Source organism: Pecten maximus, chromosome 2, assembly GCF_902652985.1.
Source record: "Pecten maximus chromosome 2, xPecMax1.1, whole genome shotgun sequence".
NCBI classification, from domain to species: domain Eukaryota; kingdom Metazoa; phylum Mollusca; class Bivalvia; order Pectinida; family Pectinidae; genus Pecten; species Pecten maximus.
The window spans coordinates 12,936,112-13,080,290 of NC_047016.1; the positions used below are offsets into that span (position 1 = coordinate 12,936,112).

Sequence of the window (144,179 nt, forward strand, 5' to 3'; positions counted from 1 at the left end):
TGGACCTATCTTGTCACTCCTTGTGGTGGACCTATCTTGTCACTCCCTTGTGGTGGACCTATCTTGTCACTCCTTGTGGTGGACATATCTTGTCACTCCCTTGTGGTGGATCTGTCTTGTCACTCCCTTGTGGTGGACCTATCTTGTCACTTCCTTGTGGTGGACATATCTTGTCACTCCTTGTGGTGGACCTATCTTGTCACTCCCTTGTGGTGGACCTATCTTGTCACTCCTTGTGGTGGACATATCTTGTCACTCCTTGTGGTGGACCTATCTTGTCACTTCCTTGTGGGGGACCTATCTTGTCACTCCTTTGTTGGGGACCTATCTTGTCACTCACTTGTGGTGGACCTATCTTGTCACTCCCTTGTGGTGGACCTATCTTGTCACTCCTTTGTTGGGGACCTATCTTGTCACTCACTTGTGGTTGACACATCTTGTCACTCCCTTGTGGCGAACCTATCTTGTCACTCCCTTGTGGTGGACCTATCTTGTCACTCCCTTGTGACTGACCTATCTTGTCACTCACTTGTGGAGGACCTATCTTGTCACTCCTTGTGGTGGACCTATCTTGTCACTTCCTTGTGGTGGACCTATCTTGTCACTCCTTGTGGTGGACCTACCTTGTCACTCCCTTGTAGTGGACCTATCTTGTCACTCCTTGTGGTGGACCTATCTTGTCACTCCTTGTCGTCGACCTATCTTGTCACTCCTTGTGGTGGACCTATCTTGTCACTTCCTTGTGGTGGACCTATCTTGTCACTCCTTGTGGTGGACCTATCTTGTCACTTCCTTGTGGTGGACCTATCTTGTCACTCCTTGTGGTGGACCTATCTTGTCACTCCCTGTGGTGGACCTATCTTGTCACTCCTTGTGGTGGACCTATCTTGTCACTCCCTTGTGGGGGACCTATCTTGTCACTCCCTTGTGACTGACCTATCTTGTCACTCCCTTGTGGTGGACCTATCTTGTCACTCCTTGTGGTGGACATATCTTGTCACTCCTTGTGGTGGACCTATCTTGTCACTTCCTTGTGGGGGACCTATCTTGTCACTCCTTGTGGTGGACATATCTTGTCACTCCTTGTGGTGGACCTATCTTGTCACTTCCTTGTGGGGGACCTATCTTGTCACTCACTTGTGGTGGACCTATCTTGTCACTCCCTTGTGGTGGACCTATCTTGTCACTCCCTTGTGACTGACCTATCTTGTCACTCACTTGTGGTGGACCTCTCTTGTCACTCCCTTGTGGTGGACCTATCTTGTCACTTCCTTGTGGGGGACCTATCTTGTCACTCCCTTGTGACTGACCTATCTTGTCACTCACTTGTGGTGGACCTATCTTGTCAGTCCTTGTGGTGCACCTGTCTTGTCACTCCCTTGTGGTGGACCTATCTTGTCACTTCCTTGTGGGGGACCTATCTTGTCACTCCCTTGTGGTGGACCTATCTTGTCACTTCCTTGTGGTGGACCTATCTTGTCACTCCCTTGTGGTGGACATATCTTGTCACTCACTTGTGGTGGACCTATCTTGTCACTCCCTTGTGGTGGACCTATCTTGTCACTCCTTGTGGTGGACATATCTTGTCACTCCTTGTGGTGGACCTATCTTGTCACTTCCTTGTGGGGGACCTATCTTGTCACTCCTTTGTTGGGGACCTATCTTGTCACTCACTTGTGGTGGACCTATCTTGTCACTCCCTTGTGGAGGACCTATCTTGTCACTAATTTGTGGTGGACCTATCTTGTCACTCACTTGTGACTGACCTATCTTGTCACTCACTTGTGGAGGACCTATCTTGTCACTTCCTTGTGGGGGACCTATCTTGTCACTCACTTGTGGTGGACCTATCTTGTCACTTCCTTGTGGTGGACCTATCTTGTCACTCCCTTGTGGTGGACATATCTTGTCACTCCTTGTGGTGGACCTATCTTGTCACTTCCTTGTGGGGGACCTATCTTGTCACTCCTTGTGGTGGACCTATCTTGTCACTTCCTTGTGGGGGATATATCTTGTCACTCCTTGTGGTGGACCTATCTTGTCACTTCCTTGTGGTGGACATATCTTGTCACTCCTTGTGGGGGACCTATCTTGTCACTCCCTTGTGGGGGACCTATCTTGTCACTCCCTTGTGGTGGATCTAACTTGTCACTTCCTTGTGGTGGACATATCTTGTCACTCCTTGTGGTGCACCTGTCTTGTCACTTCCTTGTGGTGGACATATCTTGTCACTCCTTGTGGGGGACCTATCTTGTCACTCCCTTGTGGGGGACCTATCTTGTCACTCCCTTGTGGGGGACCTATCTTGTCACTCACTTGTGGTGGACCTATCTTGTCACTTCCTTGTGGTGGATCTATCTTGTCACTTTCTTGTGGTGAACATATCTTGTCACTCCTTGTGGTGCACCTATCTTGTCACTTCCTTGTGGTGGACCTATCTTGTCACTCCCTTGTGGTGGACGTATCTTGTCACCCCTTGTGGTGGACATATCTTGTCAATCCTTGTGGTGGACCTATCTCGTCACTCCCTTGTGGGGGACCCTATCTTGTCACCCCCTTGCGGTGGACATATCTTGTCAATCCTTGTGGTAGACCTATCTTGTCACTTCCTTGTGGTGGACCTATCTTGTCACTCCTTGTGGTGGACCTATCTTGTCCCCCCCTGTGGTGGACCTATCTTGTCACTCCCTTGTGGTGGACCTATCTTGTCCTCCCCTGTGGTGGACCTATCTTGTCACTCACTTGTGGTGGACATATCTTGTCACTCCCTTGTGGTGGACCTATCTTGTCACTCCTTGTGGTGGACATATCTTGTCACTCCTTGTGGTGGACTTATCTTGTCACTTCCTTGTGGGGGACCTATCTTGTCACTCCTTTGTTGGGGACATATCTTGTCACTCACTTGTGGTGGACCTATCTTGTCACTCCCTTGTGGTGGATCTATCTTGTCACTCTCTTGTGGTGGATCTATCTTGTCACTCCCTTGTGGAGGACCTATCTTGTCACTAATTTGTGGTGGACCTATCTTGTCACTCACTTGTGACTGACCTATCTTGTCACTCACTTGTGGAGGACCTATCTTGTCACTTCCTTGTGGGGGACCTATCTTGTCACTCACTTGTGGTGGACCTATCTTGTCACGTCCTTGTGGTGGACCTATCTTGTCACTCACTTGTGGTGGACCTATCTTGTCACTCCCTTGTGGTGGACCTATCTTGTCACTTCCTTGTGGTGGACCTATCTTGTCACTCCCTTGTGGTGGACCTATCTTGTCACTCTCTTGTGGTGGACATATCTTGTCACTCCCTTGTGGTGGACGTATCTTGTCACTCCCTTGTGGGGGACCTATCTTGTCACTCCCTTGTGGTGGACCTATCTTGTCACTCCTTGTGGTGGACCTATCTTGTCACTTCCTTGTGGGGGACTTATCTTGTCACTCCCTTGTGTTGGACATATCTTGTCACTCCTTGTGGTGGACCTATCTTGTCACTCCCTTGTCGTCGACCTATCTTGTCACTCCCTTGCCGTCGACCTATCTTGTCAATCCCTTGTGGTGGACTATCTTGTCACTCCCTTGTGGTGGACTATCTTGTCACTCCCTTGTGGTGGACTATCTTGTCACTCCCTTGTGGTGGACTATCTTGTCACTCCCTTGTGGTGGACCTCACTGACAGAGATAATCAGTCAGGAAAAAGTTACTTAGTAACAGTGTACGGAAGGTGAAGTTTATCTATGTCTATGTGTAATTATGAATATGTATCCCAGAGAAATAAATAGTTCTAACTAACTTGCATTCCATTTGCTAGACTATTCTCCACAAAAGGAAATTACAGTAATCATTACATGAATAATGTAAAAAAAAAAAAAGGAATAATGAACATTCATCAGGAATACTAAAGAAATCACAAATCATCAGAGAACTGCTGAACTCAATAAAAAAAGGTAGGTATAGACTATCATGTGTAAAGCTGTCAGTCAGACTGTAATGGAGCTATAAATGACGGGACATTTACAGCAAATTTATGGACATCAACTGTCCACCCTCTGTACTGTACTAGTATATTATAGGACGAGTAGTGTTGTACTAGTATAGTATAGGACGAGTAGTGTTGTACTAGTATATATAGGACGAGAAGTACTGTACTAGTATATTATAGGACGAGTAGTGTTGTACTAGTATATTATAGGACGAGTAAGTACTGAACTAGTATATTATAGGACGAGTAGTACTGTACTAGTATACTATAGGACGAGTAGTACTGTACTAGTATATTATAGGACGAGTAGTGTTGTACTAGTATATATAGGACGAGAAGTACTGTACTAGTATATTATAGGACGAGAAGTGTTGTACTAGTGTATTATAGGACGAGTAGTACTGTACTAGTATACTATAGGACGAGTAGTTTTGTACTAGTATGGTATAGGACGAGTAGTGTTGTACTAGTATATATAGGACGAGTAGTGTTGTACTAGTATATTATAGGACGAGTAGTGTTGTACTAGTGTATTATAGGACGAAAAGTGTTGTACTAGTGTATTATAGGACGAGTAGTGTTGTACTAGTGTATTATAGGACGAGTAGTGTTGTACTAGTGTATTATAGGACGAGTAGTGTTGTACTAGTGTATTTTAGGACGAGTAGTGTTGTACTAGTGTATTATAGGACGAGTAGTGTTGTACTAGTATATATAGGACGAGAAGAACTGTACTAGTATATTATAGGACGAGTAGTGTTGTACTAGTATATATAGGACGAGAAGTACTGTACTAGTATATTATAGGACGAGTAGTGTTGTACTAGTATATTATAGGACGAGTAGTGTTGTACTAGTGTATTATAGGACGAGTAGTGTTGTACTAGTGTATTATAGGACAAGTAGTACTGTACTAGTATATATAGGACGAGTAGTGTTGTACTAGTATATTATAGGATGAGTAGTACTGTACTAGTATACTATAGGACGAGTAGTTTTGTACTAGTATGGTATAGGACGAGTAGTGATGTACTAGTATATTACAGGACAAGTAGTGATGTACTAGTATATTATAGGACGAGTAGTGTTGTACTAGTATATTATAGGATGAGTAGTACTGTACTAGTATATTATAGGACGAGTAGTGTTGTACTAGTATACTATAGGACGAGTAGTACTGTACTAGTATATTATAGGACAAGTAGTGTTGTACTAGTGTATTATAGGACGAGTAGTGATGTACTAGTATATATAGGACGAGTAGTGTTGTACTAGTATATTATAGGACGAGTAGTGTTGTACTAGTATAGTATAGGATGAGTAGTACCGTACTAGTATAGTATAGGACGAGTAAGTACTGTACTAGTATATTACAGGACAAGTAGTGTTGTACTAGTATATTATAGGACGAGTAGTGTTGTACTAGTATATTATAGGACGAGTAGTGTTGTACTAGCATATTATAGGACGAGTAGTGTTGTACTAGTATATTATAGGACGAGTAGTGTTGTACTAGTATATTATAGGACGAGTAGTGTTGTACTAGTATATATAGGACGAGTAGTGTTGTACTAGTATATTATAGGATGAGTAGTGTTGTACTAGTATAGTATAGGACGAGTAGTACCGTACTAGTATAGTATAGGACGAGTAAGTACTGTACTAGTATATTACAGGACAAGTAGTGTTGTACTAGTATATTATAGGACGAGTAGTGTTGTACTAGTATATTATAGGATGAGTAGTACTGTACTAGTATATATAGGATGAGTAGTGTTGTACTAGTATATTATAGGACGAGTAGTGTTGTACTAGTATATTATAGGACGAGTAGTGTTGTACTAGTATATTATAGGACGAGTAGTGTTGTACTAGTATATTATAGGACGAGTAGTACTGTACTAGTATATTATAGGACGAGTAGTGTTGTACTAGTATAGTATAGGACGAGTAGTACCGTACTAGTATAGTATAGGACGAGTAAGTACTGTACTAGTATATTATAGGACGAGTAGTGTTGTACTAGTATACTATAGGACGAGTAGTACTGTACTAGTATACTATAGGACGAGTAGTACTGTACTAGTATATTATAGGACGAGTAGTGTTGTACTAGTATATTATAGGACGAGTAGTGTTGTACTAGTATATTATAGGACGAGTAGTACTGTATTAGTATATTATAGAACGAGTAGTACTGTACTAGTATATTATAGGACGAATAGTGTTGTACTAGTATATTATAGGACGAGTAGTACTGTACTAGTATATTATAGGACGAGTAGTGTTGTACTAGTATATTATAGGACGAGTAGTGTTGTACTAGTATATTATAGGACGAGTAGTACTGTACTAGTATATTATAGGACGAGTAGTGTTGTACTAGTATATTATAGGTCGAGTATAGTGTTGTACTAGTGTATTATAGGACGAGTAGTGTTGTACTAGTATATTATAGGACGAGTAGTACTGTACTAGTATATTATAGGACGAGTAGTACTGTACTAGTATACTATAGGACGAGTAGTACTGTACTAGTATATTATAGGACGAGTAGTGTTGTACTAGTGTATTATAGGACGAGTAGTGTTGTACTTGTATATTATAGGACGAGTAGTGTTGTACTTGTATATTATAGGACGAGTAGTACTGTACTAGTATATTATAGGACGAGTAGTACTGTACTAGTATATTATAGGACAAGTAGTACTGTACTAGTATATTATAGGACGAGTAATGTTGTACTAGTATATTATAGGACGAGTAGTGTTGTACCAGTATATATAGGACGAGAAGTACTGTACTAGTATATTATAGGACGAGTAGTGCTGTACTAGTATATTATAGGACGAGTAGTACTGTACTAGTATACTGTAGGACGAGTAGTACTGCACTAGTATATTATAGGACGAGTAGTACTGTACTAGTATATTATAGGACGAGTAGTACTGTACTAGTATACTATAGGACGAGTAGTACTGTACTAGTATATTATAGGACAAGTAGTGTTGTACTAGTATATTATAGGACGAGTAGTGTTGTACTAGTATATTATAGGATGAGTAGTGTTGTACTAGTATATTATAGGACGAGTAGTGTTGTACTAGTATATTATAGGACGAGTAGTGTTGTACTAGTATATTATAGGACGAGTAGTACTGTACTAGTATATTATAGGACGAGTAGTAATGTACTAGTGTATTATAGGACGAGTAGTGTTGTACTAGTATATTATAGGACAAGTAGTACTGTACTAGTATATTATAGGACAAGTAGTGTTGTACTAGTGTATTATAGGACAAGTAGTGTTGTACTAGTATATTATAGGACGAGTAGTACTGTACTAGTATATTATAGGACGAGTAGTAATGTACTAGTATATTATAGGACGAGTAGTGTTGTACTAGTATATTATAGGACGAGTAGTGTTGTACTAGTATATTATAGGACGAGTAGTACTGTACTAGTATATTATAGGATGAGTAGTGTTGTACTAGTATATTATAGGAAGAGTAGTGTTGTACTAGTGTATTATAGGACGAGTAGTGTTGTACTAGTGTATTATAGGACGAGTAGTGTTGTACTAGTATATTATAGGACGAGTAGTACTGTACTAGTATATTACAGGACAAGTAGTGTTGTACTAGTATGTTATAGGACGAGTAGTGTTGTACTAGTATATTATAGGATGAGTAGTACTGTACTAGTATATTATAGGACGAGTAGTACTGTACTAGTATATATAGGACGAGTAGTGTTGTACTAGTATATATAGGACGAGTAGTGTTGTACTAGTATATTATAGGACGAGTAGTGTTGTACTAGTGTATTATAGGACGAGTAGTGTTGTACTAGTATATATAGGACGAGTAGTACTGTACTAGTATATTATAGGACGAGTAGTGTTGTACTAGTATAGTATAGGACGAGTAGTGTTGTACTAGTATATATAGGACGAGTAGTACTGTACTAGTATATTATAGGACGAGTAATGTTGTACTAGTATAGTATAGGACGAGTAGTGTTGTACTAGTATATATAGGACGAGTAGTACTGTACTAGTATATTATAGGACGAGTAGTGTTGTACTAGTATATATAGGACGAGTAGTACTGTACTAGTATATTATAGGACGAGTAGTGTTGTACTAGTATATATAGGACGAGTAGTACTGTACTAGTATATATAGGACGAGTAGTGTTGTACTAGTATATTATAGGACGAGTAGTACTGTACTAGTATATATAGGACGAGTAGTACTGTACTAGTATATTATAGGACGAGTGGTGTTGTACTAGTGTATTATAGGACGAGTAGTACTGTATTAGTATATTATAGGACGAGTAGTACTGTACTAGTATATTATAGGACGAGAAGTGTTGTACTAGTGTATTATAGGACGAGAAGTACTGTACAAGTATATTATAGGACGAGTATAGTGTTGTACTAGTATATTATACAAACAGTTACTTGATGGACAAGGTCAGACCATACTGAGTTATAGACAGTTTGATGGACAAGGTCAGACCATACTGAGTTATACAGACAGTTTGATGGACAAGGTCATACCATGGACAAGGTCATACCATACTGAGCTATACAGACAGTTTGATGGACAAGGTCAGACCATACTGAGTTATACAGACAGTGTGATGGACAAGGTCAGACCATACCGAGTTATACAGACAGTTTGATGGACAAGGTCAGACCATACTGAGTTATACAGACAGTTTGATGGACAAGGTCAGACCATACTGAGTTATACAGACAGTTTCATGGACAAGGTCAGACCATACTGAGTTATACAGACAGTTTGATGGACAAGGTCATACCATGGACAAGGTCATACCGTACTGAGTTATACAAACAGTTACTTGATGGACAAGGTCATACCATACTGAGTTATACAGACAGTTTGATGGACAAGGTCAGACCATACCAAGTTATATGGACAGTTTGATGGACAAGGTCATACTGAGTTATACAAACAGTTACTTGATGGACAAGGTCATAACATACTGAGTTATACAGACAGTTTGATGGACAAGGTCAGACCATACCAAGTTATATGGACAGTTTGATGGACAAGGTCATACTGAGTTATACAAACAGTTACTTGATGGACAAGGTCATAACATACTGAGTTATACAGACAGTTTGATGGACAAGGTCAGACCATACCAAGTTATATGGACAGTTTGATGGACAAGGTCACACCAAGGTTATACGCAGCAATATAGCCAAGTTATACAGACAGACAACATAATACCACACATAAAAGATACACTTATACATCTCTGGTAATAATAAATTGATTCTGTTTTGGTTTTTATTTTTTTATTGTATTTTCACAGAGAGAATTATCAGAATGTTGTCCTGATAACATATTAACAATGTGACAATGTATTCAATAAACAATATAAACATCAACAGTGGGTAACCTCAATGTTCACCTCAGTGGTGTGGCCAGTCGTACAATATATCACTTCTCCATTCACTACATAAAACATTTTAATTCTTATGTTCATGCCATCGTTCAAGTGGATTAGTATGATCATCACCAATGTTAACTTATGCTATAATATTGTAAGGTTCCCTGATAAAAATCACTGCAATCCACAAACAGGTGATAGCATCAGTAGGTGAGGTCACCATCCAATAATATAAAAATATAGATATATTTTACAGTGTACAATTTTTGACGAAGACTGTGCAAACATTAAAGATATGTATTTCCTGGATTGGCAATCAACATTTAGGGGACATGTTTCTCCAGATTTCAAGCTATGATGTAAAAGCAATTATACAAAACTAGGAATAAGAAATAAGATTTTGTATTGATGATTTCCCAGTAAAACTAGTGAATTATAACCACTGTAAACTTTGTAATTTATATAATAGATAAGATAAACAGCAATATTTATATATTGTTTCAATAAAATAAATCATTGCAAATATTTTTTGACAAAAACACCTATTATAGAAGATGTATGATGAGATGGAGAGAGGATACACATTGACACTCAAACATTTCATGAATGTTTAGATGGATGAGTGAACCGTGAAGAAGGATGATATACTGGTATGTTATGTGAAAATTTACATTTTTTTGAGATTTTTGGCAGCAAAGTAGACGAGTATTTGGAAACTGACAAATGAACATACCAGGTATATCATATATTTAGAATTTCATATGTAGTAATGTATACACACACATATATTTATACAAAAACTAACCAATAAATGTAAAATTGCTTCCATTTTGACATTTGTACAGATATAATACTTTATACAATTTATCTGAAAATCTATTAAAACCAGTAATGACACCAATTTTGTCACAGCTTAATGAGATTTACGTAAAAATATGATATTACCCTCCACATAACATCTCCTGTATCTAATGCTGTAAGCTGTTCAACAGACTCAGGCTTCTCTGTCTTTGTAAGCTGTTCTTATTATCTGACGTTCCTAGTAAGAATGTGTGAACATTTCTTAACGCAATTTTTTAAATGAAAAAAGTTTTTGTGGTAAGTACAATTACAACAGATGATATTTTCAAATTCATTATGCTAGAAATATCATCCTGTAAAATAAGTTGTTAACAGTCCTTTGCTGATTTCAGTATCTGATTTCTGATCAAAGATCTGCATTTTTCAACCGCATATTACCGCTTACAATTAGTCTCAGTTAGAGATCTTTGTACACAAACTCGGGTATGATTAGTATGGATAAAAAGTAGTAATGCAACATTTGTGAAGCCCAAAACTTATTTCTGACATTGGTCTGTCTTGAAATGTGGAACAGATTGAACTTACAAAATACTTTGGCTGCAACCTTTGACCTTTATTGGCTAACATGACTGTTGACCTTGACCTAACAATTTGCACCAATCACTAATCAGCAGCATTGGCAAGCCCTATGCCCATAGAGAACTGCTTCCAGTTTGTGCTGCTCCTCTTCTTTTCCCCAGATCCAGGACTCTTTATGAGACGTTCCTTCCGCAGTCCTCCATAGCGAGGCTTGGCCATAGGGGGCGGGAGAGGTTGGACTCTTGGGCCTTCATACTTCAGTGATTTCCTCTCACGCAATGATGATTTTATATCCATGTGCACCTGTTAGCATGAAGTAATGATATCATTGGTCAATGAAATGCCATACAGGTACTGAGGCATTAGTACTGTTACATAGGAATCACTGAACCATGTCATGTCTGGCTCAGTAACTATTAATACTGTCAGCACAGGAATCACTGAACCATGTTATGTCTGGCTCAGTAACTAATACTGTTAACATAGGAATCACTGAACCATGTCATGTCTGGCTCAGTAACTAATAGTGTTAACACAGGAATCACTGAACCATGTCATGTCTGGCTCAGTAACTAATAATGTTAACATAGGAATCGCCGAACCATGTTATGTCTGGCTCAGTAACTAATACTATTAATAAAGGAATCACTGAACCATGACATGATGTGCTCAGTAACTAATTATGTTAACATAGGAATCACTGAACCATGTCATGTCTGGCTTAGTAACTAACACTAGTAACACCGGAATCACTGAACCATGTCATGTCTGGCTCAGTAACTAATATAATTAACAGAGGAATCACTGAACCATGCTATGATGCGCTCAATACTGTCGTGGTTGGGAAATCCCTGATTTGTGTCATATCAGGCACATACTAACTAAAATTTTGAACAGGAAGATACCAGAACTAAGTTTATCTATGAATTACCTGTTTCTTTCCCTCCATAAGAACCAAAGCAAAGTCTTGTTCGGTCATGCATGTCTTGAGCCTGTGTAAGACTGGTGGACCAGAGCTATCTTTTTGTGACACATCTGATTCTGCCTGACTCCACTCTGTCTTCACTGCTGATGGCTTCCTTTCACTGAGAAAAATGCCATTAGGAATTAATATAATTAAGTGTAATTAATAGTTTATTAAGGCTGCATATGTAATTTTCTAACATCAGAGGTCAAGTCAGACTGGTTTTGTTTGATCTGACCTATTATACTACCAGGAAGATAAGTCCTGTGGTACCGTAATTTGTCATCAATTTTCTGTCATCGACATTGAAAGACTGTATAACACTAGAGTAGATTTTCACAAATCTTCCAATATCATTAAGTTTCTAAAAATCAACTCCAATAAGTAAGTGTTTTGTATAAAGATCAATTCAGATAGTCATGGAAAAGAGACTGCATTTATATGTACAATTGTATAAAATGCATGGTGCTTGTGGGATACCAATCAAAATATACAGATTTTACTGAATGTACGTTATATTTTACTAAATCCAACAACATGGAATGTAAATCAGCATCACACCATCATGGCCTCTGAAATAACAATACAGATACATATATATTGTTCAATAATTGATAACAAGAACTAGGCAATATCAGTTTTATGTAACATTAACATGATACTGACCCTTCATCAAAGGTCACCTCCATGGCTGCCCCTGACTTTGACTCCAATGACCTTGTTCGAGGTGGGAACAGCACAGCTTTAAGGGCAAGTTTGGCCGTGTCAGCAGCACGACTATTGATCACCTCCGCCACTGATTTACCAGGGAAGAGGCGGGATAGGATTGATATTACATCCTCATTGGTCGGATCCAACAGCAGCCCCATCAGTAAGTCCTGTCTGGCTCCAACCATACTCTACAAACCACCGATTTACTGTCAATACTTAGATACAATGTTAACATATATAACTATCAAAAGTTCACAACAAAGAATACTGACATACAAACCAAACCATAACTCAAACACAAAATCCATTAAACGAGGGCAAACTATAAACAAAGATATAGATTTGTATGGAGACAAAAAGTACAAGGAGAATAAGACCAGGTGTTCCAGTAGAGAAAGCATCTTCTGTTTTACCCACGCCACCCACCGTACAAATCTAGGTCAAATTATGTAGATTCACAATCTCAAGTGAGAGTGGTGACATGAAACCACTAGGTATATCAATAAACATCAAACACGTCTGACTTCATATCACATAAGGAAACAGTCTACATCTTTATATAGACACAATATGTATATCATTGTTGAAGTATGTAGATATGGATACAAGTTTACGGTGTTGCTCACCTCTAACATGTAGCGAGCCCTGGCCCTGGAGATGTAGTACTGGCCTACTTTAGGATTGTGTTTCAGAGCTTCTGTAAACTTGGAATCTGCCTCCTAGTGGAAACAACACAATAACAACATTTTAAAGACTATGTAGCATGAATTGAAAACATTAAAATAACGAAACCATTTGAGAAATTCCTGTCATGGATCAACAGGGTTAATTATAAACACTACAGTGTACTAGGTATGTAGTGGACATACCGGGTAGTTCTTGTCCTGGTAAGCTGTCACACCGTACTCGTTATAGATGACCGATATCCTTGCCTGGATGGCAGCATCATTAGGGTCAATCTCTAATGCCTGGTTGTAATCTTGTAACGCAAAATTGAGGTCATTCTGTCGGAAAAAACAATCTGAAAAAAAAGAGATGTTATATTTTGGAACGCTTAATATCAATACATACATATATAGAATATTTGGACTGTATAATTATTTATTTAGGAATGAGCAAGAGCACCAAAAATGGACGATAGTTAAAAAGTGGTACATATACATATGTATATGATATTCCTCTATACTCCCAGAGTGTGGAGTTGGTGGGGAAAGTAAGTAAACAATATAAAATATGTCCAGATACATTATTAGGTAGGGCACTGACAAAGAAGATATTGAGTATTAAGGAGGCAGGGTACTGACACAGAAGATATTGAGTATTAAGGAGGCAGGGTACTGACACAGAAGGTACTGAGTATTAAGGAGGCAGTGTACTGACACAGAAGATATTGAGTATTACGGAGGCAGGGTACTGACACAGAAGATATTGAGTATTGAGGAGGCAGGGTACTGACACAGAAGATATTGAGTATTAAGGAGGCAGGACACTGACACAGAATATATTGAATATTAAGGAGACAGGGCACTGACACAGAAGATAATGAGTATTGAGGAGGCAGGGTACTGACACAGAAGATATTGAGTATTGAGGAGGCAGGGTACTGACACAGAAGATATTGAGTATTGAGGAGGCAGGGTACTGACACAGAAGATATCGAGTATTAAGGAGGCAGGGTACTGACACAGAAGATATTGAGTATTAAGGAGGCAGGACACTGACACAGAATATATTGAGTATTAAGGAGACAGGGCACTGACACAGAAGATAATGAGTATTGAGGAGGCAGGGTACTGACACAGAAGATATTGAGTATTAAGGAGGCAGGGTACTGACACAGAAGATATTGAGTATTGAGGAGGCAGGGTACTGACACAGAAGATATTGAGTATTAAGGAGGCAGGGTACTGACACAGAAGATATTGAGTATTGAGGAGGCAGGGTACTGACACAGAAGATAATGAGTATTGAGGAGGCAGGGTACTGACACAGAAGATATCGAGTATTAAGGAGGCAGGGTACTGACACAGAAGATATTGAGTATTGAGGAGGCAGGGTACTGACACAGAAGATATTGAGTATTAAGGAGGCAGGGTACTGACACAGAAGATATTGAGTATTGAGGAGGCAGGGTACTGACACAGAAGATATCGAGTATTAAGGAGGCAGGGTACTGACACAGAAGATATTGAGTATTAAGGAGGCAGGACACTGACACAGAATATATTGAGTATTAAGGAGACAGGGCACTGACACAGAAGATAATGAGTATTGAGGAGGCAGGGTACTGACACAGAAGATATTGAGTATTGAGGAGGCAGGACACTGACACAGAAGATATTGAGTATTGAGGAGGCAGGGCACTGACACAGAAGATATTGAGTATTGAGGAGGCAGGGTACTGACACAGAAGATATTGAGTATTGAGGAGGCAGGGTACTGACACAGAAGATAATGAGTATTGAGGAGGCAGGGTACTGACACAGAAGATATTGAGTATTAAGGAGGCAGGGTACTGACACAGAAGATATTGAGTATAGAGGAGGCAGGGTACTGACACAGAAGATATTGAGTATTAAGGAGGCAGGGTACTGACACAGAAGATATTGAGTATAGAGGAGGCAGGGTACTGACACAGAAGATATTGAGTATTAAGGAGGCAGGGTACTGACACAGAAGATATTGAGTATTAAGGAGGCAGGGTACTGACACAGAAGATATTGATTATTAAGGAGGCAGGGTACTGACACAGAAGATATTGAGTATTAAGGAGGCAGGGTACTGACACAGAAGATATTGAGTATTGAGGAGGCAGGGTACTGACACAGAAGATATTGAGTATTACGGAGGCAGGGTACTGACACAGAAGATATTGAGTATTAGGAGGCAGGGTACTGACACAGAAGATATTGAGTATTGAGGAGGCAGGGTACTGACACAGAAGATATTGAGTATTAAGGAGGCAGGGTACTGACACAGAAGATATTGAGTATTGAGGAGGCAGGGTACTGACACAGAAGATATTGAGTATTGAGGAATGTTCATATTACCTCCTCTGTTGATGTAGAGACCTTTTTCTCGCTTCTCTCCCTTGATAGCCTTATTTAGAAGAATAATCGATTCCTCGTAGAATCCTTTTGTGAAGCACTCGACAGCGAAGTCATTGTAAGTAAGAAGGAGTTGGCGCTGAGAGTCAAGGTACACCTGACTCTCCTCGTTATGGTCACATTTGTCCAAGGCCAGCAAAAAGTCATCAATAGCTGCATTAAAATCGCCCAGTTTTCTATGGAGGGTACCTCTGGAGAGCAAGGCAAACATTTCTTATACAATCTATAACATCCAGATATACACACTGACGACTTGATATTGTTACTTTCAGTATACCCCTCCCCAAACTTAGTTCTGGATATATAAAATTGATAATGATCTTATTTTCCTTTTTTTACATGATAACTTTGGCTCTATTTCATATTAGAAAAAATATATGATAAATTCGGTTATTACAAAATTTTATAAAGAATCAAAGTAAACAAGAAACATAGAGTACTCTGTTCAATGTACAGGTAACAGAGCACCTGTTCTTATTAATGAACCCAACCTTTTTTCCTGAGAAAAAGGATTGGTGCACTTAATTAAGATCCATACAAAGGTTGCCTACTTCAATGACCAATACATGCAGTCAAGCAACACTTTACAAAATAATGGTCTAGAGATGTGATATAGACAATCTGTTTGAAAATAACAAGTGGTTTTTTGGGGGATTTTTTAACGTTTACAGTGTATTTACCAGTAAGCTAGTGCACCCTTAAGTGTTTTTGCATTGTGCACTTATTAGACAAAACAGTGTATGCAATTTCAACACTCTTTTATTCACCTGAGGACGTGAAAGTCTGCCATATTAGGGTTGGTTTCTATGGCAATAGAGATTTTCTGAAGCGCCTCCCTGTGTTTACCAGCCAAGTTAAGCTGTACTGCCTGAGCTTTGTTCTCCTGGGCACGACGTTCAAGGTGGGCCATCATCTTCTTAGCTTCAACATGGCCCTCATCCAGGGATAGGGCGTCCTTTATGTCATAGTAACACAGTGTTGTCTGGAACAGAGAGTAAGGTACTATCAATGGTGATTATAATCATATTGACAGGAAGTATGGAATATATATACGAGTTATCCTGTTTATGGACAGAAAGGAAACTCTATCGGATATATTTTATTGACAGAAAGGAGAGACCATGTGAAAGACACTTTTTATTGACAGTATGATCTATCAAGTATACTCACGTTTCTGAACATCTCGTGTAGGCGGGCCCTCATTATGTAGAGGTCAGGGTTATTCACTTCAGTTTCCAGTCGTTTGTTCACCAGGGCTAGACATTCACCATGTCTCTGTAGGGCAGCTAGGCAGGTGATGCTTTAATACAAACAATACAGTGTCATACTCAGACACCAACATTCCACCAGCATCTATGTTCCATTCCCAAGCACCATCAACCATTTACTTTGTGGATGTTATAAGACAAGTATGTTTATTTGCTGAATATTGTAAAAAAAAAACAAAAAAAATAATAACAATGTGTGCTTATAATAGACTAGTGTCTGTGACCCAATGACTAATCACCTAGAGCAACCAGAGAGTTGGAGCACTGGGGACATAACAAAACCTGATAAAATTTCCTTGAAATATTTTGTAAAACATTTGTGCTGGTTATAACACCTTATATGTCACATAATAACATCACTTTCTTACCTTCTTATATGGTATCCTACATTATCAGGGTTCATTTCAGCAGCACTAGAAAAACACTCTAAGGCCTCTGGATAAAGTCTCTGATCAAACAATGTCTGTCCTTGGAAGTAATAAAGAAAAGACAACCGTGAATAATATCCTTCATTATTAGCTTCAAGAAGACAAGCCTTTTTGTAGTTCAAAATGGCTGACTTAAAATCACACAATTGAATGTAGGCCTCAGCCCGTTCCACGTAGTACTTGGGTACATCAGGTGCCAGTCCCATCGCTTTATTTACAGCATTTATACATCCTTGTTGGTCACCACTGGCCTTCAACAACATCGCTCTCGTAAAACTGAAAAGCAAGGCATACATTTTGCATAATCATGTTAATGTAACCAGATTTCTGCCATCTTATAAATGTAGTAAATGAACATTCATGAAACTGGAATCATGAAAAAGTATTTAATATCTCACAATGCTTCAAAGTAGGAATACAAATTGATCTTTAATGGATTAACCGTTAATTTGGTGTAAATTTTTTTTTTTTTTTTGCATTTCAAACTGCATTTTCAATTTACGAATGGTATTAACACTTTATAGTGTGGAAAACACTGAATTGTACAGTGTGGAATACACTGTATTGTACAGTGTAGAATACACTATATTGTACAGTGTGGAATTCACTGTATTGTACAGTATGGAATACACTGTATTGTACAGTGCGGAATACACTGTATTGTACAGTGCAGAATACACTGTATTGTATGAATACACTGTATTGTACGAATACACTGTATTGTACAGTATGGAATACACTGTATTGTACAGTATGGAATACACTGTATTGTACAGTAAGGAATACACTGTATTGCACAGTGTAGAATACACTGTATTGTCTTCACAAACTTTATTTCAAATTTTATGCTTAAAACTTATAAATGTCCTGGCCATCCTGTAACTGTACATTATATATAAAGTGGTCTTACTGCTCAGCAGCCCTCTTCTCTAGGATGTCCTGCATGCCAGCTGAGTATTTCTGGACTGGTCCCCAGTCCTCTGTTTGGAATATACTGTTCCGGGTCCATCGTCGAGCCCGAGCCTTGTTTAGAGTTTCTTCACTGACTGTTGTACTAAACACACTGGCAGGCTATAAATAAAAATAATGCATGTCCTATCATTTAACACCTCAGTTCAAATCATTGGTCACATCTATTTTTACTTGCTAAGATATACAATGTATCATCATTTTCAGGTATATTGTTTCTGTACAGATCTATCTTAACATGGAAGATGTGGCAATATTCCTGCTTCATGCGATTGCTTAGTTAACAGAAAAATAGTAAATAGAATAATTTTTTATATAATTAAACAAATATCTTTTATGTAGCAAATATTTTCTTTATATTCATAACTATCATTGACATAATCTCCAACACTTCACAAATACAAATCATGCATGCGCAATGTTGCAATTGTAAACTAGGTGACATGCACAGACTCTGGGATGTGTGGGTAAACAGACAACACACATAGACACTGGGATGTGTGGTAAACAGACAACACACATAGACCCTGGGATGTGTGGTAAATAGACAACAAACATAGACCCTGGGATGTGTGGTAAACAGACAACACACATAGACCCTGGGATGTGTGGTAAAGGACAACAAGCAAAGACCCTGGGATGTGTGGTAAACAGACAACAAGAAAAGACCCTGGGATGTGTGGTAAACAGACAACATGCAAAGACCCTGGGATGTGTGGTAAACAGACAACATGCAAAGACCCTGGGATGTGTGGTGAACAGACAACATGCATTGACCCTGGGATGTGTGGTTGACAGGAGACCAATGCAGATTTTGGCAGTGATGTGGGACAAAAGCAGAACATTACAATAGGAGTGTAAAAATAAAAACAGAAGTGAGGACATTCTCAGGTCAACTGATTGGCAAATTAATTAGGGTTTCATTTTTTTTCTTTTAACATAAATTATATTGGTAAAGACATATAAGCTTCAAACTTTTTGTACAAAATACATCAATACATATTACAATTTCAATTTTTCCATGCTAGAATAAGACTCAACTTAAGATCCTTATGTACATGTACTGAAAAGAGCTGAGGCTGTGGAGAAGCTGGAGAGGGTGGACGGAGTGGAGGAGCTGGAGAGGGTGGACAAGGTGGAGGAGCTGGTGAGGGTGGACAGGGTGGAGGAGCTGGAGAGGGTGGATGGGGTGGAGGAGCTGGAGAGGGTAGACAGGATGGAGGAGCTGGAGAGGGTGGATGGGGTGGAGGAGCTGGAAAGGATAAAAGAGCTTGAGAGGGTGTGGGGGCTGGAGAAATGAATGGGCTGGAGAGAGGAGGGGCTGGAGAAGGTGGAGGGGCTGGAGAAGGTGGAGGGGCTGGAGAAGGTGGAGGGACTGGAGAAGGTGGAGGGGCTGGAGAAGGTGGAGGGGCTGGAGAAGGTGGAGGGACTGGAGAAGGTGGAGGGGCTGGAGAAGGTGGAGGGGCTGGAGAAGGTGGAGGGACTGGAGAAAGTGGAGGGACTGGAGAGAGGAGGGGCTGGAGAAGGTGGAGGGACTGGAGAAGGTGGAGGGACTGGAGAAGGTGGAGGGGCTGGAGAAGGTGGATGGACTGGAGAAGGTGGAGGGACTGGAGAAGGTGGAGGGGCTGGAGAAGATGGAGGGACTGGAGAAGGTGGAGGGGCTGGAGAAGGTGGATGGGCTGGAGAAGGTGGAGGGGCTTGAGAAGGTGGAGGGACTGGAGAAGGTGGAGGGACTGGAGAAAGTGGAGGGACTGGAGAGAGGAGGGGCTGGAGAATGTGGATGGGCTGGAGAAGGTGGAGGGGCTTAAGAAGGTGGAGGGACTGGAGAAGATGGAGGGACTGGAGAAATTGAATGTGGATGGGGCTTGAGAAGGTGGAGGGGCTGGAGAAGGTGGAGGGACTGGAGAAGGTGGAGGGACTGGAGAAGGTGGAGGGCTGGAGAAGGTGGAAGGGCTGGAGAAGGTGGAGGGACTGGAGAAGGTGGAGGGCTGGAGAAAGTGGATGGGCTGGAGAAGGTGGAGGGACTGGAGAAGGTTGAGGGGCTTGAGAAGGTGGAGGGACTGGAGAAGGTGGAGGGCTGGAGAAGGTGGAGGGGCTGGAGAAGGTGGAGGGGCTGGAGAGTGAGTAAAAGGTGATGACATTAGCCAAGTAGAATTCAGGCAACGGTATCACAGCTTATTTATCTTATTTGTTTGATGATATTTATAAATCAAACTGTGAAACTAAAACTTTTGATTTCAGAATAACTTGAAAGCTATTAAAATATGTTTTTTCTATGTACTATAACATTGTACAGTCTCTCATTCCCTAATAATATGTGTCCTCAGAGCAAGTCTTACCCCATAAAACATTGTAGACTGATACGGCTGAAAATTACAATTGTGAAAATAAAGTAAAATGTTCTGAGAAGAAAATACAATATTTTCCAGCAATTAAAATACACTGTCAAAAGGATATTCATTAGTATGACATGCTTATGAATTACAACTCAACATCAAATGTAAATAAAAAACAACAAATATCATAAAAATTGAAAGCAAAGAAAATGAAGAGAAATGAGAATAACTTCATGTAGCAAAATCTGTTAAAACTAATGTCAGTTTTAAAGGTTATCTAACCACTTTAGGAAGAATGTGAACACACTTCGTAAAGTCTTTCTAAACCAACAGTTGATGTGTTGTTTAATGTTTTGCTTGGTGTGACCAAATCAGGCAAATTGATCAATTAATGATTGTCAGTATCTGCAACATATCTAGACCAATCCAACACAGACATATTCGTAGTTTCTGCTGCTCCATGCTGTGTAGGCAACTTAAAAGAGTTGAGTTAAAAAAAGATACCAGAATTACAATTCTAAAGATTTTTCAGTTGGAAGAATAACAATTTGATGATTACCTTTTTATCTGCAGCAGAATTGTTATCATCCTCTTTAGTCACAGTATCACCACTAGCACCATCAGTGGCATCTGTGACATCAGTTTTCGACACCAAGGGATCACTTATGTCTGTTGTGGAATCTGTTGGAAGCTGCACAAGAGAAGTGTCCTCCAACTGTAACAGCTGTGATGCACTACTGAAGTCTTTCTCAGAATTTGTAAATGTGGATTCATCAACAATTTCTTTCATTGCTTCTTCTGTTCGCTTGTCTTGCTCCTCAGCAAATCTTGTAGAGGACTTTGTAAAAGTGTGTTCTAGTTGAGGATAAAACTGGTGAATGTTAACCATTTTCTTTTTACCAACAGTTGAATCTGAAAGTTCAGAGAGCTCCATTTCCACAGGGCTTACTCTAGGTTCCGAGTAGTAATCCTCTCGCGCCACTTCTGGCTCAGCTTCCTCCACAATACTCGTCATACTGGGGTTTGTTACGTCTGTATCTTGCCTTACCTCCATGGTGTCTGAGGGTTGATAATTATCTTAACTTCTTTCACATTTTTTTCTGCACACTTCCGTTTGTTTAAACCATTAATCTGCAATGTAAAAACAAACATAATTTTCATTAGTATTTCAACATGCTTAAATAAAAGCTATCATACATGTAATAATATACACATCCCTGCCTATTCCATCTATATACTGTAGTGTAGTAAAAATGTAAAAGAACAAGTCAGTGGGGCTTGTACACAGCTGTCACTCAGCTGATGGAGCATGCTTCTTTAGCTCAGGGGGTAGATACATGGATTATCACACCGGAGACCCAGGTTCAATACTGTCGTGGCCCACAGCAGGAATGGGGTTTTACTTGTTCTTTCACAAAAATACTAACCTATTCCCTTGTCCTGCACTATGGCTACCCCACCTTGAGTCAAAGTTTCTGATCTGTGCTGGCCTTAAGTTAAGTCTCATTCCAGGATAGATATGAAAGGTCATACCAACTTAGATAAGGACTAGAACACTTCTTCTGTGTGGAGGATCATTACAGCCAACAGTACATACCATTAAGATAATCCTGGAGAGGTCGGTCCTGCCACATATCAAAAACAGAAGTGGAAATCACAAGAACAAATGGTATGGCTGCAACTGAGATGAGTCGGGAAAATGACAGTGACATTTTAAAGGGTAATCAATAGGCTGACAACACTCTGATAAAAGTTCAACATAATAAACAAGAGTACCTGATGTTGATAGTGCAAATTAAAACCGCTTGTCTGAAAATCGAGCAAAAGCAAGGGTGCCCACCACAGAGGGTGGGTGCGTGGTTGGTTGGCACTTGCCTTTCCCCTATGTATGGGCAGAGTTTGCTCCCCGAACCAACATGAAAAGGTGGGTTTCTTTAGGTACTCTGGTTTCCTCCCATAGTAAGACCCATTGGACACTTTCATCCAACGAAAGTGATTAATGTAAGTTGATATCACTTATTTCACAGTTGTTTAAAAATAGATAAAGTTTAATTTTTTACATCAAGTAAGGATATTACCACCAGTTAAGATTCATATCAACATATTTGTTAAATAGTTTGTGAGCAAATAAACTTATCTTTTTCAGTTTGTGAAATAAGATATGTTTATTTCTGTTATAGGACTTTTGTACAGTACTCTACCCAGGCTCCAAACAAATATAAAATCACAATAATCAGTGTTTTTCGTTAGTATTTTGGGAAAATCCAATTGACCAAATAGGGATAATTTTACATCAAAATTTACATGATACTTATTGTTTCATGACAGTCAGTATCATGCTTTCCAGTTTTACAATGCAATGACAATTCTAGCTTTAAATGAACCTCGACATTTGCCATTGTATTTTTTACTGATTTTAGGAAGTCTTAATCTATGGACAAAATATTGGGAATGTTAAATGTGTGACCCAGTTATATATAGGCTGGGGAAAACACCGATAATACATATCAAAAATGATACTTGTCTATATACTTTTCAAACATCTTTTTATCTTTTGATTAACTGTTTTAAAATATTAAAGGTTCTTGGGTTTTTTAACAAAATATCGATTTGGGGCTAACCAAGTTTAGACTCTATACTAGATTTCTACTTGTTATTCACAGTACCGTATGGGTTTGAATCATACCGATGTGAATGCATATTTAAAAACGTTCAGATTTGGAGCCACTTTATGTATTTCATATGTATAGCTGCCGTATAAGAAGAATACCTTATTGTTTTTCGCAGTTTTCCTATGGGTTTCACGGTTTGCGACCGAGAGCCGCCATATTGTTGACAAAATTGCTAAGGGGCTTTTGCGCATGCACTATTCATTAAAGTTGATAAAGAAAACTATTTTTCATTGGCTATCTTTAGGAGACTTTCAAAATTCTAACCAATGAGCATTTTCGTTACAAAAACACGTTGGTTTCACATGTAAACTATCATGGCGGCGTTTGAGTTATGTTGAGTGTGAAGTGAATAATTTTAAAATGGAGTTGAACAACTCCTTCTTCAGTGACGATGAAATAGACCAGTGTGAAAAAGTCGGGCAAGCAAACGCCTCTAAGGTAAATCCTACATCTTTTCATCCCACAATCCTATTAGGCCAGCTTGACATACATGTACGTACCGTACTGGTACAGTACTCGGCATGTGAAAAATCCTAGATTTATGTATTTTATGTTAAAAACCAATTATATGTAGGTTCCTATATTAAATGTCGGCTTCTGACTACACTGAAGACCCATGGTACATGCAATGGGCATATTTCGCCCTATTATCTTATCAGCTACTGCATGCTGTACATCATCACTGGTCCTTCGGTCAAGTTTGAGTTCAAATTAAGTACTTGCCCAAAGATGAAACATAGTGGTCTGATTAAACTAAATTAGTAGTATCTTAACTTACTCTTAGGAAAATGGAAAGATTACGAGAAATTTTGTACTTGCCTATCGCGTAAGGATATATGTAGTCACAAAAACTGAAGGCCCTTGCCACCGTTGATTGGACCTGGGTTTTTTCTTGTCCTGCATTTGATACTTTTTGTCAAAAGTGTCAAATGTTACAATAATGGCTATATATTTAGATCCTCTGGTCCTATCCATCCAGTACGTCGACAGTAGGGCCCGGACAGCTCCTTGGGACTGGACAGGCATGGGAATGATGTGGAGTGGTCCTTAATTCTTAGACCATCATTATATAAATCAAAGATATGAATATGTTGTGAAATCATGTAGGCAGTGTCAGAAATATACACTACAATATTTTTTTTCAATCCCATTTTCTTTATATTTCAATATTATTAAAGATATGATCTCATTAATCATTTTATAGCAATAAATCAATTAATGTAAATAAATGATAGCTAAAATAACAAACAAACAAAATCAAATGAATTACGCAATTCAGGCAATTTGATTAAAATCAGATGTTACATGGCTACATGTACTATGCAGATTGGCAATTCAGAGGAGATACTAATGCTTTTGGTAATATTATATTGAAGTGTCTCGCTTATGGTTTGGTTTTGGTTTTAGTATTGTTTAATGTCCTATCAACAGTTAAGATCATTAAGAATGGCCTCCCCTGTGTGTGAGATGCATGTGTGAGGTGTCTGCATGTGTAATTTGTGAGGCTGTGGTATGTTTGTATCCTTTTGATAGCACATATCTGATGCCGACTTCATAGATTAGTGGTACCTCACCGTAGCATGCTGTCAAAAACATCCAGCAGGACACCTCACATGGTCACATTATATTGACAACTTGTAAACCAGTCATCCCACACCCAAAATGCTAAATGCAAAGGGGACAGAACCCAAAGCCTTCTTCACAGGGGTTACCGGTAAACGCTCAACAAAAGGCCAAAATTGAGGATTGTTAGCTTCAAGGGAAACATCAGGAAGGAAAAGGATGTTAAGAAAGAAGAGAAAAGATAAGATCCTAAATGTAATTGCCTCTTATAATCATGCAATGTGGGCTGCAGGTACAATTCTAACTTCATTATTGTACAGAATTAGGTATGACATGTTTTAAATGTCTACATTGTGACATGGTCACCTTCTAGCTTCACCCAAAAGTGAATTTCTCTCTATTTGATATTCCAAAAGCAAGCTTTACCATAGGAGATTGTTGGAGTTAGTACAGGGTTGATGGGTGTTCGAGAGTATACACTTGTGAACAGGAGTGGGGTAGTCTGGCAGGTTTTTATTGTATATATTATAGTGTACATGTACATACGTTAGTGATCGGATCACCTTCTAGCCTTGTGCAAAGGTTAATATCTCTTTAGCTCCATTAGTAGAACAACAGACTAGCAAGCCAAGGATTATAGGTTCAATCTCCAGTTCAATCAACTAACATAAATATAATTATAAGGTGACCCCAAAATGTCATCAGGCAAGATTTCAGTGCTAACACCAGTGATCAACCCATGCCTACTGCTGAGAAAATACAAACAGACATGAGAGCAACTTTACTTTAATCCCACAGACAGTAAAGTTCAGGTTACATTTTTACATGTGGAAAGTTTTAGTTTGTCACTGTTGTAACAGTTAATGAGCAGCTGACAGGATTTCAGTGGCATAAAACGAGCCAGAATTTACTGACCCTCAGTGACTTAGGAGAGGTAACAGGTACATACATGGGCACATATAGCAAGGGAAGTAACTCTTATTTCATACTTCAAAGTTTTAGTTCTTTACTAATTTCAAGATATTGACTGACATTAAATCTGATGTAATGTGACAGTGACTGTAGGACTTCCTTAAAACTGTGATTGTGGTGACATGTAATGGCATATTACCATTTCTGACTCTATAAATACTGTGTTTATATCGTTTGTTTGCTGGGTTTATCTTCCTAGTGTGAACAGCCATGGTCACTGTGTCTGTCTGTCCTTTTCATATTAAAGGTATTTTGACATATAGTGTTGACAGTTACTTAGATGATTGTTTGTGTTTTGATATGTTTGTTGTTTAGATGTTTGAATTCCTTTTTAATTTATTTGTTTATTATTTTGTCATTTTATGTCATTGGCAGAAATGGCTGAGCTCTACATTTGCATCATTAGCCCAGCTGGAGCAGATCAAACCAAACGTGTACAATGTAGGTTTGGTTGATCCCAGAGAGCTCAAGGGAAGTAACCTCACCAGTACCAATAAACGGAGTCAGAGTGTCACCGACCTAACCAGTAATCCTCCTCTGTCAACGTTGTCTAACCAGAAAACTGCCTGGTAGGTCGGTTTGTGAATTAGAACTTAGTTTTTTTACCCCTTTTACCACTTGGTAATGATAAGTAAACTTTGGATTGAAGCTAAATCACAGTGTGTATGTTGTATAAACTGGTTACTTCTGATCAATGTATCATCAATCACCACATAAGTAAACTAAAATACATAACTTGTTCATGGCCATATAATGATTTTTTTTTTTCCAACTTTCAGAAACCAAGATTATCCATAATTAAATATTGACCGATGTGGCTTTCTGAAAGAATTTTAGATATTTTGGATGTTTTGTCTGACAGACATTGAAATGTTTAAACACATTTTGAATACGATACAATGACTACAGTTGCTGTGACTATTGATCCGATATTTTGAAGTTGATTTTTTTCACTCAAGACTACATTTATATTGTAGATTTGTACAAAATCAGAAACGTATCTTTAATTACCACCTACAATTACTACCTACTACAATTCATACCTTTGTATCTTGTCTCAGGGCCTTGGTAATGCATAAAGACATGTTTCTTTCAACTTTCTGAAACCATGATTATTCAGAGTGAAATATTGATTTTTTTATGAGATGTTTTGAAGACAGTTTAGTTAATGAGTTCGTTCATGAATAATCTATATGTTATTGTTACACAAAGGTGACGGCATCAGAGAAGTTCTTTGATTTAATATCTATGTGTCAGTGTTTCTCAACAAAAATGATAAATGTTCATAAAACAGCCAATGATATCTACAGGAAAGTGATGCTGATCTTCCTTAGGTAGCATGGCTACACCGTCATAACGATGCATCATGCAATACATTGATTTGAACAATAGCTTTATTGACAATGTTGGATGAGTAAGCTAATGGAGCGAATTGTACACAACTTTTCATTTTACACAGTGATTCAGTTTGTGAAAGGAAGATTATGGATTATAATCAAATAAGGTAAGAACTGAAAAGACACAAAAAATTCTGCAGACTAATAAATTAGAGACTGAAGCATTTATTTTCTTTTACAGGGGAAGTAATGGATCAATTCCTGACCTTGTTAAACAGGCCAGTCAGATTGATGGACGTCCACATCGGCCGGAGAGTGCCAAGACATCCTCTAGGAGATACCGTCCACCCAGTGGGAAAAAGCCACGTCCAGAGAGTGCCAAAGAGGGATCCCTCCCTCCTCGACCTCCGAAAATATCTGGTTGGTAGTATAACACATCAACTTTGTATTAGAAAAGTTACTTTATTTCTTCCGCTCCATGACCCTGCATGCTCGTTTTGTAGATCCTAACATTTATCATATACCTACCTCATGATATATTGATAATTTCTGAAATATGCCTTTAATTGTTCAAAACTTAACTTATACCCCAGGGTAGCTATACTTGGCACCAGGAGGTAAGTTAATCAGTCATGATTTATAGTAAAATGATATACATTGTACAGTATATCTTGACATGACACACAATGTATTAAGACTGATATTTCCCTGTCTAGTGAAGGGAGCCAAGGTGGACACTGTGGGTCGCCCAGCTAAACAGACCCCTTACCAGTCAGTAACCACAGGCTGGGCTGGCCCTCCAGCAGGGATGAAGTACCCAAACCCAGAACAAGGCTAGTACAATGTATACAGATTTTCGGGATCATCTCCATAGATTTATGATGAAATCTGGTTCATTGAGGCATTAGTGATCTATATTTAAAAAATCAATTATTTTTATCAGAATTCTGACTGAAAAAAGGAAAGTGAAAAGATTAAAACCTAATCATTTATTCAAACATTATCTTTCTTGTGTATAATCATTTCAGTGATGTTTTGTTGTAGGCCTGGGCCATGTCCCACATTCAGTACCCTGTACTCCCCCTCCTCCACCCCAGGGGACCCCTGTTCCTCGTCTTGATATTGATGTTGAAATACCAAACCAAAATGATGAGGACAGGTAAGTGTATGTTCCTTAAAGTGATCTATGTTTTGTGTAAACAGGAGGTATACAAACAACCATTTTAGAATGAAAAACTGATCGTTTTAGATTTCAGTTAATGAATTAAGGTATTGAAATATTGAATAATACCTTATCTGTTTTGTGTAGCATACTTATTTATATACACCGTATTGATAAATCATTTAATATGTTGTGAAACGATTGAAATTAAAACCTTCCTTCAGCATTTCAGTAGTGTTATTAATCACAATGTTGATACTTGTTGTCCAGTGATGAAGATGATATGGTGAAGCTGAAATACACGAAGACAAAAACTGAGGCCCCACATCCAGTTCAGCTTCTACGACGTCCCACCTCCGAGTCTCTCCACCTCAATCTGGACATACCCACCATGGATGAGGAGGAGGAGGAAGATGAAGACAGTGACCTTGACACTGAGAGGTTTGTAGGTTAAGTTCATACTTACATACAGGGTCACCTGTATTTATTTGATGCCTTAAATGTCACTTGTATAATTATAATAAGGTTAGGTCAATTGTATTTTTGGGAGATGAAGATCATATTGGTGGGTGAAGTTCATGTAATATGTAGCTCCTGAGTTATTCATGGTCACATTAGATTAAAAAAAAAACCAATAAGTGGTCACATGTACATAAATATATTTGTTGTGTTATGTTTGTAAGTCACGTTAAAGTATTTGTGGGGTGAAGGTCATATGTGTGTATTGGGCAGGTGTGGACTTTAAGGAAATTTCTTTGGAATCAAGTTTATATCCAAAAATTAGCAATATAGTCTTGGTTCTTTCTGTTGAACAAGGAAACAACAGACCAATGGCTGTTGTAACTTGTTATGATATACTCAAATCCTATAAAATGATTTTGTTCTTATTTTTTTGTAATAGATTATTGGCAAAGGCAGAGAAGTATTCTACAAATAAACAGCCAGACGATGATGAGTTTATCCATCAAGTTACAGAAGCCAATGAATCAGGCAACTTTGAAGAAAACCATGATCGAATTGGTGACCCATCCATGCTAGAGGAAGATGAGGACTCCTTTTCATTCCACAGTAGAATAGAGTCCTCTTCAGACAGTGATGGGGCGTGGACTGATGAGGAAGTTCCAGTTAAACCAGTGGAAAAGTTGGCTGTCAAATTCAGTGAGGAGAGAAATGTGACCATAGATATCACACCCAGAAATACTGGACATAAAGTAGGAAGCTTGTCTCCCAGAGGTCACCGTAAACAGGAACGTCAGAGGTCTGGGGGTAAAGGTGTAGTGAGTGAGGATGACGAACAAAAACTTAAAGCTGCATTGTCAGTGAAAAGTGCTGGAAATCAACCTGTCATAGAATTGGACCATTATTCTGAAGGAAATGCACAAAATTATGTGCCTCATGTTACAGTGGTTAAGAAAAATCAAAGGCCGTCATCAGCAGTGATCAAAAATACAGAACAAGACCAACCAAAGATGAGACAGCGTCCCAGCTCAGCTACAGTGAGACCAAGTAGTAAACCTGTTGGGAGGTCACTCCAGAAACCAATCACACAAATTATTGTCGATTATGGAGAAGAGGAAAGGAAAAGGAAAAGGCTAAGGAAAAAGCTACAAGAAAAAGATGTTGTCACTATGGTTGAACAGGTTTCAGTGTCAGAAGATGATAGCAGTGAAGAATCTGATGAGGATGTTGAAATTACTCCAGAGTTACTCCGTCCAGGGTCTCCAACAAAATGTACTTCAGAGCCAACCAAAAACTATTACGAAATATCCAGACAGTCAGCCCTTGGTCGATCAAGTGTAGTTGACAAAATGTTTGAAAAGTTGAAAGAAAGTGCCTCTGGACTGTCTACAACAATGGTGGCCGATTCAGGAGAAAATGACTCTATGGAAAGTGCTGCTGTGAAAAGTGTGTTAGATTCCCAGCTCCTACGTATTAATGAGAAACAGATGGTGGCTCATCAGGTAGATACTAACAGGGAGAAGGCCAAGGCCATCCGGCCTCCTAGTGCTAAGGTAAGCTCCTTGTTGTTTGGCTGTTATGGCCAAGAGGACAAAGTTTTTTTTATTTATTGCTCAAAAATAACTTAAATATCTTGTAGGGCACAAGTTCAACTTTTGGCTTTTTAACCTTGATCACTAATGTCCAAAGTTAGATTCAATGAGGTGTGGAAATTGATGTTATCATATTACTTATTGTCATGTGTAACAGGTGCAGCATAAACCTCCTGTTGCCAGGACAACACAGTCAGATGACCATGAACGACCAGGGTCAAGGCTAGGATTTGTAGCCATGGCACCAGACAAGGATTCAGATCCAACTAGTACCAGGAAGGTAATGACTTAGACTTGTATATGTCCTAAATCAAGTACTCCAGGTATAGGTATGGCTAGTGTTTCACACATACATGTATATATGTACCTTATTATTTTTCATATAACGTACATGTATGTATACATACGAGTGGTATACTCCATACATATACATATATATATGTCATAATGATGGCCTTGTGAGATATTTACAGAGAAGGAGTTGAATTGTTTTTGGAGAAGTATTCAGTAGTATTCTATGGCTGTATACAATGTGTATTGATAATGTTCCATTCCGATACCTCCTGATAATGATAGATGTGTCGATAGTAGTCGAAGACTAACAAATGACGTCAATAATGGTGAGTCTGTCCTGTAGGTATAATTGTATGACTTTCTCATAGGAACCAGATATGTTACCATGACACTTTCAGACCATAAAACATAGACATAATTATTCTTGATACAAACTGTGATGTTGTACTTCAGGTTACCAGACGACCCCTCTCGGCACAATCTAACACTCCATCTGGCGGTGAGAAGAAGGATAATGGTGATCCTATAGGGGATACAGTAACTATGGCAGCATTTCAGCAGGAGAATACATCAAGCGTGGAGGTCCCAGGCCTCACTGACAGACAGTTAGAAATACAAAGACTTATGAACAAACATTTAACTCGACCTTTATCTTCCATCTCTAATAATCTGCCTTCACCAAAGTCTCCCAAATCACCTAAATGTAAAATCCCTAAGTCTCCCAGTGTCATGTCATCAGCTAGAGCAGATTCAAAGATGTCATCAGCAAGGTCAGAGACAAAGGTTGGCTCACCGAGGTCACAGAAGGAGAGGGCGATTGACGACATGATAGAGAAGCATCTGAAGCGCCCTGCATCTGTGTTCACACCTGATGTTATGACTGAATCAATGGGGGATTCTTCACCCTCTCCACCCTCGTCTCCAGTACCTGTAATCCTGGAGACAGATTCCACTCCATGTCCTTCCACAGTAAGTGTGTTGGCAGTCCTTCTTAGTACTCTCTGATACAAAGGTGAAATCTCAAGGTCAGGGAATTTGAAAGTCAAAACATAGGATTGGCTAGTCACAATTTTTAATGGAGAATGGAGGTTTTTTTGGTTTCAGTTAATATTTTGACATTAAAGACATGTGTTGTAGTTTGTTGATATTAAGACATAAGAAATGTGCTGTATTTGATATAAAGACATGTAAGACAGCTGGGTTTTGTAGTGTGTTGATAATAAGACACATGCGAAATGTGTTGTATTTGATATTAAGACATGTAAGACAGTTATTGTAGTGTGTTGATAATAAGACACATGAAAAAATATGTTGTATTTGATATGAAGACATGTAAGACAGTTGTTGTAGTGTGTTGATAAGAAGACACATGAGAAATTTGTTGTATTTGATATTAAGACATGTAAGATGAGTGTTATAATGTGTTGATATTATGATTGTTAGACAGATGTTGTAGTGTGTTGATAAGAAGACACATGAGAAATTTGTTGTATTTGATATTAAGACATGTAAGATGAGTGTTATAATGTGTTGATATTATGATTGTAAGACAGGTGTTGTAGTGTGTTGATATTAAGACACATATGTGTTGTGTTGGGTTACCATTATGCTAAAGTTCATGTTTTTCAACAGAAGTCCAGCAAGAGTCGAATCCACAAAGCTACTTCACTCCCAAGTCCAAAGTCCACTCTAGTCTCTGAGCTGGTTTCTGCTGAAAGGTACTTACTAAGCATTTACATGATTATTTTAAGATTGAATTATAATACATTTCTTATGTTATTGACCTATGTACTCTAAATCAACAGACTATACAGTATAACTATCTATGGTATCACTGACCATTGTACCGTTAGGTAATATGATGTTCTATGTCTGTGGTATCATTGACCGTTGTACCGTTAGGTAATATGATGTTCTGTCTGTGGTATCATTGACCGTTGTACCGTTAGGTAATATGATGTTCTGTCTGTGGTATCATTGACCGTTGTACCGTTAGGTAATATGATGTTCTATGTCTGTGGTATCATTGACCGTTGTACCATTAAGTAATATGATGTTCTGTCTGTGGTATCATTGACCATTGTACCATTAGGTAATATGATGTTAACATGTTTGATTTATACAAATATCCTTTTGTGAGTCCATCCAAACAAACGTTAAAGGTCACATCTATCATTTTGTCCTACTGTCTATCAGTCTGTTAGTTGTTCTGGTTTCTTGACATGAAATCGAGACACTTGAAAGAAACTTAATAGTATTTATACAAAATGAACGTCATACAAATACTTCCCTGTTACTATGTTACCAGATCTGGAGCAGGAGTTAGCTGTAACCATGGGTGTGCCCATGGACATGGCCATACAGGAACACCAGAACTTACAGCTAAAACTAACGGTAACATTGATATACAGTTCTGTGTTTTAAACACCTTGATGTCTTATGTAAGGCTACATACAGTATCAAGAGACATGTAGGACTTATGTATAATACATATTTCCTTTAAACCTTTTAGATTAATACTGTTTTACCATCAAAAGAAAATGAACCCAACTCAGTTATAGAACAAATACAAGCATTCCATATATTACATGACATTGTATATGTTTTATATTACAGCAAAGTCTTCATTCTACACAAGGGCCAAGTCAGCTCCAGTCAAAAGGAGAACTCCCAACAAGGAACCCAAGATACGCTACACAAAACCTGTCTACCTTAAACACTGTCAACCATAGTGATGTATGTAATAAAATTGATCTTTATGAATAAGGATGGCAATAAAAATTTAAATACCTTGTCTAATCCAATGAAATGGTCAGGGGAGGAGTGCACTGTAGCTTAATATTAAGACATCTTATTTCCAGACCATATAAGTATATACTATTTAATATATAGAGGCTATGATTCAAATGAGGAGGCATCTTGGAGATGCAATTACATATGTTGTTGACCTACTTTTATGTATCCTTCTCTGCTCCATTATGCTGCTTCTGTGCCTGTTTCCCAGTCATAACTCCATTCTTTTGTGCAGGATTTTCAGTATTTTGTGTTTGCATTCCGATAGCGGGTCATTGTGACCTATATTTTTAATTATAACCTATCTAAAACAAAAACGGTTATCATGATATGTGCTCCACTAATTTCACACAGGATCGTAAAAAAAGTTGTTAGTGGTAAATCTTTAAAGGGATTCTTATTTCCAGGTACATGTATGTTGTATACCTTTTAGGGAGATTATATATATCGGAGCAAGGATGGTAATTACAACAACCAAATGTAGGCATACATTACCTACTTGGCTACACTTTATTACCTACTGAGTCCTATATCCAGTAACCGTGTAGAATAATATCCTAAGTTCTATATCCAGTAACCGTGTAGAATAATATCCTGAGTTCTATATCCAGTATGTATACACACTGAGTCTGACCACTTATATACAGGTATAAACATGTGTGACTGTCCTTTCAGTACCCTGAGACAGAGAGTCTGACCACTTATATACAGGTATAAACATGTGTGACTGTCCTTTCAGTACCCTGAGACAGAGAGTCTGACCACATATATACAGGTATAAACATGTGTGACTGTCCTTTCAGTACCCTGAGACAGAGAGTCTGACCACTTATATACAGGTATAAACATGTGTGACTGTCCTTTCAGTACCCTGAGACAGAGAGTCTGACCACATATATACAGGTATAAACATGTGTGACTGTCCTTTCAGTACCCTGAGACAAAGAGTCTGACCACTTATATACAGGTATAAACATGTGTGACTGTCCTTTCAGTACCCTGAGACAGAGAGTCTGACCACTTATATACAGGTATAAACATGTGTGACTGTCCTTTCAGTACCCTGAGACAGAGGAAGCTGAGGAATGTACAGTGATGCAGGCAAAACTGGCAGCTAAAGGAGTCAACGTCAGTGCGAAAACACTGGAGAGGTAAGATCTAAGGAACATACAACGTGTATACACATTCAAAATGACTTCACAGTGCTTCAAACATTATTTTCTGCTGTAGAACAATATGACAGTGATTATCTTCTATCAGATCTCGGAGGAGTGATTCCTCACTCGTGTAACTTCAGCTGTAGCCTTACCAGAATTTATAATCCAACCTTTACATTCCAGAGCCCTTTACCCACCATCAGGACAGACTACTTACTATGAAATTAAGGCCACCCTGCCTAAGTCACAGTCCCTAGGGTAAGTTTGGCCTGATGCATCTTCCTACCAATATTTATTTTATCAAGGCCATTCTTCAATTTTCTGTCCTGAATAATTGTACTAAACATTGTGTACTTTTAATAGAACTTATCCCCTCAATACTCTTTGTGATATTGATATGAACGAATTGTGGGTGCATAATTTTGGTCATAAACATGAAGCTGAGCATACAGTAATTAAGATAATGTATTATTACATGTATGGTACATGTATTTACTAGTTAAGGTGAATCCATGTACTTTATACAACAAACATCTCAAACAGGTATCCATGTTGTCAATATAAGACAATTATTTCCTCAAGAAATCCTCATTTATAAGTTTAACTGATCCATGATGTTGATTCTGACTCAGGTTACTGAGTCATCCTAAGGTATGGCTTCCAGAGGAATACAGGCAGCTCAAGTCAGCAGAGAAAGCTCTAGGTATGATGTGTGGCTCTCATTCTGGTCAGGGAGTGTAGGACAAAAGCCCCCCCGGACATTAGCCCCCCCGGACATTAGACCCTAGGACAAAAGCCCCCCCGGACATTAGCCCCCCCGGACATTAGACCCTAGGACAAAAGCCCCCCCGGACATTAGCCCCCCCGGAAATTAGACCCTAGGACAAAAGCCCCCCCCGGACATTAGCCCCCCCCCCCCGGACATTAGACCCTAGGACAAAAGCCCCCCCGGACATTAGACCCTAGGACAAAAGCCCCTCCGGACGAAAGCCCCCCCGGACATTAGCCCCCCCGGACAGAAGCCCCTTCTTTAGAAATTTAGCTGGTATACTTTATATAAATCTGTACTTTTGAAAAACAGAAATTATATATATACATATATATATATTGTTGTTTTTATCTCTGAAATTTGGAGAATAATTGTGTGGAGAATGAAGGTCCTTGGTTCAATGTCAGTGTAGCATTATATGTCTGTGGTTAAACATCATAATTTATTTTTTCAAACTTTGTATTATTAAGTAAGCTAAAAATTTCAGGAAACTCTCCATGATGAACATATTGTTACTGATTACACATAATTTTTGACTTCCTAATTAATATACTGCAAATATTGATAATCAAAGAAACAATGAAGCCATTAATGATATATTTCTTTCCAGGAGAACACAACATCAATAAAAAACTACCAAACAACTGTGTAACAGCTTAATATTTATGTAACAGTTCAAGTAGTTGTTGTTGGAACCGGTTGTTTACATTGCCGAAGCCACTGATGACATATGTTATGTATATGTAGCAATTAAAAATCATAAAAAAATAAATATCATTTTTTTTATGAAGGGGCTTTTGCCGAAGCCACTGATGACATATGCATATGTAGCAATTAAAAATCATTAAAAAAATAAATATCATTTTTTTATGAAGGGGCTTTTGTCCACTTTTTGATTAGTGTGAAGGGGCTTTTGTCCGGAGGGGCTTTTGTCCTAGGGGCTAATGTCCGGGGGGGCTTTTGTCCGTACCTCCTGGTCAGGTCTGCTAGGTTACAGGTGCAGTTACCATTCAAATGAAATCAGTATATTTTTGTGACAATGATTTTTGTCTGTTTTCAATGATCACAGGAATGCTTCCATTCACAGTTTGGTAAATGTCTTGGGCATTTATTTTCGTATATTGAATATCACTTGCAACATTTTGTTTTAATATCCAGTCTACAAACTGAGACATATGATACCAATGAATTTTAATTGATCTACAAATCACATGGAATGAAGAATTAACAATTGGGTTTTGTGTAGAATAATATACATTTATTATGTAATTGTTCTCCCCCGGATTCTCCAATGTTTCTCAACTTAAAGAAATTCTTACCATTACAGAATCTAAGGAAAAAAATCTTATTGAACCATCCTAAAATTCTGCTATGCTTTCCTATGGAAAATTTTAATTGAAAGACATTGATAAAACTTGTTTCTGATAAGTTATTTTCATTTCTACAGCTAAAGTGAACGAAATCATGTACATGCAGAAGAAGGCAGAAGAGCGGAAAGCAAAAATAGCTGATGGAACTGCAGTTAAGAAAAAGAAAAAGAAAGGAAAGAAAAGACCGACTTCATCACTGAAAAGGAGCAAAAGTTTCAGTTAGATTTACAGATAGTCTGATGTTAACATAGATCTATGTATGTTGTGTAGTTTTACAATGTTCACAACTGCTTCAAACTTAAATACCAATTACAACAATTTAATGATTCCAGTCCCTACAAGCTATTCCCTTCTAAAAGAAATATTCTTGTCAGATTTTTCATGACAAGTTTGCCCAAGGAAATTTTTGGGAATATGGCAATTCTGGTATATTTCAAATAGTTGTAGAAAGAATGTTGCAAATGCATATAAATCTATACCAAGATTTTTTTTTTCATTACAAGCAGTGAAAATTCATTTGGATATTTTTCTTCAAACTGATCTCCAGGAAACTAATTTACCAGTATATCATTAAGCGGAGAAAGTAGAGAAAAACTACAGCACATTTTAGTATTAAAGGGATATTCCGCACAAGGATCTAATTGGCTGGGATATTCCCAAGTATTTCCCTTGTCCAAACTGACTGCAGTAAACATATTTTGATGCTGACAGTTCTAAAGGTTATTATAGAAAGAGTTATTTAACGGTACAGATCAGCCAGAAATTTGGTAGGGAATATCCCTTTAAAATATCAAATATTTATATTACAATAAAAATGTACCAAGCAACATGACTTTACTGACCACTGACTTTAACAACATCCTGTAATGTCTGGCCATATCCACCAGAACAGCAACATACCCCACTGTCATTGCCGATACTGTCTTGATTGACATAATGTCATATCGGACACATTGACTCAGCCCTTACAGTGTCGGTAAAGTCAAGTTTCACTGTACATGTACATTTGTATTATATATGTAGAAATTTCAGTGAAAAACAAAAAGAATCGAATCTTAAGACCCAAGGCATATGAATGTTTTCTATTTATGCCGTAAATAAAATGATAAAACATTCCTGGCTTAAAGTCACTTTACTTGACATGTCTGATTTTGAGGCTGTCTTAGTTATAGTAATGGAAGTAGAGTTCAAAGTTCAAATCATTCAGGGTTGTTTTTACAGTAATATGTAAATATTTCATCTTATTTGGAAAAAATATCCATGTTTCTATAATATAATATAGCCAAAACAAATGTTTTACAGTAGCGATAATGTCAGTAACAAAAATGTGTCTTAGTTTAAATTGCGTACCTTATTGAGGGTATGGATTACATGTGTGTAAATTACCTTATTGGGGATATGGATGATTTGAATGACCTTATTGAGGGCATGGATTACATGTATTTAAATAACCTTATTGAGGGCATGGATTACATGTATTTAAATAACCTTATTGAGGGCATGGATTACATGTGTTTAAATAACCTTATTGAGGGCATGGATTACATGTGTTTAAATTACCTTATTGAGGATTTGGATTAATTTATTGAGGGTATGGATGAATTGAATTGAAAATTGAAACCTCTGCTGAAAAGTGATAAGAAGGTTGGTAAATGTTGTTTTCATTAAAAAAAAAGAAAATAAATATGAATCTTTATATATTTTTTATAAAATAAAAACATATATAGGTGTAAGATTAACTGAATCAATATATTACTTAAATTAATGTTAAGGGCTTGATACCTTTAAAATTTACAATATATTTTATCATTTGAAAAAAAAAATGGTGAAGTATATCTATTTTTCACACACTGTGTGTAGAAAACAACTACCCGATATATGGTTTATGATTTTGTCATGGAAGTGAAGATTACTACCAGACAGAAGCTGCAATGCTGTAAAACAAGCTTTAAATATATTATAAAACACAAATCATTCCTCCACCCATTATCAAATATGTCTGTCCCTATTCTTAATACTGCTGAGTGCTGATTTAATACCAGTAAACTTGTGATTTATTGATAAACTGTTTTTAGATAATCTGTGATTTACTCTCCTATAGTCTGTGATATTTATGGACGCTAAAACCATTTTATTTTTATTTTATATACATACTGTAAGTTAGAAACTGCCGTCCCAAGATGTGTGTGATTTTTGTGTAAATGTGATGTAATAATTATGACAATATGTTAAGACATTGGACTGATAACAATGGACTGTCTAGCTAATGTAAATAAACGCTATGGTAGTGCTTTCATTTAGATGTGTTCCATTGCGTGCCCAGTATTAGACGTCTGTACTGACGTAGATTTAGTGAGAGTCAAGTGTGCTGATGAAGAAACTGTCACAGAACAATGACATGTATTAGTTGTTATGCTATATGTAGCAGTTGTTGACTGGATTGTCAGATACAGTTATGCTATATGTAGCAGTTGTTGACTGGATTGTCAGATACAGTTATGCTATATTTAGCAGTTGTTGACTGGATTGTCAGATACAGGCCTGTCCACACAGGTACTAGGGAGGAATACACTGGGTACTAACTGGTATATTATTGTCTCTTGTCAGTCTAGGGTTTGGTGCTTCCTTTGTATTGTTTGTAGTTTTCTTTGTCAATGGTATGTTTTATATAATCAGGGAGAAGTTTGTACTTATTTTGTCATAGATTATATGTTTACATAGTATTTCATATTATATTGTGTATGTGGTTTCCATTTGTTATAGCATTTTAAAGGGGGAGTAGTTAAGGGGGAAAAGGGGAAAATCCTTAATCTACGTAAATCATGTCCGCTGTGAATGAGATTTGTTTGTAGAGATATAGGGTAGAGTAATGCAGATGTTTGTGATTTGTTATAAAAAGTCTCGTCTCATAATTGAAAGCTGTCTGGACCATAAGACAAATCAATGGAAGTGTGTTTAGCCAGGTATCAGTTATTACTGCCACTAAGACACAGAGTCATTTTGAGGTGTTATTGGGGTTAACATAAATTACATGTACTTGAAAAATAAAATAGGTTTGTAAATTAACTACATACCGGATACCAATTTCTTGGAATTTCTATGGGGATATTGTGAATGAACATTTATAGACCTCTTCTTTACAAATTGATCATTAAACTTTCATTCAGACAAATTGGGTGTTTAAAATCACGAACAATAGAAATGCTTTACTAGTAATTCATTTTTAAAGAGAGGGTTCTAGTTCCTCTCTAAAATAGGAAGGAATTGGTGTGTAACTAATGATTATTTTAAAGAATATGAGTTTTATTAAGTATCTTGAACATTACAGCAATTGACAATAAGGTTATTAAACATGTCAGTGATGTGATAATTGTGTTTCATATTTAATTAAATGATTTTATTTTGTAAAACAGTACCTGAGAAGGTGTTGTGTGCTGAGTTTGATCATTTGATTTGTGTTACAGTATCTCTTCCAGAGATTTGTCAGTATATATCAGTGAATATTGAATGATATGTGATGTCAGTGATAATCGTTTATAGATCTGATCAGCAATTTTTATCTGTGGTCTAGCTGCTGCTTAGCATTTTAATGAATCAATTTTTTTAATTAAGAATAAAAGTGACATAAAGCCTCTGATATATAGTTGTTTTGTTTTTGGTATATGTTGATAAACTGTAAACTAAACAGAAGTGTGACCGAACAAATTCATGTATATAGTGTAACTCACCTGATTGATGAATGGAATTCAAGCATCAAGATGTATTGACCATTTTTCCTACACTCCTCAGCATATTTTAGAAAATGATACTCAAGGTTACTCTGAAAGAGCTGAGTGTCCAATGCACTGGTCTCTGTCACCTCTCCATTGGTTCCTGCAGAACAACCAATCAAAAGTTCCTTCTTCATGCACTTTCCTGGAAACACGACAAACGGAGGAATCTGTGTCCCTTTAGCATTCCCACAGCTGATTAAGGTAACAGTTGAGGATGAGAGGTCTATAGGGGCTGCCAACCCTTTAGCACTGTTAGACAACTTAAACTCCTTCCAAACGTCTTAGTGAAAAGCAGTTTTACTTTACACAGATTTCATTTTAACAAAATGTCCCTGCATTGCATCATCAATGCATAACCTTGGCCTCTTGCAGGAATATAAAGTTTGCAGAAAATGTCTTCAAAAATGTGTAAGTTACAGATTAGACTCTGGTCTATGGTTATATCTGCAAATGCCACAGATTGAGCGTCCTACATCATACAGAATAACAACGAAAGAACTACAACAGTTTGTAAAAACATAAACAGTGTCAGAAGGTCACAGAAGACAGATAAAAAATAAAGTGTAGGGTCTAAGCTAAATATGAAGCTTCTTCATTAATAAACTTCTTAAATATACGATATGTTCAAGAAACTTTTATACCGCAACTAGGTACATTATTGTTTGATTATGCATTGTTTAACATCATATCAACAACTGTGGTCATTTACTAAAAAGATGCATGCCTTTGGTGAATGTGTGTTTTGGGAGGCCGGGTATGTTTCTGTTGATCTTCTTGTGATAGCGCGAAGCTGTTGTCGACTTTATAGTGCTACCTCACTGAACAATACTTTCAAATACATACAGACATTAGGAAGAAGAAAGTTGTTTAGAAAGAGTATTTTATCCCAAATTTGGTCGCCTCTAACGATCCATATGCCCTATCTGTTATCAGATATTGTGCTAGTATTTCCATTCAAAATTTTGGAGCATAACATAATTAAGGTACTTGTTGATCGAGTGTACTAATGTTGATTGAGTGTACTAATGTTGTCTCGCTCAGTAAATTAACTCATAGACATATATAACCGGAGCTTGTACTCAAGAATGACTGCGAACTGTTTTCATATCAATGATGAATAATCTTTGTAACTCACGTGCCTTTTATAAATGAAATATCTGGTTTGTGAATGTTGCTTTTGTTGGATTAACAGTGAATATTGATAAGATGCTGATAATAAAAAACATAGATTTAAACTAATTTCTATTGCAAGCAACAAATGTTACCAACTTATTAAAAGTCCTTTTCGACTATAACCATAGAATTACAATACATAACACGCAAAGTTAGAGCTACTGAAATCATCATCCGGCAAGAAAGAATTGAAATTACAAAGGGGTGGAGATTTATCGCAAAATATATTGGACACGGCTAACATTTTATTGTATATACCATAATTTGCTTTCATCTAGAATGTGAGTTCATTAACAAATCACTACCCACATACGAGGGATGATTGATATGTTGTGAGCCTCGTATTGAAGCTACTCAAGGATGCTCTTTTCAAGTCCTACTATTCTCTGACTCCATAGGGCCGTATACCCAAGGACTGGTTTCATTTGGTTAGTTTATATCGACGAGGTAGCACTCTAAAGTAAACAAGTCAAGCGGCTTTTGCAATTGTCCAAGGTGGGTGGCGAATTTAAGCGCGGCCGGCAATTGTCCAAGGTGGTTGGCGAATTTAAGCGCGGCCGAAAGAGCCTTGAGGATGACCCCCGTCCTCGAAGGCCCGTCAATGTTGCAACCCCAGAAATGGTCAATAAAGTTTATGATATGGTTATGACTGACAGGCGAGTCAATAAAAGATATATAGGCAGTAGAGTTGGCATTTCACAGGAAAGAGTATATTCCATTCTGACCGAAGATCTTGCAATGAGAAAGCTTTCGGCCCGACGTGTACCAAGGCCTCTGACAGTTGATCAGAAGCACACGAGACTCACATTATCGCGTGCTAATCTTAACCCTTTTCAGGAAGATCCTGCCAACTTTCTTCAGAGATTGGTCACTATGGATGAAACATGTGTTCATCATTTTACCCCAGATGCCAAACAACAATCGAAACAATGGAATCATCCTGGCTCTCCCTCGCCAAAGAAGGCAAAGACTGTTCTATTAGCTGGGGAGGTTATGACCTCGGTTTTCTGGGATGCAGAAGGTATTCTGCTGATAGATCATCTCCAAAAGGGACAAACAATCAATGGCACATACTATGCTTCACATCTGAGGCAGTTAAACTTAAGCGACGCGGAAAGCTCACTTAGTTTAAACATATTTATTGCAAAAAGTTTATAAACGGTTGGGTACAAGTTATTACAACTTATGTGATCGCCCTTTCCTTAATAATGTACAAAATAAAGAAGAATATGCAATTGTTATATTATACATAAATTTACATTATTAAAGCATTTTTTATGAAGGAGAAAAAGAGAAAATGGGAGAGATAGGGTTGGAGAGGGAGCTGAGAAAGGGATGAGGAGAAACGGAAGGGTGAGGAGAAACGGAAGAAAAGAAGGGAAGAGAATAAATCAGTCTTTTTATTATTTGAATCTATTGCTAGTTTTGATGAAACTAAAGGTGTGTTATTCCATCAGAACAATGCTCCTGTTCACAATGCAAGTCTGTCATTGTCATGGCTGCCATTCACGATCCAGTCTTCCACTTTCAGTCCGAAGATGACGTCATACATGCAGTGGATGACTTTCTGAACAGCACAGAAAAGGAGTTCTAAAAAGTGGCAGTGAGCCTACCCTTAAACAGCGCTGGCAAAAGTATTCAAATACACTTGCACACCACATCACAATATTACATCTTATTACATCTATCAGTAGGATGTGAAAACAAGATAAATGCTTCATTAGATCAGTTTCAGGTTTTCTCAGTCAACATGACATTTTTGAAATGATATCAATCTCTATGTGACAGCATTTTACACAATGACTTTTACAACGTTACCTCATCGCAGACAATTAAAAAGAAAATCTTCTATTATCTCATTATTGATCGACATTCAGAGAAGTGATAGAATTCTCACATTGGTAGCCGCGATTTTTGCATGATAGAGATCGTATTTGAGAACTGCATTCGTTAATAAAGAATGTATACGTCATGTTAGGGACAGTTTATATATAATAAATTGATTGAAATGTCTAAGTATGAATAGGCCTAACTGTGTGATGTTTTTTTGTTTTTGTTTATATATATATTTTTTTATTTCTGTCTGTTAGAATTTGACCACTTTAACATGCTTTAAAGCATGTTTAAGTGGTCAAATTCTAACAGACAGAAATCTAGTTTACTAATATAATTTAGACAATTGTAGCGGTAGTTTGTGTTTTTATTGCTTTTAAATAATTTTAAGGTCGTACATATGGGGCGCCGTTTTACTATTTATTCCCATTTGGTGATATCACCTATTCGTTTCATTAAGTGATATCACCTATTCGAAGTGGTGATATCACCTATTCGTTTCATTAAGTGATATCACCTATTCGAATAAGTGATATCACCTATTCGTTTCATTAAGTGATATCACCCATTCGAATAGGTGATATCACTCATTCGAATAGGTGATATCGCTAAATGAAACGAATAGGTGATATAACCAATTCGAATAGGTGATACCATATGGGGCGCCGTTTTACTATTTATTCCCATTTGGTGATATCACCTATTCGAATAGGTGATATCACCAATTCGAATAGGTGATATCACCCATTCGAATAGGTGATATCACTTAATGAAACGAATAGGTGATATCACCAATTCGAATAGGTGATATCACCTATTCGAATAGGTGATATCACTCATTCGAATAGGTGATATCACTCATTCGAATAGGTGATATCACCTATTCGAATTGGTGATATCACCTATTCGTTTCATTAAGTGATATCACCTATTCGAATGGGTGATATCACCTATTCGAATTGGTGATATCACCTATTCGAATAGGTGATATCACGTATTTGAAAAATGAATTGGTGATATCACCTAATCGAATAGGTGATACTCATTCGAATAGGTGATATCACCTATTCGAATTGGTGATATCACCTATTCGTTTCATTAAGTGATATCACCTATTCGAATGAGTGATATCACCTATTCGAATAGGTGATATCACCTATTCGTTTCATTAAGTGATATCACCTATTCGAATGAGTGATATCACCTATTCGAATGAGTGATATCACCTATTCGTTTCATTAAGTGATATCACCTATTCGAATAGGTGATATCACGTATTTGAAAAATGAATTGGTGATATCACCTAATCGAATAGGTGATACTCATTCGAATAGGTGATATCACCTATTCGAATTGGTGATATCACCTATTCGTTTCATTAAGTGATATCACCTATTCGAATGAGTGATATCACCTATTCGAATAGGTGATATCACCTATTCGTTTCATTAAGTGATATCACCTATTCGAATGAGTGATATCACCTATTCGAATGAGTGATATCACCTATTCGTTTCATTAAGTGATATCACCTATTCGAATGGGTGATATCACTTATGAAACGAATAGGTGATATCACTCATTCGAATAGGTGATATCACTCATTCGAATAGGTGATATCACTTAATGAAACGAATAGGTGATATCACCTATTCGAATAGGTGATATCACTCATTCGAATAGGTGATATCACTTAATGAAACGAATAGGTGATATCACCAATTCGAATAGGTGATATCACCTATTCGAATGAGTATCACCTATTCGATTAGGTGATATCACCAATTCATTTTTCAAATACGTGATATCACCTATTCGAATAGGTGATATCACCAATTCGAATAGGTGATATCACCCATTCGAATAGGTGATATCACTTAATGAAACGAATAGGTGATATCACCAATTCGAATAGGTGATATCACCTATTCGAATGAGTGATATCACCTATTCGAATGAGTGATATCACCTATTCGAATTGGTGATATCACCTATTCGAATTGGTGATATCACCTATTCGTTTCATTAAGTGATATCACCTATTCGAATGGGTGATATCACCTATTCGAATTGGTGATATCACCTATTCGAATAGGTGATATCACCAAATGGGAATAAATAGTAAAACGGCGCCCCATATGGTATCACCTATTCGAATTGGTTATATCACCTATTCGTTTCATTTAGCGATATCACCTATTCGAATGAGTGATATCACCTATTCGAATGGGTGATATCACTTAATGAAACGAATAGGTGATATCACTTATTCGAATAGGTGATATCACTTAATGAAACGAATAGGTGATATCGCTCATTTGAATAGGTGATATCACTTAATGAAACGAATAGGTGATATCACCAAATGGGAATAAATAGTAAAACGGCGCCCCATATGTACGACCTTAAAATTATTTAAAAGCAATAAAAACACAAACTACCGCTACAATTGTCTAAATTATATTAGTAAACTAGATTTCTGTCTGTTAGAATTTGACCACTTAAACATGCTTTAAAGCATGTTAAAGTGGTCAAATTCTAACAGACAGAAATAAAAAAAATATATATATAAACAAAAACAAAAAAACATCACACAGTTAGGCCTATTCATACTTAGACATTTCAATCAATTTATTATATATAAACTGTCCCTAACATGACGTATACATTCTTTATAAACGAATGCAGTTCTCAAATACGATCTCTATCATGCAAAAATCGCGGCTACCAATGTGAGAATTCTATCACTTCTCTGAATGTCGATCAATAATGAGATAATAGAAGATTTTCTTTTTAATTGTCTGCGATGAGGTAACGTTGTAAAAGTCATTGTGTAAAATGCTGTCACATAGAGATTGATATCATTTCAAAAATGTCATGTTGACTGAGAAAACCTGAAACTGATCTAATGAAGCATTTATCTTGTTTTCACATCCTACTGATAGATGTAATAAGATGTAATATTGTGATGTGGTGTGCAAGTGTATTTGAATACTTTTGCCAGCGCTGTTTAAGGGTAGGCTCACTGCCACTTTTTAGAACTCCTTTTCTGTGCTGTTCAGAAAGTCATCCACTGCATGTATGACGTCATCTTCGGACTGAAAGTGGAAGACTGGATCGTGAATGGCAGCCATGACAATGACAGACTTGCATTGTGAACAGGAGCATTGTTCTGATGGAATAACACACCTTTAGTTTCATCAAAACTAGCAATAGATTCAAATAATTAAAAGACTGATTTATTCTCTTCCCTCTTTTCTTCCGTTTCTCCTCACCCTTCCGTTTCTCCTCATCCCTTTCTCAGCTCCCTCTCCAACCCTATCTCTCCCATTTTCTCTTTTTCTCCTTCATAAAAAATGCTTTAATAATGTAAATTTATGTATAATATAACAATTGCATATTCTTCTTTATTTTGTACATTATTAAGGAAAGGGCGATCACATAAGTTGTAATAACTTGTACCCAACCGTTTATAAACTTTTTGCAATAAATATGTTTAAACTAAGTGAGCTTTCCGCGTCGCTTAAGTTTAACTGCCTCAGATGTGAAGCATAGTATGTGCCATTGATTGTTTGTCCCTTTTGGAGATGATCCACAATGGAGTCAGAGAATAGTAGGACTTGAAAAGAGCATCCTTGAGTACCTTCAGTACGAGGCTCACAACATACCAATCATCCCTCGTATGTGGGTAGTGATTGGTTAATGAACTCACATTCTAGATGAAAGCAAATTATGGTATATACAACAAGGATGGATAGTATTGCAGCAGCAATACAAAGTCCCCTGCCTTATCCAGGAGTGCAACTATTTATTTCCCATTTTTTAAACTACGTGTTATACTGATCACGTATACCAAGTTTCGTTAAAATCAGAGTAGTACTTTAGGATTGTCCGGACACGCCTCAACCAATGAGAAGCCGGCGGCCATTTTGAAAAATGTTTTATTTCGAAAAGAAAAATTGGGATGCAAACTACATGTGATACTGATCATGTATACCAAGTTTCGTTAAAATCGGAGTAGTACTTTAGGAGGAGTTGTCCGGACAAGCCTCAACCAATGAGAAGCTGGCAGCCATTTTGAAAAATGAATTTAAAAAAAAAAAAATGTGGGATGCACAACTACATGTTATACTGATCATGTATACCAAGCTTCATTAAAATCGGAGTAGTACTTTAGGAGGAGTTGTCCAGACAAGCCTCAACCAATGAAAAGCCGGCAGCCATTTTGAAAAATGAATTTTTAAAGAAAAAAAATATAGGATGCACAACTACATGTTATACTGATCATGTATATCATGTTTCATTAAAATCGGAGTAGTACTTAAGGAGGAGTTGTCCGGACAAGCCTCAACCAATGAGAAGCCGGCAGCCATTTTGAAAAATGAATTTTTGAAAAAAAAATGTGGGATGCACAACTACATGTTATACTGATCATGTATACCAAGTATCTTTAAAAGCGGAGTAGTACTTTAGGAGGAGTTGTCCGGACAAGTCTCAACCAATGAGAAGTCGGCAGCCATTTTGAAAATTGGTTTTTGGAAAAAAAAAAATGTGGGATGCACAACTACATGTTATACTGCTCATGTATACCAAGTTTCATTAAAATCGGAGTAGTACTTTAGGAGGAGTTGTCCGGACAACTATTGCGTGACAGACAGACAGACGGACGGACGGACGGACGGACGGAGGGTAAACCTATAGTCCCCCCGTTTTTCAAACGGCAGGGGACTAATAAAATGTTAGCCGTGTCCAATATATTTTGCGATAAATCTCCACCCCTTTGTAATTCAATTCTTTCTTGCCGGATGATGATTTCAGTAGCTCTAACATTGCGTGTTATGTATTGTAATCCTATGGTTATAGTCGAAAAGGACTTTTAATAAGTTGGTAACATTTGTTGCTTGCAATAGAAATTAGTTTAAATCTATGTTTTTTATTATCAGCATCTTATCAATATTCACTGTTAATCCAACAAAAGCAACATTCACAAACCAGATATTTCATTTATAAAAGGCACGTGAGTTACAAAGATTATTCATCATTGATATGAAAACAGTTCGCAGTCATTCTTGAGTACAAGCTCCGGTTATATATGTCTATGAGTTAATTTACTGAGCGAGACAACATTAGTACACTCGATCAACATTAGTACACTCGGTCAACATTAGTACACTCGATCAACATTAGTACACTCGATCAACATTAGTACACTCGATCAACATTAGTACACTCCATCAACATTAGTACACTCCATCAACATTAGTACACTCCATCAACATTAGTACACTCCATCAACATTAGTACACTCCATCAACATTAGTACACTAAACAACTTTCTTCTTCCTAATGTCTGTATGTAATTGAAAGTATGGTTCAGTGAGGTAGCACTATAAAGTCGACAACAGCTTCGCGCTATCACAAGAAGATCAACAGAAACATACCCAGTCTCCCAAAACACACATTCACCAAAGGCATGCATCTTTTTAGTAAATGACCACAGTTGTTGATATGATGTTAAACAATGCATAATCGAACAATAATATACCTAGTTGCGATATAAAAGTTTCTTGAACATATCGTATATTTAAGAAGTTTATTAATGAAGAAGCTTCATATTTAGCTTAGACCCTACACTTTATTTTTTATCTGTCTTCTGTGACCTTCTGACACTGTTTATGTTTTTACAAACTGTTGTAGTTCTTTCGTTGTTATTCTGTATGATGTAGGACGCTCAATCTGTGGCATTTGCAGATATAACCATAGACCAGAGTCTAATCTGTAACTTACACATTTTTGAAGACATTTTCTGCAAACTTTATATTCCTGCAAGAGGCCAAGGTTATGCATTGATGATGCAATGCAGGGACATTTTGTTAAAATGAAATCTGTGTAAAGTAAAACTGCTTTTCACTAAGATGTTTGGAAGGAGTTTAAGTTGTCTAACAGTGCTAAAAGGTTGGCAGCCCCTATAGACCTCTCATCCTCAACTGTTACCTTAATCAGCTGTGGGAATGCTAAAGGAACACAGATTCCTCCGTTTGTCGTGTTTCCAGGAAAGCGCATGAAGAAGGAACTTTTGATTGGTTGTTCTGCAGGAACCAATGGAGAGGTGACAGAGACCGGTGCATTGGACACGCAGCTCTTTCAACGATAACTTGAGTATCATTTCCTAAAATATGCTGAGGAGTGTAGGAAAAATGGTCAGTACATCTTGATGCTTGAATTCCATTCATCAATCAGGTGAGTTACACTATATACATGAATTTGTTCAGTCACACGTCTGTTTAGTTTACAGTTTATCAACATATACCAAAAACAAAACAACTATATATCAGAGGCTTTATGTCACTTTTATTCTTAATTAAAAAAATTGATTCATTAAAATGCTAAGCAGCAGCTAGACCACAGATAAAAATTGCTGATCAGATCTATAAACGATTATCACTGACATCACATATCATTCAATATTCACTGATATATACTGACAAATCTCTGGAAGAGATACTGTAACACAAATCAAATGATGAAACTCAGCACACAACACCTTCTCAGGTACTGTTATACAAAATAAAATTATTTAATTAAATATGAAACACAATTATCACATCACTGACGTGTTTAATAACCTTATTGTCAATTGCTGTAATGTTCAAGATACTTAATAAAACTCATACTCTTTAAAATAATCACTAGTTACACACCAATTCCTTCCTATTTTGGAGAGGAACTAGAACCCTATCTTTAAAAATGTATTACTAGTAAAGCATTTCTATTGTTCATGATTTTAAACACCCAATTTGTCTGAATGAAAGTTTAATGATCAATTTGTAAATAAGAGGTCTATAAATGTTCATTCGAATAGGTGATATCACTTAATGAAACGAATAGGTGATATCACCAATTCGAATAGGTGATATCACCAATTCGAATAGGTGATATCACTCATTCGAATAGGTGATATCACTCATTCGAATAGGTGATATCACCTATTCGAATTGGTGATATCACCTATTCGTTTCATTAAGTGATATCACCTATTCGAATGGGTGATATCACCTATTCGAATTGGTGATATCACCAATTCGAATAGGTGATATCACGTATTTGAAAAATGAATTGGTGATATCACCTAATCGAATAGGTGATACTCATTCGAATAGGTGATATCACCTATTCGAATTGGTGATATCACCTATTCGTTTCATTAAGTGATATCACCTATTCGAATGAGTGATATCACCTATTCGAATAGGTGATATCACCTATTCGTTTCATTAAGTGATATCACCTATTCGAATGAGTGATATCACCTATTCGAATGAGTGATATCACCTATTCGTTTCATTAAGTGATATCACCTATTCGAATGGGTGATATCACTTATGAAACGAATAGGTGATATCACTTATCCGAATAGGTGATATCACTCATTCGAATAGGTGATATCACCTATTCGAATAGGTGATATCACTTTAAAAAGTTCTTAAGTGATATCACCTATTCGAATAGGTGATATCACCAAATGGGAATAAATAGTAAAACGGCGCCCCATATGTACAGGTCCGTGGATAAAAATCATACCAAATAGCAATGAAAAAGCGCAAAGAGAGGCGGCTCGAGTTATAACTGGACTACTTTTGTATGCAAGTAATATGATTAATTATATTTTGAAATGGGATTAGAAACTCTATCAGAAAGAAGAAAAAGGCGAAAATTGAGTGTAAAATAAAAAATAAAATGAAAATAATTCAACCCCCAGCTATTTATCGGCCCTTTTGTCAAACTCTGTGGGTGTCAACAATCGGTACAACTTACGAAATCAACATAATTATAATATTCCTTCTTTCAGGCTTTCGTTGAGTAATTCATCTTTTCTGCCATCGAGTTTACGTCTTTGGAATTCATTGGATAATGCGATAAACACACTACCTTCTTTAAGTACTTTCAAATCTGCTATATCCGACGGAGCAAATTCGCCTCCACCGCCATATTTTAACTTTGGCGACAGAAATTTAAATAGTTTACATACAAGACTCGGGCATCAGTCTAGCTCCTTGAAATATGATTTGTTCCGTGTTAAGATCATGTTGACAGACCTTCATGTAACTGTGGACATTCCCGTGAGGACGTTACTCATTTTTTCTTAGAATTTGAACTTTATAATGCAGCACGAATCACACTATTTCAAAACAGGTCGTTGAATATATATCCAGTTAATTTAGACTTGTTTTTATTTGGAGATGAAAATCTGTCCGTAGACATAAATAAAGAAGTTTTCAGACACGTGCATATTTTCATCAAATCCAGCAACAGGTTTTAAGTAAAAGGTATTGCTTGTGTATTATGATTTGTATGCCTTGTTAAATGTCATCATGTAAATATCAATATATGAACTGTATTAGAGGAAAAGGCGTTGATAAGTTGGAAAAAACTTGTGCCTAATCCTCTGCTCAATTTTGGGACAATAATTTTATACCAGTTATTCCCCTTAGAACACTCGACACACTCGTTCTATTTCCCGCGAGAATAAAGTGATCTGAATCGTTTGACTGTTTGATCCTAATATTGCTGCAAGGCGCATTCGTCACCAAGCATCTGCCCCATCCCTATATGTTTGCAACACGGACGAAATACTTTCTATTCTGGTGTGGTGCGACAGTTTTGGTTATTGTGGTAAATATATTTATGCATTTCAAATAATTTCGTTGTTGCAATATTGATAATAGTTTTATTTACCGCGGTACCGTTTTTGTTACCATAATGCCCTGTTTTGACGGCATCTCCGGTTTTGACGAAAGCGACTTCCCGTGGATTCTGCGCACCAACCAAATGTTTATGAACCCGTTGAAGAATCTTGTATGTCGTCCGAATACCTATAGAATGCGACAGAAACAGGTGAATATTTAGAATCTGTTGTTTCATTTCCAACTATAGACCACACACTGCTCGGTTCCCGTAAAGTCCCAATCAAGCCTAGCTCTGTACCAGCTTTACTGTATGCCAGTGGTCAATCAGGAATCGAGTGTAGATCCGCACAGTTTATTATAATATATATATATATATATGCAGATATATATCGATCTTCAAAACAGTTAAACCACAGATTAATTATCACACTAGTACTTTACATGTCGTCTAGTCTACCTGAGTAAGAATACTTAATTATTTATAAGCTATGGAATAATATTTGCGAAACTGACACGCCAGTAAACCAGAGACTTATATACCAAATATATAGTTAATTAGTATATAGATCTCTGAGTAAACCATGTGTAGAATTAACACATCACCATTCTATAACTTTAAATGAATACAACAAAAATATTAACAGTTTCTGATGTCAAAATTTTCTAAATATTACTGAATTTATTTTCCCAACAGAAGCCCCAACGTGTACGCGCTGAAAAGACCAAGTACCGCCAGTACTCACCAGAAGCTCTTTCCAATGCCTACAAGTCTGTTAAAAATGGCGAAAACAATATTAACCAAGCATCTATCAAATATAAAGTACCAGAGGCCACACTACGACATCGACTAAGTGGTGCCGTAATTAACCCAGAATGCACTGGCTCTGGACCCCCTCCTTTGATGTCCGAGATGGAAGAAAAAATATTTGCAGATCATGTTTTTATGATGTCCAAAGTCGGGTTTGAATACATCCGAGCCGAAATAGTCCGGATTGCTTCACAGTATGCAGTGCATCTGGGAGTGAGGGACGAAGAGAAACCTCTGTCAATGAAGTGGTTTTATAAACTCAAATCGCGCTGGCCAAACTTGCCTACTTTGGGAAAAGTTAGAACTCTACCCATTCTACATGCTAAAGCTGCAAGTTCAGATACTGTTTCTTCCTATCACTCATTGCTGGAAGGCATTATGAAGGAGTATAAGTTGTCCAACAAACCACAGTTTATTTATAATATTAACGAAATGTCTCTGATTAATGATAATAGTTCGCTACATTCTTACAGTGCTAAAGGGTTGGCAGCCCCTATAGACCTCTCATCCTCAACTGTTACCTTAATCAGCTGTGGGAATGCTAAAGGAACACAGATTCCTCCGTTTGTCGTGTTTCCAGGAAAGCGCATGAAGAAGGAACTTTTGATTGGTTGTTCTGCAGGAACCAATGGAGAGGTGACAGAGACCGGTGCATTGGACACTCAGCTCTTTCAGAGTTACATTGAGAATCATTTCCTAAAATATGCTGAGGAGTGTAGGAAAAGTGGTCAATACATCTTGATGCTGTATGATGGGTTCAGGTCACATATTTCTCTCTCCGTCATTGAGTGGGCCAAGGCTCACAACATCATTCTTTTTGTTCTACCATTACACATGTCGCATGTATTACAACCTGAAAATGATTCCTGCTTTGGACCATTGCTGGAAATGTATGAATCAGAATGTCAAAAACATGTGGAGACGTGTGAAGGTGAAAGTTTGATCACATGTAACAGTATAGGGGAAATAGCTTGTAGAGCTTATACTAACGCACTGTCTCCAGCAAACTTAAAATCAGGATTTAAACAGGCTGGAATATATCCTCTTAGTCAGAAAACACTGCAGGAGGGGGCAAAACGATATTCATCAGGAAAAGGAAAAGCAAAGAGAAAAGCAAAGAGGAAAACAGACGATGAGGGAAATGGAAAAAAAACTCCTGCAAAGAAAATTAAAATTAGTTTAGTCCTAGAAATGGAAGAGGCTGACATTTCAGATCAGGAATCCGAGATTGGGATGTTATCTGAAGAGGAATTATTGTTATCCTCCGAAGACGATGATGTTGATAACAAAAACACTGAAAACACTGATGTGAATATACAACAACTAACTGAGGAGACAGGGCAATGTATTGTACCACCACAGGATGTACGTGATCAAACTGGGGCAGGCTAGCTAATACTGAATATTAAATTAATTTGTACATCATCATAATTACTGATATAATGTGGAAAACTTGTTACAGGATACCAGATCTTCAAGGCAGTTTATTTATAGTTTACAATGGCAGTTTTGCTTACAATTCTTTAATTTCTGCTTGTTAATATAATTCCAAAGTTTCAAAGATTCCGTTTAAACTCTATATGGCGCCAGGTATAATTTGTTAATGGATTGTGGGTAGCTGCCAATTAAGTCAATTTGTTATAGCTGATGCAGTCATTAGAATGTTAATAGCTATAATTATTTCCCCCTGTCAGAAAGGACATCAGTATTACAAGACTAGCTATGGGGAGACTGCAAGTTTCCTCCATTTGTTAATTTTCCTAGACTTATATTACTATCTAGTTTACTGTCATTGTCAACTTAACTCAAACATATAATTAAAGTCGTCGTCGTCTTTCATTATTCATCTTGAATTGCATCACTGTGCAGGAGATCCATCATCAACAATAACTACATGTTGTGTACAAACCTGTTGAGATAGAGAAGGAAAATAGTATTTTAATGAACTATTAGTCTAACGACCCTTTTTTGATAAAAAGATATATCCAAAAAGGAGCTAGGTTGTAATACTATGGACTAACTATTGCTACAATTCTTTACCTCATTTTACTAAAATTAAATATATTAATCTTAACTACTCTTAATGTTTTGTAACAGAGAAAAAAAGATCAAATCAGAATATTTTTATACTGAAGAAAGTCTTCTAAATACTGTTCTTTAATAAAAATGATTATTTGTCTGAAATTTAGAAGCTCCAATCTGGTATCAACTCCAAAAGCCAAAAGGTCGTGTCATTCAACCTATAATTATATCTTATAAAGGAGCTGTTGAAAACATTTGAGTTTCAAATGCAGAAATCACATATATAAGAGGTTTTCTAATTATTGATTTTGTATAAACGTAGTCAGTATTACTTTTAAAAATGCATTATTTGGTAATACCGGAATGTGTCTGTGATGTGGGCCCTAATCATTCTGAAAGTCTGTGATGTAGGCCCCGACCCTCATCATTCTGAATGTCACTGTGATGTGGGCCCCGACCCTCATCATTCTGAATGTCTCTGTGATGTAGGCCCCGACCCTCATCATTCTGAATGTCTCTGTGATGTGGGCCCCGGCCCAGGCCTGAAAACAAAAAGAAAACAAAAAGGAAACTGTATGAAATAAAATGATGTATTTTGTTGTGTTTCAGGTGGCACTTGACCTGTTGTCGCCCCATCTGTTAGGAGCCTGTGAGACGGTAATCAGTACGATGAGTGAACAGCCACCTGTAACTACTAGTGAGGAGTATGTCCCAGGTACTCATTCCATGGCCTTTGTTACTGTACCCAGCATGGACGTGGCCAGAAAACTCTCACAGTAAGTTTTACTGGTTATCAGATATTATCTTAATTACCGGTGATAAAATATTGTGTATTTAAGAGTTCCTTATAACTTATTTTAGTTCTGGTAAAGGTTATAAATAACAACAGTATCAGGGTAGGTTTCCTCGATCAATTAGGTGTTCATTGGTTTCGCCCTTAAGTGAGCTTCTTTAGGAATTATTATAGTGGAAAAAATTAGAGAGAGAAATATGATTTATGGAATGATTTTCTTTCTTTTCATTGTTTGCTCTTTTGGGAAGATACAACTCATAATATTCATAATAGACATGAATGGGCCATGGGGTAGGAATCTGTACCACCATAATAGACATAAATGGGCCATGGGGTAGGAATCTGTACCACCATAATAGACATAAATGGGCCATGGGGTAGGAATCTGTGCCACCGTAATAGACATAAATGGGCCATGGGGTAGGAATCTGTACCACCATAATAGACATAAATGGGCCATGGGGTAGGAATCTGTACCACCATAATAGACATAAATGGGCCATGGGGTAGGAATCTGTGCCACCATAATAGACATAAATGGGCCATGGGGTAGGAATCTGTACCACCATAATAGACATAAATGGGCCATGGGGTAGGAATCTGTACCAAGTCTTATATATATATATTAATTAATGCCCTGTAAAGCAGCATATCAGTATATCTGATGTGAGAATACTATATATGCACTCATTGAAGTATTTGAAATGTTTTGACAGCCAAATGTATCAATATGTATGTTATGATAGTGAAACTTCACATTTCAGTGGACTGGTGCAAGAGAAATTGGCAGCTTGTGTAAATATCATCCCACAGGTGACCTCAGTGTAAGTATGTGATGGTGAACCTGTCTTCATTAACACCTGATGATGACATTCCAAATCATCTGTTGTTACTACAGGTTATCAGTACTGGGAATCAGTTGAATTATACATACATGTAATTATGCTTCACATGACTGTCATGTTCTTGTCATATATAATAAAACACACTATTATGACCTCATAAAAAATTGTCCATGACATCAAGAGTTTTTTTTCCTCATGAATTTAAGTTATGTGATAAAATCCACACATACGGTATATCAACGCACTTGTAAGATCCTCTGTGTAATGTCATTGACAACAAACAACATTTCTTCAATAAATTTTCAAATTGTTTGTTTGAATTCATGCTTACTGGTACCTACAGATGCAGAATGATAATCAATATAATAAGATTAATTAAAACCAGCACCGTGTATAATTTCTTGATTTGTATTCTCGTTCATGATAGGTATACTTGAAAGTTGATTTGTATTCTCGTTCATGATAGGTATACTTGAAAGTTGATTAATACATTGTATATGACTAATGTGATCTTGATTTATTTACAGATATGAATGGGAAGGCAAAGTCAATGAGGATTCTGAACTACTCATGGTAACTACATCTCTAAACGTCGTAATTGGTTGTTAATTTTTGTTCTTTATTTGAAAAGAAAACCATTAATATCTAGATCTTTTTAGTACATATTTTTTATGTGTAGTACTTGGTTCTACTTCCATACATTTGAATCATCGCTGTATGTATGAATGTAGTACACATTTTATAAACATAGGTAAATCTATTTTGGTGAAATTACTTTAAAATAATACAGGTTAGTTTGAGATAAAGCTTTCACTGTCTTGTAATCATTTTTGTAAATTGAATATGTTGGATAAAAAAGAAACTGAAATATCAATTTTTTGGTGACTATATCAGGGTAGTAAACATACAGCTTTTATACATCGATATGAAAGTAAAAATTATATTAAACATTATTATTGGAAGTTTCCTATATCTTTATTGTAGTGTCCAAACACATAGAGAGTCTGGGGCTGTACATGTTTTACCACTAAATAATGCAAACCAAAGATTTTAACACTGGACACAATTGTAACACCATATATTTCAAGTCAATAAGATGAACAAGTGAAACGTAGATTATTGATAGTGATCATGTGTAATAATGACCCAGTAGATCCAATATTTGTAGATATGGACATTGTTCATTCTACCCGAAAACTTATTCATTATGAATCTGGAATTTTCAGATGGTAAAAACACTTACAGCGAAGGTTGATGATCTCAGCAAGTATATTAGGTTAGTACTGAGTGAAGTGTAACTTATAATCTTATGGAAATTGATTTACAACTAAAAATACATTTTTGTGTCGGTAAATTAGTCTCTATTTCATTTAATATTGACAACATGGTGCTCTAATATCGTCGAAATAGAGTAAAGATTAAATCTAAAACAATGCTAGGTAATATTTAAAAATAATAGTGGTTTTTTTTGTAAATTATTTCAAATGTTTTAAATAACTATTTTCTCTGCAGCAGTGAGATTTCATTATCATGTTTAATATTCTACATTTAGTTAAATATTTCAATAAGGGATATCAGTTGTTTCTCCTCACAATGGAGTTTGAGGAGGACATAGTGTGGGTACATGGACTCGCATATGTGGTAAGGTGATACATGGACTCTTTACATATGTGGTCAGGTGATACACAGACTCTTTACATATGTGGTCAGGTGATACACAGACTCTTTACTTGTGTGGTCAGGTGATACACAGACTCTTTACATATGTGGTCAGGTGATACACAGACTCTTTACATATGTGGTCAGGTGATACACAGACTCTTTACATATGTGGTCAGGTGATACACAGACTCTTTACATATGTGGTCAGGTGATACACAGACTCTTTACATATGTGGTCAGGTGATACATGGACACTTTACATGTGTGGTCAGGTGATACACAGACTCTTTACATGTGTGGTCAGGTGATACACAGACTCTTTACATATGTGGTCAGGTGATACACGGACTCTTTACATGTGTGGTCAGGTGATACACAGACTCTTTACATATGTGGTCAGGTGATACACAGACTCTTTACATGTGTGGTCAGGTGATTCACAGACTCTTTATATATGTGGTCAGGTGATACATGGACTCTTTACATGTGTGGTCAGGTGATACACAGTCTTTACATGTGTGGTCAGGTGATACACAGACTCTTTACATATGTGGTCAGGTGATACATGGACTCTTTACATATGTGGTCAGGTGATACATGGACTCTTTACATGTGTGGTCAGGTGATACACAGACAGTTTACATATGTGGTCAGGTGATACACAGACTCTTTACATATGTGGTCAGGTGATACACAGACTCTTTACATGTGTGGTCAGGTGATACACAGACTCTTTACATGTGTGGTCAGGTGATACACAGACTCTTTACATATGTGGTCAGGTGATACATGGAATCTACATATGTGGTCAGGTGATACATGGAATCTACATATGTGGTCAGGTGATACACAGACTCTTTACATATGTGGTCAGGTGATACACAGACTCTTTACATGTGTGGTCAGGTGATACATGGGCTCTTTATATATGTGGTCAGGTGATACATGGACTCTTTACATATGTGGTCAGGTGATACATGGAATCTACATATGTGGTCAGGTGATACACAGACTCTTTACATATGTGGTCAGGTGATACACAGACAGTTTACATATGTGGTCAGGTGATACACAGACTCTTTACATCTGTGGTCAGGTGATACATGGACTCTTTACATATGTGGTCAGGTGATACATGGACTCTTTACATGTGTGGTCAGGTGATACACAGACTCTTTACATATGTGGTCAGGTGATACATGGACTCTTTACATATGTGGTCAGGTGATACATGGACTCTTTACATGTGTGGTCAGGTGATACACAGACAGTTTACATATGTGGTCAGGTGATACACAGGCTCTTTACATATGTGGTCAGGTGATACATGGACACTTTACATGTGTGGTCAGGTGATACACATACTCTTTACATATGTGGTCAGGTGATACACAGACTCTTTACATATGTGGTCAGGTGATACACAGACTCTTTACATATGTGGTCAGGTGATACATGGACACTTTACATGTGTGGTCAGGTGATACACAGACTCTTTACATGTGTGGTCAGGTGATACACAGACTCTTTACATGTGTGGTCAGGTGATACACAGACTCTTTACATGTATGTGTGGTCAGGTGATACACAGACTCTTTACATGTGTGGTCAGGTGATACACGGACTCTTTACATATGTGGTCAGGTGATACACAGACTCTTTACATATGTGGTCAGGTGATACACAGACTCTTTACATATGTGGTCAGGTGATACACAGACTCTTTACATATGTGGTCAGGTGATACACATACTCTTTACATATGTGGTCAGGTGATACACAGACTCTTTACATGTGTGGTCAGGTGATACACAGACTCTTTACATGTGTGGTCAGGTGATACACAGACTCTTTACATATGTGGTCAGGTGATACATGGACTCTTTACATATGTGGTCAGGTGATACACGGACTCTTTACATATGTGGTCAGGTGATACATGGACACTTTACATGTGTGGTCAGGTGATACATGGACTCTTTACATGTGTGGTCAGGTGATACACAGACTCTTTACATGTGTGGTCAGGTGATACACACACTCTTTACATATGTGGTCAGGTGATACACAGACTCTTTACATCTGTGGTCAGGTGATACACAGACTCTTTACATATGTGGTCAGGTGATACACATACTCTTTACATATGTGGTCAGGTGTTACATGGACTCTTTACATATGTGGTCAGGTGATACACAGACTCTTTACATATGTGGTCAGGTGTTACATGGACTCTTTACATATGTGGTCAGGTGATACATGGACTCTTTACATATGTGGTCAGGTGATACACAGACTCTTTACATATGTGGTCAGGTGATACATGGACTCTTTACATATGTGGTCAGGTGATACATGGACTCTTTACATATGTGGTCAGGTGATACATGGACTCTTTACATATGTGATCAGGTGATACATGGACTCTTTACATGTGTGGTCAGGTGATACACAGAATCTTTACATATGTGGTCAGGTGATACACAGACTCTTTACATGTGTGGTCAGGTGATACACAGACTCTTTACATGTGTGGTCAGGTGATACATGGACTCTTTACATCTGTGGTCAGGTGATACACAGACTCTTTACATATGTGGTCAGGTGATACACAGACTCTTTACATATGTGGTCAGGTGATACACAGACTCTTTACATGTGTGGTCAGGTGATACACAGACTCTTTACATGTGTGGCCAGGTGATACATGGACTCTTTACATGTGTGGTCAGGTGATACATGGACTCTTTACATGTGTGGTCAGGTGATACATGGACTCTTTACATGTGTGGTCAGGTGATACACGGACTCTTTACATATGTGGTCAGGTGATACACAGACTCTTTACATATGTGGTCAGGTGATACACAGACAGTTTACATATGTGGTCAGGTGATACATGGACTCTTTACATATGTGGTCAGGTGATACATGGACTCTTTACATATGTGGTCAGGTGATACACAGACTCTTTACATGTGTGGTCAGGTGATACATGGACTCTTTACATGTGTGGTCAGGTGATACATGGACTCTTTACATATGTGGTCAGGTGATACACAGACTCTTTACATGTGTGGTCAGGTGATACACAGACTCTTTACATGTGTGGTCAGGTGATACACAGACTCTTTACATATGTGGTCAGGTGATACACAGACTCTTTACATATGTGGTCAGGTGATACATGAACACTTTACATATGTGGTCAGGTGATACATGGACACTTTACATATGTGGTCAGGTGATACATGGACTCTTTACCTGTGTGGTCAGGTGATACACAGACTCTTTACATGTGTGGTCAGGTGATACATGGACTCTTTACATATGTGGTCAGGTGATACACAGACTCTTTACATATGTGGTCAGGTGATACACAGACTCTTTACATATGTGTTCAGGTGATACACAGACTCTTTACATATGTGTTCAGGTGTTACACAGACTCTTTACATATGTGGTCAGGTGATACACAGACTCTTTACATGTGTGGTCAGGTGATACACAGACTCTTTACATGTGTGGTCAGGTGATACATGGACTCTTTACATATGTGGTCAGGTGATACATGGACTCTTTACATGTGTAGTCAGGTGATACACAGACTCTTTACATGTGTGGTCAGGTGATACACAGACTCTTTACATATGTGGTCAGGTGATACATGGACTCTTTACATATGTGGTCAGGTGATACATGGACTCTTTACATATGTGGTCAGGTGATACACAGACTCTTTACATGTGTGGTCAGGTGATACACACACTCTTTACATATGTGGTCAGGTGATACACAGACTCTTTACATCTGTGGTCAGGTGATACACAGACTCTTTACATATGTGGTCAGGTGTTACATGGACTCTTTACATATGTGGTCAGGTGATACACAGACTCTTTACATGTGTGGTCAGGTGATACACAGACTCTTTACATGTGTGGTCAGGTGATACACAGACTCTTTACATGTGTGGTCAGGTGATACATGGACTCTTTACATATGTGGTCAGGTGATACATGAACTCTTTACGTATGTGCCAGTGGTCAGGTGATATAGTTTATCATCCCACACTTTAGTGCCAACACTCTAGCAAGTTTCAACCTCATATTTGAATGGATTCAAACAACACAAATGTTGAGCATTTGAAAACTGAAGTGATTTAGTTGATAGGGTCAAGGTCACCATTGCTATTGATATAAAGCTCTGTTACCTTTTTGCGAATTCCTAGTGATTACATTTCCTTATTGATTTGTTCCTGTAGGTAGGGTGAAAGAAGTGTAACTGCTGTACCCATTGTATGATTTGTAAAAGACGACTTAATTCAGGATCATAATCTCTTCTCTCAAAGAACTTAATTTCTTTCAAATTTCTCCCCTTGACAATGCTTTACTTTTGGCCTTTAGTTGAGAATTCACTCTGGTGAAGACTTTGGGTGCTGTCCCCTGGTCATGACATACCAACGTCATCCAAAATAGTACTTTGTGCTCCCTGCTTGTTGTTCAGTATTGAAAGGAATGCACAAGAAAACTTAACAGGCCCATACTTGTATCAGTATAATGGACCAGGAGGGATGTCATTGTGCCTGTGACATGACAAGTTTGGTGAGATGGCACTATGAAATTACCTTTAAGATCAAGTTTTCCTCATTGATGTAGGGACTGTCCCTAATTACCTTATTGTGCTTACAGAACATAAAACAATATCCACTCAACCAATCAGGCCGAGTAGAATTTGAATACATCCTTAACAATAATAGTCACATTGGGAATACCTCCAACGAATTCTCAGGGTGGGAGCTATGGGTCAGGTTCTCACGTTTTAATTGTTGTGATGGTATGTACAGGAATGTGTCATTGTGTCATTAGTGATGCTCTGTTTCCTTCTTTTTTATCATGTCAACATGCATACATTACTTAAGTGTAATAATACAATAAGTTTTCATTACACATACATTGTATGTAGATCACATACATATACATTTGACTCAGAAAAGACAGGTTTTATATGAAAAAATTTCATGGAATTAAAAATACATGTACTCCTCTAATAAAAAGGATTTTTCTAATGTTTGTGCTAGAAATCAAAATATATTATATTTTGCGTTTCTTTTTTTCAGGGAGAATCATCCGTATGATGTGGCGGAAGTAATAAGTTCAAAGGTTAGTACCGGGAATGTCAAGAATGTCGGGAATGTACCCATTAGTACCAGGAATGTACCCATTAGTACCAGGAATGTACCCATTAGTACTAGAAATGTACCCATTAGTAGGACTGGGACGATACACCGATGCATCGGTGAATCGCGGTACACTTCAACATGATACAAGTATCGATCCAAAGAAGCAAATTACGATACGGTATCGATCCGCTATATTTTTGTGAAAAACAAAAAGCATTGCTTCATATTATCATTTGAAATCCATTAAACAAAGCTTTTAAAGTAAAATAATTGTAAACAAACACCGAAAGATCGAAAATTCTGAAAGTGAAAGTACTTGCGAGTCTCATTTCCGGGAATGGGGCACTATGTTAGGAAGCGTTTGATTGGTCGTTTCACGATGACTGTTTCATGGTTAGCCAATCAAATAGTAGATTACAAAACCATTGCTAGACTAAATGGGTTTACAAATGGACGACTGGGATGAGTTAGTTACGCCGCAAGGCACAAAATCGTCCGTGTGGAAGACGTTCGGTCAGCCTGTTTATAAAAACAAAGATGGCAGTGGCATCAGGAAGACTGACAAAACAAAAACCATATGCAAGGTATGCAAGGCAGTTCTGAATCTGTGACAATATAGAGCTCCATGTATTACATCATGTATTACATATTAGTTAATGTTTTATTCTTCAAGTCCAGATATGTTGAAATTTTCTTTTATTCTACTAGTCAAGATGCAATGCATTTTTAGCCCACCATCATCAGATGGTGGGCTATTCAAATCGCCCTGCGTCCGTGGTCCGTCGTCCGTCCGTCCCTCCGTCCGTAAACAATTCTTGTTATCGCTATTTCTCAGAAAGTACTGAAGGGATCTTTCTCAAATTTCATATGTAGGTTCCCCTTGGTGCCTAGTTATGCATATTGCGTTTTGAGACCAATCGGAAAACAACATGGCCGACAGGCAGCCATCTTGGATTTTGACAATTGAAGTTTGTTATCGCTATTTCTGAGAAAGTGCTGAAGGGATCTTTCTCAAATTTTATATGAAGGTTCTCCTTGGTGCCTTGTTATGCATATTGCGTTTTGAGACCAATCGGAAAACAACATGGCCGACAGGCAGCCATCTTGGATTTTGACAATTGAAGTTTGTTATCGCTATTTCTGAGAAAGTACTGAAGGGATCTTTCTCAAATTTTATATGAAGGTTCTCCTTGGTGCCTAGTTATGCATATTGCGTTTTGAGACCAATTGGATAACAACATGGCCGACAGGCAGCCATCTTGGATTTTGACAATTGAAGTTTGTTATCGCTATTTCTGAGAAAGTACTGAAGGGATCTTTCTCAAATTTTATATGAAGGTTCCCCTTGGTGCCTAGTTATGCATATTGCGTTTTGAGACCAATCGGATATCAACATGGCCGACAGGCAGCCATCTTGAATTTTGACAATTGAAGTTTGTTATCGCTATTTCTGAGAAAGTACTGAAGGTATCTTTCTCAAATTTTATATGAAGGTTCTCCTTGGTGCCTAGTTATGCATATTGCGTTTTGAGACCAATCGGAAAACAACATGGCCGACAGGCAGCCATCTTGGATTTTGACAATTGAAGTTTGTTATCGCTATTTCTGAGAATGTACTGAATGGATCTTTCTGAAATTTCATATGTAGGTTTCCCTTGGTGCCTAGTTATGCATATTGCGTTTTGAGACCAATTGGATAACAACATGGCCGACAGGCAGCCATCTTGGATTTTGACAATTGAAGTTTGTTATCGCTATTTCTGAGAAAGTACTGAAGGGATCTTTCTCAAATTTTATATGAAGGTTCCCCTTGGTGCCTAGTTATGCATATTGCGTTTTGAGACCAATCGGATATCAACATGGCCGACAGGCAGCCATCTTGAATTTTGACAATTGAAGTTTGTTATCGCTATTTTTGAGAAAGTACTGAAGGGATCTTTCTCAAATTTCATATGTAGGTTCCCCTTAGTGCCTTGTTATGTATATTGCGATTTGAGACCAATCGGAAAACAATATGGCCGACAGGCAGCCATCTTGGATTTTGACAATTGAAGTTTGTTATCACTATTTTTGAGAAAGTGCTGAATGGATCTTTCTGAAATTTCATATGTAGGTTTAACTTGGTGCCTAGTTATGCATATTGCGTTTTGAGACCAATCCGAAAACAACATGGCCGACAGGCAGCCATCTTGGATTTTGACAATTGAAGTTTGTTATCACTATTTCTGAGAAAGTGCTGAATGGATCTTTCTCAAATTTCATATGTAGGTTTCCCTTGGTGCCTAGTTATGCATATTGCGTTTTTAGACCAATCTGATAAACAACATGGCCGACAGGCAGCCATCTTGGTTTATTGGCAATTGAAGTTTGTTATCACTATTTCTGAGATAGTATTTAAGGGATCTTTCTGAAATTTCATATGTAAGTTTCCCTTGGTGCCTAGTTATGCATATTGCGTTTTTAGACCAATCTGAAAACAACATGGCCGACAGGCATCCATCTTGGTTTATTGGCAATTGAAGTTTGTTATCACTATTTCTGAGAAAGTATTTAAGGGATCTTTCTGAAATTTCATATGTAATTTCCCTTGGTGCCTAGTTATGCATATTGCGTTTTTAGACCAATCTGAAAACAACATGGCCGACAGGCAGCCATCTTGGATTTTGACAATTGAAGTTTGTTATCACTATTTCTGAGAAAGTATTTAAGGGATCTTTCTGAAATTTCATATGTAAGTTTCCCTTGGTGCCTAGTTATGCATATTGCATTTTTAGACCAATCTGAAAACAACATGGCCGACAGGCAACCATCTTGGATTTTGACTATTGACGTTTGTTATCGCTATTTCCGAGAAAGTACTGAATGGATTTTTTTGAAATTTCATATGGAGGTCTTTCTCAAATTTCATATGGAGGTTCCCCTTGGTGCCTCGTTATGCTAATTGCATTTTGAGATCAATTGGAAAACAATATGGCTGACAGAGTTATCTCTATTTCTCAAAGTACCGAATGAATCTTTCTCAAATTTCAAATTTCATAAGTAGGTTCCCCTTGGTCCCTTGTATTGCATTTTTGGACCAGTCTGTCCTGAAAACAACCTGGCAAACAAACAGCCATTATCGTTAAATCTCAAATTTCTTATATAGCTAGGATTCCCTTGTTTGAAAAGTACTGGAGGGATGTCTCAATTTGCACAGATTAGTAAAATGAAGGGAAAAGTAGAGAAAAGATCAATCTGACATGGAACCTATGAAGATCATTCAATGGTGGGCGCCAAGATCCCTCTGGGATCTCTTGTGACAATTGAAGTTTGTTATGGCTATTTCTCAGAAAGTACTTAAGAAATCTTTCTCAAATTCCATATATAGGTTCCCCTTGGTGCCTTAATCTTAAATTTTATATATAGGTTTCCCGTGTTTGAAAAGTACTAGAGGTTTCTTCTGAATTTACACAGAATAGTAAGACTTAGAAGAAGAGAAAAGTAGAGAAAAGATCAATCTGACATGGAACCTATGAAGAACATTCAATGGTGGGCGCCAAGATCCCTCTGGGATCTCTTGTTATGTTTCCTCGGGTCACTAGTCAATTCATGCAATACTCAAATGATTGAGCCTATGGCAAGAGGTTGAAAGTACTGTTTAAAATGGTTTTGTTACTTGTCGAACTTTGTGTTTAACAAATAAATAAAATTTGAAAATAAATCACACATTGAAGTTGTTCATTGCTTTGACAATGCCATAAATAAAGTATCGTGATACGTATCGGATCGTAGGTGAGGTATCGTGATACGTATCGGATCGTGCAATCACTGTATCCTCCCAGCCCTACCCATTAGTACCAGGAATGTACCCATTAGTACCAGGAATGTACCCATTAGTACCAGGAATGTACCCATTAGTACCGGGAATGTACCCATTAGTACCAGGAATGTACCCATTAGTACTAGAAATGTACCCATTAGTACCAGGAATGTACCCATTAGTAACGGGAATGTACCCATTAGTACCGGGAATGTACCCAATAGTACCGGGAATGTACCAATTAGTACTAGAAATGTACCCATTAGTTCCGGGAATGTACCCATTAGTACCAGGAATGTACCCATTAGTACCGGGAATGTACCAATTAGTACCAGGAATGTACCCATTAGTACCAGGAATGTACCCATTAGTACCAGGAATGTACCCATTAGTACCGGGAATGTACCAATTAGTACCGGGAATGTACCCATTAGTACCAGGAATGTACCCATTAGTACCGGGAATGTACCCATTAGTACCGGGAATGTACCCATTAGTACCAGGAATGTACCCATTAGTACCGGGAATGTACCCATTAGTACCAGGAATGTACCCATTAGTACCAGGAATGTACCCATTAGTACCGGGAATGTACCCATTAGTACCGGGAATGTACCCATTAGTACCGGGAATGTACCCATTAGTACCAGGAATGTACCCATTAGTACCAGGAATGTACCAATTAGTACCAGGAATGTACCCATTAGTACCGGGAATGTACCCATTAGTACCGGGAATGTACCCATTAGTACCAGGAATGTACCCATTAGTACCAGGAATGTACCAATTAGTACCAGGAATGTACCCATTAGTACAGGAATGTACCCATTAGTACAGGAATGTACCCATTAGTACCAGGAATGTACCCATTAGTACCGGGAATGTACCCATTAGTACTGGGAATGTACCCATTAGTACCGGGAATGTACCCATTAGTACAGGAATGTACCCATTAGTACCAGGAATGTACCAATTAGTACCAGGAATGTACCCATTAGTACCAGGAATGTACCCATTAGTACCGGGAATGTACCCATTAGTACCAGGAATGTACCCATTAGTACAGGAATGTACCCATTAGTACCAGGAATGTACCCATTAGTACCAGGAATGTACCAATTAGTACCAGGAATGTACCCATTAGTACCGGGAATGTACCCATTAGTACCAGGAATGTACCAATTAGTACCAGGAATGTACCCATTAGTACCGGGAATGTACCCATTAGTACCAGGAATGTACCCATTAGTACTAGAAATGTACCCATTAGTACAGGAATGTACCCATTAGTACCAGGAATGTACCCATTAGTACCGGGAATGTACCCATTAGTACCGGGAATGTACCCATTAGTACAGGAATGTACCCATTAGTACCAGGAATGTACCAATTAGTACCAGGAATGTACCCATTAGTACCAGGAATGTACCCATTAGTACCGGGAATGTACCCATTAGTACCAGGAATGTACCCATTAGTACCAGGAATGTACCCATTAGTACCAGGAATGTACCCATTAGTACCGGGAATGTACCCATTAGTACCGGGAATGTACCCATTAGTATCAGGAATGTACCCATTAGTACCGGGAATGTACCCAATAGTACCAGAAATGTACCCATTAGTACTGGAAATGTACCCATTAGTACCGGGAATGTACCCATTAGTACCGGGAATGTACCAATTAGTACCAGGAATGTACCCATTAGTACCGGGAATGTACCTATTAGTACCAGGAATGTACCCATTAGTAACAGGAATGTACCCATTAGTAACGGGAATGTACCCATTAGTACCAGGAATGTACCCATTAGTACCGGGAATGTACCCATTAGTACCGGGAATGTACCCATTAGTACTGGGAATGTACCCAATAGTACCAGAAATGTACCCATTAGTACAGGAATGTACCCATTAGTACAGGAATGTACCCATTAGTACCAGGAATGTACCCATTAGTACCGGGAATGTACCCATTAGTACTGGGAATGTACCCATTAGTACCGGGAATGTACCCATTAGTATCAGGAATGTACCCATTAGTACCGGGAATGTACCCAATAGTACCAGAAATGTACCCATTAGTACCGGAAATGTACCCATTAGTACCGGGAATGTACCCATTAGTACCGGGAATGTACCCATTACTAGGCATTAGTACAGGAATGAATATGTTGTAAAATAGAGATGAAATACATATTATACTGATTGGATGAAAGTGGTATTGTTAAACTTTTACTACAAAATTAATTATTCTTGTCACCAGTGATATACTTTTATGTGCCGTAATATATATTAGCGATTATCTTTTTTAGCAATTTTTGCACTGGATGATATATACTTAATCATAATTGTGCTTATTACACTATATACACTTAATCATGATTTTGCTAATTACACTATATACACTGTTTCTATATGTCATATAATGTAGGTGTGCCAATTCATAACACTTACTTGGTAAAATTAGTTAATGTAAAGATTTAATTGCACCAAAATTATGGTGCATAATATACCATTGTTTTGTTTTCTGTAGATTAAGTGTGATTATGTTAATTGTTTTAGATTGACAATGGTAACCCTCCTTACCTGAAGTGGCTGAGTGACTCGGTGATGGACACTCCTGTCCATCAGACAGATTCGAAAACTGATGATCAACAATAGAAAAGTCCAATGGAGTGGTCGTGATACCACTGGGGCTGCAGACAATTGAAAACAAACGGACTGGATGTTTAAAATCTCCAGAATTGTTAACTTTTGTTTAAGTGGATCAAACAAGACGCTTAGTTTCACAGGATTTCACAAAATCCCTATTTTAACAGGAGTGCGTGAAAACATTTTCTCAAAATGTTTCAATCTATTTGTGTATGTTGGTATGTCCCATTTCTCCAATAGTATCCAATACATGTATTTACATGATACTGTGTGTTCACTGTGAGATATAAACTACACAGCTTGTAGTGAAACATGATTGTATCTTAAAGCATTGTTTTAGTTTAGTAACGCATAAGATAAAATTTACCTGAGAACTGTAATACCAGTTCAGTTTGAAAAAGATATTATGATAGAAACCAGGTCCCAGACTCGGGGCATCATTTGACTCTTGAGTTTAAGCAATTTCAGAAGTCAAGTCACGATTTCTGAGAATTCTAAAGGGTCAAAACATATGTCAAATAGACTCATTCCTTCAAACCCAAGAGTCAGATCTCATTTTGGGGAGTCAAGAACATACTTTTGAGGGTCTACTGGATGCCCTGAGACTAAACCACTACCATTAAGGTTTTACGTTGGAATGTTTTTATAATTTTGGTTGCTGTTAATTTGGAAGGAATATTTTTTTCACACATTACCATATGTGTTAGGTGGGAAAGATTCCAGCCGAGAACAATGTCATCAATGCCTTTTCTGAATTGCATTTCCAGCCACATGTAAGAAACTTCATTCTTAGAATTATTTACATTATACAGAAAAGACATCTCAGTATCGTGTATGGAAATTTGACTGTCTCTAAGGCAGAATGTAGTAATAAATAGGTGGGGTCTATGGCTGGTTTGACTGGAGTTATAGACACATGGTCTGTCTGACGGGTATAGACACATGGTCTCAGATACTGGTTTGACTGGAGTTATAGACACATGGTCTGTCTGACGGGTATAGACACATGGTCTCAGATACTGGTTTGACTGGAGTTATAGACACATGGTCTCAGATACTGGTTTGACTGGAGTTATAGACACTTGGTCTCGGATACTGGTTTGACTGTAGTTATAGACACATGGTCTCGGATACCAGTGTGACTGTAGTTATAGACACATGGTCTCAGATACTGGTTTGACTGGAGTTATAGACACATGGTCTCGGATACCAGTGTGACTGTAGTTATAGACACATGGTCTCAGATACTGGTTTGACTGGAGTTATAGACACATGGTCTCAGATACTGGTTTGACTGGAGTTATAGACACATGGTCTCAGATACTGGTTTGACTGGAGTTATAGACACATGGTCTCAGATACTGGTTTGACTGGAGTTATAGACACATGGTCTCAGATACTGGTTTGACTGTATAGTTACAGACACATGGTCTGGGTTACTGGTTTGACTGTATAGTTACAGACAGGTTAGACACATAGTCTGTCCGACAGGTATAGACACATGGTCTCTAATGCAGGTTTGACTTTAGTCAAAAACACATAGTCTGTCCGACAGGTATAGACACATGGTCTCTAATGCATGTTTGACTAGTTAGACACATAGTCTGTCCGACAGGTATAGACACATGATCTCTAATGCAGATTTGACTGTAGTCACAGACACATGGTCTGTCTGACGGGTATAGACACACAGTCTCTAATGCAGGTTTGACTGTAGTAATAGTCAGGTTTGGTTGTCTACCATCTACCATATAAGTACCCTCAGCCATGACATGTGCATACATATGAAGGAATCTTAATGGAATAAGGCAGTCCTTATTATTTCTAGTTATGATGTAGTCACCTTAATAAACCAAGTTATAGTAATAGCTATACAACAACGTTATAGGAACTTACTGCTATAAATGATGTTACCATACTGTTAGTTGGTATTAAATGGTCTAACCAAGTGATGTGTGCCAGGAATATCGTATTTACTGATGTCAATTTCTGTATTCCATGAAGCTATTTTAAATAGTGTTTGTTGGCTAAAAAATAAACAGTATTGAAGGACCTTTTTGTTTTGTGCAATTTTTACAGCCTATATTTTTGACTGAAGTACATTTTCCATGGTCCCTCTGTCCCCTAAATGTTCCATATCCCAACATATTATGAGTTGAGGCAGATGGGCAAACTATACAAATAATACAAAAAGTGGATCACTAGGAACACAGATGATTTATTTACAGATTATCAAATTATTGTCACCTGATCAGCCTACTATTGGCCACAACATGACCTGTTCAAATCAGGAAAATCATCAGAAAAGAAATTTTCAAGTTTGGATTAAAAAAAATTAAAGTTTAGATAAATGTGACTGGTATAAAATGCTAATGATTACAGGCCTTTTATACCCTTTCATAATTGATTTTGAAATCCATTTATACCATATATTTAATCACTTCTGGATGTCGACCTATACATACGTATATAGAGATATAAATAGAATTATGTTTTCGGGTCTAGATAATAAAATAATGTATTACCACACAGTATATTACTATTGTAATAAAACATAACACAATATTGTAACAAACTCGCACGATAATTAACTCAGGTTTGATTAAGAGGGAATAGACCAAGGTCATACATTTTGCTTCAAATGAAAAAAAAAAATAACAAGACATACCTATAAACCTATGTTTTTTGCGTTATTTTTAACACATTGATAACCTTTGGCTATACATGCACATGCACAATGTCAGGAAACCTTCCATTGGTGAATAATCTACTGTAATTTGGACATTATGGCCACTGCCTTCGACATCCCAAGGTAGTGTACGGCAAGCGATATTTACAGAATTATATGAAGGTGCTTTTAAGGGAAATTTAATCAAATTTCTTACCAAGAAACAATATCGCTACAAAATATTAAAAGGTCACAAAATAAATGACCTGACCATAAGGAGGACAGAATATGTACATACTCTCACAATATAGACAGAATATGTACATACTCTCACAATATAGACAGAATATCTACATACTCTCACAATATAGACAGAATATCTACATACTCTCACAATATGGACAGAATATGTACATACTCTCACAATATAGACAGAATATGTGCATACTCTCACAATATAGACAGAATATCTACATACTCTCACAATATGGACAGAATATGTACATACTCTCACAATATAGACAGAATATCTACATACTCTCACAATATGGACAGAATATGTACATACTCTCACAATATAGACAGAATATGTACATACTCTCACAATATAGACAGAATATGTACACACTCTCACAATATAGACAGAATATGTACATACTCTCACACTATAGACAGAATATGTACATACTCTCACAATATAGACAGAATATGTACATACTCTCACAATATAGACAGAATATGTACACACTCTCACAATATAGACAGAATATGTACACACTCTCACAATATAGACAGAATGTGTACATACTCTCACAATATAGACAGAATATGTACATACTCTCACAATATAGACAGAGTGTGTACATACTCTCACAATATAGACAGAATATGTACATACTCTCACAATATAGACAGAATATGTACATACTCTCACACTATAGACAGAGTGTGTACATACTATCACAATATAAACAGAATATGTACATACTCTCACAATATAGACAGAATATGTACATACTATCACAATATAAACAGAATATGTACATACTCTCACAATATAGACAGAATATCTACATACTCTCACAATATGGACAGAATATGTACACACTCTCACACTATAGACAGAATATATACATGCTCTCACAATATGGACAGTATATGTACATACTCTCACAATATAGACAGAATATGTACATACTATCACAATATAGACAGAATATGTACATACTCTCACAATATAGACAGAATATGTACATACTCTCACAATATGGACAGAATATGTACATACTCTCACAATAGAGACAGAATATATACATACTCTCACAATATGGACAGAATATGTACATACTCTCACAATATAGACAGAATATGTACATACTCTCACAATATAGACAGAATATGTACACACTCTCACAATATAGACAGAATATGTACATACTCTCACAATATAGACAGAATATGTACATACTCACAATATAGACAGAATATGTACATACTCTCACAATATAGACAGAATATGTACATACTCTCACAATATAGACAGAATATGTACATACTCTCACAATATAGACAGAATATGTACATACTCTCACAATATAGACAGAATATGTACACACTCTCACACTATAGACAGAATATTTACATACTCTCACAATATAGACAGAATATGTACATACTCTCACAATATAGACAGAATATGTACACACTCTCACAATATAGACAGAATATGTACACACTCTCACAATATAGACAGAATATGTACATACTCACTATAGACAGAATATGTACATACTCTCACAATATAGACAGAATGTGTACACACTCATAATATAGACAGAATATGTACATACTCTCACACTATAGACAGATTATGTACATACTCTCACAATGTAGACAGAATATGTACATACTCTCACAATATAGACAGAATATGTACATACTCTCACAATATAGACAGAATATGTACACACTCTCACAATGTAGACAGAATATGTACATACTCTCACAATATAGACAGAATACTGTTTGACAATTCAGCAAAGAACCTAACAGGATACAAATTACATGTAGCCAAGTAGCGAAGCGTATTATAAATTGTATTGTAGGTCGGTTTACCTTACAATAGAAAGGCGTTGAAGGTTTGGAACATACTATAAATTTACGCTGGAGTTATTTTCTGCTGCTATACGTTGATGTCCGTACCATGAAGTTCGATATTGTACCAATGTAAACCATATGATCTTGGTTGCATACGTCACACACGGACTTAGTAGTATACCACCACCTGGCACTACCAAGTTATGAAGCCATGAACTGAAACACCTTGACGGCACTTTTGTCTCCTTGAGTGACTACAAGCCTCTCGTCTGTGGGGTCATAAGCGATAGCCCGCGGGTAGGAGATCTTATCCCGGGCCACAAGGGTCTTCAATCTGTCCCCGTCTGGAGACACCATCTGGACGCTCTTAGCGTGATTTCGACATACGTAAAGGTTTCCCGCTTGATCGACGTCAATACCCGCGGCGTGGCTCACCTCCAGACACGAGTAATGAAAGGAGTACTGTTTTGCCTCCGCCAGTGTGGTTATGGAGCCACGCCTCTCGTCCGTGATGTAAACCATGGTCCCCGACGAGTTCGAAGTGACGTAGATAGGCCGAGAGAAGAGCGGCCTTCCGTTGTCGTCATGTGATATTGCAGCCATCTCTTTCCCATCCGAATCAATGATCTTCAGTGCGGGTGGGTCTCCGTCATAACAAAGCGTGAAGAATTTGCCCCTGGCGAACGTAATGCCATAACATCTCTCCTCCGTCGAGAAGTAATCTGTCTGCGTTATTTCGTCATCCACAGCCAGCAGCATGATGGCATATTCCTCAGGAAGTGTCACAGCTATTTCATTACCACTTACCAAAGTGACATCCCATGGTTTAGAGGACAGAGGAAATGTGTGCTGAACGCGGTAGCTCTTGTTGTAGATCTTCAGTTTCTTGTTCTGCCTATCCACCAATGCGAGTTTGCCGTCACCAAGGAAGGCTGCCCCTGTATGCCAACACTCTGCCGTATCGTCCTCTTGCTTTGCCTCAAACGTCCTTAATAGCTCGATTCTTCGTCCACGGAGGGAGAGAGTAGACTTGTTCATTTTGGACTGCTCGACGCGATCAAACGTAACGATGTTCGGGAATGGTGGTAACTTTGATGGGACGTGTTTCACACTGATTTTACCGAGTTGTTTGACAGTACGCCTCATGTTGTCAATGGTGTGGTCCTTCTCGAAGTCGTAGTCACAGTCTTGTAGTCTAGTTCTCAACTTCCCCATGTCCTCCTCATACCAGAAGCATTCCTTTCGGATCATCTCTAAAGTGTTCATCAATCTAGAATCGCTACCATGCTCCTCGGCCATCTTCAATAGGATCTGTGCATTGGTCACAGCCTCTTTCATTGAATTACATTTCTTTATTTCCTTTTGAATCTGTGCTGTTTCGTCTCCGTGTATTTGATTGAGTTCCCGTTTTGCCGACTTCTCCATGTTATCTAACATATTTATTATCTCAATACGGATAGTTGCGAAGTCTTCCGTCAAACTTTTCTTCGTATCCTCTAATTTCTTGGTGTGATTGTTTCGATCCGCCATGGTTCGGTCGATATGTTTGATGTACTGCTCCAGTGAGTCGGAGAGAAATGCTGGCTCACGTTCTGTCCTGATCTTCCTGGCTGCCTCATCGACTGGTATAACCTTTTCACATCTCCTGTGTTCCTCCGCTACACAATTCGGACAACAAAGTTCCCTTTCAAACAAACAATACATATCTAACGTCTTTCCTGCGTGTTTCCTGCACGGTTCCTGGTATTCTTTCAATAGATCCATTTGCTTCATATAATCGGCACGTGACAACACTGTATGCTCCATGGAAACACGCATCCCTTTGTGGACTTTTGCGCAGTTGTCACACAGACCGTCCCGGCATTCCTTACACCAAGAAGTGATCGTGGACTCTTCGCCATTTCTATTACACGGACCACATGACTTGTCTCCTCTTTTCAATTTCTCAATATCCAACAGATCCAACAGAAACTTGTTCACTGGAAATTCGTTCACCCACTGATTGGGTGGAAGTTTGTTGAATTTTTCGTGCGTGATAACCTTTTCGCAGAGAGGACAGTTGAACTCTTTCGTGTTGGAGGCTGATCGATTGGTGATTTCCCCTTTAGACACAGAACTGAGAATGTGTTTTGACAGACAGTTGTCACAGTAAGAGTGGAGACAAGGCAGACTCCTGGGTTTCTTGAACCAGTTAGAACAGAGACCGCACACGAGGAATTTCTCTCCCGTCTGAGGATCGTTCTTTGCCATATTTCTTGTCTGGGAACAAACAGAAGAACAATCAATTAGGAGTATTGTAGTGGCATGGTTTTTTGTTTTTGTTTTTTGTTGTTTTTGTTTTTGTTTTTTTTTGTGATCAATGGATTTTTAACATGGAATATATTCTTTATAATTATTTTAGATTGCCCTGCCATGTTAAATTGTAGTAATATTATTAGTTAACTGGAGATATTCATAAGAAACTTATCTTCGAATGATTGTTGATAGTTATCATTTCGATTATATTACGTGAATATTTCAACGTTCAAATCGCTACCAAAATTGCATGTGACGGAGACTTACCTTTCAACAGTAATCCCGATATTCTACAGAACTCCTGAAAATGATTAGCACGTCACAGTATCATTAGTCGGACAGTCCACAGACACAGACTAACCGGACTTTCTCTGTGACAGTGTGTATTATTTGCGTGTGGAATTTAACATGAACCTTCTCGTCTGCTGATGACGGCTATCCTAGCGGTGGAACAAACACTGTGATGTATACTTAGTTTCCTGCTAAACAAAAATTCTCAATAGGAATTTAACGCTATAGAAATAGATGTCTGACAGTGGAACAAGTCCTTTCTGATGTAAAACCACATACATACAACACCGGTCCGTGTTTTCAATTTAGACGGAGAAATAATTTCTTTCGGATGTAAAGGTTTTGTTGAATTGCCTTTTAATATAATAAAACGGCAAAGTGAATGAGGTAAGGTAATGATTGCCTATCAGTCCATGGGACGAAGCTATTGAAAACGACAGGTATATTGACGGGAGTATTCATTGTCAGGCGATATAAGCACAGGTAAGTTAACAATCACACAGGTGTGAAATTGAGACTGATAAGTTTACTACGTTTAATTTCATTATTAGAAATAAGATTTATGAGTAGTAGACTCTAGGTAATATTCCGTAATACATATAGGGTACTAGGGCTGCCCCTCTTCCATCCTAGATAGATAGTACACGGACCGTTGTAAGGGAGATGTTAGAAGGGAGACTTGTTATACCACCCTGGAGTAAGGTCGCTGATACCACCATGACAGAGGACATTAAGATACCTGTTATATTTAATACCATGATGCTATAATCTGGCACTCCCACGATATACGGTATTTACCACAGTACTAACTTCTGACAGGAAACCTCGACATCGTCCATTGTCGTAGACCAGTGTATGACGGAAATACAATAATGTACATTTATGATAATCATCATGTCTCTAATATTGTTTAGTTTTGGCCCGTAGTATGTATAAGCTATTCATTAGGTGTTTCTTTATATAAAAAGTAAAAAATGTAAGTGCGTGTTGATATATTTTTAATGAATTCTGTATAGTAAACAACATGTAAACTATATAGTAAGTTTATTCGTGTATTTATTCTGTCGATTTCTTTTTCAGCAGCTGTCTACAATTGATATATAGAATTTTATTGGTCAATTTTAAAAGCTTGCTCAACAAAACACTGACAGCCGGTCATGCCCCCTGACCATGAATCCGAATAGGGTTTATTTATCAGCCAAAGCACTCAAAATGATCGCATTGTATATTGTATACTTTCAAAATAAACTAGCAAAACAGGAAATCAAGTGATTTTTTTTCGCGGTTTCACCAGGATACATATGTATTAATTAGTATGTAGACAACAACAAAAATTAAACATTTCCAATAATGTTCTTCAATTCAATTGGTTGTAGCTTTCCTTTTGTGTCACTTCCTGGTAATATGAGGACGAATGTCTAGGGGGACAGCAACAACCAGGGTTATACGAGGACGGGTGTCTAGAGGGACAGCAACAGCCATGGTCATATGAGGACGGGTGTCTAGAGGGACAGCAACAGCCAGGGTCATATGAGGACGGGTGTCTAGAGGGACAGCAACAACCAGGGTTATATGAGGACGGGTGTCTAGGGGACAGCAACAGCCAGGGTCATATGAGGACTGGTGTCTAGGGGACAGCAACAGCAGGGTTATATGAGGACGGGTGTCTAGGGGGACAGCAACAACCAGGGTCATATGAGGACGGGTGTCTAGGGATACGCCAACATTAAGGGTTATATGAGTACGGGTGTCTAGGGGACAGCAACAGCCAGGGTCATATGAGGATGGGTGTTTAGGACACACCAACAGCAATGGTCATCATAAGGATGGGTGTCAAGAACACAATAACAACCAGGGTCATCATAAGGATGGGTGTTTAGGACACACCAACAACCAGGGTCATATGAGGACGGGTGTCAAGGACACAATAACAACCAGGGTCATATGAGGACGGTTGTGTAGGAGACACTTACAGAATAGATAAGAAGAAAGAGCAAATAGCAAATGCAGTATAAATATTTTATCTGTTATAATGGGGCAGCGGATGAGGGTCTTGTCTCTTCGTCGTCCCTAAAGTACAATGTAGGGGATTATATAAGACATACAGGACATTTCGGTCACCTCGTACGATCGACATACAGTACGATACAGCAGTCATTATAACAGTGCTTTCTCCAATGTAACGCTGAACAGAAGACATAGGAGAAACCATACCCGACCCTGGAGGAAGTCTTACGACAAACTGTAAGATAATTCACGGAATTATATACTAGTACAACCTCCGGAACATTTTAGGAATATTCTGTTGAGATTTCTTAGTAATGGATTGAACGGTTATACGTGAAATCAATCACTTAGAGACGAATTAATTTTGTACTAATATCATTCGTATGAGAGGCAAAGCGGAAATTGTACAATATATAATATACTGGTGTCTTATAGCGTTCATATAGAAAATGGAATAAATGCAAAGTTCGTTATTTTTTTTAATATTTCTTCAATAATGTAGTGGAATATGATCTAAAACATGCGACATTGATGCCTAAGGCGGTAGATTGGTTAACAGAGTGCGGCCATACCAACTTAATGTAGTAATTCTATAATCCGGTTTAGCGAAGAGTATGAAAGGCTCTCGTTTAAAAGGAGTTTCCTCCCTTCCCATACATAAATTTTAAGATAAAACATATTTCACCTCTCCATGTAATATTAAAGTCACTAAGTACCCAATCTAATCAACCTCATTGCTGCCAAGCTCTATCTGCGTATATAAATAAAAACTCCAACACATTATGTATGACAGGGAAATGGTACACTTTTTTTTTGAAGTGGCCTTCATGATTTGTTTTGTATGAACAAATACAATGTAAGTACCTATATAATATCAGAATACCATAGAAATATATAATGTAAACAACACAGGTGAGTGACAAAGTCAGCTAAATTGACAACAAATGTCATGACCCAACCATGCAAGAATGAAAAATTATCCTTAACAAGAAATATCTTTAAATAAAATTGCTAGTGAAATAAATTAACGAACTAATTAATAAATGCGCAGTTTCAGCACGGATAACAAAATTATATCAGTTTGAATCAGTTTTGGTGATAATAAGACTGCATTTGAATCAGGAATATGATTTTATTAATGTGTCATTTGAATAGATACATCCAATTATTCAGCTTGCATTCAATCTTAATTTTGTTTCGTCTTTAACTGCATATCTGCATTTTGCGTTTACCGCTACATTGACCAATCACATACTTCATCTTGACCATTAACGCCACCATTCGCGTCATATCCGGGGTCAAAAAAAATTATACGGCTATGCCGAAAAAAAAGACGAAGTTCAGGCGTACAGGATTGTAGCGTTAAAGAGGAGTTCCCTCCCTTCCCGTGCATATGTAGAAATCTACTCGGAAAATCTTCATGAAAATTATCACATAAATAAAAAAGATAATTTATCAAAGTAACAAATAATATTTTTTCATGTCTTCTTCGGATATAGGGGCCATCGCATCAATAACATATTTTAATATTTTGACTTAATTTTCCCTGGTTAAGAATTACATTCCCACATCCTTTTATTGTAGTTAAAGACTTACAAGTACATCTTGCTCTCATGTAAGTATTGTAAAATAAAGCTACTAAAATGTTTATACTATCAAATAACTTATATTGACAAAAATGTACTGGTAAAGGTAGCAATTAATACCTTCAACAAAGTAACACAACATAAATATCTGAATTTGCAGGTGAACTTATTCCATTAGTCTTGTCTTCAATAATAAATGGACTTAATAACGGAACAGAAAAGAGAATAAACGAAATTGATCTACGGACTGTATGACCTATAGACTAGTATACCAAAACCTGTGTGTGATGACGAGATAACCAGGGCAAGAGAATGTCCACCAATATCAAATATCAAATTAGAATTAGTGGTAATCTGGTCAATATAAACAGGTTTCAGTATAAAAGTCCATAGCTAATGCATTCCTTATATCAATCTTGAGATCAATTTCTTAGCGAGCAGTTTTACGAACGTACATTAATTTTATTCTGTTTTTTTTTTTTTTTTTTTTTTAGTTAATTAATTTATTTTTGAAAGACTTACAGAATATTTCACCTGCACAGTCACATATATGTTGCGTTAAAAAACTATGTTAATAGTTATAACCTACAAATTGAGATATTCATATTACGATTGGTACTTGTAAGTATTTGATTGACAATAAAAACGTCATGTATTTTTTTATGAAGAAGACAATGAAGTCAACGTAAAGAATTATGCTGTTTATGTGATGACCTCTATAAAGTTCGGTAAATTCCTCATGGACAGTCAGTTTAACTGGTGTTTCTGTACAAAATCTGTCGATGTTATTGTACATTACCAGAACGTTCCTTTAGTCTGACAGCGGCCGGTTACTAGGCTTTCGACAGCCTGATCAATATATCGGCCATTACCTTGATTAATTCAGTTTCCGGTTCTTCAAATTTAATTACACATATAAACAGCAGCTTTCTTCGCGATATTCGATCGGTTGTCAATATTGGGGAATCAATCGCGATATAATTGTTAACGTGGCCGCACTAGAAACCAGGTTACCATTCCAATGGAATATGATTGTTAACGTGACCGCACTCGAAACCAGGTTACCATTCCAATGGAATATGATTGTTAACGTGACCGCGTTAGACAGGTTACCATTCTTATCGACTATGATTGTTAACGTGACCGCACTAGAAACCAGGTTACCGTTCTTATCGACTATGATTGTTAATGTGACCGCACTAGAAACCAGGTTACCATTCCAATGGAATATGATTGTTAACGTGACCGCACTAAAAACCAGGTTACCATTCTTATCGACTATGATTGTTAACGTGACCGCACTAGAAACCAGGTTACCATTCCAATGGAATAAGATTGTTAACGTGACCGCACTAGAAACCAGGTTACCATTCTTATCGACTATGATTGTTAACGTGACCGCACTAGAAACCAGGTTACCATTCCAATGGAATAAGATTGTTAACGTGACCGCGTTAGACAGGTTACCATTCTTATCGACTATGATTGTTAACGTGACCGCACTAGAAACCAGGTTACCGTTCTTATCGACTATGATTGTTAATGTGACCGCACTAGAAACCAGGTTACCATTCCAATGGAATATGATTGTTAACGTGACCGCACTAAAAACCAGGTTACCATTCTTATCGACTATGATTGTTAACGTGACCGCACTAGAAACCAGGTTACCATTCCAATGGAATATGATTGTTAACGTGACCGCACTAGAAACCAGGTTACCGTTCTTATCGACTATGATTGTTAACGTGACCGCACTAGAAACCAGGTTACCGTTCTTATCGACTATGATTGTTAATGTGACCGCACTAGAAACCAGGTTACCATTCCAATGGAATATGATTGTTAACGTGACCGCACTAGAAACCAGGTTACCGTTCTTATCGACTATGATTGTTAACGTCCTGCATGGCATCAACTATCTGCTCCTCAGCTACGCTCAACGCAGCTGGGGGAGGCCCTCCTCCAGTCTTCTGTCGCACCAGGCGATGGTTTGTGAATTTCTCTTTCGCACTGCGAGACATGTTCCGCCAGCGGTTCCTAACTTCATCTTCTGACCTGCAGGCTACCCCCAGGGCATTCACTTCTTCTGTTAAACATTTCCAGAAGTCCTGCTTCATGGTATTAGAAAGATCATTAGAGTGCCTGCCTCTGATGGTGTCCAGCATCTCTGTAGCCCTGCTACTAATCAAGTTGCTCTCAGAGCTTGTAAAATTTGGTTTTCTTTCCCTCTGCTTTGCAGCCATCTTGGTATCTTCAGCCACAGAATCCAAGTGGATTGTGGGAAAAAGTGCGAAACTACCTGTCGCTAGTGTTAACTTTTCTTGTTAAGTGATTAACATTTTGCGTTAGTTAACGACAGCGTTAAATATGTTTGAACAACAACATTTAACACAGTCGTTAACTAACGCAGATTAAGAAGCTAACGACTCGTTAAAGTTAACGATGTCGTTAGCTTAACGATAGTTTTGAACAACCGGGCCCAGGTTACCATTCCAATGGAATATGATTGTTAACGTGACCGCGTTAGAAACCAGGTTACCGTTCTTATCGACTATGATTGTTAACGTGACCGCACTAGACAGGTTACCATTCTTATAGACTATGATTGTTAACGTGACCGCACTAGAAACCAGGTTACCATTCCAATGGAATATGATTGTTAACGTGACCGCACTAGAAACCAAGTTACCATTCTTATCGACTATGATTGTTAACGTGACCGCACTAGAAACCAGGTTACCATTCCAATGGAATATTATTGTTAACGTGACCGCACTAGAAACCAGGCTACCATTCTTATCGACTATGATTGTTAACTTGACCGCACTAGAAACCAGGTTACCATTCCAATGGAATATGATTGTTAACGTGACCGCACTAGAAACCAGGTTACCATTCCAATGGAATATGATTGTTAACGTGACCGCACTAGAAACCAAGTTACCATTCTTATTGAATGGGTATTATTTTCGTTCTGAGATATTTTGATGTGTGAAAGAGATAAACTGATCCTTTTGGGATCTTCGCGCGGTATATCAATCGATCGAGTTGCTGCTTGCTACTAAAACTTGCTCAAGATAAATAAATACATGTATGTAATATTTCATACTTTTCCATGAAATCAAAATAATTGGCTGTGTAATAAGTTGTCTTAGGAATAATACACAGAGACTTGACATAAACGCATTGACCACATAGGACGCAGTTACGTTACCGAGAATAGTTCACCGAACAAGCTAAGAGAACACACGATCACCTAAAGCACAATTTAAGAAGTCTTTGAAGGGTTTTATGATTTCAGAATAATTAACAAACCGTAGTTATTGTAAGGGTTTCCCATTAATAGCCGATGGCCGAAAAAGACCGGAAATTCCCGAAAACAAGACTGAAAATCACGTGTATGGTGCTTTTGTTACAACAATTAAGTATGATATAGAATAAATTGTTTTCTCATGTAAGCTTGTCTCTATTAGTATGAAAATATGGTTTAAGGCTAAACACAGATAAAACGTATTATTATTCAAAATCGATGAACACTGAAACTCGACAATTTTCTCGCTAATGAGCAGGTACTGAATCTACCCAGTGAGGCGAAGGCTGGCACTGTATGTCTTCTTGCGAGTCTGCCCGGGGCAACATTCAAATCTCGTGGAGAACCTGGTGTGCAGAACCAAGCATCTCTGCGTGCAACGTTCTTTGGAGCGAAAAGGCATGTGACACTTTCCCGCCATACTTAGCCGCAAGGAGCAGGTGGGATAATTCACAAATGTACGTTTTTAAGAGTACTTCGTGGCTCTGTAAAGAACTAGACACCATCAATTTTATGTGTTTGGTAAGATGCTATTAAATGTCACCTTATACCAGATAAAATATACACCTGATGCATTTTGACATTTCGTTCAAATTCCATTAGTATGAATGTTACACAGTGCGAAGCTGACTTGCTATTATTGAACCATTGAATATAGTGTCACTTGTCTACCATGACTGTTGTCTACCATGACTGATGTCTACCATGACTGTTGTCTACCGTGACTGTTGTTACCGTGACTGTTGTCTACCATGACTGATGTCTACCGTGACTGTTGTCACCATGACTGATGTCTACCATGACTGTTGTCTACCGTGACTGTTGTCACCGTGACTGTTGTCTACCATGACTGATGTCTACCATGACTGTTGTCTACCGTGACTGTTGTCTACCGTGACTCTTGTCTACCATGACTGATGTCTACCGTGACTGTTGTCTACCGTGACTGTTGTCTACCGTGACTGTTGTCTACCATGACTGTTGTCTACCGTGACTGATGTCTACCGTGACTGATGTCTACCATGACTGATGTCTACCGTGACTGTTGTCTACCATGACTGTTGTCTACCATGACTGATGTCTACCGTGACTGATGTCTACCATGGCTGTTGTCTACCGCGACTGTTGTCTACCATGACTGTTGTCTACCCTAACTGATGTCTACCATGACTGTTGTCTACCGTGACTGTTGTCTACCGTGACTGATGTCTACCGTGACTGTTGTCTACCGTGACTGTTGTCTACCGTGACTGTTGTCTACCGTGACTGTTGTCTACCATGACTGATGTCTACCATGACTGATGTCTACCGTGACTGATGTCTACCGTGACTGTTGTCTACCGTGACTGTTGTCTACCATGACTGATGTCTACCATGACTGATGTCTACCATGACTGTAACCACGTGTATGTGGTACAATATCATCAGGATATCTGGTGGATATACAGTTATTAACCCAAATATTGTGATATTGATGATGCAAAGCAGATATTAAAGTCATGATTTAACGATTTATAACCGATCTAATCAATGGGGGTAATACTGGGATTGTTGTTGTTGTGTGTGTGTGTGTGATTTTTCCAAATACATTCAAAATAAATTGCATATTCCATATATCGCTTTGAGAATTGCACCTAACACAAGATTGGAAAAATTGTAGACATGTTGTAAAACTTGTGCTCAATCCCTTTGTTTTCTGAGGAAATACATTTGAGTTGTAATCCGCAGTGTCTAATGTATCCTGTATCATACCCGGTTTGTCACGTAACCCTGGCATGAGTGTCGTGACACCAACACCACACTGAACCTTCCTTAAATAGCGGCCTGGGATAGTAGTTCGAGACAGAACTCGGATTTTCAGAGGCGTTGTGGATCGACACAGGTACTTGATGGCACTTAATTAAGAAGAAAGTCATGCATGTTATGCCAGACTTGTCCACTACACTCTTTCTGAAATAATTATAATAAAGAAACTTTAGGTTTCACCTGAGCAGTCATGTGTTTTTAAATGACAGAACTGTTGTATTATCTTCTTTTACTTACCTTTCCCATGACAATTCGTCAACTGTTAAAAAGTACATTATTCTGTTATTATTAACTTTATGAGGTAGCTAACAGACTTGCATGTTAGCCGTAAATTAAATAATATAGTACTTAATGACAACATAGGTACAACAAAGGAAACGCTTTACACTTGGAAATAATGGTTGTTTCAACATATATATAGATGTGTAATATTTCCTGTGACAAAGCGGCTATGATAGTGTCTCTGTTTACATTACTAACGGTGTTGTGGTTATAATCAATTTACCTGAGTGTAATGTAAAACAAACTAAATCGGTCAGTTTTAATATTGTAAAACTAATGGTCCACATGTACTTACACTCTAACAACAAATGGTATCTACTGACCTGTACATATATATTTATAATTATCTACGTGTATAACAACAAATGGTATCTACTGACCTGTACATATATATTTATAACTATCTACGTGTATAACAACACATGGTATCTACTGACCTGTACATATTTAATTATAATTATCTACGTGTATAACAACAAATGGTATCTACTGACCTGTACATATATAATTATAATTATCTACGTGTATAACAACACATGGTATCTACTGACCTGTACATATATATTTATAACTATCTACGTGTATAACAACAAATGGTATCTACTGACCTGTACATATATAATTATAACTATCTACGTGTATAACAACACACGGTATCTACTGACCTGTACATATATATTTATAACTATCTACGTGTATAACAACAAATGGTATCTACTGACCTGTACATATGTATTTATAATTATCTACGTGTATAACAACACATGGTATCTACTGACCTGTACATATATAATTATAACTATCTACGTGTATAACAACACATGGTATCTACTGACCTGTACATATATATTTATAATTATCTACGTGTATAACAACACATGGTATCTACTGACCTGTACATATATATTTATAATTATCTACGTGTATAACAACAAATGGTATCTACTGACCTGTACGTATATAATTGTAATTATCTACGTGTATAACAACACATGGGACTGTACAATTTATCACATCTACATGATAACACAGACAAAATTTCCCTTATATTTAGAATGGTAATGCAATATTCTTCCTCCTTTTCACTTATACACTATAAATTTTTGTACCATACACTGTAATTTCCCGTGTCATCATATTATACACTGTCATTATTGTACTGTCATTAATGACAATAACAATAATAATAATAGTTAATGTATTATTAACTGTCATTATTGTATTATACACTGTCGTTATTGTATTATATACTGTCGTTATTGTATTATACACTGTCGGTATTCTATTATACATTGTCATTATTGTATTATACATTGTCATTATTGTATTATACATTGTCATTATTGTATTATACACTGTCATTATTGTATTATACACTGTCATTATTGTATTATATACTGTCATTATTGGATTATACACTGTCATTATTGTATTATACACTGTCATTATTGTATTATACACTGTCATTATTGTATTATACACTGTCATTATTGTATCATACATTGTCATTATTATATCACGTTTAGTTTTATACACTTTTTAATGTTTTAACAGAAATTTTGTTTATTACGTCATTTGTATTTTTCATTCGTTATTGTTTATCCCTGTGTTTTTTGTATTTACACTGCTTTGTAAAACACTGTCATTTTTGTATTATCCACGGTCTTATTGATTACCCTGTCTTATTTTTTATACGGTCATTAGGTATTATTCACTGCTTATTGTATTATACCGGCTTATGTATTATACAGTCTTTTTTTATTTTTTTTTATTTAAAAACACGCTTTTTATTATTTACACGTCTTATTGTATTAACACTGCGTTATGTATTATCACTGTCTTATGATTTACCTGTCTTTTTGTTATACATGTCTTATTTTTTAACACTGTCTTATTGTATTTTTAAACTGTCTTATTGTATATAACTGTCTTATTGTTTATCACGTCATTTTGATTATACCTGCTTATTATTATACAGCTTATTTATTTAAATTCTTATTGTATTTTCACTGTCATTATTGTATAAATTCAATTTAAAATTACCTTCTTTTTTGTATTATACCGTCTTATTTATTAACACTGTCATGTTTTTCCCCTGTCTTAGTATTATCACTTTTTCCATTACCCTTTTTTTTTTTTTTTTTTTTTTTTGTTTTATCCCTGTCTTTTTGGAAAAACCTCATTTTTTTACACTGTCATTTTTGATATAATGTTTTATATTTCCCTGCTTTATGATAAAATGTCATTATTGTTTTATACACTGTCTTTTGTATTTACGTCTTTTGTATTAACACTTTTAGGGTTTATACACTGTCTTTTTTTTATTATAAATGTCTATTGTATTATCTTTCATTGATATAAACTGTCATTATTGTATATAACTGTCTTTTATTGTATTATACATTCTTTTTGTTTTTACACGCGTTATTTTATTATACACGGGGTTTTTTATTTCCTGATTATTAATTGTTTTTTTTATACATGTTTATTGTTTAACCGGGCTTTATTATTTATAACTGTCTTTATTGTATATACACGTCTTATTGTATTTTAAACTGTTTTTTGTATTAACCTGTCTTTTATTTTCACTTCTTATTGTATTATACACGTCATTTTTTATAAAAATGTTTATTTATTAACACTGTTTATGTTAAACTTCATTTTTATTAAAACAGTCTTTTGTATTTAATGTCATTATTGTATTATACACTGTCGTTATTGTATTATCAGGGCTTTATTTGTTTTAATACATTTTTTTTTTTTTTTTTTTTTTTTTTGTTTTTGTTTTGTTTTTTTTTTTTTTGGGGGTCTTATTGTTTTATACATGTATTACTTTTTAAATACTTCTTTTTGATTAACACTGTCATTATTGATTACCTGTTTATTGCTTTTAACCTGAAAAAATGAAATTTACACTGTCATTAGAAACACGCTTATTGATATACATTCATTATTTTTTAAAAACATGCATTATTGCTTTTATACACGTCATTACTGTTTTACCTTCATTATTGTTATACACTGTCATTATTGTATTATACACTGTCGTTATTGTATTATACACTGTCATTATTGTATTATACACTGTCATTATTGTATTATACACTGTCGTTATTGTATTATACACTGTCATTATTGTATTATACACTGTCGTTATTGTATTATACACTGTCATTATTGTATTATACACTGTCATTATTGTATTATACACTGTCGTTATTGTATTATACACTGTCATTATTGTATTATACACTGTCATTATTAGTATTATACACTGTCATTATTGTATTATACACTGTCATTATTGTATTATACACTGTCATTATTGTATTATACACTGTCATTATTGTATTATACACTGTCATTATTGTATTATACACTGTCATTATTGTATTATACACTGTCATTATTGTATTATACACTGTCATTATTGTATTATACACTGTCATTATTGTATTATACACTGTCATTATTGTATTATACACATACCGTCATTTTTGTATTATACACTGTGGGTATTGTTTTATACACGTCTTTATCATTACCGTCTATTTGTATTATAACTTTATTGTATTTCCTGTCATTTTTGTTTAACACTTCTTATTGTATTATTAACTGTCATTATTGTATTATACACTGTCATTATTGTATTATACGCTGTCATTATTGTATTATACACTGTCATTATTTATTATACACTGTCGTTATTGTATTATACACTGTCATTATTGTATTATACACTGTCGTTATTGTATTATACACTGTCATTATTGTATTATACACTGTCTTTTGATTATACCTGTCTTTTATTGTTTATACACGGCTTTATTGTAGTATACACGTCATTATTTATTATCACGTCTTATATATTATACAGTGTCATTATTTATTAACACATCATTATTTTTTAAACACTGCATTATTTTAATAAAAAGGGGCTTTAGTTTCACCTGTCAATTGTATAACACTTCTTATTGATTATACACTGTGTTATACCACTGTCGGTATTGTATTATACACTGTCGGTAAATTGTATATACACTGTCATTATTGCATTTACACTTCATTATTTGTCTTATACACTGTATATTGTATATACACTGTCATTATTGATATACACTGTCATTATTGTATTATTACACTGTCATTATTGTATTATACACGTAGTATTGTATTATCACTGTCATTATTGTATTATACACTGTCATTACTTGTATTTTATACAGCTGTCATATTGTATTCTACACTGTATTTATATATTATACAGCTGTTCAGTTATTGTATTATACACTGTCATTATTGTATTATACACTGTCATTATTGTATTATACACTGTCATTATAGTATTACACACTGTCATTATTGTATTATACACTGTCGTTATTGTATTATACACTGTCATTATTGTATTATACACTGTCATTATTGTATTATTAACTGTCATTATAGTATTATACACTGTCATTATTGTATTATACACTGTCATTATTGTATTATACACTGTCATTATTGTATTATACACTGTCATTATTGTATTATACACTGTCATTATTGTATTATACACTGTCATTATTGTATTATACACTGTCATTATTGTATTATACACTGTCATTATTGTATTATACACTGTCATTATTGTATTATACACTGTCATTATTGTATTATACACTGTCATTATTGTATTATACACTGTCATTATTGTATTATACACTGTCATTATTGTATTATACACTGTCATTATTGTATTATACACTGTCATTATTGTATTATACACTGTCATTATTGTATTATACACTGTCATTATTGTATTATACACTGTCATTATTGTATTATACACTGTCATTATTGTATTATACACTGTCATTATTGTATTATACACTGTCATTATTGTATTATACACTGTCATTATTGTATTATACACTGTCATTATTGTATTATACACTGTCATTATTGTATTATACACTGTCATTATTGTATTATACACTGTCATTATTAGTATTATACACTGTCATTATTGTATTATACACTGCCATTATTGTATCATACAGTGTCATTATTATATTATACACTGTCATTATTGTATGATACACTGTCGTTATTGTATTAAACACTGTCGTTATTGTATTATACATTGTCATTATTGTATTATACACTGTCATTATTGTATTATACACTGTCATTATTGTATTATACACTGCCATTATTGTATTATACACTGTCATTATTGTATTATACAGTGTCATTATTATATTATACACTGTCATTATTGTATTATACACTGTCATTATTGTATTATACACTGTCATTATTGTATTATACACTGTCATTATTGTATTATACACTGTCATTATTGTATTATACACTGTCATTATTGTATTATACAGTATCATTATTGTATTATACACTGTCATTATTGTATTATACACTGTCATTATTGTATTATACACTGTCGTTATTGTATTATACACTGTCATTATTGTATTATAACACTGTCATTATGTATATATTACACTGTCATTATTGTATTATACACTGTCGTTATTGTATTATACACTGTCGTTATTGTATTATACACTGTCATTATTGTATTATACACTGTCGTTATTGTATTATACACTGTCATTATTGTATTATACACTGTCATTATTGTATTATACACTGTCATTATTGTATTATACACTGTCGTTATTGTATTATACGCTGTCATTATTGTATTATAAACTGTCATAAATTGTATTATACCTGTCAGTTATTGTATTATACACTGTCATTTAGGTATTATTACCTGGTCAGTTAAAATTGTATTATATCACTGTCATTATTGTATTTACACTGTCATTATTGTATTATACACTGTCATTATTGTAATTATACACTGTCATTATTGTAGTTTACACTGTCATTATTGTATTATAAACTGTCGTTATTGTACTGTCTTATTGTATTATACACTGTCATTAGTGGATTATACACTGTCATTATTGTATTATACACTGTCGTATTGTATTATACACTGTCATTATTTATTATACACTGTCATTATATATTATACACTGTCAGTTATTGTATTATACAATGTCATTATTGTATTATACATTGTCATTATTGTATTATACACTGTCATTATTGTATTATACACTGTCCTTGTTGTATTATACACTGTCATTATTGTATTATACACTGTCGTTATTGTATTATACACTGTCATTATTGTATTATACACTGTCATTATTGTATTATACACTGTCATTATTGTATTATACGCTGTCATTATTGTTATTATACCTGTCATATTGTATTATACACTGTCATTATTGTATTATACACTTGTCATTATTGTATTACACTGTCGTTATTGTATTATACACTGTCATTATTGTATTATAAACTGTCGTTATTGTATTATACACTGTCATTATTGTATTATACACTGTCGTTATTGTATTATACACTGTCATTATTGTATTATACACTGCCATTATTGTATTGTACACTGTCATTATTGTATTATACACTGTCGTTATTGTATTATACACTGTCATTATTGTATTATACACTGTCATTATTGTATTATACACTGTCGTTATTGTATTATACGCTGTCATTATTGTATTATATACTGTCGTTATAGTATTATACACTGTCATTATTATATTATACACTGTCATTATTGTATTATACACTGTCATTATTGTATTATACACTGTCATTATTGTATTATATACTGTCGTTATTGTATTATACACTGTCATTATTGTAGTATACACTGTCATTATTGTATTATACACTGTCATTATTGTATTATACACTGTCGTTATTGTATTATACACTGTCATTATTGTATTATACACTGTCGTTATTGTATTATACACTGTCATTATTTGTATTATACACTGCCATTATTGTATTGTACACTGTCATTATTGTATTATACACTGCCATTATTGTATTGTACACTGCCATTGTCGGTATTATACTCTTGTCATTGATTAGCGATGACGATCTAAACTTTAAGTAATAACTGTATATAGAGTGTCTAATTATTAATTTAACATAAATCAAAAGAACTGCATCAAACAGCTCTATCGTAATTTAAGGGCTCTTCAATGATGCTTTTGGATAATGAAATATTATACAGAAAATGAAATACGGGTGTGACTGTTCACAGCAATACCAGGCGTGAATCATGTCAACAAATTCAGGGTAGTTTGGGATAGCTCTGGTAGTACTGATCACTGGATGATTCTGTAGTGAAACCAGAAATCTATCACCTAGATAAATAATGTACAAGATAATGGTATAATTGATTTGATAAATGACGAATAAGAAGATGGTATAATAAATTTGATAAATGTCGAACAAAAAAATGGTTTATTGAATATAAATGTATTTAAGTATTATTGACGTTTTGATTCTTAAATAATTTGTTCCATCGTAAGCGAATTCTAGTATAAACATATTCATTTGATTCAACTCAAAATGTTCGGTAATAAATTGTCCTTATTTATATTTTATACGAAATAAAACTAGAAAAAAATAAGCCTTTGCAATCGTAATAATTTTTATACTTTTTTTTCCAAACCGTTTTGAAGGGAGGAATAAAACGTCTGTTTTATATCAAAACATTTTTCATTTGCAGGTGGTGTATATTTTGCACGCGCGGAACACTGTGGAAGTCGTCTGTTCCTTACCATTACATATAGCAGACGTCAGTTTCCCGGGCGCGGGAACTGTTGGCACGTGGGCATAGCATTGTTTTTGCAAGTGTTTTGAAGTAGTTCGCGGCCAATACCCCTTGTTATATGTAAATTGAGAAGGTTTGCAAGACTTTTTTACATACATTGCTGATTTTTTGATGTTCCCAAAAACTAAAGTCACCGAGAAGAAGAAATTTGGAGATTCACAACAGGTGCGTGGTTAAATGAGCGGTTCTTGGAAGAAAAGAATGGGCTATAAAACTAGAGACTAACTCATTTCTAGTCCAGACCATACCTGCCCCACACATTGTCGAAATACTGCCCAACTTATCAAAATACTGTTCAACTGAACACGTATGATGGATAGACTGTGTAATGTCTTGTACTGGAATAGCTAGTCACGGGGAACATGTGCGAAATAGGCGATATGCAATGTATATATACATAAATATATAGCATATACGAAAAAGAAATCGGTCCTTGCGAAGGTGAATGTATAAAAAAAAAATAACAAAAAAACAAGACTTTGCCGCAAGGCCTTTCTGCCCTCTCAGGCTTCTTCAGGCGGACATATATATATATATCAGTAGAAATCAAACAATGGAATTAAAGTCACTTATGATAGATTAAATGAACACGGTGTCCGTTCTGACATGTTTGTATCTTATTCTTCAATTCCTTTGCCTGTGTTATGTTTTCCTTAAATCCTCTTTATCCAATATGAGGAAAGTATTCTACATCGTACATTAATCAACGGTTGACTTTCTATCCACAGTGTATCCAGACCTGAAATATTGGATGAAATCATAACAACTACCATGTTGAGTTGATGTCTCGATCTTTCAAGAGGATAATGACATTCCCGTAGGAACTTGGCTGACTTGTTAATTGTTTTCATACGAGACAGTCTACATCGAAGAGCTTATCATAGCAGGTAACAAAGAATTTGTAAAGTGCTTGAATTCCACCTGAAGATATATTGCGCTCAGAAGCTTTTTGGTCGTGTCGATCGGAAATATCCTAGAAAACTTAAAGTCAAGGACAATGAATACCCTTCCATATAGCCTCTTACCTCCATCATTACTTACAATAAAATGACTGATAAGCGTGATGATTTTAATTTCCCCATTGCTAACTTCCATTTCTAGATAGCAACCTTTCTGCTTCCACAACTTATTATGTTTACACATTTCCTTGCTGATTTAGTACTAACGGATTTACTACTCCCAATGTTAATTAAGATGTCCGTGATAAATATAGACTATTGACAGAAAAAAGCTACATCACAAGGTTTCCAGACATGCTGTTTAATGAAGGTTTTATGGTGGACGTCAAAATCTAATTTGGAAACATTTTTGACTTTCTTGTTCGATTTGAAGTTGGACTGTTCATTTACCTTACTTGTGTTTCCGTTGTCAGCATGACCTAGAGACCTAGTGACCTAGATTGGCATGGCGGGTGTCGTCCTGACCTAGATTTGTATGGCGAGTGTCGTCGTGACCTAGATTTGTATGGCGATTGTTGAAGATTTGACCTAGGTTTGTATGGCGAGTGTTGTCGTGACCTAGATTTGTATGGCGGGTGTCGTCGTGACCTAGATTTGTATGACGAGTGTCGCCGTGACCTAGATTTGTATGGCGGGTGTAGTCGTCGTGACCTAGATTTGTATGGCGGGTGTCGCCGTGACCTAGATTTGTATGGCGAGTGTTGTAGATGCAGCAGAAGACGCTTACCCTTCCGGAATACATTGTCTTATTCTCGTTGTATTTTTATTATAGTGTCTTGTTTATATTTCGCCATTTGCTGCTATTATTTATTTACAGTTAAACTGCATCTCGAACTCTGATCCCCCGAAGACCCTGCTTAACTCAAAGTAAAAATTCTATATAAAGTATACACGTTAACCTCGAATAATTCAGACATTTCTCACGACCCCAACTGATATCGAGATAATGAGGGTCGAATGAATTTATTTATTTATTTATTTATCTATGACACCTGGTTTAGTTGGTACTTTATTCGTACGCATGGATTGTCTTTGATGCATTATAAATATCGTCATTGTTAAATCGAGTTACCGAACCAAAGACATTGCTATATCAGTGCATTCGGTACAAAATGTTATTAATTTCATTGCTGTGTACTCGTTAAGAAAATGTGCACGCATGTTTAGCTCTGGGTTCTGGAAGCTTGAGACAAACTATAGCTTTCCCATTTTCAATACAAAACCCAGTTTTTAGTTCCGGTATAAGGCATTAACAATTCGCCGTATGTTGTCCCAGACACAACAGAACTTACGTTTACAATTGAACTGATGTTGTCGTTAGTCAGTCTGGATGTTAAAATATCCTATAAATATATGTATATAATATTCCCATACACGACAGATCTCGTACTCTTGATTCCCATGAACACACACACATATATATATATTAGTTCCTAGACATACAGACCTCGTATTGACAGTTAAACTGATGTTGTCTCTAGGTCGGTCATATATAATACAAGTATGTGGTATTACTCAAATAATACGTGTTAACACTTTGCATTACTGAATTTCGTTGAAACGTTCTTTGAATTTGTAAGTTTCCCATGCAAACATTCAACAAAGTATGTATGATATCAAACCAAGGGATATTCAATATGAGAATCCTCTTTGATACACGGTATATACAGAGAACCTTTCATCCCTGTGTCCGACCATATCTGTACTAATGGCTACTTCTATTGTTGATCAACACAAAGCTACAGAGGAGAAAATTAATCTGTTCTAGATGGAACCTGAAACATGTATAAAATTCCTGTATATCGCCGTACATAAACTATCCAGTGTGCGATTTACGCACGTGCTGTAAGTATACCGATACGGTGCACGTGCTGCGTATTACCGTTATGATGTACCAATGTCATAGATCAGAAACAAAAGCTCGATGTTTGTGATTTGTGCCGTGGTAACTCCCCGGACATTCTGACATTTTGAGGAGATATATGTCCGATGTGGGAGTTGAGAAGTCTCCCATTTCTGCCGATCAATGTTTGTTGGCACCAAACCCATGGGCACGGCACCACACAATACCGGGGCCGGATAATTAGAGGTTTGGTCGAGCACTCGCCTATCTACCAGGCTTTCATCAATGAGGTCTGCGCCGGGTGATAAAATCCCGGTACGCCGACAGTGTTTATTCCTACCTGTTTCTATTTTTTGGAGTACATATACCTATCCATCCAAATAAAATCAACTTGTGGTATTTTAACCGATGATATTAACCAATGTACTTTATCGGGAGACACAAACAGCATCAAGAATCCACCAATTGCTTTAGGCAGTTGTGTTTTTTGTTTTTTAGGCGAGATTGGATTCAAAATTCATTATAGTTGGTACTCAAACTTTGAATGAACCCAAAAGGAAAGGTCCGGGACTAAAATAACTACGGTTTTGGTTTAATCGCCAGACAAGGAAAAGCAAAACAAAAAATAGCAATCTTTAGCAAAATAAGACCTCGGTCCCTTGGTAATTCTCGGCTCCGACCCCGCTGTTTTGGCGTTACCTCGGTGCCTTTTGTATTTCTCGGGTCCGACCCCGCTGTTTTGGCGTTACCTCGGTGCCTTTTGTATTTCTCGGGTCCGACCCTGCTGTTTTGGTGTGTCCTCAGTCCCTTGGTCTTTCTCGGGTCCGACCCTCTTGTTTTGGTGTGCCCTGGGTTCCTTGGTATTCCTCTTCTGCGACCCTCTTGTTTTGGTGTGCTCTGGGTTCATTGGTATTCCTCGGCTCCGGCCCTGCTGTTTTCGTTTCTTTTCAATTCCTTTGGTTGGTTCTTCGTATTGAATTTGTGTTTATATGTCCAGCCTGATTTTTTAGCTGTCAATGAAGAAATGATGTATGGTTATGAGTTCACTGACATTGTACCTCTGTTCATATATGTACGCGATACCAATTAGCGCTAATGTGAATATTGATTTGTGCTTGTAGGTTCATGGTAGACATACACATACTTTTGTACTTATATTACCTTGAAGATATAATGCTATACTGATGTAAGAGGAGTGGGAAAATGCAGGACCAGGCCGGGGTTCGAACCCGGGACCTCCGAACGCTAGCCGAATGCTCTACCAATTGATCTATCTGGTCGCCGATGTTCGATCCGGCCAGTTCCGCTACACCGTGATGTTAATATGCAGCATAAATGTCAAGTTCTTTGTGTCTAAAATATATCTGTACGCATATGAATATAGTATTGGGCCGTAGGTATAATCATTTCAGTGTAAATACAGCACTAAACTATAAACATTTGTATTGAAATGCAAATCTATTGTGATATTATGATATGTGTGTACACAATATAACCGTACGCTTGTAAAAAATGTAATTGTATGCGTATACATATGTATATATGTAAATGTATCGGTATAAATATATATGTGTGTAAATATATAAATGCATCGGTAAAAATATATATGTGTGTAAATATATAATTTGTATGTGTGTAGATATACAATGTTATGCGTGCAAAAGTACAATTGTATGCGTAAAATATATAATTGTATGTGTGTAAAATATAATTTGTATGAGTATGAATATTGTATGTACATAATGTATGTAAATATATAATTTGTATATATGTAAATATACAATTTTATGCGTGTAAAAATACAATTGTATACGTGTGAATATATATAATTGTACGCGTGTAAATATGTAATTGTATGAGTATAAATAAATAATTGTATGCATGTAAAAAATAATATATGAGAATAAATATATAATTAGTACGTGTGTAAATATAAAATTTTATGCGTGCAAAAATACAATTGTTTGCGTGTAAATATATGATTGTATACGTGTAGAGATATAATTGTATGCGTGTAAATATATAAATGTATGTGTGTTAATATATAATTGTATGGTTGTAAACAGTGCGTTATGATGTTATTAGAATAGGCCAATCAATGTTAAATTGAACACTTAAGTAGGTCTGGGTTACTGCGACAAATACTAACAACAAAATCAGGGATATACATCAACTGTAGTAGTATTACATACAGATACTTTAATCAATAAACAACAATGTAATATGTAAAACAAAATATTTAAAAACCGAACGAGTGACGTCATTTCCGGTTCTATGTTAAACAGTTGTATAAAATTACGATAATGAGATGTAATTATAAAACTAGAGCATTACAAAGAAAATCGGATCAGGGGTATACAACATGGGATTCATAAATAAAATCTGGGAGTCTTTTCATAGGAAATTTCACCATAAAAGACCCGGACAAGTACAAAACGTGACGACTTCAACGTCTGTGACATTAAGCACATGACAAACACACGAAAACGCACCTCCTTTATCATCACTATGTAACTTCTTTATTTTTACCTAATTTAGAGTAAATTACTTTGATCCGTATTTTATTGAATTTCCCTCCGTCTATTTGGTCGCAAAATGTACCTCGATATTTTCATCGTAACTGATCTCTTCATTAATTCATCAGCAATTAACGCTAAATGTTCGCAACTGAGTATAATTAATTATTATGAGTATAATTAATTATTATGAGAATAATTCATTGATAGGTCGTGGCTTTACCGTATTTTCCATGTGTGGGAACTGTAAATCTTAAATTCATCCTTTATTGTCGCTGTGTTTTTTGCCTTATATCTGATTCTTATAATTTTTGAAACTAGGAATTAATTTTTCCGTTTGAATATTGTAATTAGTTGCGGAATGAATGTATCCGTTTGGATATTGTAATTGGTTGTGGAATTGATTTATCCGATTATATTTTTCAATTAGTTGTGGAATTGATTTATCCGTTTGTATATTGTAACTGGTTGTGGAATTAATTTATCCGTTTGGATATTGTAATAAGTTGTGGAATTAATTTATCCGTTTGTATATTGTAACTGGTTGTGGAATTAATTAATCCGTTTGGATATTGTAATAAGTTGTGGAATTGATTTAGATGTTTAGATGTTTGGATATTGTAACTGGTTTTGGAATTACTTTACCTGTATTCGATATTGTTTCGTTGTAGAATTAATTTTTGCATTGAGATATTGTAATTGGTTGTGGAATTGATTTATCAGATTGTATTTTTCAATTACTTGTGGAATTGATTTATCCGTTTGGATATTGTTGAATTAATTTACACAAAATGGTTGTAGAATTAATTTATCTATTTTGATACTGTAATTGGTTGTGGCATTAATTAATCTGTATTCATTATTCTAACTGATTGTTGAATAAATTTATCTGTATCTAATATTGTAATTAGTGTGGAATTGAATTTTCCGTTTGGATATTGGTATTGGTAGTGGAATTAATTTATCCGTTTCAATATTGTAATTGGTTTTGGAATTAATTTATCTGTAATCGGTATTATAACTGGTCGTGGAATAAATTTAACTGTAATCAATATTCTAACTGTTGAAGGGCCTTTTTTTCATAATTAATATTCTATCTTATTGTGGGATTAATTTGAATTAGCGGTCATCGTTGTATAATTGGTGTGTATTTCATTTATCCATAAATCGTTGTCGTTACCCGGAATTTTATGTCATAGATTGTAACTTGATCTAAAATTATTTCTTTATAATTTATTCTACAAGATAATTCACAAAACAGATTAATAATGTACAATATTTGTTTCTGTTATTTTTATGAGATGTGGAATTAATTTACCTGTACTCGTTTATGAGATATGGAATTAATTTACCTGTACTCGTTAATGAGGTATGGAATTACTTTTACTCGTTCGTATTTGAATGACGACTACGTTTAAGACAGGGTATGTCATTTCCTTACCGGATACAGAGTATGAGACGAAGGTATCACACCATCAGTGATCATTAACATACTCATATTTCGACATTTGACGAACACATAAAATATTTCTTTCGTCAGTGTTGGCGCTCTTTCTACTGATATGAGACAGTGGTATCTAGCTACCCAGGGTAAGGGTAAATATCATTTAAAGTATAAAATAAATATCGTTAATGATCAATTCAAACGAATGGTCCACCAGGTGCTGTTCACGGCAAGAATGCCTTCAGAGCATCACAGAGGTATTGGCAGTGTCTACGGAGGATATATTTTATACAGATATCTGTCTGAATAAAAAATCGCACTAAAATATAAGCTGATGATACACGAACTGAACACTCTGATACAGCCGGATCAGACGACATCAACACGTTTTAGTGACTATTATACTAATCCATCGCCAGCCTTGTTCTATATCATCCCTGTGTTGTCATTGGTCAAATCTATTCAGGGTCTAAATATAGAGTCATGCCAAAAGGACACTAAACAGTAGAGAACTGGTAGAGAGTATCACAGACCAATCAGATCGGCTGTTACTATGGGTCTGATGTGAGGTACGAAGTATCATTGGAAACAGAGAAACACAATTGCACACATGATGAAACAAATATCATATACATGAAACAATTAATATCATTTTAGCACTATCACGCCAGTTACAAAGTGGTCCAAAGTATACCAAAGTTTCGGCGAACATATGCCTTGGTATTTCGAGCACTCAAAACCGTTCACTAGAAATCCATACATCTCCGATGATTAATCATCAGCGTGTTCATCTGTAAAACACTGTGAACGATCAACTGCTTGGTCAAAGTTTCTAGAACTCTCCAATGTCTCCTCCTACACCTGATCTAGAGTCAAAAGCACATAGCACAATTCATGTTTAAATAGCGCATCACTTGTTCCACACTAACAGAACGCTAAGAAAATGGTACTGTTCATATCTTGATTAGGGTCCTTTACCGATAAACTAGTTGTGTAGTTGATCAGCTGCTTTGTTGATTCGAGCATGTGACAAACACAAGTTGTTTGCATTCATGGTTATTATGGTATTGAACACACGTAAGTAATGAGAACGGTTTAGCTGATGGAATTAATGGAATTGGTGAACAGGTCAGATAAACTACTGCTGGAGTGATCCGACTCCATATGGCTACTGTGCAGTTCTGATAGGGAGGGCGAGGAACTTATGTCGGACATGGCAGGGGAACCACTGTCGGTCATCTCGGACAGTGCTTGGTTCTCTTTGGATTTCTCGTCCTCGGGACTGTCCCCGGCTTGACTTCCGGCCTGACTTCCGCCACCACCGGAACCAGGTTTGTCGTCTTGTTTGAGTACGTTCCTTCTATACTTTGCTCTAGCATTCTGGAACCAGACCTGTGAAATAGAGAAGGGAATGTATTTAAAAATCGATAAATATATCTTGTAAGAAGTAATCATTAAATCATAGAAAATAAAACTCCATACAAAACATTTTGAATATTTACAAGTAAATATCGATTGTTTCTTTAAAGAAGGTAATAAGATATGGACTTAAAATTGAGTGAAAAGAGACCATGATTGTACTCTCTTCAGCACGTGCAATCTAATGAGAACGTCGATTGGTTGCACGTGCTCTTATGGATGCACCCGCATACGATTTGGCGAACACACACCTCTTTAGAGATGAGGGGACCGCGACAGCAGGTGCGCAGATCGTGGCGTTAGACCCTTAAAGCCAAACTATCATTAACTGTCTAGAGACTGAGATTTCTCCAGGAATGTTCTAGTTCCAGACATTTCATGATCGACGATCGATAAAGTCCCCGAGAAATGTATCAAATGGATGTGTCTACTGGAGAGGCGGTCGTAAGCCTGAGCTCACTAACATAGTAACCAATAGAAAGAGCATGCATCAACAGTAGTATTCTGGTATAGGATATCAAATTCATATGCTATTATTATAAGGTCAGGTGATAGGTACACAACCTTAAATTTATTGCATTTGTCATCGTCCTTTACTCCATTACAATTACAATATTTCCACAGGTACTGAAGCGAAAGTTGATATGGTTTCGTCTTTTTATGGAGACCTATGTAGGTCTGCCTGTCATTTTAGTTTGTCGTCACTTCCTGTTTTATGGAGACCTATGTTAGCCTCCCTGTCGTTTTAGTTTGTCGTCACTTCCTGTTTTATGGAGACCTATGTTAGCCTCCCTGTCGTTTTAGTTTGTCGTCACTTCCTGTTTTATGGAGACCTATGTTGGTCTGCCTGTCGTTTTAGTTTGTCGTCACTTCCTGTTTTATGGAGACCTATGTTAGCCTCCCTGTCGTTTTAGTTTGTCGTCACTTCCTGTTTTATAGAGACCTATGTTGGTCTGCCTGTCGTTTTAGTTTGTCGTCACTTCCTGTTTTATGGAGACCTATGTTGGTCTGCCTGTCGTTTTAGTTTGTCGTCACTTCCTGTTTTATGTTGGGTTTTTTTCGTTTTAGTGTGTTGCCATTTTCTGTTTTTCCTGTTGATCTTAAGAGGTTAATTTGTTTTGGTTGTTAAAACCACATTTTTTGTTTTTTATATTACACCTAGTTTCACTTTGATTTACATCAAACGAAATGTCATATGATTCGCTAATATTCATCAAACGTGTGGAATTAATTTCGTTGGCGGATTACGTGGAACAGTAGGGGGTATACACTGTGTCTATAAGATGAGTTATACCGTACGTTTGTGTTGACAGTACACTAAGGTATAGATCATTGTTTAACAGTATACTAGTTTCAAATTCACACCTCTTATTTTACTTTAAACTTGAAAACATCATAAAGAAAACACAAAAAGACGAGGAAAATCCTAGTTAAAGTTCGTGTAAAAAGCTTAGATCGTGTCAATGCTTGAAACTGAAATATCCTCAAATATTTGATTATCGTATGAGATCCGTATAGACCAAACACTCGTGTTGGTTAGTCTTTGTGTAGCGGTGATATCCCGCCCACACCGGCCATCATCATGTCAGCTTCGGAGCGACACAGGTGTCCAGGTTTGAGGTATCGCTTTCAGGTTTTGTTATTTATATACCGTTGCCGTACTTTTTCCCATGCAGAATATCAACACTTTCACAAGCATGAAGCTACACGGTTTACTTTACCGCCCATGTGCGTTTTCAATAATGCATACAAACTTTTAATTCCGGGAACGTTTCGTTAAACATAGAAATAAATCAGAAATAAAGCAAGGCCATGGAGCCTTCTATAACTCTCTACTTGATGGAAGATTTGACCACACTTGGTTATTCATGTTAGAATGGCGAGACTCGTACCTGGAGCACGCGTTTGGAGAGACCCGTTTTCTGTGCTAGCTGCTTGAGGTCCTTGGCATCTGGATTGTGGTTCAGTCCGAAGTACGACTTCATGGTCCTCAACTGATGATGCTTAAATGACGTTCTTACTCTTTTCTGTCGCGGAGGTGGGTGTGTCCCGTAACCATCTTGTCGCATCATGTCTCCACCGCGTTCGTGTCCATCTCCGGGAACCAATCCTGTAACAATACAGAACAATATATTTAAAAAATAATAAACAAAAAAATAAACAAAAAACAGCAAACTAATGAAGTCGCCACTCAGCTTTGTGTTTTAACATTACCAGGAAACATCATTGTTAACATGCATAACTAGCAGTGTAAAAATGACACTTTTCGCATTTGTGATTTATATTTCAGTAACGGAAATAACTCTTGAAAGAAGTGACAGACATATTAATGCCCCTCTTTCTTGTCTAAGTTACCCAGGGACTGACCACGTGACCACCTCTCTCCTGATTACGACAATGTGATGACAGAAGCGCGTTAATTTGAGCTGGGTTTGTTTATATTGTATTCGGTATTTGTCTATTATTTTCATCAACTTGCATGGACTACCATCGGCTACCAATCGTAAAATAAACACAAAACACTACACGGGCTGTCTAGTTAAGATGAAACGTGGACCGACACTGGACCGCAGCTTGTTTAGTCACAGAGCGTGGTATTAAATGAATGATGATATACTTCCACTTTCATGTCCAAAAATATTCCATGTTGTTTTTACGGCAGACGGAGAAACAATGGACTGTGGTGTAAACAGTCTGTCTATCATATCATCACTAGCGGAGGAATCCGAGAGATCAGGGAGGGCATCACTCAGATCAACCTTCCTTATTTCCGAGGATGATTACGGTTATTTTTCGATGTTATACACACCTGAACGCACGAAAAAAATCTCGCTTCAGTATGATCGTTCTTCCAACAATAGCATATCTCAGCAAGAAACTTACAACGTAATGAGTAAGATATGAGAGGTATACGGCTCATCCCATTGCTTACATGTTAATTCAATTGTAATATTTTATTCTGAGTAATTCCGCAACCACGGAACACTTTAATACTGCCATGCTGTGAGCGTGGTGTGTCGATAACATAGTTTAGCTATGAGATATATCTTACGTTTAAAACCTTCGAACATTTCATCATGTTTCTCAAGTACTGAGTAGGTCGAGTGTCTCTCAAATAATTAAATTCGTTACATTTCTATAAGGTTTCAAAATAGTACTCCAATGTAAACCTTTATTGGGGTAGAACAATATCGGCCATCGCTGCCGTCACCTCACCAAGGGGCGTGTCTATAAACTCCTAGGCGGATTGTACGTCTTAGCGCTATAAGGTTATTGGGGTACGGTTTGGTTAGCTATCTGATCTCCTCGACACCACCTGGCTAATACGACAGAATAAGACTAATAATTTATTGTGTGCTATCTTGGTTGTATTATATGTTGTTTTTTCCCCCTCAATCTGATTGTATTTTTCTAAAATTAAATAAATTATATCGCGCTCAATATAAGTTTAACTGTGATGTATTTGGTGCCTTTTTAACGAGATAAATGTAACATTAAATGTAACAATCATGTTTTAAGACGTACCTGTATCTATTTATGAACGCTTAAGTGTTTAGCTATCTAACGAGTTCTGTTATATTTCTCTTACACCGTTTTGTATATATACTACACGGTCTCGTATTTACCTGTGTATTGTGTTCTGAAACACTTTATGATTTCTTTAATTACATCCAGTACAAGGTTTCGATATACATGTAGATTACATTTTAAAATATCCTAATTTACCTCTATTACAATTTTTAATATATATAATACATTTTATAATATCTATAATTTACCTCTATTACAAGGTTTTGATAAAGATTGCATTTTATAATATCTATAATTTACCTTTATTACAAGGTTTTGATAAAGATTGCATTTTATAATATCTATAATTTACCTTTATTACAATTTTATATGATTTACCTTTATTACAGGGTTTTGATAAAGATTGCATTTTATAATATCTATAATTTACCTTTATTACAAGGTTTTGATAAAGATTGCATTTTATAATATCTATAATTTACCTTTATTACAATGTTTTGATATATATTACATTTAATAATATCTATAATTACCTTTATTACAGCGTTTTAAAGATAGATTACAATACATGATGTAGATATATTTATAGTATACGGCTATTACACCATTTTAATAAAGATTACAATTGATAACGTCAATAATTTACCTTTATTACAAAGCTTTAATAAATTTTAACATGTTTGTCAATACCACTTAACGAATACATTATATATACAACTGTTTTTATGTATTTACATGCTTTCAATATTGATCATATTTTTAAATAACTTATTGATTACATGTATCATGCTACTTCAGAATGTATGTTTATCAGCCTAATCAGATTAAGTTTTTCGTATCATCAGTAATACTGTTTTAATAGGAGGTTTTTAATATGCATTAAATATACATTAAACATTTTCACTGATATTATATTATGCAATATATCTATGACGTTTATTCAATGTGTCTAAATATGTATCTTTTAATCACGCTACAGTATTGACTTTTACAATGACTGATGTTTTATCTACACTATACTGTATTAACCTCGTCGTGTTGTACGTATATTCTGAGTAAATCTGAGCTTCGTTTTACCATGTTTTAATATATTATCTGTTTATAGATAAGGTGATAATGTATGATGTACTATTAAACCAGAAATATATACTGTATTGTAGTGGTATACAGCAGGCCAATGATGTCAAACATATCGGGTATAGATAGAGTACTATATACCACAAACAACTGGTTCCAATTACAATTTTAATAACTTAACCTGGTGTAAGTGGAAATAGGTATTTTATGTACATTAACGTAATACTGTTTTATTAATGTGCTTTCCTGCGCACTAACTAGGTGTAAACGTGTTAGATATCACATGGTTAGTCCTATTTCCTGGAAGGGTTAATACATGTACTAAAAACCTGTTTAGATTCTTTTTAAATAATATCGGTAATAATATGAAAATAAAGTGTGAAATTAGCTATAAATGTTGAGGAGAATCTGACAGGGGGTCTGGTTCTTGTGTGTCGGCTATCATGGTAGCGATGTGGTAAACACGGGGATAGATACAAGCCAGGTCCGGCACCACATACCAAACACACGGCACTCTCACCCATCAACACGCTACATAAATCAACTTTACCTCCTACATCAGATCCAATTAATAGCACACCAGTTCTCGTCAACAACCTACGGTATAGTCCCGTATCAAATAGTAGTATCGAAATGGCCGGTTTCTTATTTGATTATATCATCGTTTGTCTTGAGATCTTATTCTTATCATGTGATATATAAGTGTTTGAAGAGTTACACGATATGATACAAGTTGGCTAACAGAGACTGACGAAAGCTGGATTACTATGCCAAAGTGCGAGCACCCTTTTCCGTGACAGAGAGTTGTTTGAATCTAAAAGCTGGTTAGGTCTCATTGTCCTGTTGAGACAGATCTCTAAGACACCAGACGAACTGTCTATAAAACACTAATACACCCGGCTACTTCCCGAAGTTTCTACAAGGTATTAAGTTTGTAAATTGTTTGTTGCATAACTCCTCTCGTCCTTTCAGAAGTATTTAACTCCAACATGATGTTGTCCTATTCATGTTTCTCATTAACGCTCCATTCCCTCCAGTATATATCTTGTGTGTACTTCTGCCGTGGCAAAATTAACCCAGGTGCAAATATGCCGTATTTTTTGTCAGTCATTTTTGTTCATTCATACCAAATCCAATTCTCCATCAATCAGCGCCTCCATCTTCGTCTCCCCCTCACCTCCGTTACATTGACAGAAGCATGTAGGCTTTACAGGCCGCTCCGCACGATTTGGCACCCTCCGCATCACGACCGTAAATCCGTCGTCCCTTCGCCTCCGTCCCCCTCCCTGGTATATCGTTATTTATGTGAGTTTCGATACCGACTTGATAACGGCAATCTGTATCAGTGAAGCGCGCACCTGTTGTCGCATTTCTGTCATCTGCCAGTTCAACTTCCGCCGGAGTCATCAGGGAAGTTATGACTTTGGTTACCACGACAAATCGGTTTCACTTCCGATCTTACGAGTTATGAGGGGAGGAGGGAAGGGTAATGGGGAGCATGTGCACGTAGGTTGTCGCTGACAAATTCATGGACTGACAGTTTCATCGACTGTGAGGTGTAAAGTATCCCGAGATGACATTTTGACTTTTCGTTGTAGCCTCCATTACATATCCATGGGGCTAGTCCCTGGTGCTGACACGTCACACAAATCGACGTCTCATTATTAGAATTATTAATAGGATATGTGTTCTTGATGTAAATATAATTTATCTTTGGCATACAATAATCCAGCGAGTCAGATTGATAGAAAAGTAAGCTTTTATCAGCGTTAGCGGATGTAACATATCACGAGTAGTATATACTTGCGAAATAGAGTGACGGTTGTAACGACTAGTCGCCGAATATTAAGTTTTATTGAAAATACACGTTTTTCATATTTGTGAAGCTTTTACTACTTTAATAGAAAAGTACGAGGCAATGAAGTGTAAGTAAGTATATATGTATTTTATTGGCCTGGAATAACAAACATACGACTTCCGGACGATCATATTGTAGAACGAAGAGATCCAACGTTTGCGTTATAAGCAGTCGTAACATTTAAAAGTATGAATTTTATCGCCACATATATCCCTCATCAGGTTTGGATTACGTAGTATTGCTAAAAGTTATCTTCAGCTCCCCTCCACAGTCCAGACATCATATATTCATCTTTACAGGGGAAATATAAGAAATTATCGATTTAATGTAAGAAATACTTATACCCCCTGCTTATAAAACCGCTTGTAATAACGTTTGCCACGGTGGACGGTGTGGGGTTTTGATTCAAGTACAAATGAAGCGAGGGTAGAAGTATAATAATGTATATTTGTAATAATGTACATGTGTAGTACTATAATAATGTACGTGTATAATAATGTACGTGTATAATAAGATACACGCATAATAATGTACGTGTATAATAATGTACATGTATAATAAGATACACGCATAATAATGCACATGTATAATCATGTACATGTATAATAAGGTACATAATGTACATCACTTATATGACAGAATTTATGGTCATTCTTTAATTCACGAAACAAATACAATATTCATCTGTTATCCATTAAATCTACTATGTATAATGATATTGTTATTAATGAGTTAAGCGTCGCTACTACGGCCTTTCGGCCTTACAGTGAACGAGACTTAATATATTATCGAGAAAGGCGTAGCTTAGGACCCCTCTTAATGATTATTTAATATTTAAGTCTAAGATCGCTATATCTTACGTAGTATAAGATAGAAATCCTTCCAATGTTGAACATCATATATTATTTCATGTTTTTTTGTGCTGTTGCCGTACAATTGTTTATTATAAAAAATGTTAAATCACGTATCAGTATGTGTTTAAACTATCCATCAGCACTACGTGTATGTTTCGGAATAATTGGGTTTAAAAAGAAGTCATAAAACATCACCAATGACTGGTTAACAAGTAATTCTACCGGACTGTGTAAACATAGGCTAGCTTAGTCCATACTATCGCCAACGACAACTCATCTTCATCTATACTGATGCTGCCGCATTTCCAATCACAACTGATTGGGGATCGATAGCAATATTGATAAGATTATTTTAATGGCTACTGAAGAATGTAATTATTACTCGTTTACATTCTTTATAAATAAATAAAGCTGATTGGGCCGTCAGCATGTATATCCTGTTCGACAACAGGGGGCGTTTTATTCGCTCAAGAGGCTGGAATCCCCCTCCCCATCGCTATACTAGATCCCCCATGAAGATCGGATGATAATTCTTATTGCCCTGTTATCACGTGGTTTTAACAGCCACCATTAATTCTCATCCTCTCTGTCATTTTCACTATAGTTCTAACTTTTCACCAAAAGCAACAGCAGACCTAGGTAGGCAAGGCGGCACACACGAACTGGCTGCCGTCTCTTGTCCTAGGGTTTTCGTTTACTCGTCAAGACATACTGTATGTCTGGGAAAACTGGTAGTGTTCGACCACACACAAAAATGAAGTTATTGAATCGGCTGTGAATAGGCCGTAGGTCGGAACATTGGATCCCGACACTGGTATTTTTTGTGGTTTGAATCTATTCCGTATTTCTCGACATGCCTACCATGTGATACAAATGTCACGTGGTTTTCAAAACTGACATTTTCATGTCTCCGCGTGGGATACTATAAATCACATACTTGTTATCGGGCGCGAAGTCCGAAACAGTGTTCACGCTGGGCGCAGCATTTTTTGTGGCGGATTGACACTAAACATGGTGTGCACCATCGTGCTTACAAATTACTTCGTTGCAGGAACTATCAGCGAAAATAACTGTGATCCATAAAACTGTATTTAGTTATGAATCCCCCTGATAACAACAGAGATTATGATGAGCCTATGTAGAAAACTAGACCATTTATGAGTGTGAAGGGATTTCCCAAAGGAGACCGCGATTGGCTCTAGAATATCGGATTTAGCCTAGGTTCCAACAGAAATCGCGCTGCTGCATGTTGCCACGGATGAGCATTAAATCTTTTGTCACAAAAGGCTGGAAATTAAAATGAGCCGTAAGAAATCGAAAACAAAATGGGAGAATTAAAACAAGATAAAAAGATCAGAGATTAATTATTTGTCTTTAAAGGGTCAAGTTTTATACCAACAATCCGATGTTACGGATTAGCTGTATTTGACAGTCACGTGTACAGAAGGATTACGACATGCAATGTCTTGTAACGGCTCATCGTGTACCTTCCAAATTTCCTCACGAGGATTACAATTAAATATATCTTAAATAACGACAGCTATTGCTGTTTTAATCTCTTTTACATTTTATGTTAATCATACCAATAAAAACTGAAGTTAAGAATTTTGTTTCCACAAAAATAATAAACTATCTACTAACAATTGTATCTGACCTCGATGTATTGTATATCGACGTTTAAGTATTTAGTCGACATTTTATCTTAACCTATTAAGGCAATGTTGACAAAGTCATGTTGAGACTAACCATGGTCTTATTTTGGTGATGCTGAACGTGACATTGGCATCATTAGGATTGAGTACACTGATGACGTCAATATAAGTTAGCTTCCATGTACAATTTGTATTGTTTTCTTTCCTTATGATAAAGCTGAAATTGCTCGTCTTGTTCCGTGAACTGTTAAACACTCACATAGTTGTCCTGGTGAATAATCACAATTACACGTCCCTATCATTGTCCCAAGGTTCTATAAAGATCTGTCCAGCTGAATTCTTCTACTAGATTATCAGATTATCAGACATATCGCAGACACCAAAACTATAAAGCTCAGTTTTATTTACAATGGAGACCGGGATTAGTCTTCTTACCCGGGTATTTGACTATTTACTGTCGTAAGCTATTGAGTATTTTTCTCGCTGTTTTTTCAGCTCGCCACTCGCCACGTTTGTTTATGTTTTGCGCCTTCGCTAAACCTTACATCAGATGAAGACCATGTCAGAAGGATGATGAGGTCAGTATCATTTCAGTGGAATCTTGCATCAGACCATGTCCGAAGGATGATGGAGACAGTGTAACATGTTACAAATTACCCCAATAACCTTTTAAAACAATGCCAAGTCTGTAAGGAATCCCTCCCCCTTTTTTGTTCCAGAGAACAGAATGATTAAGACGTTTTAACAAATTAAAGTTATTAAGTCTGCTGGCTACGACATAATCAGACGGATTTCGTCACACCTTCACGCGATATAGGGAATATTCTAGATAAATATTACATTATGTGACATACTCTATATAATACTAATAATAAATATATTTGGTTATATGATTAGTCGTTTGGTTACATCTTTAGGGGGTTTGATTACATCTTTAGGGGTTTAGTTGCATGTTTAGGGGTTTGGTTACATCTATAGGGGTTTAGTTACATGTTTAGGGGTTTGGTTACATCTATATGTGTTTAGTTACATGTTTAGGGGTTTAGTTACATCTATAGGGGTTTAGTTACATCTATAGGGGTTTAGTTACATGTTTAGGGGTTTAGTTACACCTATAGGGGTTTAGTTACATCTATAGGGGTTTAGTTACATGTTTAGGGGTTTAGTTACACCTATAGGGGTTTAGTTACATCTATAGGGGTTTAGTTACGTGTTTTGGGGTTTGTTTACATCTATAGGGGTTTAGTTACATGTTTTGGGGTTTGTTTACATCTATAGAGGTTTAGTTACATGTTTTGGGGTTTAGTTACATCTATAGGGGTTTAGTTACATGTTTAGGGGTTTGGTTACATCTATAGGGGTTTAGTTACATGTTTAGGGGTTTAGTTACATCTATAGGGGTTTAGTTACATGTTTTGGGGTTTAGTTACATCTATAGGGGTTTAGTTCCATGTTTAGGGGTTTAGTTACATGTTTAGGGGTTTGGTTACATCTATATGGGTTTAGTTACATCTATAGGGGTTTGGTTACATCTATAGGGGTTTAGTTACATCTATAGGGGTTTAGTTACATGTTTAAGGGTTTGGTTACATCTATAGGGGTTTGGTTACATCTTTTAGGGGTTTGGTTACATCTATAGGGGTTTGGTTACATCTTTTAGGGGTTTAGTTACATGTTTTGGGGTTTGTTTACATCTATAGGGGTTTGGTTACATCTATAGGGGTTTGGTTACATGTTTAGGGGTTTAGTTACATGTTTTGGGGTTTGTTTACATCTATAGGGGTTTGGTTACATCTTTTAGGGGTTTGGTTACATCTATAGGGGTTTAGTTACATGTTTAGGGGTTTAGTTACATCTATAGGGGTTTAGTTACATGTTTAGGGGTTTAGTTACATCTATAGGGGTTTAGTTACATGTTTAGGGGTTTGGTTACATCTATAGGGGTTTGGTTACATCTTTTAGGGGTTTGGTTACATCTATAGGGGTTTAGTTACATGTTTAGGGGTTTGGTTACATCTATAGGGGTTTAGTTACATCTATAGGGGTTTAGTTACATCTATAGGGGTTTAGTTACATCTATAGGGGTTTAGTTACATGTTTAGGGGTTTAGTTACATCTATAGGGGTTTAGTTACATGTTTAGGGGTTTGGTTACATCTATAGGGGTTTGGTTACATCTTTTAGGGGTTTGGTTACATCTATAGGGGTTTAGTTACATGTTTAGGGGTTTGGTTACATCTATAGGGGTTTAGTTACATGTTTAGGGGTTTGGTTACATGTTTAGGGGTTTGGTTACATCTATAGGGGTTTAGTTACATGTTTAGGGGTTTGGTTACATCTATAGGGGTTTAGTTACATGTTTAGGGGTTTGGTTACATCTATAGGGGTTTAGTTACATGTTTTGGGGTTTGGTTACATCTTTAGGGGTTTGATTACATCTTTAGGGGTTTAGTCACATGTTTAGGGGTTTGGTTACATCTATAGGGGTTTGGTTACATCTTTTAGGGGTTTGGTTACATCTATAGGGGTTTAGTTACATGTTTAAGGGTTTAGTTACATCTATAGGGGTTTAGTTACATCTATATGGGTTTAGTTACATCTTTTAGGGGTTTGGTTACATCTATAGGGGTTTAGTTACATGTTTAGGGGTTTGGTTACATCTATAGGGGTTTGGTTACATCTTTTAGGGGTTTGGTTACATCTATAGGGGTTTAGTTACATCTTTAGGGGTTTGGTTACATCTTTTAGGGGTTTGGTTACATCTATAGGGGTTTAGTTACATCTATAGGGGTTTAGTTACATCTATAGGGGTTTAGTTACATCTATAGGGGTTTAGTTACATCTATAGGGGTTTAGTTACATCTATAGGGGTTTAGTTACATCTATAGGGGTTTAGTTACATCTATAGGGGTTTAGTTACATGTTTTGGGGTTTGTTTACATCTATAGGGGTTTAGTTACATGTTTAGGGGTTTAGTCACATGTTTAGGGGTTTAGTTACATCTATAGGGGTTTAGTTACATGTTTAGGGGTTTGGTTACATCTTTACGGATTTAATTACATCTATATCTGTTTTGTTACAAGATACTTGTAGCAATAATAAAGAATCTCAACTATTACAACCATTGAGGCATAAGTTACCACAGACACTATGTATTAGATTGATTTCAATGAAACACTTACCTTTTTCGGACGAATGAAACGACTGATCTTTTTAACTAAATATACCAACATGAATAGGATCTGAGAGTCAATTTCCACTCGATCGTAAAATATAACATGCTGCATATAAAATACATTGTAATAATTTCACATCAGCTATATTATATTGGTATCTGATTGTAATGACTGTGTTTTATTAGGATATCTCCAACAACAATCAAACCAAATGCTTCTCATGTGTTATTTTTTCTCAAACATTCCTTGTAATGTTTTCCATATGGTCGCGATTACTATTGAAAGGCCAAGGTCACTGCTGATATGCGTATTGTGGATGTAATATTAATTGGTTAAATAAGCTATGGCAAGAGTAAATGTAAAAGTTTCCTCCCAGCCAACACATAGAATAATTCACAAAAGCTGCAACAAAAAATGGTACATTTGATATATGTATACACGTACGTATCAGCAGGATAAAGGACTATACCATGTGATTTTCTGTCGAGCTCGTACTCCCCAGCGTAAAGGGGATTTTTATCAAAGACTCATAAACAAACTATATTGGTATTCTTTTGTTGCGTTTTGACGCGATCGTCTGTCCCTGGCTACATCACTGGTGTGCCGACTTGTGAACTATGTAGTATAGCTCTGACGTTAACAGCAAGGAAATGTTCGCTCTTTTCACAAAGTAATAATACCATCATAAAACAAACGTAATATTTCGAAATATTCCTCGACAGTGTCTATCAAACAGTGGGGAAGTTGAAAAGCTTCTCTTTACGGAATTAGATGTATAGACAGGCTTTACTTCTGACGTATATATAAAAGCCTCAGTCCAGCACGCAAAGAAATATTCTGAATTACACATGATCAGGATTTCGATTGTTTTACATTCTTGTTACGGTACACGTTTTCGTATTGGAACGTTAAAAAACTACTGCACATGCTCTAAGGTCAAATGATGAAACTATACTGGTGATTTTGAAAGTATGCTGTTATTCATATTTCCAAACTTGCTCCGAGGGTTGTATTGACAGGTACAAAACTGTATTCGAACAATCTGGGAACCTGATAGCGAATTTAATCTGACATGAGTTCGGCCCCTAAAGGCTCATATCAAAATGTATTGGTTTTTTTTTTTTCGATATAAACATTTCCGTTATAGAAACTTTACATTTGTATGTACAAACAACATTTCCGTTACAGAAATTTTACATTTGTATGCACAAACAACATTTCCGTTACAGAAATTTTAAAATTGTATGTACAAACAACATTTCCATTACAATTGTATGAACACACAATATTTCCATTACAGAAGTTTTGCAACTGTGTGTATAAACAACATTTTCATTCAATTGTATGTACAAACAACAGTTTCATTCAATTGTATGTACAAAAAGCATTTCCATTACAGAAGTTTTGCAATTGTATGTACAAGGGCCGATGCTTGTTCCACTGATCACATTTATAAATCGATAACCACAATTAAACTGATTTATATCAGGTTTGGATTAGGAAGTGCTAGTATTGCCGCCACTAACTGTTTACTGTTGACACATTTAAATCATGTTGGGAATTGTAATATAAATATATTGGATAGTTGTTGTTATGGTAACAACCAATGCTACTTTACTTTCAGTCTTATATACCTAGTTATGATGTCCCATTATCTTACAGCATTATAGACATGCATTTCTGTGTCGTATAAATACCAGTGGATATCACTAGATTCTGAAGAGACCGGATGCATTTTAATTTAAAACAATTTCCATTCAAGGTCTGTCGTTTCTTTTGGTCCAAAAATCCTTGATAAATCACACAGACGCCAACTTTACATAGTGAAACAAAAGCTTCTCAAAGTCAACCGTAAACAGTCGAATTATGCCTTAGAGTTGTACATTACTAAATCGTCTTTGAGCCCGATTTCTTTTTATTCTCAGTCCGTTCTGAAACAACCTTACATATAATATTCTTCACAGAGAAATACGGAGAGCTACTCTTAGATAGAAAATATTACATATTACATATATAGCACTCCACATAAACGTTGTAAACATCTAGACATAACTTGTTTGACGGTAAAAACACACGCGAGTTTGATGCTAGTTGTTTTATCCTTATTAAATAAAACGGAACAATTAGGATGCATTACTGAGCCCGAAACCTCGTGGGGGATAGAGGTAAAGCTATAGAGTCAGACCCCCCTCCTCATACCTACCCCTCCTCCCACACCACACACACCGAAACTTACGTCATCTACACACTGGCTCTCAGGTCGAACTGACGGGGCATTTGGTTTATTTTGTCTACCATCATATATATGCGACTTTTAACAATAAAATATCTAGCAATGTTTATAATGGAAAATACGTTTTCAATTTTTTGTTGTTGACATCCACTGTACAAAGTCCACCTATGAATCTTTTCATCGTCCTTACGCCTTTAGTTTTTGTCCGGGTTTGTGTTGACGTAATCACAACGTGCCTTGTTTTAGGTTCTCAAATGAAAGCAGTTTTGTACTGTGGTATACGAACATTGATCAAAGACATAATATGAGATGTTGGTTTTGATAATAGACCCATAAGTGGCCGAAAGCGTTTTGTGGCAGCTAGTAGCCTGGCAGGCTTAGTAGCCGGGTGCTCGACTGTTGATGACCCCGGATCATTCAGTTATGAGTGTGTAACAACGGCAACACACAAATCCCACATATAAGTACACAGTATATTCCAGATTGAAATGATTACTGGCCTGTTATCCCGAAAACCATATTCAATACCATCGAGCTGAACTGTGTTTGACTTTAAATGTGTGGTGTCACAGGAACTGTGACGTCACCGAAGAACATTACAGACACTGGGAAAGAAGACCACCCTTATTTCTATTTCTAATCAGTCCGATTCCCAAATGCTTCAAAATTATCTTTGTCGTATCAGAAACAGGATATTTATAAAACTCATGAAGAATCTTTTATTTTAAAGGAAAAGTCCCGTGTCATCAATTACATATCAAGTTGAAGCTCAAATATGAACCAAAGATTAACAAATCGTCAAAGGTTGTCGTATTTTTTCCAGTTAGCTAATTAAAGGCGCGATCAACAATGACACCGAGACACGCCATGGCATCCATATAAACGTAACCTTTGACAGTTATATAAGGCAACTTAATGGCATGACCATTCACAAAAAAAGTAGGTCAAGAGTTGTGATAGAGTTCACACATTTACCTACATTTCAGGAGCGGAAGGATATCAGAAGTGCATAGACAAAGTACCGCCATCCTAAACGATCCTATCAGCGGATGTAGATCTACGACTTCCGGAAGAAGCGGTTATATTAAGAGAAGACAGGGAACCTATCACGTATGTTGGTTTCTAGAGTTTATTACACAAACAATAACTATGACGTTAGACTTCCAATACTCACAAAAAGTATCTTCTTTTGATATGTGATAAAGCGATGACGTTTACAGTTGTATGACTGATTCTCCAAACCGTCATGGTATTATTAATAAAGTAATGATATGTTACTGGAATATTTTGGAGTAATCCGTTAGGACTGCTCCCATCCACAACACGCAATTAATTTAAATGGCACATTCTTACAAATGCCTGTCAAACATACGCCCACAAATAGTTCAAATATCATTAGTTTTCGGGTTTTTTTTTCTTGCAGGACAGAAATATCTTCAACAGAGAACATAAAGTTGATGGAGATTTTTGCCTCCGTTAAAACACTGTGTATATATCACTTTAATTGAGGTTTCGACTACACGTGTCTGGGTCTATTAGTCAACAGTTATCCACTACATATGCTTGACCTTATTTGTCAACGCGTAACATTGGACTCGGATGCTCTCCGTAATCTTTTGACGAGATTTAAAGTCGTGTAGTTCATCACTCTGACGTTATACCAGATTTATAATTTGGTTTTTATTCGATAATACATTGGAGATTGTATTTGTTACAACCACCTGTTAGTGTACGTCGAAAGGTATCCATTAACTATTAAAGACTCCAGACATTTCAACAATTGGCGGGGAAAACTTAACACAACAAGAAAACTTTTCAATACGAATAAAAAGCAGCAGTAATGGACGAAAACGCAAATACAGATTTTTTTTTTTTTTTTTTTTACATTTATACATTTATACATTTGCATCATTGCTTTAACTACAGGCACACATGTCTCCCTACAATAATTCCGATTTTAGTTAGAATAACAATGCTGCTCGATAAATTTATTAATGAAATATTCCTCATGCTTCAGACATACTAAATGTCTGTAGGCTGAACCCGTATCCTGTCATATTCGTATGGTTGTTCTGAGGAGCATTGCATGAAAGTCAATCATGTAAGTGATTGTGGAGTTAATCATGGAGACTTCCCTGGGAGAGACATCACCTACACTATCAGTTACATCACCATAGCTGGTCATTACGTCCACACAGATATACAGTAACGTCTTTGATGTTTTACTTCTGGTTATAAATTGTAAAAAAGAAAATATTTAAAGTTTTACGTATGACGCAGGTTATACTGGAGGTAGGCTATTAGATACCTTACATTCATACATAAAATCAATGATATATGGTTCTTTACACGAAGCTATTTCTATTTTAGGATACCTTTTAGATACAGCTGGTAACATTCTGCGGTCAAACCAGAAATGTTTATTCCGCCGGACTGACCATAAACTACAACACGAGTGTCGGACTTCAATACCCGAGATTTCCATTGCCGGAGCCCGTCTGTGTTAATCTTATCTCTGGCTCCGCCCTCCGAGGTTTTCCTAGCCCAGTCCCTGACAGGCCCGATAACGATGTCGACGGCGTATCAGGCTGCTGCGACAAGTCTCCTGGGGTGACTATAAAACTACAGTTTAAGTGTAAATTTGTTGTTGCCCGGGGTTATCACAAGGTTCAAGTGCTGTAATACCTCACGGTGCAAGCACAGATAGCATATCTACCGGCCAAACGTTTTCGTAGCGTACTTGAGTGAGAGTTCAGAGAGTAGAATTCGAAGAAAGTTGCTTCATTTTTAATAAAAATTAATAAGTCGCATGTTTTTGTGTTGGGGTTTTATTTTTTCTTTAGTAAATTGCCACTGCCTTAAATCTCTGTTGGCTTCCGAACGATATAATTGCTTGCTGCCTCCCTCCGCATCACAATATTGTCCTCGTGCTCAGCATAGTATATATACCAACAATGTATTTTCACCCAGACAATATTCATAGAATCTATACCAGCAATGTATGTTCACCCAGACAATATTCATAGAATCTATACCAGCAATGTATGTTCACCCAGACAATATTCATAGAATCTATAGCAACAATGTATTTTCACCCAGACAATATTCATAGAATCTATACCAGCAATGTATTTTCACCCTGATGATATTCATAGAATCTATAGCAACAATGTATTTTCACCCTGATAATATTCATATAATCTATAGCAACAATGTATTTTCACCCAGACAATATTCATAGAATCTATAGCAACAATGTATTTTCACCCTGATAATATTCATAGAATCTATAGCAACAATGTATTTTCACCCTGATAATATTCATAGAATCTATAGCAACAATGTATTTTCACCCAGACAATATTCATAGAATCTATAGCAACAATGTATTTTCACCCTGATAATATTCATAGAATCTATAGCAACAATGTATTTTCACCCAGACAATATTCATAGAATCTATACCAACAATGTATTTTCACCCAGATAATATTCATAGAATCTATACCAACAATGTATTTTCACCCAGATAATATTCATAGAATCTATACCAACAATGTATTTTCACCCAGATAATATTCATAGAATCTATACCAACAATGTATTTTCACCCAGATAATATTCATAGAATCTATACCAACAATGTATTTTCACCCAGACAATATTCATAGAATCTATACCAACAATGTATTTTCACCCAGATAATATTCATAGAATCTATAGCAACAATGTATATTCACCCAGATAATATTCATAGAATCTATACCAACAATGTATTTTCACCCTGATAATATTCATATAATCTATAGCAACAGTGTATGCATCCATGCATTACTCTCTCCACAGGTGAACTGTGTAAGCTTTAGCAAGCATCTTTATTATTACACAAGTTACTAATATATAAGCTCTTTAATAAAGATCTAGTCAACTAAATTATCTAGATCCTGATTCTACCTAGTTATCAAGCAGGAAACAACATTATGGCATCATCTTTCGGAAAGTTTATTTATATATGCTAACTGCTTTAATTCAAATTACACCAATAATTCATATCTTCAACGTTTCTGTGTTCCGTTGGGACAATGCTCGAACGTTGATGATAAAACATAATATATGTGCTCACTAATGTGAGTGAATATAAAGGCTAATTAGCGTTAATAAGAGTACAATGTTTATTGTTTATATATTCCTCTACTAATTACTAAGGAACTAAAGTACAGCGAAAAGAACACGGTCATATTAATGGTCGTAGAACAAATGAACTTTTCAATACACATATCGACATAATCATCATGAGGTGAATATACATTTTATGAACCTAGTAAATTTGATATTAACCGACGCGACAGCGCATTATGTTGTGTACTGCTAAACAGGATCACAATTCTCGATCTGGCAAACATATCTATCGTTGACAATTGGAGACTGTGATATGTTATACTTTTGGAAAATTTGATTTTGAGACAAACAGAAAATGGTTAAGTGTATTATTTTTGTGCCAATATTTCCACAACTGTTGACCTAGAATAAATTAGTTCTATCTGTTTTAACAGTATCTTAGTTTGTTCCTCACATCGACCTATCGGGTACATAGTACTACGTCATCAAGGCAGAGAAGTATACCTCACTGATTACATAATGAAGATTTCTAATTAACTCTAGTTTTAAGCGATTAACTCTGGCATATGACAGATGGATTAATAAAGTCATTTGCTGTCTACCTAATCAACAACACAGGAAAGTATAACTGAGCGACTAACGTTATTAAACAGACTTTGTGTGTCGCGAGCTAGTGTATTAGATCATCCCCGTATCCCGTCCGGCTCAGCTTCATCAACTTAGCACACACAGCGACGAGCATTGTTTTTGTTTCTAATCAACAACCTAATTTTTAAATCTTGCTGCACTTGATCATACGAGTATTTATTGCATAATGAAATCACGTTGGATAATACAATTTATGCTAACAAAGCCAGAGAACGCTACATTGATAAGTTTGAACGTATGCATCTGACGGGGAAATCTTTGATGAATAAAACCAATACCGTAAAAACTTGTTCGCGGTGTAATTCACATCTTCCACATTATTTTTCTAGATTAACGTTTATATCTTTAATTTTTTCTTGTTTAAATTCTTCTTCCGTGCAACGTAGTTGTTCTTCCAATAAATCAGCCCGATCTAGGATTTATATTATTTTGTTCAAATAGCATTATACAATAATGCTAGTCCATTTCTCTTCAACATTGATAATCTACACCCTATTGCCGCCGGAATGTTTGCAGTTTCAGCATTAGATTATGTCTAATTAAGTATGTTCTTTGTTTTAAATAATACATTTTATCTTACTGAATTTACCCTAATTAATGTACATATATAAACTGATTATAAATGTTTATACTACATTGAATGGATATCGTATTTAGTTGCTGTACATTGTTGTATGGTGAAATGTGACTTGTTTATTTTTATCATACATATATATATATAGAATGCCTAATACCTTTTCGCGTAAATTCGAAGGTATATTTATTTTAGACACATAATCTGTATTATTATCACAAATTTATATTAGGTATCATATTCAATAGTGGAGGAATGACCAACGGAAACAGACCAAAACGTTACCCATTGGCCGGCAGGTACTCAGTGAAAGAATGTTGAGATTGCTTCGTAGGAAAGCACTAGACCGTGTCACCAAAACAAGACCTGGAGCTGTGATACATTGGGAGTAGGTTTGTAGCATGTCTTGTCACATAAAGCTGAAAACCTTGCCCAGGGTGCTTCTCAGAATACCTACAGCGTTAGCTTCTCTACCCACTTTCTTGTCAAAGACAAATCGTGTTCAGTATTGATAATCCTTTAAACCGTTCCACGGATCATACATAGTTCAGGGCTACAGGGATAGCCAACGACATTTACAGAAAAGGGACAACAGTACAATAAGATAAAAAAATGTTTAGTAAGATCAAGACTTGAAAACCACGGGGATTCCTGGTCTTTTGTTCGCGACAGAATTCTATTTGGAACTCGCAGTGGCGAAAACCGCGGTTAAGCCTTCGGCAATTTAGACCACCTTCAACGCAGTGTCAATGGAAGTTAAAGAGCGTTACAAACGTAGGGAGAACAGAGACTGTGAAGGAAACGCCCCGTGAAGTTTTGCAATTGTGAAGTGTTTAGAGAGTCAATCAACCGTGAAACATCCTACATTCTGACAAAATCTGTCAACAGGTTGAAAGCGTCGCGACAACTTCCCAAATTCATCTGAAGTTTCAGTTTACGTCACAACATCCTAACGTTATCTGGAGGTTTATGTCACAACATCCTAACGTTATCTGGAGGTTTATGTCACAAGTTAGATGTAAATATGTGGTCCCTGTTCTAGTGTGATGACGGTTTTTGTTACAGCATCGCCAGACTTCTCAAATTATTGTTCAAATAATTTTACCTAAATAATTCTCCGCTATTCTGAGTTTTTGTACAAATAATTAAAATGTTAATGCATGCATATACAGACATTCATTAGCGATTTCTGATTATTTGTATCGTACGGACATGAACTTACGGTCTTGTTTTGATACATTTTGTCCCACTTCAAAACTCACTCAGGATCCATGGCAATTTGATACTAACATGAAGTCGGATATTATCTACTAGTGAAGTTAGGACAGAATTCAATCTTTTGTTTGTGCTTTATAAATAATTTCGTTATTTTAATGAGATTAATTTGAAATATCATGCTATTAATATCAATATCTATTAGTGTTTTCAAAACTCTTAAATCAGTGCACCATGTCATATTTAACTGAACAAAAAAATTCATGTATTACTGAACACAATGTTTTATTTTAGTGAATATAATATATATGCTGATCGCGGGAAATATAGACATCATTAATGTAAGTTTTATGGGAAATTCAGGAATCCTGCATTCATCCATTAGTCACGTACGATGTTACAAATTATAAATGTCAATTATAGAAAACTTATATCAAACTTGATTCAATCATATCAATTCCTCATTCCTCAGAGGAAACAATGAATCGTCGAGACAATTTTAAAAATGTGTATTATTTCAATATCAGTATATACTCTTAATTATTTATGAGAGTGTTCCGAATTCCAGTTCTTGAGATGAGCAATTCATTTGCGCTAGTAGGCGCGTGACAGTAACAAATAGGCCTATTACCAGCAGGAAGAGCGAGACTTGAATAAAGAGTCCTATCTAGAGGGGATCGCTCATTAATTCCTAGTTGTGATAATCCGATGCTTCAAGTATGCACATGACATTTATAAGACACAGTGCTACCCTTCAGAACGGCATCCTCCTCGTCAGTAGATGAGGCATGGCCGCACGGCTAACTTTATGTGCCTTAAAACCATTGACATTTTAAACAAGATAAATACTTCTGGAAAATTGGATCATCCCAAGGTAGAATATTTTCTACTGTCAGTTAACCAAATGTTCTGGGTATTTTATTGATGTTACGCAATCTTACAACTATATTTGAGTGTACATGATGAAAACAGACCAGTATGCTAACCAAACTTAACTGAATTTATTTTGTAGGAAGGGTAGCTGCTCCATGAACAGATATGCCGAAGACAACTTGTCTCATTAATAAGTGTCAACGACTGCTCGCGAACTCATGAAAACTCGATATGCAATGTCTTCTGAAAATACAAACGTATTAATGATACCGTACTGCAATGAAATTAAAATGAATGTTACGACGGTTTTAGGAATTGCAGTTTGCGTTAGAAACAACAACACTTACGGGGAAAATAAAAAGGACAGAATTATCTTACCCCGCTTTCGTGTTTTGTTTGAATTTACTTCGAAAGCCGGAATTGTTTTTAGTATGAAATTTATCGATTTACTTAAAATAATGCTAATTTTTCCAAAGAGAAAAAAACCCATTCAATTAAACGATGTATTTTTAGAATCAATAAATATCTTTTTAACTGACTAAGGGATTTCTTAGCGGTAAACACATGTTGAAATTACAATGAAACAACTTGACTGAGGAGCTTATTGTAAAGGCATTTTAGAATTCACAGTGTATATAAACCGTTGTAAAATTAACATATGATATTCATACTATCGTTAAGCTAACTAATTTTCATCAATTAGCTCCAATATTACAAAGCACGTTAAAATTATGTTCTTGACGTATATTCTGATTTATTCAAGATAATGTATTCAGTATTTAGTAATACATTTTGTGTGACTTTGTTTTTATCGATACCTACAAAGCAGTGTAATTCATCTAGCCTTTAATGATTTAGGAGGGTGATTTTCTAACACGTGAAGTTCGTAGTCTATGAAAATATACCATACTAATAAACGCTAGAAAATATTGAACTTAAAAGGATTTTCTTAGTTTTTATTTCTTTCATAACCTACCTCACGAACCTTCAATAGAAAGGATGTTTATCTATATGAATATAGAAGATAAGAATATCTTTGATTAACCATAGATATATTTTGTTATGCAGGCCTCTCATATGTACTAATTACATTTGTGTGTACAACGAGTCATTGGTAGATATATGATTTAGTAAAATAGATGTCAACATGTATTCGTCCAGTACCGCACGTTTGTGTAATATTTATCCGGATAGTAGGACAGTCCAGTACCGTACATTTGTGTAATATTTATCCGGATAGTAGTACAGCCCAGTACCGTACGTTTGTGTAATATTTATCCGGATAGTAGTACAGCCCAGTACCGCACGTGTGTGTAATATTTATCCGGATAGTAGTACAGCCCAGTACCGTACGTTTGTGTAATATTTATCCGGATAGTAGTACAGCCCAGTACCGTACGTTTGTGTAATATTTATCCGGATAGTAGTACAGCCCAGTACCGTACGTTTGTGTAATATTTATCCGGATAGTAGTACAGCCCAGTACGGTACGTTTATGTAATATTTATCCGGATAGTAGTACAGCCCAGTACCGTACGTTTGTGTAATATTTATCCGGATAATAATACAGCCCAGTACCGTACGTTTGTGTAATATTTATCCGGATAGTAGTACAGCCCAGTACCGTACGTTTGTGTAATATTTATCCGGATAATAATACAGCCCAGTACCGTACGTTTGTGTAATATTTATCCGGATAGTAATACAGCCCAGTACCATACGTTTGTGTAATATTTATCCGGATAGTAATACAGCCCAGTACCATACGTTTGTGTAATATTTATCCGGATAGTAGTACAGCCCCTGTAAACCCAACCCCGTGAATGTTATAATCATATCAAACCGTTCTAATATCCTGATAATTATCAGAGCTAGTTGTTAGTGGGACCAGTCGTACGCACGGGCCTATAATTGTGTGTTAACAACACTTAGGGTGGTTAAACAAATTACTCTACAATTGACGGAGATTTAACCAACTGTTTAGGAATAACTAACACTTAGGATTTCTCTAAATGAATTTACCGAAAACATTGCCTATTTTATCAACAGCATATGTAGGCTATTTTGTGAGAGTTATTAATGAAAAAAACTCGATGTGTGGTACAATATCATTGAACAAAGGTTACCAGTATTGTTTGTATCGATGGCATGTTCCACTTATTCTTTATTATCATTATTTTATTTTATTTATTTATTTAGTTATTCATTTTTATTTTCTTCACTGTAATGTAACCAAAAAAAAAAAAAAAAGAATCGGGTGGAAATTAAATGAACAATAATCAAAGTTACAAAAGCATTCGCGATATCATAAATGATTAACCCTGAGATGGCGGAGCTTTCGACGGTTTCCGGGGCCATGACAGACCCTTGAGCAGGCACAGGGGCAGTTGGGGGTGAATAGATATCTACTTATAATTATATGATGTGTATAACATGAATGGATCAACGGACCAACAGTCCAACACTATTTAATTCATTAATGTATGTCAGTTCAGTTGTATCTACATACCATTGTTCTGAATTATATACTATGATAAACAAATCGTTTGTATAAGAGAAATACAACTACATCAAGTTATTAATCCTGAATTAGTGGGGTTTTTTTTTCATTTCTGTAAAATTTTATATTTTAGCGCATTTAGAGTCTGTCTATAAATCTATGTTTATAAATTTAATGAATAAAATCCTTGTAATGATATATATAATTTTACGCAATGGTATTAAGAAATTTCTATTTTGGCAGAAAAGAGTTAACTTAATAACGAACTTCTCATTAATTCTAATGGTTAAATTTAACAGGCTTGCGTAAACTACTTCTCTAATTATAATACTTAACTATTCGAGGATAAGATTGCCTATACTTGTATTAAACAGACAGGTCGAATAAAAATTCCATCTATACTTGATAATTCATTGTTTGGCCTTGATGAGACAACATAGAGCCAATTATAAGTATAAGTTTGTCAACTCAAGAAATGTCTGCTGTTACATGGATAGCTGAGGTATCATTTCTACTTTTATCCTTAAAGATAGGGATGTGAAATTAATTCAAGCGTTGGTATCAAAAAATCATATTTAATTAAAAAATAAGGATGACATATGTAACCCATTGAAATGCTCAAATTAATATATTCTGATAACGCCTACTGTTTAAATACGAAAGAAATGAATAAAGAATACAATTTGCAAAAATCATCATGCCTTTTACTCAGGTGGGAATTATACTTTATCTGTACAGAAAACTAAAAGTATTATTACTTCCAAACATAACAAATTTTTAAAAGACTGTAAAATACTAGTTTACTTCTACACTAGTATCGTCCAGTCATTAAGATCGAAAAAACCCACTGAAAATGATAAATGATACTCCTGTTTGACGCTCTGCTGCATACACAATGTTAAATCCTTTGATATTGAACTAATATTGAATTAACAATCATAAATAATGATAATAACAATAATAAAATGTCAACATTGGAAATAATTTAAAAACATATTAACTAACTGTATATTATTCAAATGTAATTAGCTATTATTCAGTTGTTGTTTTTTTTTTGTTTTACATTGTTATAAATATTTGATTCAACTATAATCATCAATGTCTACCTATTGTAAGATTGACTACTAGCACATTACGGAGAAACACAATACACATTTTTCATTTAAATCTAGACATGAAAACAGCGCATTAGATTTTTCAGAACATCAATTCATAACTGAAATATTTCAATTGTAGAATGCTAGTTCTCCATATTGTATAAGTACATACTTTAAATAATACGATAATTAACAAGTGCTGTCCCAACAAAGCTTCAGAGAATAGTTTATGATGTAATTTGTTTGAAATATTTTGAAATCCATATATTTCGGCGTAAAAGAAATATTTGAGCTAAATAATATGCATATAACAATTATGAAATTTATTTATTTATCGTGATACGCTCTTGTTTGCGAAGAAATTATTTTTTTTGCAATAAGAATATTTTTGTAATGTTGGGTTTAAACATAATTTCATTTGTAATTAACGTCATATTATGGTATTGGATGTAATGATAATAATATAGTTTTAATATAGCAGCACTGATGTTTTAAAAAAAATATTGTAATATTTACATATACTGATATACAAAGAATGGACAGTAACCTTTGTCTCTGGTGAAATGCTTGCTGCGGATTATGGTGTAACGGGAAAACCGGCTTGCTTTATTAGTTTTTACGAAATAAAAAGGATTATCGTGCAAAACCATTCAATTCTTTTAGAAAACTACATAAATAACACTAACTAAAAATAAGATAATACATTTTATAATCTTGTTTAAATATCAAAGACCAGCCAGGGGAAAATTGAAAGAAAACACATTGCAAAAATCGAAATCAGACATACTAGTTAGAAATTAAAACTTTGGCAATGAGGAATATTCAAAATAAACATATACAATTCAATAAAGCTGTGAGATTAGATAATTTCGTCACATGAGTATTTGTGTTACTATAGGAAAATGTCTGTACGTTATGGTAATAATATTAGTGAAGTGAAAGCGACGTTCTGGGACTTTTATCCACATTTTATAATCCATTTAACAATACCTTTGAACTTTACAATAAGCAAGTATTAAGGAAAGCTAAGAGCTCGGTAGTCATCAGTGTTGTTGTATTAACCAAATCTCGGCTATAATTTCGTTTGAGAAGAAAATGCATGGTTATAATTGGAAAAAATCCCCTACCATTGTTTTATCAGAATCCAACGTATAATTCGGTTTGAGGGAAAAATGAATGTAATTGAAAAAGCTTGCAGTTCATCCGTTCAGTGTATTACCAGAATCCTGAGTATTATCGTAGAAGAAAAAGATAAAAAGGTATGGAGGTTTGGTAGGTAAACTGAGCCCTCTGTACGGTGACAAGTTAATCTGGGTATAATGTATGCATGCATTCCTAAAACAAAAACACTTGACTACAGCGGCACTTTAGTCTAACAGCTCTCTCATCATTTACAAAGATTTCTAGCAACATGAATTGTCCATTCTCAAATATGTAAAGATCCGACTTCATTTAATTAATTTATGATATTCACACAAAATAGTATCAGAATATGTTATTTCTGTAAATACAGTATGTGGACCAACTGTATCTACCAATTGATACTGACATATGACTTTGTTAAGTGCTGGAAATATTACGAAAACAACATGGCAGTTGTGTATATTTTGTATATAATTTGCCGATTGTATCAGCACCGCTGGATCATGTAATTCAAAACACATTTCATATCATGTGACGATAAGCCGAGATGCGATAAGATCTATTCATTGAAAAGCTCGCCTCCTTTTACACTGATAGCATCCAAGATTTCCGTCTTCGTCCCTAGATTAGTTTGTTTATTCAATAAAAATATTTTTGTATCCTAACGTATACTTTAGTGATAACCATCACGGAATAATTCAATGTGTTAAATTCTGTCATCATGTCTGTTATATTATCTATAAACCGCGTCACCTGATAAAATACACATGGATACTATTTTAGTATAGGGACGAGGAGACAACGGCTGATAAAATATCATGTGTCTCTTCTACAATTATTGGGATACGTTGTAAAATACCAATTAATAGTGGCATCAATTATTGGTTTAAACAAGACTGGTGACCGGCATAAATTATCATCAGGCTTGTATTTTTTCTGTATCTGGACTTTACCTCTGCGAAATTGTTAAAGAAAAGATAGTATTTGACACCTATTGATATCTCACAACGGCTGTCCTCTATCGTGTTAAATATCATAACAAAACATGACCAGAGTCAGGCGAGTGCTGGGGAAATACTGCTGTGTTAATTTAGCGTGAGCCAGTCTGATTTGGCGCGAGGAATGCCGGACTTATCAGCATCTCGCTTCAGTCGGCTCAGCGTGATAGTACAAGGCCTTGATAAACCTTTTTCGGGGTGACAAACGAATCGTGGAGTACAGTGATGCTAAAACGTTCGGGGGCCACTGTCCGTGAAATGGAAGAACAGAATGTAGCAGAAATAATATCCAGATCATTATATCAGTTATAATCCAGATCATTATATCAGTTATAATCTAAATCATTATATCAGTTATAATCTATATCATTATATCTGCTATAATCTAGATAATAATATCAGTTATAATTTAAACGATACAAATAACGTTCCATTTTATTAATCAGATCATTATATCAGTTATAATCCAGATCATTTCATCAGTTATAATCCAGATCATTATATCAATTATATTTAGATAATTAAATCAGTTATAATCTAAACGATACACATAACGTTCATTTTTATTAATCAGATCATTATATCAGTTATAATCTAGATAATTATATCAGTTATAATCTAAACGATACACATAACGTTCATTTTTAATAATCAGATCATTATATCAGTTATAATCTAGATCATTAGTATCAGTTATAATCTAAACGATACACATAACGTTCATTTTTAATAATCAGATCATTATATCAGTTATAGTCGAGATCATTTTATCAGTTATGATCTAGATCTATAGATAAGTTATAATCTAGATCATTATGTTAGTTATAATCTAAATCATTTTATCAGTTATAATCTAGATCATCAATATCAGTTATAATCTAGATCATCAATATCAGTTATAATCTAGATCATCAATATCAGTTATAATCTAGATCATCAATATCAGATATAATCTAGATCATTAATATCAGTTATAATCCAGATCTATAGATCAGTTATAATCTAAACGATACACATAACGTTCATTTTTAATAATCAGATCATTATATCAGTTATAATCTAGATCATTAGTATCAGTTATAATCTAGATCATTATATCTGTTATGATCTAGATCATTAGTATCAGTTATAATCTAGATCATTAATATCAGTTATAATCTAAACGATTTAAATAACTTTCATGCTTTATGTTTTAAAATTGCGATTATGTATGGAAAATGAGAACCAAAAACATACCTTCATAAAGATATATTATTGACAACATTGTATTTTGTTGAGCATGTTCAACCAATTAGCAATTTGCATGTACTTTTGTTTCTACCTTAATTTGTAAATGGATATTTAGTTAACCATACGTATGGAACCATGTTAATTAGCGCTTCCAATAAGAAGCTATTGCTATTTCTGTAGTTTAAATTCTTTTAAAAATCATCCTCTCAAATTCATTTTAAATAAAGGAATTGTTTTAAGATAATGTTATAACCTAACAATCCCTCTCACAAAATTATAAGTGAAAATAATATTATGAAAATAAAATGTATAATTTTATTCTGGAATGTACACAACTAATACATATCTATCTAAAACATAACACTTTGAACGTAGCAATGAGAATTCAGTGTTTACAGCAGATATGCATTGATTTATTTTATTTATTTTCTTAAGAGAGTTCACAACATATGTTCTTTTCTCTGATTCTGAGCAAATATAACGAAGTTCAAGCGATACCTAAAAAATACTGTAATTGAATATCATTTTTGTATAAATCGAATTCAGAGAGAAAATACGATGTGAATCGACCGCTGTTGAAGTGTTGCTACTTCAGATAATATCAATAAAGCTTCATTAAATATTTATAAAACTATTTGTTTTAATAATAGGAAATGGAAAGGACAACACCCTTTCCTTGGCCTGGCAAATATTTACCAGGGATAATGTAAAGACGAACGGGATACGAGGCCAGATCCGAACAAATATCCTTTAGGATTTGCACCCTATTTGCTTAGCAATTATCACCATTATGCTGCTCTGGTGCTGAACATGGTGCAGTCAAGTCACGGCACAAACAAATCGTAAATATTAACATTGTTGAATTATCACGTCTATTTATATATATACCCGACATTGTTTCATTTCCGTTGATATTTCATAGAATTCCACTTCCATTGTCTGTATCTGATGTTTATGATACTTATCGGTGTCTGGGAAGTACAGTACAATGTGTTGATGAAGTAACACAATTAGCCAGAAAAGTAAAGAAAAACTGGTTTGTTTCGGAATGATACAACACTCAAAGATGCGAATCCGAATCCTAAATAAAAATACCATTTAAAACAGAAAAAAAGGAGCGACCAAATCGCATGCGAGAGAAACCCCCTCAAAATCAGAAGGACGTCTACGAACCTTCCAGATGCCAATGTGGCCAATTTTAATGAAGTGTGTGATCACGTGGTTAGCGTATGAATGAAATGAAGTGATGCGACTCACCCATGCCCGGAGGACACCCTTCTCCATCCGCGATAGGATTCTTTCTCTTCCTAGGTCGTCCCTTTTGTACCGTCCCGACTCCATTGTAATAGGGGAAATGCCCCCCAGACGAACACGGGAGTCCCGGAGTCATTCCGTGAAAAAATTCGCCTTGGAACAATAGTTCATAATCCGTTCTGCAATAAACTAAATTTTCTTTCATTCCGAATTGGTCTCCCGTAGTAAGTGTTTTATTGCACGCCATACATGTGAAACACGTGATGTGGTAAACCCAGTCCCGCGCGCGCATCACTAGTTCATTAGCAGATATTCCTAATTGACACCTTGCACACCTTTTCACAGCAAATCTTCTGAAATAAATAAAATATTATATAAGCAACTGTTTTACTGTAAGAATACAAAAATATTTCAAATATCCCATCCCAGATAACCATTGGATACACCTGTACTACTTCTTACACATAATATACCTATTGATTTACTTACCTGTATATACATGGGGAACAAAAACGCAAATGACCAGTTAATGATTAAGGATGAATGGGATAATAAATTAACCTCATTAATCAGTCATTTTTAAAAGAATGATACTGATTACACGAAAGGGTTGAATCTTTGGTTTTCGTGCCATGATCATTTTTAAAAGGTAAAGACTTAGTAATTAGAGGTTTTAGTCATCATAAGCGATATGTATATATTGGAATGAGTTTATCGAAACCATTCAGGCGGGGACGAGAAGAAGGTTAGAACATCGTCACATTCCGTTACAATTTTGGATGGTAAGTTCAACACGTTGAACAAAATTATATCACTGTCAATTTTATATACATTATATTTTCGTTGGTTAAATCTTCAAATTTGTCGCCATTGAAAAGTGCATTTTGTTGTTATTTAAGTTTTGATACACACAGTTATTACTTTTTCCGTGACATAAATTAAAGAGTCGTCACAATTCTGACAAGAAACAAGTGTTTTATATGAAAATACGAAAATTCGCGTAATTTAAGCAGTTCTTTTTCGGCACAATATTGATATATAATATGTATCTAATCTAATTAAAATCTAATATAGCTTGATATGAGTAGATAACGGCCGCCATTACAGCTACTGACTAACTAACCATCGACTGGTGTAGTTTGTATGGAATGATATCAACTAAAGTTAATTTTTGGTTGACTACAAAATGGTGCGTGCAGAAATAAATATTTTCTATTGAGTTGTAATAAAATTGGACTAATCTGAACACTTGATTTGTGATATCACACGACGTGGCGAGCTACATGAACTTCCGCAAGGAAAGTTTGGGGTAACGACAAGCACATGACGGAATCCTATAGCTTTGATAAGCCGGCAAAAGTCAATCTAAAACATCAACCGGGGTTAGTATGAAAACTATTTGAAATCTTTATCACGTAATGTTATATAGAGTGGGAATGGAGATCAAACGAATGAGAAGCGCTATTGACAAGTTAATAGCTGCCACTGACGATAAATCTGTGGAGCAGTAGAAAGAGAAAGCGATGTTACTAACATTTACAGTGATTTAGCCTCATAATCCACGCCCAATGTAGATATGTGGACTCTTTGTAATGCGAGAATTTCAAACCTATGTTTATGTAATGATGAGTTAATATGAATTTGCATATGACAGAAGTTTACATGAAAGATATCAAGAAAAAATGTATTAAAACAAAAAACGGAAATGCGTTGAAAAATCAAAAGTCTAACACACGTGTGAAAAATGACTATCTGGATTCATTTAATGTTGTAAAAGTCTGGACTACCAACCACAGACCAAACCCACATGTGCTTACTTTCAAAAAAACAACAAAAGAGACAAGGGAGGAACAAAATGGCCAAAAGATTCATATTCTTATAGCTTTTCTCGTTCCGGATCAAACAAAACATATTCCAGTTCTGCCCCTGGTGAAGTTTGGGTACACGGCCCTACCGTGTACAAACCTCCAAAACAGGAATTATGGCTTCAAAGAGACACGCGCGCGCTGCCAGATGCATATACCTAGAGAGGGCCAGATGTATATTGCCAGGGATCTGGGAACATTGCATGCATGCCTTGGTCCAACTCTTAGGCTGCACCTGCAAACAATGGATTACCTAGAGGATATCAGATTTAAGAGTACAATTATAAAAAATACCCAGGTTAGAGGTGCGATGTATGCTTTAGGTACCTAACGAATAAAACAATACCCAACGCTTTCAAACTGTCGCCATTCAAATGCAGTGTTTCATTACACACTGGAATTATTTAATTGTCATACAGGTGAGAAAATAAATCAGGATTAATGTCGTAAGGAGAAACGTTCAGTATCGCACGAGACACGTATTTACCAACACGAAACAAGACGATATCATACTATTTATTGAATATTTGGAAATCAAAAGGGAATTTCTCGGTAAACATTAGGGAAGGATATTTTCAAAAGAAGTGTGTCGGCAAATAGAACCTTTAAATATCTTACAACTTCTTACATATTGACATACAAAATCATTCTACGTGTAGGATTTATAAATGTGAACCGGTGTCTGTGTTTGTTAGATCGACAATAGGACAACTTGCTATTTTATGCTTAGAGGTATTAATTACGAATTGACACGTCAAAATTAATATCACCATCAACATAAATGAAATGTAATGGTTTATTTTGAGGATGATCAACATTTAATGTCTTTATGTTGATAATAAGATATATAACGATACGCATTGCGGGTATGTCAAGCTTACCCTGCTCCAAAATCTAGGAATTTGAATGGATCTAAGATGGGCAAACAGTGATGAATTGCCTTATCACGCGACGTGAGGGATATAAACACTGGTGATTACAGTCCAAATACAGAGGCCCTGCTGGTTACTGTACATTGTTAATGCATTACATCGCGACGGACTGCTAATATTTACTAAGGCGCTTGGTCAATATTGGTTTAGCAACCAAAATCGCAGGTGCCCATCTCATATAGATCGTAACGGATTCAAGCTTGTGAGCAAAATCAAGCATTTCATTCACCATATTCCACAAGCAATATATCGACTTTTATAACTAAAGAAATCAAATATTTTATCCATAATTTATTATTAACGAATTCAATATATTGAGCGTTTACATTGTTCATTAATGTTGTGTATGTATTTTTAAATGTAATATTTCCGATCTATGGGTTAATATTTCCTGAAAAGCTTATGTACATATTTCCGTATGTGCAGAATCTCAGGGTTGTTCCGGACCATGGAGTATTGAACGTTATACCGGAATACAAGGTAAATTATCGGAACTGTAACAATCCGTCGGCACTCGCACACGGAACAAACTGGTAGTAAAATAAAAATATACAAGAAGATTCACTCAGTGTAACAATGGTACAATGGAAAACAATACTTATATTAAAATAGATGTCCACATTGAATAGATCAGCTTTGGTTTCATAATGGAGTACTATACAGAAACGATGAATGAATACTAAATTCATTCTTTCTCATAGATAACCCGAGGTAAATAAGGCTGACTGTTTTACCTCTTTATAGACAAAGATATCTGTTTTAATAGAAAATCATCAATTAGATAATAATCGTATCATTGATCATTACAGAAGGGCATATTCTGTTACCCTCCTACTAATATCAAACTTGTGTTTTTCAATAGAATACAATGTCATTTAACTCGGTATAACCTCCTGTTGTCCGGATTACGATGGAGACAAGTCGGACACTAATACACCACTCTATATAGCCGTGTGTAAAGGGAGAATAAATACATACACATGAACATCGATATTTCAATTTGAGCAATACTTGGCCCAGCAGGATTCCGGAAAGCTACAATCCGACCTACCGGAACGTATTAGAACAGACCACCAATACACTGTTTACCCAACGTCATATAACTTAATTCGGAGCACACTCGGCGTTAAATAAACGTTATAATACAAAATGATTGAGCTTTTATAGTTTTGACACAAGAGGTTAAAAGGATTATTGTAGGTCATCCCTAACATCTTGTCGCCAAATAGCTGTCCCATTGTATCCAACACCACACCTGTAATTATACACATAATGCACTGTTCGCGGTTTCTGAAGGCAAATCAAACGCAATGAACTTAACTTTATAATTCAGAGTTACGGAATGAGAGTATTTTAAATTTTATAGTTGTGGCACTTGAATTGCATTTTTCTATAACAAATTACATTTAACATGACGTGTAGTTTGCGTTTAAAGTTTATAGTTCGTTTCAAAACTGTTAATTGATTTTGGTACAATTTGGATTCTTTAATGGGTTATCTCGGTACAACCATTGACAGAACATAATAACCAAACAGGTTTTATTAGAAATCAGTCAACCATATCATAAGCTGACGTAATATAAACGTTAAAAAACCTTTGACAGCTTGTAATATCCAATATTTCCATTTTTTATTTAATAACTGGAGACTATTTTTTACAAGCAAGATCTAAGAAGTAATCCTAATGAAACTTTAATTTTATAAATTCAATGAAATTTCATATCATACATTGGCTCTCGTTTGGTTTTGAAATTTCGTAACAATATCCGAACCAAATGGAAAGTTAATCATTCACACAATATAAAATGATTAAATATTATAAATATGTGGATATATGATAAGCAGCACCAGTTCGTCGACAATACTTAAACCTAGTTTAATACATTTCTCGAACAAAGCACCGCGGAGACATCATTCCCGAACACTTCGCCACCGCGGTCATATATAATCGTAACTTCAGTGTGTTCAGAATCGCCCTATGCGTGTTGACGCTGTGGTATATTTTTGTCCTTTTGCACATTTGGATTGACCTAGTGGTATTTGACAACGTGGTTGCGCTGTTGTTGTTTGTCTTTGCGTACTGACTCTGTGTTTATTTTCGCTGTTATTTATCCCGTTTTAAGACGCAACATTAAACGAAACCTTTGGCTTTTTATTCAGTGCCATAATACAAATATGTTAAATAACGGAATGACTAATAGATGGAGTGGTCCTATCATTGCATATTTGTTTCCGTTCGGATGTACTCCAGCCACATCTTACGATAACCAGATTAGCGGATGCCAGTTGTACATCTATACGGAATCAATTGCGATAACAAAATTTGCATATGTTGTACAATCTAGCACCATCCTTCAACATATTCCACCTTTCAGGACGCAGAATAAACACAGATTGAATTTTGGTCTAAAAGTCGTTTGTACACGCTGCAAATACAAATTGAATGAGAGAAGATGGTTGTTAGACCAGCAGTATCAAAGAGGGCGAAACAATGGAAGAATTGCATATTGAAAGGATTGCTAAATTAACGGCCACGCCCCCTCCTTGTGTTGTCAAGATTCCGTCGACTAGCCGTTTGATTAGACTCCTGCCTTACACGTGCCTTACGGGATCTTAATATTCACAAAACAAGCACGCACATGCATGTGCGCTCTCTCCCGTGTACCGCCATGGTCGAGTGCCGACAATTCCAATTTACTTAGCGTAGAACATGCAGTATGCCTCATAGATGAAACAATGCCTTCTTAACGCATGACAAAAGCATGGTGTGTATTAATTATGGGGTCAGCTGGATCGGTCTATATCCAAATATGTCCTTATACTGTAGTTTATGTAATGCGCTACATTTGAAATAATTTACATAATATTTTTATTTTATTTTTATCTTTTATAATATTGTTTTCTTTTCATTTTATTTTGGAATATGCCATATTCCGAATCAAATAGGTTATTTCAATGAAAGGTTACTTGACCGAACTGAAATTGGAAAATGAAACAATAAATAGGTATGTTGCATTATACTGACGGTTCATGTAAGAATACTATCGTAAATTTTCAAAAGAAATAATCTAAAACGTTCACACAGTTAGTGAAATGATGGAAACAGAGCTCTTACATTTGATATGTGTCAATCATCCGGAGACAAATGAGTTAAACATACTTAATATAGTTGATATACATAAATATTTCATGAAATATTTTGATAATAAATAGAACAGAAAAGTAACCTAGAAACACAACCCTCTTACAGAAAAACATCGGACAAGGCGTCACCGGCATGTATCGCCGAGAAAGTTTTGGAAATCAGCGAAAAACGAATCATCATATTTCAGAAAGCACCGAGCTCCCTCCCCAAGCATTGATGACTACGGTCTGGTAAATCAATTTCCCTGAGTTCATACAAGTGCATAGCCCCGATAGAATTCTCTTACCAACTGTCATTTTCCGAACTTTGAATTCATGCGAAGGAAAATCAAGTTTTGCCTGACGTTTCCTGTAGCCCAAGCCAAGCATTTCTTGCCCCGAGACGATTTAAACCAATGACAGCCTCCCTCCTGTGTCAATAAAATAGCGAAAAGTTTCGGAATTTCACACCTGGGCCCCAATTGAGCAAAAATAGTGCTGTCAGCTTGTTCCCGGCATTGTTAAATTGTGTCTCCCCGAGTAAATTATCTAAGAACAACCGTGTATGATATAATTAAGTTTTCATTGATATCTGTAACACGGAGAGCCATCAGAAGGGGCCGTATGGAATCATGACCACGCTAAGTAAACCATACTCCCCCGAACCCGGCTATGATCACTTTTTCAGAGATAATAGAAAGCTTATAATAAATGTTTCCATGCAGGACAGTCTCAATAGGTGGTCTGTTGGAGAAAAGAGCGGGGAATATGTTATGGAGTCTGGGTGTCTTACGGATGTTTAGGATTCCCTGAGGTGAGGATAGATTTGATGACGGTAAATTACACGGCGAGACAGACTTCCAAATGTTGATGTAAAATGTGTCAACGCCAATGTGTAAACATGACTTAGGTAACACCACTGCTTAACACACTTAGTTACTGACGTCCCCAACGTTATAACACACTTAGGTACTGACGTCCCCAACGTTATACCTAGTTCCAGACGTCCCAACTACACTATTTAGCCGGAGAAGGATGAGAGAGAAAGGAAGCAAAGAGGGAAAAGTGGGTAGGAAAGAACCTAGTTACCGACGTCCCCAACGTTATAACACACTTAGTTACCGACGTCCCCATGTTATAACTCACTTAGGTACTGACGTCCCCAACGTTACAACACACTTAGTTACCGACGTCCCCAACGTTATAACACACTTAGTTACTGACGTCCCCAACGTTATAACACACTTAGTTACTGACGTCCCAACGTTATAACACATTTAGTTACTTACGTCCCCGACGTTATAACACACTTAGGTACTGACGTCCCCAACGTCATAACACACTTAGTTACCGACGTCCCCAACGTTATAACACATTTAGTTACTTACGTCCCGACGTTATAACACACTTAGTTACTGACGTCCCCAACGTTATAACACACTTAGTTACCGACGTCCCCAACGTTATAACACACTTAGTTACCGACGTCCCCAACGTTATAACACACTTAGTTACCGACGTCCCCAACGTTATAACACACTTAGGTACCGACGTCCCCAACGTTATAACACACTTAGTTACCGACGTCCCCAACGTTACAACACACTTAGTTACCGACGTCCCCAACGTTATAACACACTTAGTTACTGACGTCCCCAACGTTATAACACACTTAGTTACTGAGGTCCTAACGTTATAACACATTTAGTTACTTACGTCCCCGACGTTATAACACACTTAGGTACTGACGTCCCCAACGTCATAACACACTTAGTTACCGACGTCCCCGACGTTATAACACATTTAGTTACTTACGTCCCCGACGTTATAACACACTTAGTTACTGACGTCCCCGACGTTATAACACACTTAGTTGCCGACGTCCCCGACGTTATAACACACTTAGGTACTGACGTCCCCAACGTTATAACACACTTAGTTACCGACGTCCCCAACGTTATAACACACTTAGTTACCGACGTCCCCAACGTTATAACACACTTAGGTACCGACGTCCCCAACGTTATAACACACTTAGGTACTGACGTCCCCAACGTTATAACACACTTAGTTACTGACGTCCCCAACGTTATAACACACTTAGTTACCGACGTCCCCAACGTTATAACACACTTAGGTACCGACGTCCCCAACGTTATAACACACTTAGGTACCGACGTCCCCAACGTTATAACACACTTAGGTACCGACGTCCCCAACGTTATAACACACTTAGTTACTGACGTCCCCAACGTTATAACACACTTAGTTACCGACGTCCCCAACGTTATAACACACTTAGGTACTGACGTCCCCAACGTTATAACACACTTAGTTACTGACGTCCCTAACGTTATAACACACTTAGTTACTGACGTCCCCGACGTTATAACACACTTAGTTACCGACGTCCCCAACGTTATAACACACTTAGTTACTGACGTCCCCAAATTTATCTTAATTACAAAAAAACTAATCATATGCATCGATAAAATCATATTCACTCTAAAAAGATAATTGTTTAACATACACATCGGAGTGCAACTTACAGAAATTGTCAACAATAGGCATATTTTACAGACCACCTGCAATGTTATTATACATCTAAGCAGTATCATATGCTGATCCTCAAGTACACTATCACCGAGTAATGAATGGACGATAGACAATCAGTCAAGCGAGCCTTATGAAATTATTACCCTTAAATACTCATTATAAAGTCCTAATGCTTTCCTGCTGTGTCTCTCAGGGAGTAACCAGTTATCGACGGGTTCTGACGCTGTTAATAACTAATTTGATTCTTTATGGAAAATTAAACATAACCATTTTGAATAAGATACACTGTAGTGTTATGTCAGTATGATTGTGACTGTTACCACATCTAGTAGGTTGAATAGTAACCGGTGTTACGCCAGTATGATTCTGGCTACAATCACATCTTGTAGGCTGAATAGTTATCGTTGTTATGTCAGTATGATTGTGGCTATTATCAAATCTAGTAGGTTGAATACTAGTAGTAACTGGTGTTATGTCAGTATGTTTGTGACTGTTACCACATCCAGTAGGTTGGATAGTAACCGGTGTTACGTCAGTATGATTGTGACTGTTACCACATCCAGTAGGTTGGATAGTAACCTATGATTGAAGACATGTATCAGATCTAATGTTACATCGAACTATTTCAGATGTATCGTGTGCGTATAAGCTAAGTGATGACGACTAGGAAAGTGAGTGACATATTACGATGGTCATCACCGTTATTAACTGATGTTGGACCTTCTAAATTAAACAAAACATGGCATATAGTGTTTCGGTTTAAAGTGACATATCACAAGCCCATTGATTCCTATATAATAGTTCAGTCAGGTACTGTAAACTCAAACTATACCGGAAAAGTCCAGTTCCTTACAATCACTCAATACAGCCTGGTAACGTCGATAAGTACCCCCTGATCAGGACACGGTAGGTGTTTTTTTTCAATCGATCTCCGCTCGAATCTATTTAGTATTTTGTATTGACAGTGTGGTGATAAATCTCCTGTGGAATTATAAACATCGGGATTCCCAATGTCGATTCTAACTCAACAACGTCACGTGGCAATTGTTAATTCATACAGCCAGGATATTGAACTACAATATAACACACCATTCCGGAAATAGCTTGGATTACGTGGATTGGTCTTCACCTACTCAAGTTAGATTTCTTTTGAATCTTTAATAATTTCAGATTTGTTAAACAAATAAATTCGAAAAACAACATCAATACTAGTACTCTATGATTTTAACCAAATCATCAATAAGACTATTCATTTCCTTTTTTAATTCCTGTGTATTCAACAAGTACGAGCTTTTTATCAAATGTTTACATCCTTTTAACCTCTGTATGGAATGGACCTCCGTCATTATAATAAGCAATATTTTATTAAACTTTTTTTTTTACTTTTAATTTAGTTTTTTTCCGTTGCACTGTAATATATCTGTTGTTATATTTCTACATTGTATAAGTAACAATGCAAGATTATTTACTTTGTTTGATAACATTGCTACATTGTGTTGGTTGCTTAATAATAGTAACATTGTTAAACTTTAATAATAAAACTGTTATATCATATTGTTTACTTGTTACGATACAATACTATAATTACTTTTGTTACTTATTATCGTAATATTAGTAATGATATTAAATGTTATTAACGAAATCGTTATATTGTAGAATTGACTTGGTTACTATACTAGTTTGTAACTCCATGTAATATCAAAACCATTGTCAGAACAGTATCTTTAACAATTAACTAATATAAACAATTAACTGATTTCTATAGACTTGCGATTTTGAGGAGACGTAAATATAAACTTCTATATCTGAACGTGAATTGTTGGTCTTCTTTGGATTTTCCTCTTACAATTTCAATATAAACAGATCAGTCAATTATTATAAACACTTCCAGGAGCTGTGTTACATATTGTTATCGTTAGATTGGTATGTAAAATGAATGGATCACTGTTTTATACAAAATACGACCACCATTACAGAGCAAATGTCTTTACGTCCTCAGGCTGTGGAGTCAGGAGACACGCCTTTCTAAATGTTTGAGGTTAGATTCTCTTTGTCTACTATAATGGAAATAAATACTGCCCACAACTTATTACCCGTAATCACAGGGGGCAAACAGAAAGGAAATAGGAAAGGTCATTTTAGAGCATTACAATACATATATATTTACCTATATCGTGGTTCGTCGTTGATTACTTTATATCTACCAAATAATATATCCATGTATAGGGTAAGAGGGTTCCTGACGACCACGGGTAACGTCAATAGTCTGATTATATACAGGGGAGGGGGGATAATTGTTATTCAACAAAACATAAATCATTAGTCCAAAACATTATTGTCAGCAGTCTGATTATATATCATATTCCAGAAAACATGGATATATCAAACTTCAGAAAACATGGATATATCAAACTTCAGAAAACATGGATATGTCAAACTCCCAAAAACATGGATATGTCAAACTCCAAAAAACATGGATATGTCAAACTCCCAAAAACATGGATATGTCAAACTCCAAAAAACATGGATATATCAAACTTCAGAAAACATGGATATGTCAAATTTCAGAAAACATGGATATGTCAAACTTCAGAAAACATGGATATATCAAACTCCAGAAAACAACTACAACTTTACACAGCCCATCCCAGTGCTTCCATCCACTATATCGGTTTGTATAGGTTGGCGGCGCTGGTGTTACAACCGCCCTACTCACTCCTCTCTCAAACATGTCCACTGTTTCAGGTCAATTTTAAATAGCAAATACAGAAACCGTCAATTACACCATTGGCAATGACTGGACAAGGCTTTCAAATACAAGCAGTTTGTAGTTACAAGCCGCTTTTTTTCCAAATATAAAGCTAAACTATATTGTTGAACCATGTACTTCTAATGCTCGATAAAGTTGTTTTTGATGGTACTTCTAAAGAATAGTGTTGATTTGAGTTATTTAACAATGAACTGTCTTAATTCAATGAAATGGCATTTATATCGGAATTAAACACCACATCTTTGCAGGAAAACGTGTTTCCCACAGGAAAACTTCCCTCTGACTTGTACGTGTCCTCATCACATTTATCTGTATATTACCTACCTGTAATAATCTTCTTTACAGTAAATATTTCCGTCTCGTGCAAAACACGTGAGTTCTGTATCCAATCGAATTTTGCATTCACAACACTTGAGGCATTGCATGTGCCACTGTCGATCGACCGCTAGGAGGTAGTGTCTGTCCAGTATCCGGGCCCCACACCCGGCACAGAAACTCGGTATGTCACCGTTGTTGAGGACAGGCATCGTCTGTAACGAGAGAATACACGAGTTATAATGACGTTTTAATAGTGGAAATTTATTCATAATATACCGACATTGTATCGAAGGAAATAAGATTCAAAGATAAATGTATCTTATATATGATGTCATTTTAAGGAGGGAATATGTTTATAATAGGACATTCA

At 36.3% G+C, this 144,179-nt stretch overlaps 7 protein-coding genes and 1 long non-coding RNA gene across 12 annotated transcripts in view; 3 read left to right on the forward strand and 5 right to left on the reverse strand.

The window, feature by feature from the left end:
* Positions 1-226: 226 nt before the first annotated feature.
* LOC117341185 (proline-rich protein 2-like) lies at positions 227-2,489 on the reverse strand. The gene is made up of 4 exons (XM_033903039.1): positions 2,408-2,489; positions 1,565-1,889; positions 1,055-1,351; positions 227-554 (listed from the first exon to the last, which is right to left on the reverse strand). Exons 1-4 carry the CDS (start codon positions 2,487-2,489, stop codon positions 227-229), a joined length of 1,032 nt encoding a protein of 343 aa, XP_033758930.1.
* A 299-nt stretch (positions 2,490-2,788) lies between these two features.
* On the reverse strand, positions 2,789-3,799 carry LOC117341205 (salivary acidic proline-rich phosphoprotein 1/2-like). The gene is made up of 2 exons (XM_033903069.1): positions 3,789-3,799; positions 2,789-3,386 (listed from the first exon to the last, which is right to left on the reverse strand). The coding sequence occupies exons 1-2, from the start codon at positions 3,797-3,799 to the stop codon at positions 2,789-2,791; spliced, it is 609 nt and encodes a 202-aa protein (XP_033758960.1).
* Positions 3,800-9,297: 5,498 nt separating this feature from the next.
* Positions 9,298-23,423, reverse strand: LOC117318022 (tetratricopeptide repeat protein 16-like). 3 transcript variants are annotated; one of them, XM_033873002.1, is made up of 13 exons: positions 23,343-23,423; positions 21,132-21,703; positions 20,576-20,602; positions 18,178-18,338; positions 17,208-17,543; positions 16,742-16,871; positions 16,339-16,553; positions 15,515-15,762; positions 13,334-13,485; positions 13,091-13,183; positions 12,420-12,652; positions 11,721-11,874; positions 9,298-11,092 (listed from the first exon to the last, which is right to left on the reverse strand). In XM_033873002.1, exons 2-13 carry the CDS (start codon positions 21,624-21,626, stop codon positions 10,874-10,876), a joined length of 2,463 nt encoding a protein of 820 aa, XP_033728893.1. In that variant the 5' UTR covers positions 21,627-21,703; positions 23,343-23,423; the 3' UTR covers positions 9,298-10,873. The 3 variants fall into 3 exon arrangements, with proteins under 3 accessions (XP_033728893.1, XP_033728901.1, XP_033728912.1); XM_033873010.1 differs by lacking the exon at positions 23,343-23,423 and adding an exon at positions 22,000-22,110; XM_033873021.1 differs by lacking the exon at positions 20,576-20,602.
* Positions 23,424-23,554: 131 nt separating this feature from the next.
* LOC117318046 lies at positions 23,555-40,346 on the forward strand. The gene is given in 17 exon segments (XM_033873051.1): positions 23,555-23,682; positions 26,155-26,348; positions 27,358-27,536; positions 27,833-27,949; positions 28,161-28,275; positions 28,549-28,719; positions 29,180-30,290; positions 30,487-30,609; positions 31,077-31,592; positions 32,256-32,341; positions 32,932-33,017; positions 33,240-33,331; positions 33,333-33,359; positions 34,476-34,567; positions 34,757-34,831; positions 35,206-35,276; positions 36,790-40,346. Coding segments are annotated over 17 exon segments (3,279 nt in total). The 5' UTR covers positions 23,555-23,604; the 3' UTR covers positions 36,936-40,346.
* Positions 40,347-52,203: 11,857 nt separating this feature from the next.
* Positions 52,204-71,997, forward strand: LOC117318030. Of its 2 annotated transcripts, XM_033873034.1 has the most exons (8): positions 52,209-52,386; positions 52,873-54,351; positions 55,618-55,784; positions 56,566-56,625; positions 57,174-57,219; positions 57,873-57,922; positions 63,428-63,470; positions 69,855-71,997. In XM_033873034.1, the coding sequence occupies exons 1-8, from the start codon at positions 52,252-52,254 to the stop codon at positions 69,951-69,953; spliced, it is 2,079 nt and encodes a 692-aa protein (XP_033728925.1). In that variant the 5' UTR covers positions 52,209-52,251; the 3' UTR covers positions 69,954-71,997. The 2 variants fall into 2 exon arrangements, with proteins under 2 accessions (XP_033728933.1, XP_033728925.1); XM_033873042.1 differs by lacking the exon at positions 57,873-57,922 and having other exon boundaries at positions 52,204-52,386; positions 69,855-71,996.
* A 145-nt stretch (positions 71,998-72,142) lies between these two features.
* LOC117341218 (tripartite motif-containing protein 2-like) lies at positions 72,143-76,959 on the reverse strand. The gene has a single exon (XM_033903077.1). The coding sequence runs from the start codon at positions 76,957-76,959 to the stop codon at positions 74,911-74,913; it is 2,049 nt and encodes a 682-aa protein (XP_033758968.1). The 3' UTR covers positions 72,143-74,910.
* A 22,039-nt stretch (positions 76,960-98,998) lies between these two features.
* Positions 98,999-144,179, reverse strand: part of LOC117318056 (LIM/homeobox protein Lhx9-like) — a 51,428-nt gene continuing 6,247 nt past the window's right edge. The window contains exons 2-5 of one of the 2 annotated variants that reach the window (XM_033873068.1): positions 143,816-144,021; positions 132,249-132,595; positions 104,107-104,324; positions 98,999-102,187 (exon numbers count right to left, since the gene is read on the reverse strand). In XM_033873068.1, coding sequence (XP_033728959.1) covers positions 101,891-102,187; positions 104,107-104,324; positions 132,249-132,595; positions 143,816-144,021 — 1,068 coding nt within the window. In that variant the 3' untranslated portion in view covers positions 98,999-101,890. Of the gene's footprint in view, positions 102,188-104,106; positions 104,325-132,248; positions 132,599-143,815; positions 144,022-144,179 lie in introns of both variants that reach the window. The other variant, XM_033873061.1, reaches the window with a different exon arrangement.
* LOC117318072 lies at positions 117,580-119,404 on the forward strand. Its single transcript, XR_004530295.1, has 2 exons — positions 117,580-117,704; positions 118,965-119,404. It is a non-coding gene; the product is annotated as an uncharacterized LOC117318072 (long non-coding RNA).

Coding starts and splice junctions, on each gene's coding strand:
- LOC117341185 (XM_033903039.1), bottom strand. CDS start 2,489: ATGTCCACCACAAGGGGTGACAAGATACGTCCACCACAAGGGAGTGAC. Junction 1,890..2,407: donor ACAAGGAAGTGACAAGATAG/GTGCACCACAAG, acceptor GTCCACCACAAG/GGAGTGACAAGATAGGTCCA. Junction 1,352..1,564: donor AGATATGTCCACCACAAGGA/GTGACAAGATAG, acceptor GTGCACCACAAG/GACTGACAAGATAGGTCCAC.
- LOC117318022 (XM_033873002.1), bottom strand. CDS start 21,626: ATGGAGGTAAGGCAAGATACAGACGTAACAAACCCCAGTATGACGAGT. Junction 17,544..18,177: donor GAGAAGAGGGCTGCTGAGCA/GTAAGACCACTT, acceptor CTTGCTTTTCAG/TTTTACGAGAGCGATGTTGT. Junction 13,486..15,514: donor TCTCTACATCAACAGAGGAG/GTAATATGAACA, acceptor CTTTTTTTTCAG/ATTGTTTTTTCCGACAGAAT.
- LOC117318030 (XM_033873034.1), top strand. CDS start 52,252: ATGCCCTGTTTTGACGGCATCTCCGGTTTTGACGAAAGCGACTTCCCG. Junction 52,387..52,872: donor ATAGAATGCGACAGAAACAG/GTGAATATTTAG, acceptor TTTTCCCAACAG/AAGCCCCAACGTGTACGCGC. Junction 56,626..57,173: donor ATCCCACAGGTGACCTCAGT/GTAAGTATGTGA, acceptor ATTTATTTACAG/ATATGAATGGGAAGGCAAAG.
- LOC117341218 (XM_033903077.1), bottom strand. CDS start 76,959: ATGGCAAAGAACGATCCTCAGACGGGAGAGAAATTCCTCGTGTGCGGT.